The sequence below is a fragment of the Diadema antillarum genome, unplaced genomic scaffold, assembly GCF_040938485.1.
Source record: "Diadema antillarum isolate AM-2024a unplaced genomic scaffold, OU_Dant_1.0 seq00000555_RagTag, whole genome shotgun sequence".
Classification (NCBI taxonomy): domain Eukaryota; kingdom Metazoa; phylum Echinodermata; class Echinoidea; order Diadematoida; family Diadematidae; genus Diadema; species Diadema antillarum.
Window position 1 is genome coordinate 94200 of NW_027271498.1, and position 144179 is coordinate 238378.

Genomic DNA, 144179 nt, shown 5'->3' on the forward strand with positions numbered 1-144179 from the left:
TGAAATTGAGATATCTCGTATACGCATATTTGATGGAATCAACATTTGGGAAATCACCAAAAAAACAAAAAAAAAACAAAAAAACAAAACCTGATTGGGGGGGGGGGGGACTGAGGGAGGAAAGGGTCGATTAAAAGGGGAAACTCCCCTTATACATGAGGGAACCTTGAGTTTTCGGAATATAAGTGATAAGTCTTGTGCACTCAGAATTATTCATAATTTTTTTTTGCAAATCTAAAAAGTGTACTAAGCTAGGGAAAGAGGCACAGAGGGGGAGGGTTTGGGAGGGGGTATCCCCCTCCCAAGCACGAGAGATTTTGCATATTTTGAATTGAAATTCAACGATCTGGTGCACACTTTGAGTGAAATATTCAAAAAAAATATCTTATTTGATGAAAGGTTGCAAAGGAGACCCGCTTCATGTGCATGCATACAGTATACACGCATTTTTTTTTTTCCGCCTCCCAAATCCCCGGTCCAAATCTTAGGGGGGGGGGGGGCGACCGCCCCCATCGCCCCCCCCCCCCCCCCCCCCTGGCTACGCCAGTGTGGACCTCGTCGTCAGTAAAGTGAGGGGGTTGGCGGTTGGTTGTTGGGTTGTTGGCGTGATGTTGTTGTTGGATGACTATGATGTGGTAAGGCACTTAAAGCTCTACAGTCAATTGTAGCCATTATGTTGATTGTGTCCCCATTACAATAAAAAAAAAAACAACGAACAATTTTATGGACGATGGACGTCACATGATAGAGACGCGGGATGGCGAGGGATCGGAATACCTCCATGAGCTATTTGGCTCATAATGAGATGATGTTGAATAGAGAAGGAAAATCGATTGTGTATAGGCCCTTATCATTTCAGACTTTTCGGAGGGGATTGGGGAGGGGCGCCCAAGATCATGCCCAATGGTACGCACAATAGTAAAAATTGACCAGGTATAATTTCAAGAAGATGAAAATGGTGAAATTTAGACCCAATTTCCCCCCCCCCCCCACCATTGGATCTTGGATCTGATGTGAACACATTACTTTAGAAATGTACATTTATCATTACTGACTTATGATAGGCCTACTTGTTGATAACATCAACTCGGCTCTATCGATTTTGTTTTGTTTCGTTTTTTAGATTGCAAATTGGGTTTTTGGGGTGGGATGCAAGGGGTTCCCAAAAGTGTCATCACTTCCATTTCCAGAAATATTTACGTTATTACCCTTGTGATTATCAAGTTTGGCCATGCATTCTCCCTGAAAAGATGAAAATGTGAATATTGGTTCCAAATTTGATCTCCCCATGCACCATCGATCAGGTCCAGAGGAGGGCACCCAGATCTGTCATGGAAGAGCTTGTGAGTTGAAAGTAGCGCACTTGCTCATGTACTTAATTATTATCTTCAATCACTCCTGTTTCGGGAGAAGAAGATTTCTATTAAAAAAAATAAAACAAAACTCTGATTCTGGAAGAATTTAAGAGAATTCCACAAAAAAAAAATCATTTTTCATGTAAATTACACATTCCATCAACTTGATACTGACATATGTCAGGGATATCAAATAGCAATTATTCCCCCTGCTTTCTGAAAGCTGTAAGTGCTCATTCATAATGCTTGAAAAGTTGATTTTTGTGGAGTTTTCTTTATATTTTCTTTACATTGTTCTCCACACGATCACGTAGGCCCTATCACCTCCCTGGTCAGAAACTCCAGTAGTCTCCTCATCCATCCAGCGGTTCCAACACCAAAACTTTAAAAATTCATAACTTTTGAATGAATTGTCCGATTTTCCTCAAACTTTCACTGATATGTTCTATTAATGTTGCTGCTTTCACTCAATCCACATTGATCTTTAAATCGGTTATTGACCCATGTGTGTATACTATACGCATACTTGTATGTCATTACCGGTACTCTCCGTTTTTTATTTCTTTTCTTCTTTTAATTCCCCACCTCCCTCTTGTTTTTGTTTCTCTCCTCAGCCCTTTATTTATCTTAATTGCAGTACATTGTAAAATTATACCATTTCCACTTATCTGCATGTATATCTGGGGGGATCTTGTTTAAAACAAACTGTGCTTTTTTCAAGGTCCCACGTCCACAAAATTCCATGTAAACATCAACCTGGTTCAATTTTTGTAATCCCAAACAATGTACATGTCCCATGCCCATGCATGGGTGTTACGCAATGGAGCGTGCCTAACGATGTCGCTGTATACTAGTACGTATGGGACTGTGGAATTTGGCTGTGCGTTTGCTACCACGTGCTTGTCTACCGGGCAGTTACGACATTGCTTCTGACGAAGAAGTGTGTGTCCAGTGCAGTGTGTGTAGGGTACCCGTCCGCATCACCGTCTGCATGCTTTATTTGTGCACTTCCAACACCCGGCGAATTCCGCGTTCCCGGTTCTCGTAAGCCGTAGCGTACTGGATTTCGGCCTCTGCCAACAACTGGACTGTTACTAGTTTGTGGTTGCAGGCATATGTTTGTTTTTTTTAATTGTGATGTGAATAGCGGAAACATCTAACTTTTCGCAGAGTTGTAACTGTAAGTCTGGACTCTAAAATCGTTGACTGAGCTGAGAACGGGCCTCGACATGGACGCAGCTACATTCGCAACAACAACCGGTGAACCGGCGCCGCCCGGCTACAATGGCCAGCCGAGCGGCCCGGCAACTTTCTCCGCAGTCGACTACGTCGTGTTCGTGTTGGTTTTACTGGTATCAGCTTCCATCGGAATCTACTATGCATGTACTGGTGGGAAGCAGAAAACCACGCAGGAATTCTTTGTCGCTGATCGCAAGATGCCGTCAGTTCCAGTTGGTTTTTCTCTCCTCGCAAGCTGGATGTCGGCTATAGCACTTCTTGGAACTCCATCCGAGGTCTATGTGTACGGCACCATGTTTTGGTACATCGGCGGGAGTTACATCCTTATGTCACTTCTAGTCGCGAATATTTACATTCCTACGTTCTACAAACTTCGCTTGACCAGTGTGTATGAGGTACAGTATGCCCCTAAATCAGTGCGATGATGAGGCTGAAAGTGCAAGAGAAAGTACCAATGAAAAAATAAGGATCCCACCACAATTGGTCAATGACATGTCAAAGTAATATTACTGGTGTGGTGGTGGGCTGCAATTTTGCAATAAGGTCAAAACTAGGAACCAATATAAAAACACCAAAATTCTGATGACAAATTGAAAGTTAGGTCTAGATGTCATAACACTCATATGGAACCCACATAAAATACTTTACTTCCATCTTCCAATCAGTAATTATTTAATAGCCAACTGAAAAATTACTTTTGTCATTTAATAAGCTGGAGGAGTACATGATGTAGTATTTACAAATCTAGACAGAAAGATCCGTCTGTCCGGAGGAGTCTTCTATATTTTTTTTTTTACGTTACGCTCTCCTCCGTAGCAGACAAGGAGGGGATCCATGAAGCCAGACGCAGTCTCCGCAGAACATTTTCCCGATGACCAGATACAGGCCGATCTTTCGGTCAAGTACAAATCATACCAGTACTGGCAGTAGCAGTATGAGAGGTTGTTTTCAAATGGTATAATCTCCTTGTATACTACACTAGTACTGGTGGTACTACAAACATCATGTAAATATACCCCAAACTGTTATAGAATGTCCTAACACATATTCAGGGCTCTTTGTTTTGTTTTGTTTTTGTCTATAATCCATGTCCATACAATCCATGCTCTTTAATTCACTTTGTGGCATTTGTACAATTTTTTCCCCCAAGGTTTTGTATTACTTGTAGTCTCACCTGTTCTCGTCAGACCAGTAAATAGGCCCTACCAAGTTTTTCATCTTTATTACTGGTCTAATCTGAAATTTATGGGTCCTGTTCCTCTTTTCTTTTCATTTTTTTTGACTGACTCCAGGATCCAACTACAATGTAAGTTATTAGGTTTCTGTTATCATTTTTTACTTCAACTGGTCATTGTGGACTGTCATTAAATTTGGCAAAATTCCTGAAAATAGTGACTTTTACCAGTCTGGGACCATCAGAGACCAGCACCAGTGTTAAGCATTGTACTTGAGTTTTGACTTTATGTTTGTGTTTTATGAATACAGGGGTCTCTTTGAATTATAACAGGCCCTTGTGCTCTCAAAAGACTAAGCTGTTTTTAATACGTGTAAAGACTGAAAATAGTAATATATACAAACTTATATTAAAATACAGACTGACCAGCATCTGACCTCTTGGCACTCGCCTTTAATAATGAAAAAGAAAGGGGAAGAATTGTGTCATATAGAGAAGGAAAAATTGTCAAGGATAATAAGGGCTCAATATTTACTGGTGGCCAGGGGCCACTAAAGATTGGTGTTTGGCCACCAAATTTGAATACTGTACGAGCTGAAATTTTCGCGGTGGTTTTATATTCGCGAATTTTGCAAATCGCCTTTGAACCATGAAAATAACAACATGCGAAAATAACAACGCGTGAATAACTACACATACGTTCAGTTAGACCCTCGCAACCGCGAAATTAAAAATGCGAAAATGTCCTCCAAGTAGTAATTCGCGAAAATATCTGTACGCGAAAATTTCAGCTCGTACAGTAAAGGGTCTGTTGGTGGTCCAGTCAGGCAACTAAGATTTAAATGTTGTTGTTTTTTGTTTAGTGGGGTTTCACATTCTCTTTGGAATACTTTGATTTGCCGTAAACATCTAGCTATAAATTTTCTTTTTCCTTCCTTCTCTTTCTTCTTTTTTCACACAAAAAGGTAAATTATTGCCATCGGGGTCCTTGGTCAGCTGTTGGCACATCGATTTGCCTGCTTAAAATGGATGGTCATGTTTACCTTTATTTCAGGCCACTGCATATCTTTTTCAGGTCACCAAAATTTCAGGGTGGTGTTTCATCAACGTTTGTAGTTGTTAGCGCTGACAATTTCAGCAAAATCCTTGGTTTAGATTGGCTGAGATGCTCTGGTCACTGACTGTTACTATGGTGATCCAAGTTGTCAGCGCTGACAAACGTTGATGAAACACCCCCAGGTTTAAAGATTTTAGTGGCCTATATACTGTAAATGAACCATCAGAGAATTACAATTTAGTTTCAAGTTGTGATATAAGTTTGCAAATGAGGATTGTGATGTAAGGAGAGGTTACTGCGAGCTGATAGTGATCTGATTGGCAAGATCAGATATTGTGAGGAACACAAAATGCTGGAGATAGCAGCGTACAGTGCATACTTTATATTTACACTCCCTGTACTCTTTTAAGTACGGGAGTATCTGAGCCTGGTCAATAATTGTTATCAGATACAGTGATCATAAAACTGTTAAAGAGTTTGATGTAATCACAAGGTACAGGCCTTTGAAGTTCCTTAACCTCAAAGTTGTTTCATCACGGAGTGCTGTGCTGTGCATTGTGCACACAATGTTTACGTGATATCATTCTGGATTTTAATATGTCATGTACCGGTACATGTACAGACACTTTGTGATGACAGTAAAGGCTCTAGAATCGAGGGAAACAAAAAGCATTAATTCAAACACCTACAACAACTTTTATTCTTCTGTGTAGCTTCCAATAAATATTTCATTATTTACATACAAAGGATATGCTAGAGCCCTGTTATTATGTTTGAGTGGGACTTTCAGATGACTCCAGACGGATGATTGATTGCAATGCAGAACCGAGGCAAAACGTTACTTCATGACAGGACAGTGGCTCAAAGTGGTACATGTAGACTGAAATTTCTGTCTGTCCGGAGGAGTTTTATATCATTTTTTTCTTTACTTTCACGACTCTCCTCTGTAGACAGGAGATTCCATGAAATCAGACAGGCGTATGTCTGTACACTTGTAAATTGTAGTCTCTTTGGAACATATCCCAGATGACAAGATACATGTACATCGTACAGACCAATCTTCGATCAACTAAAGTGTAGCGTATCTGACCTTGAAATCATGTGCCTGCATCATATGTTTGGCTGTGTAATGTTGTTTTGTGTCATCTTGTCCCCTCAAGAAAGAGGCAGAGATATTCCGTTCATTGGATATGGCATGAAATGGATGCCTTGTATGTGAAAGAGACTGACACAGACAGGCCTCAAATTCCACTTTGATTTGAGTCATGACCATTTTGGCCTTGACTCTCAAATTTTTGGAGGAGTCATCGAGACCAGTTATAGGGGTGTCAGGACCATTTAATTATCGTACCTAAAAGTAATGTTTTAACCCTCACTGACATTGATTTGATGGATTTTTCTTTGCTTGGCAACATTTAAAGTTACCACTGTTGTTTTAGAGTGTGATGCTGCATGTGCTTTATATGCACCTGTAGCTAGATTGTATCTCACACAGCTGAACTTACAATGTCCAGCGTTAGGTTGTGTGTGTGTACACAAGTCTGTGAAAAAAGAATGGGGAAATGATATCTTTGTCTTCAAAACTCGTAAGATTTTCTAGTTACTTTTACAGAAAAAGATCACAGCCAGTGACTGTTCATTGAATTTTGGAGGGGCATCGTATGCAGATGGTGGACATCATGGCCATTGGCCGCATGAATGGCCTCAGTGTAATTTGAGCACTGTAACTTTTCACTTCGAGAGATCGCAGTTCAATACTCCCAAAGAACAGGGTGCAATGGACCAGTGACACCAGCCTTTTATTAATCACTTCAGTTCAGACAGTTCAGACTACCAGTACCAGTTGTCCGCCAGTGGTATCAATAAAGGCACATGATGCCACGTGAATCCAATGAGTGAATGAATCAAGGATTTGACTAATCTGTGGTTAAAAAAGAAAAGAAAAAGAAAATGACTCATGTGTCCAGTGAGGTGAGAGCTCAAGCTTTTTTTTGAACCACGCAAAATGAATACTGCTCAATGTGAAAGCTAGTACTGCAAAACTTGACAAAAATAACAAAAATTGTGACTATTAGTGAATTTCTATGATGATGTGTTTGTTTAGCTTGATTGTACATGTACCACTAACTGCGACCAGCAGCCCCATACGCATAGCGTATGCGTATGGGGCTGGTCGCAGTAAATGTACCACATACCTATTATGTATAGATTTTCTACTAGAAATAGTACATTTCCTTAGGTACACGCGTACATACTACATGTATGTTGATGCGAAAATAGATACTGAGAGTAGTTGTCATGAAGAGAATAAGATTTTCTAGAATTGAGGTTTCATAACCTAAAAAACAATAGAAGTTTCAGTGGTATGTATAAGGGTGTCAACAGATAACTTGTTTTGAGTAAAAGACCTTTTCTATTTCAAAGGAGCATGGCCTTTCAGTTACATACCTTTTTGTTAAAAGACAATGTCTCAAGTATCAGATCTTGAACTGCGTGGTTTCAGGCTGTACAATGTACATGTATGTTCACCACAGCCAATAGCCCTTCGAAAGTAGCTCTTCATAGAAAAACAATACTGTGGGTTAACTCTTTTCAAGGACAAAACACATCCAAGTTTTTATGATTACTTTAGTTAATGGTGTGTCAATAGGTATTACGGACATCTTCTTCTTTTTTTTTCATTTTGATAGTGTTGTATTCTGGTGTAGATGACTCTCAGGATAATTTTCAGTAGTGAGAGTTGTCCGAACAAAAATATAGTGGTAATCAGTGAGTTTATACTGCCCAGGGGTATATTCCTTCATATGAAAATCACAGATGGTTCATTTTACTCAGGCCTAATTGGGAAGAAATATTTGTAATCATGAGAGTGTGCAAGTGCTTGGAAATGTATTATGATAGGTTGTACAACTTGTATGAGATTATTGCATACAATATGCATTTTTCAGTTGTTGCAATGGCACTGTAGGGTATGAAAGAAGTTTAGTTTTGGAATCTGAATGGGATCTAAATTAGGCCTATCAGATTCATGTGTACTAATAAGCAGAGAGAGAGAGGAATGAAAATTTGTTTTCACTCTTTCAGACTGACATACAGTAACACAGCTTGGCATATATACTATACAAGATATAAGTGACTGCTGTGTACGAGAATACCCACGCCCGCCCTAGTTGAACTTTAGAAATGGGAGTAATGACAGTACCCTGGTATTCATCAATTCATGGACCTTCATAGTCACTCATTCAAAACCCAGTACTTTGCACCTGGATGGGGAAAAACAGACCATAATTGAATTGTGACAAAATAAAGCAAGGGTATTCATCTTGAGTAACACATAATCATCGTGAACACTCATGCAAGTGCAATGAGTGGGGGTGTGTGATCCGCATACTTACATCTACTGCACAATGTACGCTTTGTATAGTGGTACACACCATACCTGTTCTGTTCAGTCTTTTAGTTCATCAATGCATCATCTGTTGATGTGCTATTAAGCAAAGCACTGGTTAGTATATGGATGTAACCCTATATGCTTTGCATCATTACAGGAAACAAAATGTCGAAATATTCATCCATGGTCAGCCCTGTAACAGTTGCATACAGCTGTAAGTTACATCCAATATATCCAACAACAGGCCTTGTACTCAGTTAATGTGCATGAATACTTCTACAAACTTTATACTATTGTACACGGTTCATGTAAATGTGTACAGCTGAAAGCGAAAGTAATATTAAGAACAAACATTTTAAAAGTGACTGCTAATTATCTGAATTGATGATGACAGTTTAGCACAAAAGTGTTATTGATGAATCTTCGGTCTTGCAAACAAGCGACTGTTGACTTGGAAGCTTGATCAATTCATCTGGCGTCCGCCTCATGAGTCGTCAGTATAGCGTATGTACAGTAGGCCTTTCAGAGTTTCAATATTCTCAGCCTTATAAATTTCGAAATCTCAGGGAAAAAAGGTCTGTTTTTTACTGGTGGCATTGCAGTAAAATTTCATGGCCTGTCGACGAAACCTTGAATATCACAGGTTTTAACACGAATATGAATCTCTCTTAATTGTGTTTGTGCAGTGCTCGAGTAGTCGTGCAAATGATCGGCAAGATGTAGATTAGTTATGGAATTTCATGGAACCTATGGAATACATGTACACTGCTGATCTACTGATCTAATGTAATGATGGGTTTGCAAAGGTGTTGACAGGTAGGCTGTTTGTCAATACTGAGCAATCTGGAGATCAGACTACAGTACCACATTCAGACCAAAACCCATGGTGTTAAACTCCGGAATGGGAGTGCAACAAATCAAGTACATTGTATAATGGTGACCTGTTATAGAGACCGCTGAATGAGACCCATACAATATCATTGGCAAAAACTCTCAGAAGTCTCCAAGACCAGATACCAATAGTGTCTATGTGGAATGGCTCTTAAACTTCTTAAAAGATCACTGAACGATCAAAAAGAAATTTTCCAGCATACTTCTCAGAGATCTGGGACCTTGAAGATTCCAGAATGTTCACTGAAAGACCAGTGATCGAGAGATCAATGAAAGACCATTTAAAACACTTTCTGAGATCTTTGAGAGATCAGTCAAGATTTCTAAGAGACTCTAGTCTTTCAATAATCCCTCAATGATCTCTCAAAGATCTTTCAGTGATCTTCTCCAAATATGTGTGGCAATTCTTGAGAGACTGTTGAGATGTAAATGAAAGACTACTAGGACCCTTGAGCACTCATTTAGAGATCGCTGAAAGACTGCTGAAATACATCTGGAAGCCATTTTCTTGAAAGACCGCTGAAAGATTGTTTTGATCCGTTTAAAAGAAAGAAAGAATTGGAGATCATGAAGTTCAACGAAATATCACTTCAGGAATCATGAAGGACCTCAGAGATCATAAGACCACGTAGATAAAGATCATGGAGAGATCTGCTAATTTTTACGGTCTTTCAGTGGTCTTTGAGAAGTCTTGCTCTTCATGGAAATGGGGGTATAACTACAGTCAAATCTGGTGAGCTTCTGTATAGCTGGCCAGACTCAGTTATGATGTTGCCAGCTCAAAGTATCCGTATGTTTACTTGTGACAGTCGAAAGAAGCCCACTAAGACCACGCATTCGCCCTCTATGATACCTGTGGTTTCTTTTTCCCACACTACATCGCATGAAAAAGTAGGATGTCATTATGATGTCACCTGAATTTCATGCTAGGCTAAAAACTGTAGGCCTAAAGAGAGCTCTGCACATTTCATGCAAGATCATGAGAATCCAAAGGGAGCTACATGCATGTAAATGGCACAACTGTACAGCGTATTTCTGCTGAAGAATTTCTTAGTGTTTAACAGTGCAGAGAGATGTTGCCATACTTTGCTGAAGACCATCTAAATGCCTTACTGCAAAGAGGCATTTCAACTCAAGATTCACAAAATGTCTCAATGTTACAGAGATTGGCACATTTTTTCTCTGAAGACCCGTGAATGGTTTAAATTTGAATTTGAATTTGAATACAAAGGTAACCACTGATAACCTTCAAACACAAACAGACGGACCAAAAAGGCTTTGAGAGATACATGTACTTCTGCTCATATCTACAGAATATCTTAATGACTGCATAGAGACATTCCACTCAAGATAAAAAAAAAAAGTTTTATGTTTAAGAGGTTGATACGTTTTCCCCCGAGACCTGCAAATGTTTTGCGAGTACAAGTCCATTATGTAAAAGGGCAGCCACTTATCCCTATACAAACTTCAAACACAAAGAGAAACAGACCATTTGAAAAGGCCTTGCTTTTGAACGAAGTGAAATTGCGGAAGTGGATTTTGAATGACACTGGCACTGTTCGACGGTCTTCAATAATGATTCCCTTTTATCGAAAAAAAAAAATCAGTTCAAGTGTGGCCAATTTTGTCTTCTATAATACAAGTCATTATCGACACCTTAAAATTTCTGGATTGTGGGCACGCCTACCGTGTTCCGTCATTGATTTGATTCGTTTGACTTTTTTTTTTAAAAAAAGCGAGGCATTGTGTAATGATGATTGTCGAATGTCCGGACAGACACAAATGATGGTCTTGTTACGGGTACAAAGCACACATAATATACAGATCGTACAGTGCGAGGCAAAATTATTATTTCTTCAGCTCATATGATATGGTTTCCAAGATCGTCTATCAGAACCATTCAATCGCAAGATTTTGCTCAGAATATTGTGTTGTTTTCATAGACTCACTGACAGAGATCAGGGGGGTATTTCATGAAGCGTTTTGGTCGGATATTTTTCTGACAAACTGTTATTATACTGAAATCCTTGCATATCATTGGCTGAGAGCAAATTTGTCCGACAACTTTGTCGGCAAAATGCTTCATGAAATGCCCCACAGGGCTTCGTTAATGAACAGGTATACCTGCTATATCTAAATTCGTCTTCAACAGTCACAACGTTTCATAAGAATGACACAAGTCTCATTTTGGATGACCAAGTAAATATGCGATTTGTGGTCACCCTGCGGAATGGAGGCCGTGTCGTGATGGAGCTGTATCTGTATTCATACGACTACCAGCCTGCTTGCTGTTCCAATCCGAGCTCCATCACGCCCTGGAATTCGGCCGCGCGGATGTTGTTCCACCTGCCAAGACGATCGATCGTACTCCGCTCAGGATAAACATCGTTACACATTATGCTAATTCCGATCCGAAACGTTGTGAACGACTGGTTCCCTTGCATGCATGTATACCATTTCTTTGGCCACTGCAGACTTGAACTAATACAGTCTACTTGTAATGCCATGGTCGCCCCAGCTAACATTTGGACGTTTTCTGAACGTTCTTGAAACGTTTCAAGTTCGTTATTTGGACGTTTTGTCAAAACGTTTCCAGAACGTCTTTTTGTGGAAGGTTTTCAACGTATTTTAAACATTTCAAATGGACGTCATAAAAACGTTTTTTAAACGTTTAAAAACCCAAATACAAACCCTTTCGGAATTTTAAAGGACCTGCAGAAAACCTTTTGGACATTATAGACGTCAGTTAAACCTTCTAAGAATATTCAAAACGTTCTGTGTGCGTTCTGCGGACGTCCAGAAAACCTTTGAAATCCGTCTAGAACGTTCAAAAATGTTTTAAGAACGTCTTAGTCTTATGACCTGTTCCAGAACGTTTAGAGAACATTTCTTATCCGTCTTGAATGTCCAGAAAACCTTATAAGAACATCTAATGTTTATTTTTTATTGGGTATTTCAAAAAAGAATTATAGTTATGACATTATACAGGCACAATCTGGGATTAATATGCCCTAACCCTAATCCTATATAATCCTATCGTATAAGCTGTTCCTAATGTCCTACCACCTATAATACCTATGTTACACCCTGTAATACCCAATTGATGAATCTGCATCACATTCTTTTACATACCAGCAAAATGTTGAGATGCATGAAGACATGGTTACTAAAATTAGATCACACACTCCTTGATTAGGCCTATTAACATAATATGAAAATTCCTTTCATAACACATTTATTCATTTGATTGGCTGTATATAAGCCTTTCACAGAGAGTACCACAAAATTGTTCACCCTCCGACGTTAGAATAGGCCTATACATGACATAGTCTATTTAAGATTTATGACAATTGATCTTAGGCTGTTGTAGAGATGACCCGTAGGCGAATGCGATATCGACGTGCATGAAGGGCGCATTGATACGTCGGAACTCCTTATCATCGCGGGCTTCCCTATAGATTGCTTCGAAATTGTGCGAGTGCTTTTCAATACAACATACATCAACATCAGGCAGCACGAATGTCTCGGGCTTTGTGTATGTACACATCAGTCATTTAGTACAAAACAAATCTAAACCTATGCTTAAGATAAAGGAGAAAGATCAAAGAGAGATACTTGAAATATAGAGAGGGAGAGGAAAGCCGCTACACGTATGTGTGTCCATACGATGTAATCGGGATGTTCAGCGTTGTTTGCGTTTATGAAAATATGTCTTAATTCTTTAGAAAATAAATACACGCAAAGGTATAGTAAAGCTCGCAACCGCATTTTTTAATCTTTATCACAAATGAAATTTTATGAACTACTCTTTTAATTCGTATAGTAAATAAAAAAAGAAAGAGACGTTGAGTAATGACTTGTATTTAATTGCCGACCTCCCTTTATAAAACAATTTTAATTTGCGTAAGTTACAGTAATCACAGCCTGATCAGTATTAGATTCAGAGGCACTATGACCTATCCTATGTAGCCTCTATACAGTTTGTAGTAAAAGAACAATTTCCTGTGGCAGACACGGAAATTGTCGACAAAAAGAGTTCAGCAGAGGTTTGATTTCTTGCCATCGATATGATTTACAGAGGAAAGCTGATATAATTATATCATTCAAAGAGATTTTATATCTTTGATTATCATTATGCAGAAAACGTATCAAAATGCAGAGCGGCGTGATATCCACACGTCTTATGGGTATAGAGACTACAGTGGTATAACATCGGGAAACTCGACGTTTTCTGAAGGACAGTACATGATGTGTCTAGTAACTGAGGAAGCAAACAAAATACATGTAGTATTCGGTTGAGATTGGGCTTCAGATTACCATTTTGTGTGTGTGTGTGTGTGTGTGTGTGTGTGTGTGTGTGAAATAATGAGTAGCCAGTCATGAAATATGAAGGTAGTTGATGAAAATCGGTTTTGAAATCACTGAGATAAAAACAAAGATATCCTGATAAAATTTGGGTTCCCACATTTTATTAGGATCACTTTGTTTTGCTTTGTTTTGGGTTTTCTCGGTCTTGACAAAACGGATTTTCATCACACGTTAATAAACTTTGAATTCCTCTGAGAATTGTATGCTCTCCATGTAACACTTCATACACGTAGAGTGGTTTCGTAGTATCTTGCAAAAAGTTAAAAGCTCCAATCCTGTCCTCATCTAACCGATACTCTACCATCCATTTAACAAGTTGCGGCAAATAAGCACCATAGCCTTGTAGAATTATAATCATGCGAACATGGCGACGAGTGGCTGCATAGAAGAGAATACGGTCGCAAGAAAGTTGATGGTAAGTTAGTGTTTTGATCGCGTTTGAGTGTGGTTTGTCTTTCTGCATTGGCTTGAAAGAAATGGAGATTTCTGCAACGCATAAAAGAAAATTACCATGATTTAATGACGTATATCATCACAATGATGCACTACAAGACTGTATACGAATATTATTTCTTGATCATACTACCAGATTCAAAGGTACACGTACGCCACTTCTTTTTGAAAGGATTAACCACAACTGAAGATTAAACAGTACCAGTATATTTTCTTCATGGCCAGTAAAAGAAACGTTCTGATTTGTTTCGATGTTGCAGTATCTGGAACTTCGTTTTTCTGTCGTCGCTAGACTGATCGGTACAGCTGGCTTCGTCATCTACATGGTAAGACTCAAAGCGGACGTGATGGGTTTCCAAACGAATTGTGATGTGTCTGAAGCGTAAATTCCGTGACATGACATTTCAACAGCAGTATATTTCTTTTGTAGTTATGGATACGATATGTATAGGCATAATATATTGTGAATTTTCTCTATATTATTAGAAGATGCTTAAAAAGCCCAAGATGCATTGTGCTGTGGCTCTGGAGTTTTATGGTGGACTTAGAACAATTCTTATGGATCACTAGTTTCAGTTTCCATGACATCCGTGAAGTGATGAATCGGCTAGTAGCTTTTCAAAAGTTGGTAAAATAACTGTAATTATCGTAACATGCAACTGCAAGCATCTGCGTGATGACATGGCTGTGCTCTCGACAAAATGGACCCTTCCTTCCAGGCTACGTTGATTACGAATTCCAATACAAATGTACTATAATACATGTACATGTACTTCCAATACTAATAATGGAACCATGTTGTCATACATGTACATGTATTTCGATCAAGCCTTTAGAATCAGATAAAGGGACACAAAGTTCCTCGGAATTGTCCGGTTGGTCCCTATGGGGCACCAGGTGCAGAGCTCCTTATAGGATTAAATTGGTAAAATTTCGAACTCGACGATATTCTCGCAAGTAATGTGACATTGTACACGATGTTTGTCCATTTTGACCCTTATAGTTACAAAAGGTCGGATATTGGAAGGAGTCAAATAAGAACAACAGCGAGAAACGTTTTTAAAAAAGTACAATGACAATGAGGTTTCAATTTTATATTCGGCAGGAAAGATCTGAATGGTACGCTATTTAAAGTTTAATACTCGAGTTGAAACTGTGTTACAAAAGCAGGGCCACGTCCAAGGGAAAGATCATGGCGGGACAATAGTCAAGAAACGCGTGTCTCTTTGTTTTCTTTTGTCCTTGCTGCTGTATAGGTGATGTACATGTCCATTGTTCTGTATGCACCAGCCTTGGCAGTCAATGCAGGTGACGTATAGTATCATTTTAACTGTTGATCACCCCTGACTATAGTGATTGTCTCGTTTTTATGATTTTTGTAAAACATATGAATGATGCCAAAGCTAATAAAGTCCTTCAAAGGATACACACATGATTATGCCAATCAACGTTTCTCTTGTTCCATTACGCGGCCATTTTGACTTGGTGTCAGATCCAATCATTCTATAATGTATGAAGCGAGACTTTTGTGAGATGTATAAGTTAGCTTCAGCTTGTATAGTTGGAGGCAAAAAGGCGCAAGGATTGATGAAACGCAGCGGCTCCGTAAAGATGTATGACATTGTTATACTGCCGTTGGTTCTCTGAAAGTCACCGATACTGCTTATTGAAATAAATTGGAACTTACTTTTGATAGGAGCAGTTAATTCACCATGTTTCCTTGACAGTACTTTTGTTGATTCGTGGTTGTTTTTAGTGACTGGTTTCACCTTGTGGGGATCTGTCTTAACGGTTGGTCTCGTCTGCACCTTCTACACCTCACTGGTAAGTATGGGCAGCTAGTGCTTTAGTATAGGACCGAGAGATGAATAATTTTAGCTGCCTCAGCTACGAATAGTACGCTTTGGGGATTTCCTTCAAACGAAACTTGAGTGTTTATTATTTATTTATTTATTTATTTATTTATTTATTTATTCGGCATTTCAGGCATATGTAGGCCTACATGGGTAAACACAAAACACATTTGATTCAGCATAACAAAGATAAGATAATTTATAACACAGAGACAAAACACTTGTGAGAACCCCCCCCCCCCCACACACACACACACAAATTGTGACATATAGAAAACAGGGCTGCCAGGGGCAGAAGAAAAGGTGAACTTAATTACCATGACCCGCAGGTCTTCTACCCCACACCCTATCTGTCAAAATCTGTACATAAACCAGCTCTAACATTGTGTCAGTCACAGTGAATTAAAAATGCAGTCATACAGGAACAAAATGGGGATATGAGGAGGGCAACATCTGCATGTATTTATGGGACGATGTCGTCTGCCTTTTTCTGCCGCACATGAGACACATTGCGTTATCTATTCAAAAGGGAGCTCATGAATTAGATTTTACCCGATTTTCTAAAACTAACATTCAGTTACATTTCTGAGACGAGTGAGTGATAACCTAAGCCGCAAAGCGGATTTCTAGCATAGTTAATATGGGGAAAGCGTTGCTGCAAGCAACCTGAAAGCAACTAATTGACCAATTACCGTTTATCAACGATAAGCACCTATTATTCAATGTTTTTGTAGTAATGATAAAAGAATAAAAGGCATACAAACTCGTATCATGACAACTCTAAGACACTGAATAATCGGTGCTTACGTACGTCGATGAAGGGCAATTCGTCAATTAGTTGCAATAAACACAACCCGACGCAAGAATTCATCAATTTGTATAAAAACCAGGAGCATCGTATATCATTGGTTTTCATCAGTATAAATTGTGTGATGGTAAGTGCTGATGATCAACTCACAAATTTTCCGATCATTTTCCCCCTTGGGTAATTAATGACACATGGCTCTCCACTCTCGGTATAGCCTACCTCTACAGGGCCTTCGCAAATCATGATGGAAGTTGCTAGGCAACTGGATGCCAACGCTGCCAAAACCCTCATGAGAATAACTCAAGCCGGAGTGTTTTGTTGCTTCTTCTTCTTCTTCTTCTTCTTCTTATTATTATTATTGTCATTATTATTATTATTATTATTATTATTATTATTATTATTATTCGTTTTCGTCATCGTCTTCTTCTTCTTCGTCTTCTTCTCCTCCTTCTCCTCCTCCTCCTCTCCTTCTTTTGTCGGTAGCTCCGCTAGAAACTCCGCAGAGTTCAGGCAATTCTTTAGTGTAAAACTAGACCTCAGAATTTCTCGATTTTTTCACGTGACCTGTTTTTCCGGATTACAACTAATTATACCCCCGCCACACAGTGTGTGAAGGGGGTATATAGGAATCACCGTGATGTTGGTCTGGCGGTCGGGCGGTCGGGCGGTCGGTCGGTCTGTTGCAAAATTTTGCGTCGCGAACTCCTACAGTTTTGAAGCAATTTAAATGAAACTTAGGGTAAATGATGATGTTGAGGTATAGATGTGCAAGACATGCTTTTTTGTGTTTGTCGGACAATGCGATGCCATGGTAACCATAATTTTACCAAGACCTTGTGGATTATAACTTCCATAGTATTTAAGCAATCAATTTCAGAATTGGTATCTATATGATGATCTATAGGTGTAGTTATGCAAAACACTCTTTGTGTTTGTACTTGACAAAGCGTTACCATGGTAACCGAATGTTTTCTTCGAAATCTTTTGGAGTGAACAACTTCCAGTTTTGAAGCAATTGAAATCAAATTTGGTAGGCATTATGGCCTTGAGGCATAGATGTGGAACACATAATTTTTGTGTTTGTCGGACAAAGCATTGCCATGGTAACCATAATTTTACCAAAACCTTGTGGATTGAATAACTTCCACATCATCCAAGCAATTAAGGTCAAATTTAGTATGTATATGATGATCGGGAGGTGTAGTTATGCAAGACAGCAATGTGTTAAAATAAGAAAAATATGTTGCCATAGTAACCACTCATTTTTGTATCAAATTGAACCATTTAATCTATGAAGGTGAAATTTGGTGTGTATGATGCTCTTAAGTGTGGTTTTGCAAAATGTCCTTTGTATTTATATTGGACAATGCGTTGCCATGGTAACTGCATGTTTGTTTGTTTTTATGCCTCCGCCACGAAGTGGTGCCGGAGGCATTATGTTTTCGGGTTGTCCGTCCGTCCGTCCGTCCGTCCTTCCGTCCGTCCGTCCGTCCGTCCGTCTGTCCTTCCGTCCGTCCGTAATGAATTTTGTGGACAGGGTAACTACCAAAACCTTTTGAGGTATCCTAATGAAACTTGGCATGTATGTGTATTAGGGGGTGAAGTTGTGCCTATCAACTTTTGGGTGCACATGCTCAAGGTCAAAGGTCAAAAGGTCAAAGTCAAATGCTTAAAATTTTACTATTTCCCCCATATCTATGTAATGCCTGAAGATATTTTCTTGAAACTTAGTGTATACATGTACTACCCAATTAAGATTCTCTGGTGAAAGTTTGGGGTCATGAGGTCAAAAGGTCAAAGGTCAAAAGGTCAAGTAAAATGTAAAAATTTCACTTTTTTCTCTGTATCTTGGAAATTGTTCAAGGTATCTTCATGGAACATAGTGTATATGCATCTACTGACTGGCAGTGGTTATCTAGGGAATTTAGGGTTCATGGGGTCAAAGGTCAGGGGTCAAAGGTCAAGGGCAATACTTCAAAATCTTACTATTTTCCTTATATTTATGCAATGCCAGCAGGATATATATTTTTTTAAACTTGATGTATGCATGTCTAACCCAATAGAGATTCTCTGGGATTTTTTTTTGCCAAGAAGGTCAAAGGTCAAAAGGTCAAAGATCAAGTGAAAGTGCTGAACTTACTTTTTTCTCCATATCTCGGAAGTGGCTCAAGTTATCTTGAAACTTAGTACATGCTGAATTTATGTATGTTCTGCCTGACAGTGCTTCTCTTATAAATCAAAGGCCAGATGAAAATGATAACAATTTACTGTTCAATACAGAAATTGCGCTTTTTCTCCATACCTTGAAAATTACTCAGTGCATAAACTTATGAAATGGTCAAAGTCAAGTTAAAGTTCTTAAATCCCCAAATACATGCTCTCCTATTCATCCAATTAAACATAGGTCAAGGAAGGTAAACATTCAATACATTTGTGACAAACATGTCATTTTAATAATTTGCCAATTTTGTGAAAATGTAATCACACATTGTCCACATGTACTACTGAGTATAGACCTATTAGGAGAATCATGCATTATGGCGGAGGCATACCAGTCGCCATAGCGACATTTCTAGTTTTAATCCTGTGGAGTGAACTTCTTCCACAGTTTTCAAATAATTGAAACCAAATTTGGTAGGCATTATGGCCCTGAGGTATAAATGTGGAACACATAAATTTTGTGTTTGTCACACAAACCATTGCCATGGTAACCACAATTTTACCAAAACCTTGCAGATTGAATAACTTTTCCATCATTCAAGCAATTTAAGTCAAATTTAGTATGTATCATGATCTAGAAGTGTAGTTTTGCAAGACATCAATGTGTTAGTTTAAGGAAAATGTGTTGCCATGGTAACAACTCATTTTTGTATCAAAATAAACCATTCAAGCTATGAAGGTCAAATTTGGTGTGTATGATGGTCTTTAAGTGTAGTAATGCTGGGGGAATGCATGTTTCCATTTGCTGTAAGTTTTATACTCAGTGTCAACTCTGTAATTGTACAGTAAACTAAAATAATTCTGTTTCCAATTCGACAAATGCACAAACTTGGTATTAACGTCATTGCCCTCATGACATCACATACTGTAAAGCAACACTAGGGGCGGGGGTATTAATCACCTTCAGTGATAATTCTAGTTGCTAGTTGGCCCGTATTCGAGATATTCTCATTAACTTTATCTACAACACGACAACATCTCGTTGTCCTTCCCGTTTCAATTGAAGTTGAAGAAGATCGTAGATTCTGGAGAATTCGGTACCGTTGTTCATAACTGAATGCTATACCCATCCATACCCTAGCGCTCACCACACACGTCCTGAGAGACGAGAGAAGAGGTCTCTGTACCTACTTAGAGCGTCTGAAAGTGACGATTGCAACATCGACATCCACTACTGATCGGGTTACTTCTCTGCTGTCCTAATAGCTCTTTCGTCTGTTTTATCAGCTTCCACCTTACTACACCCTTCTGCTCACTGGTTTCTCCCTCTGCTTTCCATTCATCTCCTTCAAATCATTCGTATTGCTCTCTATACGATCACAACGTCATGTTCGGATAATAACATGTTAGCTGACATGCTCTTCCTTTTCTGATTTACCGCGCCCAGCTGTCTCGAGATCTCTAGTCGTTAGGCCTATGTGCCCAGACCGGCCAACACTACTAGAACGTAGTCATCCTCTACCTTTACATCCATACTTGTCAAATCCCAGACGACATACATCAATCATGACAGAGTACATTGTACTCATATTACGAAGAATTTTTAAAATAAGGAAAAAGTAGAAGAAAGAAATTAATTGTCTCCAATTCTTGCATTTATTATCCCAATCCACGATTATGACTATGAACCTTTTTTCTCCTAGCCGTCACTTTCCCAAACTCGCAGGCCACCCCAACCCAGAGCCTCCCTACCTCCCAACTTTTTAGTCTTCACCGCAGTTCCTCTTCCTACCGACACAACAGGTGAAGACTCTCCACCACGTTCGCCGAGATCTCTTCGCCCTCTTTGATTTGTTTGATGACGTGTATTGAATTGTGGCGTTTTGTTGTGAGGCTTCCTGGGTCGTCTCTTCCATACAATTTCCTTCAGTCTCTGCAGTAATGCTCTCTCTATTCTCTAATTGTCCTTTCTTATTCATCGCCACTTGTCTTTCAGTAGCAGTCTTTTCGGTTTCCTCCGTCACCTCCCCCTGCTCAGAGGTTTCACTCACCATTCCCTCTTCCAAGGCAATGTCATCCTCGGATGCTGTCGCGTTCTTGCACATACCCACGATTTTCCCGTCCTCCGTATGAAGAGTCACCATTTCTGCCTCCGTTTTTGACTCCTCCGCATCAACGCTACAGTTCTTCCCGATCTGAGCCTCCTCCAGCTCTTCTGCGTCCTCGTTATGCTTTTCCACTTTCTGATTTATCTCGAACAACACGTGTTGCTCCTCATCTCCTGTATGTGTCTTGTCAAGCTCAACTAATACCATTCCTCCGTCTTCATCTTCAGATGTTGCTTTCTTACTCATATCCACGATTGCATCTTCTGCCGTATGAAGAGTCACCATTTCTGCTTCCGTTTTTGACTCCGCATCAACACTACAGTTCTTCTCGACCTCAGCCTTCTCCAGCTTTGCTGCGTTCTCGTTATCATTTTCCCCTTTCTGATTTCTCGCGAGCAACTCGTCTTGCCCCTTCGCATCTCCTGTATGTGGCCCGTTGATAAGCTCCACTAATACCAGCCATTCCTCTCCATCCTTGTCTACTTCTTCATCGTGCTCCTCCGCACCGTAGGTCTCGTCATTTCCAACTTCTTGTTTGTGCTGCTCCTCACCCATCTGACTCTTTCCGAACTCCTCGCATTCTTCCTGTTTGTCCTTCTGTGACTCCACCTTCTGTGGCAGCTGTTTCCGTCCTTGCACAAGGTCCTCCCTTGTCCCCCCCTCCTCCTCCTCCTCCTCATCCTGTTCAGTTTTCGCACCCAGTTCATGTTGTTGCCTCTCCTCCTCCTTCGCCTCCTCAATCTCGATCTGGTTCGTAATCTCCTCGTGCCTGCTCTCTGATTCCCCCTCAGTCTCCCCATTCTCCATCTGCCTTAACTCCTCATCCTCTTCCGCCTCCTCAATCTCTACTTGGTTCGTGATCTCCTCGTGCCTGCTCTCGGTTTCCCCCTCAGTCTCCCCATGCTCCATCTGCCTTAACTCTTCGTCCTCATCCGCCTCTTCAATCTCGATCTGGTTCGTGATCTCATCGTGCCTGCTCTCATCAGTTTTCCCCTTAGTCTCCCCATACTCCATCTGCCTTAACTCCTCATCCTCCGCCTCCTCATCCTCCTCCGCCTGCTCAATCTCGATCTGCTTCGTGATCTCCTCGTGCCTGCTCTCGGTTTCCCCCTCAGTCTCCCCATTCTCCATCTGCCTAAACTCCTCATCCTCCTCCGCCTCCTCATCCTCCTCCGCCTCCTCAATCTCAATCTGGTTCGTGATCTCCTCGTGCCTGCTCTCGGTTTCCCCCTCAGTCTCCCCATTCTCCATCTGCCTTAACTCCTCATCCTCTTCCGCCTCCTCATCCTCCTCCGCCTCCTCAATCTCGATCTGGTTCGTGATCTCCTCGTGCCTGCTCTCAGTTTTCCCCTCAGTCTCCCCATTCTCCATCTGCCTTAACTTTTCATCCTCCTCCGCCTCCTCAATCTCGATCTGGTTCGTGATCTCCAAGTGCCTGCTCTCGGTTTCCCCCTCAGTCTCCCCATTCTCCATCTGCCTTAAATCCTCCTCTTCCTCCGCCTCCTCAATCTCGACCTGGTTCGTGATCTCCCCGTGCCTGCTCTCTGTTTTCCCCTCAGTCTTCCCATTCTCCATCTGCCTTAACGCCTCATCCTCCCCTTCCAGCCGCTCATTCGTCTCTTGCCGGCACCCCTCTTCCTCACCCGCTGTCTGCTTCGTCTCTTCCTGCTGCCGATACTCTGCTCCCCTCTCCATCTCCCTTTTCTCCTCCACTAGCCTACGGTCCTCATCACTCTTCTCCTCAACTTGTTCATTCTCCTTTTGCCGGCACTCCTCGTCTTCTTCTCCCACCATCCGTGGCGTATCCTCCTGCCGACACTCATTTTCCTCCTCCTCCTCCTCCTCCTCCTCCTCCTTCAGATGAGTGTCCTCATCGTCTTCCTTTCCATTCTCTTCCTCCTCCTCTCCTACAGTATGTGTAGTTTCCTCCCCCTCCGTGAGCTCCTGCCGATTTTTCGCAGGCAGCTCAACGCTGTTTAAAGATGCCTCTTCTCCAACTTTTCCATCTTCCGGGATCTTGACCGCCTTGCCATCTTCATCGGACGTACCTTCTATAAGTTCTTCTCCTTCCGTCTGCTCTTTTATCTCTTCTCCACCCTCATCTTCTCCTGCCATCTCTTCAGCAACTTTCTCTTGACTTTCCTCAACAATTTCCTCCTCTTCAGCGCGGTCTTTCATTTTCTGAGCCGTGCTGTTCTCCGCTGATGCAGTTTTAAGCTTCCCTTCCACGACCACTTTTTCTCCTTCCACGTCATAAATTTTCTCTGAGATTTCAGTCACTTCTCCCTCCCCAACTTTAGTTTCTGCAACCTCGTCCCCAGTTGTCTGCCTCTGCACCTTCCACGATGCCTCGGTCGTCTCGCTGGACCTCACGACTTCGTCTGTGTTGCCGGTGTAATCATCCGGCATGATGATGTCTGGGATATCTCTCAGAAAGACGAATTCGATGAATTCGTTCATCGCCTTCAAATATTCCTTGAAAGTTGGAATGACCCGAGTGGCTGAAGATGGAATGAATAATACGTGTATTTTATATAAGTACATTGCATATGTTATTATGTGTGTGTCAGTGTTGTGTGTTATAAATTTTGTAGATGGCTTTCATAATTGAAAATACCCAGTCACTCACTAGCAACGCAAATTAAAGGTCGGAATGTCGCATCGTAAATTTTTTCGTGAAATCAGGATCTTAAGACGCGTTAGAATGATGGCAAAAAAGAAAATAATTTACAATTGTTATTGCTGCAGCAGAAGTGTTAAAAGCGTGCATTATTGTGTGGTGTATGTATATATATATATATATATATATATATATATACAGTACGAGAGTATTAAGTAGCAGCATAGGAAGTCTCCATGACGGGAACTTTACATACAGCAGAATGACACAATGTACTCGTAGTTGGCAAGGCTGATTTGCAAATACATCTTTAGGATCATAGAGAATGCTCTTAACAAAATAAAGAGAACTTACGTTCGTCGCTCATGGTTGATTGGTGAAATTTCAACCCTTAATCGTAATCGATTAATGAAGAAAAACGCTCAGAATCAACGTATGACAATAGTCAATCGTCAAGAGCTCAAGCCTGTGGCCTAAAAAGGTAACAACTATATTGTGATCATAGTATTTATAGCCAGTTATGTTGCCATAACTATGCATTGTAATTTTGCGCATCCGTGAGAGTGATGTAACAGTGGAGTTGTCGCGCCCATTGATACGCCCTCAATAATGCACCTGCGTAACATCAGTTCAGTGACGCGCATATGTAAATGAGATAACAGAGTATGATGCATTTATAGTTGGGGAGTTCGGTTCGATTTCTGTTTCCGTGATTACGATTTACGATACTTTTAATCCCCTGCTGACGACCCATGTAACAAAAGACTCGAAATTTTCATCAGTCCTTCGGACTCGTCTGCATGTCCTCGGATTGATTTGCGTATCTCACTAAGCGACGATCGCGAGTGTTTGCGAGCGTATCCAATTTTAGGTTTCGTCAGGGTTCGTAAAAATTTGCAATCAAATTCGCAAACAGTTTTTATTGTCGCAGTTTTCATTGTCGCAAACAATGTTTCTCGCCGCAAAGAAATTTTAAACATGTTTAAAATTTCTTTACGACAAATTGCGACATGAAAAACTGCGACAATGAAAACTGCGAATTTGATTGCAACTTTTTACGAACCCCGATGAAACCTAAATCGTTACGTTCGAAAACGTTCGCCGCTCAGTGAGATACCTCCCCCGCTTCCGACCATAGTCAACAAAGTGTCATAATGTCACATGAGTAAAAATGTTCATGCTATTGAATACAGTGGATCACTCACAAAACGCGCATTGTTGAAAAATCGCAAGACGGTTCGCGGGTTATGATACGGAATGGGAGGGGGGAATGGGGTGGTGTGAAGGGGTATTTTTCAAGAGGGTGCATGGCGACAGACGTGCCGCGAAAAATTACCTTTTAGATCTAATTGTTCTCATGTTTTACTTTCCTGTAAAAACAAAGTAAAGAGGAAAAATTGTGAAAAGGCAGAGGTCACTCGCATTCTTGCCTTCATACAGAAATATCTGCGACAAAAGGTCTTAAACTTCACGAGTATTAGAATAACATCAACTTGCTGGTATTTTGTTTGTTTTTGTTTTGTTAAGTTTTGTTATGTTTTGTTTTAAGTGCAGTAACAATGGTTTTGATTTAAACACTTCAGAATAATAAATCCAGTGCAAATTCTCACAAAGCTTCGTCGGATTTTTTTTTATAGAAATAATCTCATCAAACCAGTAGGACTACCCATATAGACTATGTTTGAGCAGGGAGGTGAGACACACTCACCTCCCTGGTTTGAGGCATGTTGTAGAGATTTCAGGTAAACGAATAGATACCTGGTAAAGACCAATTTTTTTTTTTTTTTTTTTAAATACAAAGCCCGGATATCTTGCGTATGTTGCCAACCTGCTGATGACATGTACAACAGCTTCCAGTCAGGTCAAAGGTTACTGAACTGTATTTGAAATTTATTACAGTGTGTTATTTTTATTATTATTATTGTTATTATTATTATTATTATTATTATTATTATTATTATTATTATTATTATTATTATTATTATTATTATTGTTATTATTATTATTATCAGTATTATTGTTATTATTATTATCATTATTATTATTATTATTATTAAGAACCAGTACTTCACCTAATGATATTTAGTGGTAACGTGATTTGGTAGGAAGGATAATGATAGATGGTAAATAATTTACATATCATTTTGGTCAAAGATTTAGGTCAGAGATCATTGTACTTTTCTTACAAAGGTCATAAAAATTGTCAGCTACGAAAAATCCAGTGGGAAGTGAATTGGCTAGGTTGGATAGAAACAACTTCAGGAACGATTTTTGTCTGCAAGGACAAGGATTAGAATTTTTTTTTTTTTTTTGGTCTCATGAGTGAAAGTGGCACTTTTACAAATCATAATTTTTCCTCCCATTATTGTTTCTGCGAATAGGGTGGTATGAAGGCGGTCATCTGGACTGATGTCTTCCAAACAATCATCATGGTGTCCTGTCTCATAGCCGTTATCATCCATGGCTCTATCAAGATGGATGGATTCGCCAATGTCTGGAGCATCAACAAAGAGGGCGGCAGAGTCATCTTTGATGAGTATGTGAAATGATTTTATGATGCTGGCCACAGTGCTTGTGAAATCATTGGATTTTTTTGCAACATATCAAATGGTCTTTGGAGAAATAGAATACTTGCATCTCAAAAGGGATACAGTATAGTTGGACAGCTTACTTGGTTCATTTGCGCCTTGTTGAAGAAAATAAAATGATATATACACGTATATGTTTTTTATGTATATGATGTGAGGACGGGTGAAAAATGAATAAATAAATGAAAAGAAATAAGATAAACACTCTTGAAATAGTTTTTCTCATGACAGCTTGCTGCAATCAAGTCTTTGATTTGGGAGTGGCTGGCTTGTCATTGGATCGCCTACTTCAGTAATTTTTTGATAGGTCCCTAAAACTTGTCCTTCCCTCAGAGGAGATTTTTAAGGTGTGGTTGGTCACATTCTGTGTGCTGATTAATCCTTCCTAACAGAAACATTCATAGTTTTCAGTCTTACATGGAATTTGTTGAGGTTAAAGCAGATGTTCACGAGAATGGAAATGTAAGAGATGCGAAGAAAGTGATTGAGATAAGGTAAATTTCCGTGGGGTCATAAAGCTAGGACAGGATGTGAGGTATTTCAACTTAAAGGGTGTGTACAGTTCTGGTCGAGGTGAGGATTTAGCTTTTAAAATTTTGCGAGATATTGAGAAACCACTCTATGAGATGTCACAGAGCATGCAATTCTAAGGGGTATCAAAAGTTTATTTGATGAAAATCGGTTTTGAAGTGGCCGAGATATCCAAAAACAAGGTGAAACAAAGACATCCTAATAAAGTTGGGGCATGTAGTCTTTTATTATTATCACTTTTTTGGATATCTCAGCCATTTGAAAACCAATTTTCATCAAATAAACATTGAATCCTTCTTAAAATTACATGCTCTTTCATATTTCATAAAAGGTTTCTCATTATCTCACTTAGGAATGTTAAAACCATGAATCACCACCTCAACCAGTACTGTACAGCCCCTTTAATTTAGCTGTACCGAAGTCATCTGTATAACACTGCAGTAAAACTTGGAAGTGCATCACCATGGTTGTTGCACTCATTACACTGAGAAAGTATTCATTTTGAACAGAGCACTGTAAGTTTGATGTCATTTAGTGTGCTACAGAATTTCTCTGCAAATGATTCAAGAAAAGGCATCTACTTTTGACTGATAAGCTTGCTGTAATTCTAACCAATAGAAAATATAACAACATTAATGTTAGAGAACAGTTCATACTTTGCTATGCCTTCTCCAGCTCACTATAAAGTCTACTTCTATTACCGACACGGAATGTTTGCTCACATAGTGCCATGTTGTAGAGAGAAGGCCCTAATGGCTTGGTCACTTTCCATGCCTTCATCTTCTAGCATTAGAGTGAATCCCACGATACGTCACACCGTCTGGTCCTTAATCTTTGGTGCAACCTTCAACTGGCTTGCCACGTTTGGCTGCAATCAAGCGTCCGTCCAGCGCTATCTGAGCTGTCCAACACTCCGCGCTGCTAAATGGTAAGAAAGTAGATGAAGGTCTTGGCTATAGGATAGAAGGCATTTCTCACGTTTTTAAGATGCAGGGGTGGATCCAGGAATTCCATAAAGAGGGGGCGCCTTTACAAAATTAAAGGGGGGATGCATGCACTCTCTTCTCCATTTTTTCTTTTTATTTCTTTTGTTTTTAAACAGGAAATAAAGTGGGGGCGTGCGCCCGGTGTGCCCCCTCCTGGATCCGCCACTGAGATGAGATTTGTAATGTCTTTTATTTTGATCACAGTTTCACTATTGTGCTTTGAGATTTTACTCCTCTGTCTCAAACTAGGTTTTACTGGTCTGTAATTTTCCTTAAGAGGAACTGGGGTTGTAACAAAATTCAGCTTGTCCTTCAAGACTCATCCATAATGTGTGGTAGGAACATCTCACTATCAAATGAACAGCTTGTGTGACAAAATTGCAGATGTTAGAAGTGGTTCAAAATTATGCTCAAGACACATAATTATGTAAACTGCAGAGTTGCCCAGCTAGAGAACAAGATGAGTACATATTAGGTGGCTTTACCTAGGGTAGGCCAGTATTTTGAGGAATAATATCTTTTAATAAATTCATTTACCAAATAATGTAGTGGGGCAGATGTAACAAAAATTGGCGGCCATATTGGAATTCAAAATGGTGGCCGACCCAGTGGTCAGATCACTTGGATCCGGCAATTTTTAAATCAGTGCTCCAAAATACCCCTATATGCAAAATTTCATACTTTCCGCCAGATGTGAGCATCTGTTTCACATAGCTGCCCCACTGATGTGGTAAATTCATACAAATATAGGCCCTACATAGGTAGGTAGAGAGAGAGATGGAAACAAGACAACGGAGAATTAGGAGGATTACAGTTCATAGTGTTATAATACATGTACTCATTAATTTAGTGGATACACAAGTATCATTCAGTCTTGAAGAAAAATTAATATAAAAATGATCTATAAAGATGGCTTTCTGTATTTGAGTCATGGGTCTTGCCGACACATTTTTCTTTCTTATCCACCTATTGAAGAATAAAGAACAAGATAGTGATATGACACATCCAGGTTATCCCACAATCCTTTCATGTACAGGCAACTTTTGGGCAAATCTATCGATAGTATGAGACTCGATACTCTCTAGTGGGATTTTTCCAGTTTAAGATCTGTGCGGAACCACTATCAAGGCCAGAGGATGCAGTATTGGAAGTGGATAATAGCTTGTGGCATCGGTAGTTACGAGCTAATTTCTACCATCCAATGTTTTCACAGGGCAGTAATTTCTCCCTTGCTATTGCCATTTAGGCAAATTGTGTGCCATTCCAGTTTCCTCTCTTCCTGTGTCTGGTATTTACTAAAACTTGTAAGCTTTTAAAATACAATACTCAGATGCAGAGACAGAAAAGACACACAGACAGACATACAGACAAACACACACAAACACACACATACATACACACACATCTGCAAAAGTGAAATTATTTGTGTGTTTTAGGCAGAGTATTTAGAAATGCTATGCATTTGCAATGGTGTCAGATCATACATCCATAATTTTGCCATGAAGGCTGCACATGTCTGATGATTAAGCAATACTTTTAGATGTGCATTTCATTTCTTTTCCTTTATCTCTGACTTTGTAAATTGCCTTTCAGTAACCTTGATTGTCTCTTTGGTGCATGTTTCCTTATTACTATAAAAAAAGACAGTTTTTGGGATGATTGTTCTTGCTCCTCTGAGCTAATGTTTATTGACTTTGTATAAATGCCAACATAAATTACGATCTAAAGTGATCCATTCACTGATAGTTAATTTCTATTGCAAATTTGTAAGTAGTCAGTTCATGTTTCAGGTGAAAAGAATCAGTTGGAGATACTAGTATTAGCTTCAGCTGCTTGTCAGTTTCAATGAGCAGACTGTAAGATGGCATGGCGTAAATCAACTTTGTATTTGTGCCAATCATGTTACTTTAAATATTGCTGCATGGCGTGTCTTTGTGTTGCACATATTGCAGGTCAATCTACCTCAACTGTCCGATGCTGTTCATCTTCGTCTCACTCTGTCTCATGTGTGGTCTCGTCATGTTTGCTGTCTTCGCTGACTGTGACCCAATCAAGGCAGGCTTTGTTGCCAATGGAGATCAGGTAAATGAACTTTCAAGAAAGACAGGCATGAGTTGATGACACTCAAATGTAGAATATGCAGAAATTTCACAAATTTACTTGCTGAAAAGAGACCTACTGCTTTGAATTCTTATCTGAATCACAAGTAAGTACCAGTACATTGTATGTACCAAGTTTTCTTTGTGAGAGCAAATTACGGTGAACTATGGGTAATGGTGTATTTCTTGTTAGCACTATTAAGTGAACTGAAACATCTTGTAACTGGTTTCCCTTCAAGTGGTCATGAATGCACATTTCATAGACCACTTCCCCATAAAGGAGTCTAACTCTTCAGTACTATTGGTTGCTGGACCTCCTCTTGCAAATAGTGTTGGGCATGCCCTACATCTAGTCATGTTCCCAATATCTTGTGGTTGTGTTGATATTTCCCCAAACCACCAAGATAAATCTTGATTTGTATACAATGCAGTTACATGTATGTGCCATGCAAGAGGCATATCTGATCACCGCAAGATTGCAATACAAATACCGATACACACATTTACTGTTGAGAGCAAGTCTGCGTTCAATTCCACAACTCTCATATCGCAGCCCTCATGTACATTCTGACACAAGCTGATGATTTCTCTTACCTCCGCTATGTGCGCAGCTTCTTCCATTCTATGTGGTGACTGAGCTAGGCTTCATACATGGACTTCCCGGGCTCTTCATCGCCGCTATCTTCAGTGGGACCTTGAGGTATGCACAGAGTAATCAATTATCGCCCTTTAATTAGCCAGTACTCAGCTGCCAAGCCAAGGCTGCCTGGTTCTGCAGGAGACTCCCTGACAACTGTAATGATTTCTTCATCCCCTGACCATAGATGTGAATGCTTTCACAACTTTTTTAATTACTTTTGCCACTCAAGATGCACATATTACTCATTCAGTATCTTCTTGATTACTCCTCAGTGATTTTTGTGATTTTGGTGTGTAGTTGTTTGTAGCCCTGATCAAGGCATTGATGAATCCAGTGAAAATCTCTGTACAAACATTAATGCCTGTACTTCAAAGAGGTATTTTACTAGCTTTTCTTGTGTTTCATATACATATCAAAATAGAATAATGATAGAAAAACTATTAAAACAAATGCTTATTTGTTTTTTATACGATGGTGATATTGTGTGAGATGTGAGTTCAGCAGAGCAGTCATACACAACAGTTGGAAGTGCCATTTTGGAATGATATCATATTAGAGCAGAACAAATAATGTGAATCAACGAATTTGCAAGTCACTATCTTCTTTGCAAAACCATCAGAGCCAATGTTAAACTGTCTTTCCTCTTTGTTGACATTTTTCTCTGTCCCTGTGGTGCTATCATCTCTTGCAGCACCGTGTCGTCGGGACTAAATTCGCTGGCCGCTGTGACAGTGGAGGACATCATTAAACCGCTGAAGAGGGATATCTCTGAGAGGAGTAAAACCATCACTTCCAAGATCCTTGGTGAGTCAGCCATATTGTTCACTAATACACTCTTCCTGAAGATGATAGACAGTGTGATGCTGAGAATAAGTCATGAATGGGATTCTTTGTATATTTTTTTTCCCCTTGTTTTACCACTTGGAAACTCTTTTCATGCATGTAGTGAAAAGAATGTGAATCCATCATGCTATCTGAAAACCTGAACACTAAGAGTCAGAGATGAGCTGCTTCCAAAGTGTTAAAGGGACCCCGAAGTTTTGGTTGAGACCTAACTTCAGGTTTCTATCATTTTTTGATTAGATAATGAGAAACCTGCTTATGAAAGATGAAAGAGTATGTAATTCCAAGATGGATTCAATGTTTATTTGATGATAACTGGTTTTGGAATAGCTGAGATATCCAAAACAGAACAATCCTCGTAAAGTGGGATGCACCTTTTATTAGGATTGCTTTGTTTTACTTTGTTTTTGGATGTCCCAGCCATTCCAAAACTGATTTTCATCTAATAAACTTTGAATTCCTGTTGGAATGGTATGCTCTGTATTACTTCATAAGTGGTTTCTTGATGGCTCTTCTTCTTCTTCTTCTTCTTCTTCTTCCAGTAAAGTACAGACCGCCGTTGGCGTATTATCGTACTTGTGCTTGTCAAGTGCCCAGATGAAAAGTGCGAGTAAAAGGATCACTACAGATTCTATATATGTGCAGTTAAAAAAAACAGAAGAGGCTTAACGAAGCCTAATCCCCCCTTAACGAAGTTCCATAGTTTAATTGCGTCAGGAAAGAATGTCTTCTGATATGTTTGGGTTCTGGCATACGGGATTTGAAATTTGTTTGGATTCCCTCGTGTAGATGGTCCAGTGGCTGGTATGAAGTGTTCATGCGGGATGTCGATCAGCCTGTGGATTATGGAGTATACCATGCACACTCTCTGCTGAGCCCTCGGCTCGCACAAAGTTAAAAGCCCAATCCTCATCTCCACCAATACTATACTATCCCTTTAACCAAGTCATACGGGCAAGGGAAAGGGGGGCTATATGCAACACCTAGATGTGTATCTCAACAAATGCCTCGGATTGAAGAACTTACGACGGCAGGGTACTAGATTGTAGTTTTGAATGATATCTTTTTCCATGTCAACCGACTTTAGCCGATCTACCCCTGGCACATGAGAAACGCACATGGTAATGTACGTCATTGCCACTCGCTTCCCTGGGGCAGGATTTCTTGCCTGCTCTTGTCAGTCATGTTCAAATGGTTCTACTCTGTTTAAATCTGGCACTGTGTTATACTCATGAATGGGGAGGAACACCAGGAAAATGATACCGTGTTCTGAGACACAAGTGTTATCATCTAGGTGACTAGGCGTGTTCCTGCTAAGCATGCGTACCCTTATACTCTGACACATTATTTTACAACATGTTTAGAAAGGCAAATAATATTCTTCATGTTGTTGTTTTTATCCCAAGCAGTGCACATACGAGTCATTTCGACTTGATGTATTTGATCTACCGTAAATACATTCTGCATATTAGAAAGTGCACTCAAGTTCCTCTGTTCTCTGCTTTGTCCCATGCATCTACCAATGTTGTAGCTAAAACATTCAAACATAACACAAGTTTCTCTGTATCATTTGTTGCCAAACAGCAGCCATCATTCTAGAGAAGCACAAACAAACACACATACTCACACACAGAAGTTTCTTTTCAACATTTGTCCCCAAGCTTCCAATATGTTACATGTAGCTAACACACAAAAGTTGTTTCTTATCTGTTCATCTCCCACAGCTGCTGTGTATGGCCTGGTGGCCATCGGGATGGCCTTTGTGGCCTCCAGACTGGGCCCACTCCTCACTGTGGCCATTGGGTTGATGGGAATGATTGGTGGACCTCTACTGGGCATGTTCACACTGGGCATCCTCTTTCCATGGGCAAATAACATTGTGAGTGCATTGGTAACAGACCCCTTCAGTTTGTCGAGCAATATATTGACAAAAGTCAAAATAAATTGTGTAATTCTCATGGGCCAAAACTTGTAGCTGGGCAGAAGTGCAAATGTTTTTCCTTTGTATGTCTCGGTACACGTATACATCGTACATCATAACGTGGTATTTCACTTCTTTGGCTGTATGCTGTTAAAATGCAGACAAAGTATCATGTTCAGCAATTACAAGTAAATCACCTTCCTGTAGATATGATATGTGTATATCAAAAGTGGCATATTCCAGATATCCTGTCCTAGATCTCAAGATTGAGCCAGATCGATTCCTCTCATAATGACCACTGTAAATTTCTTCCTTCAGTGTGGTGGTGCAGAATTTGTGCATGCATGCCAATTAATTATGACATGGTGTCATTTTTCCCAGTCTTGTCACATGCTACTCCAAACATTTTTCATTGAGGTTTTATTGGAGTTCTGCTTTTCCGTATTACAATCTGTTTTCCTAGACATATGGTGGCTTTATAAAAAAAAGTTGAATTCTGCAATGTTTATGACATCAAGTTTGAAGAATAATTGTCTTCAAAATTTCGTATCCATTTCAAACTCATGGGTAGTCTTTCAAGATTTGCCATAATAAAGCCCTATACCGGGTGTCCCAAAAAAAGCGGAACGGTGGATTTTCAGTACCTTGCGGTCTAAAAGTTATATATCTTTTGACATCATTAGAAAGAGCATCTTCCGCAGAAGACTATGATACCAAAATCATTTAATTTGGTTCAGTACATTTTATTCTATGCCAATTTCTGAAAATGCAATCATTGTCAAATTTCGCAGGATTTTTGCGACTTATGAGATAATAATTTGAGTGCGACACGCGATCCATATGGTGAATATTGTGTAAGCTCGGTGATCCATGTCAACAAAGATACAGCTTTCACATTGGGCACGGGCCAGGAAAGAAAAAGTGTGTGTGTGTGTGTGTGCGCTCCCAATATGAAAGCGTTATCTTTTGTTGACATGGATCAACGAGCTTACACAATTCACCGTATGGAACGCGTGTCGCACCCAAATTATTATCTCATAAGTCGCAAAAAAGTGAAAATGACTGTATTTACAGAAATTGGCGTAGAATAAAAAGTGCTCAACCAAATTTAATGAGTTTTGGTGTCATGGTCTTCTGCAGAAGATGCTCTTTCTAATGATGTCAAAAAATATATCACTTTTAGAACGCAAGGTACTGAAAATCCACCGTTCCGCTTTTTTTGGGACACCCAGTATAATGTAGTACTCTGAGTTTATGAAACGAAAAGTGCTACTTATTTTTATTTTCCTATGTTTTGTGAAAATAAATGGATAAATGAAACTAAGTGAAATGAAATATTCAAAGGTCTGTACTTCATGATATGATATTCACCATCTTAAGATCAGCCTCCCTGGTCAGATAATGGAAACACCAGTCTCGCGCATGTGCAGAGCAATATTTTTGGCCTAATTAGCATCGTCTAAGCGTACACGTTGCATATCTAAAGCTTGCTATTATCAGTGCTTGGATAGGACATTAATTATTTTGATATGAGTATAGTACTTGTTGAGTTTCTTACCCTTAACTATCCTTATACATGTATTACTTAATGAGAAAATGATATATTCCAGGTGGCCATTATCAAGTTATTCTATTTCTCGGAAGGGAAAGAGATCTCCAAATAGGAATTGGTGTTCAAAAGACTACGTTAACCCGTTGAGGACGGACTGATTTTGCTACAACATGCATTTCCCTAAGACACCTGCCCGAGTATACTAGGGACTCGTCCTCAACGGGGGTAATATGAGACTATTAAAGGGGATGGCTAGTAACTGATCAGTGGGAATCAGTGGGAATTCTGGAGGATGATTGTTCCAATCCTTGTGGAATTCATTTAAGAGTACGTTATATATCTATTGTTGTGTGAAAATTATTTGCTTCAGAATGGTCTCATATTCAAATAATGTGCAGTTTAATGTTTCCAGGTTAGCATGCTTGTACAGTGACGGGGCATTAATCTGCACATTTCTTGAATATGAGACCGTTCTGAAGCAAATAATTTTCACACAAAAATAGATATATAATGTACTCTTAAATGAATCCCACAAGAATTGGAACAATCATCCCCCAGCATTCCCACTGATTCCCACTGATAGGTTACTAGCCTTCCCCTTTAAGTGCATGTAATTTGCTTTCTCTCTGCATGCAGGGAGTCATAGTGGGCTCCTTGTTTGGATTTGGCGTGTCCTTCTGGATCGGCGTTGGCGCCTATGTGTATCCCCCAGTAGCGGAAAAGTTGCCAACATCGATTGACGGCTGCCTGCTCCCAAACGTGACGACAGTGGCTGCATACCTCGCCGAGAATGTCACGTCCGTATCGGAGATTCTGCCCGATTCATCAGACCCATAGTATGAATCTTCTGTATTTCTATTGTACAAGCACTGTGAATGCAATGAGTGATACCAGGTCCTGCAGACATTTTCAATTACTCCTGACTGGCCAAACACAGGGCTAGACCAAAACCAGATTTCCAAAGGCAATGGGTTAGAGTGCTGTCTGTGCGTGTATGCTTCCATTATTTGGTTTGGCTGTCCGTTAATAGAACTATTGTCGTACATGTGCTTTTGACGCTCCATAAGTTTGCATGGAGATGACTTATTATGCATCATTGAAGCATCTTTTTTAGTTCTTGGTCAATGACTAAAGTTGGTGACATCTGTTGAATAATAAAGATCAATAAAGCTTTTAAAAAAATGTTGTTGTTGCAATCATTTCTGGCAGATGTTAAGAAAGGCTTGATATGTTCTACACATATATACCATGTATGCATTTGAAGGCTCACATAGTATTAGATTACTATGTAAGTTTTGTAAATGACTATTAAATGTTGTGTATGTACAAATACAGTTTATAACGATGCTGAACCACACATTTCACCAATGCTTTTAATGAAGTAGCATTAGGTGGAGATGCTCTAAAGACTCTAGTGTTATAATACAGTACAATTCAAATGCCCATTCAGTATTCAAAGGCTTGTACAGTAGGAGTACATTTAGCAATGCAATGACCAATCTCCAATTTTTGCATGCTTTAGACTCTTCTTGTCTTTGCCATTAACATATTTTTGATGCTAATCATTTCTTCCTTTATTTCTCTCAACAATACTCCTGGCTGGCTCCAGTCCGCGCATTGCCAAGTTTTACAGCATATCCTACCTGTGGTACAGCTTCACGGCCTTGATGGTGGTTCTCTTTGTGGGACTTTTGACAAGCTTTCTCACAGGTACATTTCATCTTTCCTTTCAAGAATGCCACCTCTGGGCATTCATTCCCATGAGTGCGAAGTATTAAAAGGGTCCCTGCTCTGCAGCAGCAGCAGTAACTAGAAAAGCACTCGGAGAGCGCAGACCCCAGCCTAGCAGCTCTTTTCGACCCATACTCACATGCTAAAAATTGCCAACTTTCCCAATGATAGCTTAGAAGTTAAGAAGAAAGCTAAGAATTGTTTACCTCATCAGCTTCCTGCTGCGCGGGGTGGCTCTTCAGTGCTGCTCCTCAAGCAGAGCACTCACTTTAGTACACGAATGTAAGACTCATTTACACACAGCTAAAACTACGAAGTTCATTCACCTTATTTGCAAAAATATCAAAAATCCTTCAAAAATTTGTATATATGCCAGGATCACTACCATAATAAAATCATCTATTATGTCATTATCAACTTTTCCTGTAAGTTTTATCAAAATCCATTCACAACTTCATGAGTTATTTTGCAATCAGACAAACCAGCGCTGACGGAAACATAACCTCCTTCCTTGGCAGAGGCAGTAAGTCATTAAAAATTTTGCTCATCAGCTGAAGCAACTGACTACACAGACTGTGCATACTGAGTGTTTTATCTTTGGAAGTGTAGAGGCTTTTTGGATTGTTTTACCTTTGTATAATTGGTGGTCTTGCAATTGATGATCCCTCTTTCAGTCAACTCATGCAAATGCTAGACACTTCAATTTGCTGATAACATTGAAAGACAGTCATGTCAGGAAATGTTGAAATAGTGGAGACTTATTCAAGGGATGATGTATCTAAAGATATCCAGTGATAAAGATTAAGCATGATCCCACTCTGTTTCTTATCACAACTTGACTTTAGAATTTGCATAATTCCATTGAATTGATTTTTGTCTAGCCATGTATGTATTGTTTTTGTTGTTGATAATGAAGAGCAAATAATAGGAGACTTCAATACATGAAGTTGATTGAGGTGTCATACTACAAAAAAGTAATGAGAGCTGATCACTTCATCTGCCTGACAGGTGCCACTCGACCGAGGGACTTGAACCCTGACCTCCTGTGTCCGTTGGCGAGGAAGCTGTTCTGCTGCTGTCCAGTAGGATGTCGGAGGGTCATGGAGTGCGGTGTGGAATATGACCAGGTGAGAAAATGGGTTCATTTGCTACATTTGATGGATGTCTGTATTTCAATGATTATGGTGATAACAAATTGTTTGTCTCTTGTACATGTAACTCTTGAGCCTGGTTCATTACCATTTTTTCGCATCATTCATCACCTCAGAGGCTATGCTCATGCTTCCACTTTAGTGCCAGTTGTGCTTGTAACATTAAATTGGCATCGGTTTTCAGGTCATAACATAATGTCTGAATGAAAAGTTAGGCATGCCAATCATGCAATTTCTAGTGGCTGCCATGTGTACTCCAGTGATGAATATAATATGGAATGGAATGTCAGGCTTTGCATCTCTCCATCAGGGGGGCATTTCATGAAGGAACTTGTCGGATAAAATGTCCGACAAGTCAATTATATCTGACAATTCCAGAGAAATCAGCCTATCAGACTAAAGAATTTCTCAAAACTTGTCGGATATAATTGACTTGTCAGATATTTTATCCGACAAGTTCGTTCATGAAATGCCCCCCAGGACACCTAACAGATAGAGCTACATTATGACTCTTGCTATTCCACTGTCGCTGCTCATCTAGGCCCTATGAATGAAAATTTGTATATGGGCATCTTTTTTTTCCTTCTTCTTCTTCTCCTTCTAATTCTTCTTCTTCTTCTTCTCTTCTTTTTTTTTTTTGGGGGGGGGGGGATGGGTGGGATGGGGATGAGGTTTGGGTGAGGGAGAAAAGTTCAGGCAGTGCTAATAACCTTTCTCAAGGTACATCTAGTTTTGGATATTTATCCAAAACGCAAGATGCCTCCATGACATCCTAAGCCAGAAACATCCAAATGTCAAATATGATATTGTCACTGCTCTATAATATCTTACATTGTTTAGTCACTTTATTGTTACTAAAGTCACTCTTTATGGTTTGTGTACATGTTTGCCCAACCGGTTGATGTTGTGTATTTTGTGAAACATGACAGAGCTGTAGACAACCCGGCAGAGGTGTAGTTTTGAGCTGTCATTTGCCACTGGCTTGACCTTTGACCTGACCTGTGACCTTTTGAGTGTCTTAATTCATCTGAAGGGAAGTAGAATTAAAGGACTGCTATCATTCTTGCTTTTTTTCTTGCAGGAGGTCAAAGAGAAGAGAGATGCGAATGACTGGAACAATCATGACATTGAGGGACGTGATTACACATCCCTAGCTGAGAATGGTACAGGCAAAAAAGGACCGTCGTCAAATAGTGAAATCACCGCCTTTTAGCACAGGCTGTACCAGCTGTAGGAGCAGAATGATATCTTTCATGGAGTGAATGACACTGAGGTTCTTATGATTAGATTTCTTAAATTTGATCTTCAAATTGATCAAAGCGTGAATATTGGGAATGTAATATGTTGAGAGGGTGTTTTTTTGTGTGTTATTTACCATTGTGTGCATTTTCAAAATTCTTTCTCTTTTTTTTTTTCAATTTCAGTCAGATTTTTTAACATTACTACCAAAATGTGTAAAATCACAGAAAACAATATTGCTTGATGCTAGTAAAGAGGAAACATCATTTCTATAAAAAAAACAACAACCTAAATTTCATGTATTGTCATGATATGTTAAATTAGTGGTGGTGTGATGTCAATTGAGGTTTATAAGGAGCCCTATAAAGGCCTTATACAGAATTGTGTTGATGATTGTGTACTGTTATGATTTCTAATCAACAAAGAGTATTTGATGATATTGAAAATGCCGTCCTTTGTTGTAGAAAGCACAAAAAAAAAAATCTCTCTCTCTCCTTGTATAAACTTGTGTGTTTCAAGACTTGCCATCACTCCAATGATGTATGTGGCAATAAAGTGAAATTCTGTGAATCACGTTGTATGGAGTGACAGGATAATGAAATCAGTCTGATTTGTGACATTATCTGTACAGTTTGATTACTTTCAGTTTGACTGGGAGTCCTACATATGATGTGGCCGTGTTTTGGTATTTGTGAATTATACACAAAGAGTGATATATTTCTACAGGGCATGTCAAAAAAAGTTACACTTTTGAAAAAATTGTCTAAATTACATTTCAAAATATATGGAAGATTTTTTCATATTTATGGATGCCCGATAGTCTCATCTATCACGTGCAATCAACAAAACAAATTTTTGTTCACGCTTGGCTGAACACTGTCGCTCTTTGTCCAAAGTGTGAAAAATGACTTGCACCAAATTGAAAGAAGATGGAAAATTCAGCCAGCAGTCCAAATAAGTGTTCTCATTCAAACAAATTGGTCTTTTGCTCACAGTTTTGCAGTTATCACAAATCATGCACAGACATATCGAACCCACATGCCAGTCACTCAGTCAAGAAGAAAAGTACAAAATTAATGCATCCTCAGATCATTCAATCAATCAATCCAATCAATCAATCAATCAATCAATCAATCAATCAATCAATCAATCAATCAATCAATCAATCAATCAATCCAATCAATCAATCCAATCAATCAATCCAATCAATAATCAAGCAAGCAAGCAAGCAAGCAATCATTCATTCAATCAATCAATTAATCAAGCAGTCAATTAATCATTCATTTAATCAATCAATCAATCAATTAATCAAGCAGTCAATTAATCATTCATTTAATCAATCAATCAATCAGTCACAATTGTATGCATGTTTAAAGTGGCAGATCGACATAGGGAATATCACCCCCCCCCCCCCCATGGCTTAAAAATGGCAAAAAAAAGACCACTGCTCTCTTCCCTTGTTTCCACCACCAGCCTCTTTACTCATGTATCGATGAGTAGATTGATTGATTGATTGATCGATTGATTGATTGACTTCTCAATCAATTGATTGATTAATGGGATGAATGATTTGAATGTTGATTAATTTGGTACCACTACCACATTGATGAATAACTGGCATATGGTATTGATGAGTCAGTGCATTGTGAAAACTGTGCGTTAAAGATCTTGAAGTACTTACGAACTCTAATTCTCACCAATTAATTTAGAAATGGATATCATTGAAATTATGACAAAGCTGACAAAAAATCTCAGACTATCATAACATAATCAAAGCTTTAAGCAAAAGAGCAATTTGTTTGAACGGGAGCACTTAGTTGGACTGCTAGCTGAATTTTCCATCTTTCAATTTGGCGCAAGTCATTTTCCACACTCTGGACAAAGAGTGTCAGTGTTCAGCCAAATATGAACAAAAATTTGTTTTGTTGATTGCACTTGATAGATGAGACTATTGGGCTTCCATAAATATGAATAAATCTTCCATATATTTTGAAATGTAATTTAGACAATTTTTTTCAAAAGTGTAACTTTTTTTTTTTTATACGCCCTGTATAGTGGGTATGTTTTCACATGGTGCTTGGTAGGGAGAGAATTGTTCATGTCAAACATGACTCAACACTCCTTCCATGAGACTTCCAAGAGATAAAAATTGTGGTGTGCTGCAGAGGTGATGGGTAGGTGGATTATAAGTATTCATTGCGTTTGTATGAGATGTAGAGTCACAGATGCGTTCATTATGAGAGCTGTAAACCATTTAAATCTTGGTGATCTTGCAATGGCCGTGATGTTCCGAGATCGATAACTGTCTTTGACCACAAGATGTCATGAAAGTCGGTATTTATATCAAATGTTACTTGAATTTAGGTGGGTTTTTTTTTTTTTTTCTTTGATTGCACTGTGTTCACCAATGACTCACAACATTTTAGTGTGACATCAGTATGTCATGTCCATTTTGGCACTTCTTGGCTTTTTACTGGTCAATGAACATGTTGTATTAGTTTGATAGTTATGTTTATGTGTTCTTCCTTAGCTGTATGTTAATTCAGGAAATCTGTGTTATTTCCATGGGCACGATATCATTGAAAGTATTATCGCTGTGTTGAATAAAGTACTAACAAAGACCCAAAGAAAAAAGAATTTAGCAGTTTCCGTTTGCAATGCCATAAAGTGTGCATTACAAGTGAATATGAAACTGTAAGCATAATTTTATGAAACAGATACTTCATGATAGCAACAGTCTGTGTGAGTTTTTTCTGAATGCTGGAAAAGTTTGTTACAAATTTATTATTATTTAATCTCTTCCTTTCAGATACATGATACTTCAAAGTATGCATGTACTTTTTTTTTTGCGGGTATACAAAGTAAAAGTATGTACAGTGTAATACATTTGTGTCAATTTTGTGAATGTCTGACACATCTGTGATTCAAAGTATTGTAAGTAATTGATTTGTCAGCTGATTGTCATGTATAGCACTTGCAGAATTTTTGTCAAAATTGCCATCGTTATCATTGAAAAGGAGTGTGAGCGAAGTAGGTCCTATTTGTTTGGAGTTTGGTCCCCATTAAATGCAGGGACATGCAATATATGGCACATTGTCACAGAACTGAATTTTGATATTGCCCAAGTTAGGTCTTATTTTTAGTTATAAATATTCCTATAAAATTTCCTCTTCATAATTATGGTCTGAATCGGGTACTTTTTTTTTTTCATGGAAGCAAGGTGATTTAGAGTTGAAGAGGTGTTGGAGTTCACACCAGCATGCTGTAGTCAGCGTGTCAGTCTGGCAAAGAATAATAAGATGAATGCAGAATGAGTAAGAGTGAAGGACCTTTACTAGCAACTCACCACAGAGTAATGAGTATGAAACAAGACTTTTTAGGTCTTTGTGATTGATTTCATAAGTTGCAGTTTGACTGGTGTATTGTGCTCTCAGCCCACAAGAACGAATCCTTTTGATTTCCGCTTCACCTTGACTCAAATTAAAGTGACTGGATAGGTGCCGAGAGCATCCTCCAACAGCAAAGCTTGTCAGGGGAGCTGTAAGCTAGTTTTTGACATGCAGTAGTGCATCAAGCATACATAGGAAGATCAGGAGGAATGATATCCAAATACAATGTACATCGTATATGATATGTGGATTATTGAATTGTAGTCTTAACCAGCGATGGCTGCACCAAAACTTTAAAACTTTATCACTTTTGAATGGATTGTCCAATTTTCCTCAAACTTCACTGATGTGTTCTACTAATATTGCTCCATTCATTCAGTACACAATACATATATTTGGGTTTCATTTGACTTTAAGGAAGCATCTTTTTTTTCTCATCTTCTGGCATGAACTGACTGAGCTGTCCTGTCAGGTGCTCATTGTATACCATGCCAATTCCAGCTTAGTATGAGAGATGATCAAATTATGAATCTATTCCCTTCTGTCAAGAGAAAGTGTAATTGTGTCTGACCTTAGATAGTGCTCAGTATGATTGTAGCTGATGATACATTGTGATTTCATGCCATGATATGTGATTAGTGCTGTTTGTATTAATAACTGTCAAATCAACACAGTATATTCATATTTTTATGAATCCTTTGTGTTGTCCTCTGGAAAGAGAATAATTATGTTTTATTCTAAGAGGTTCATTGCGGTAACCTTGCCCCAGTGATAATTGGTGCCAATATTAAGGTTGCATGTTTTATACTTTTGTATGGTAGGTCCTCAGAAGTTCTGCTCAACTTTTTCATATGTAAGGGTTGTATGCACTCACTCATACACACATCAGATGGATTTCAGGGCTCACAGATTATTCATTGTTTTACGATCTTCACAAGAAATGCTGTTACAATTGTTGAAGACTTGCTCACATTTCCACAAGTAGGCCAATGAACTCTGTACATGTGTATGGCCATAGAATGGGATTTGTACATTTTGTTAAAAATGTGATTTTTGCACCATGCATTATTTGAAATCAAGCATGTTTCACAACATATACATCATAATTCATGACATGAAACATGTACAAAACTATATGTTGGTTGCACAACATATATAGTTCACGACATGAATTATGTATAAAATACATTTGTTCTTTCATGACCATTTTTAAGAGAGAATGTGAAGTCATTAACACAAACATATGTCTGTCAAGAGAATGTATCACTCCATAGCTTTCAATCGTTTGTGTCAAGTTTTTGAGACTGATTTGTCTTTTTGATCCCTTGTCATTTGTGGGTCAACTTGAGTTCATGGAAATATGGGGTAAGATATGATCGTGCATGGGATCGGCGTATTAAAACATGATCATGTGATACACATTTACTGTACTTTATTGGTGATTTATTCGTTGTCATGTCATCAGCGATGAGAGTATACTGAGAGGTCGGATGGAGGTTCCGGTAAGCGTGTGATGCTAAACAAACAAACAAACAGACACAAACAATTATCTTGGAAAATGACAATTAGCTACGGTGTAAGCCTGTCGAGTCCAGATATTTCAAGATGGAGAATTTATAATCTTGTCAGTGCGTGCTATAGGCCGTACAAAGACATGTTGCTCTTGCTGCATTGACAAATGGCGTGTCATCGATCAAATTTAAAGAAGCATCCCTCTATGACAGTATGCTTTACCCGGACGAATGGTGTACTTATAATATTCACGTCAAAGATGCTGTATTTACTGATTGCAATGTAGATTAATCTGCATTTTGTTGTTAGCAGCTCTGTTGTTATGATCATTATGGTTATGTGGCAAAAGATCGGCAACTCGGCCTGTGGAATGCACGGTCCTTGACCAATAAGATTCATGCAGTTACTGATTTAGTTGTAGACAATAAGCTTGATGTCGTAGTCATAACTTAATCATGGCTCTCTCTGGGGATAGGAGTAGAGATGCTTACGCTTTGGCAAATCTTAGATCATCTTTGCCTAATTATGATTTTACTCGTCAACCCCGTGTATCTTCTAGAGGTGGTGGCATTTTTGTACTTTATAGATCGACAGTACGGTGCACTGTTAATACAAACCACACTTTTTCTTCATTTGAGCTGCTTGATCTAACACTTAACCTTACTTCATCCTCTGCAGTTAGGTTATATTGTATCTATCGTCCTCCTCCTTCTACAAGTGACAGTTTCTCAAGTCGGACCTTCTTGGAAGAGTTCCTCACTCTTCTTGAAGGCGCAAGTGTTAGTGATTACTTACCTGTACTCTTAGGTGATTTTAATGTGCATGTAGATGATCCCAATGATAATTTTGCAAAGTCTTTCATGGATGGAGTTGATTCTCTGGGGTTCAAGCAGCATGTCCAAGGTGCCACTCATCGCGCCGGTCATACTCTGGACCTATAATCCATACTCTGCACTAGAGACTCAGACTCTGATATCATCCACCGTGTCAGCATAGTTATCTTCGCTACCTTCAGATCATTCTGCAATTGTTGCCTCAGCAAACCTCACAAGGCCGCAGAATCCCAAGAAACACGTGAGCTACAGAAAATTTCGCAACATCGACATGGACTCTCTACGTAGTGACATTGACTTGTTTGTCAGTTCTTCTCTTGATCTGACTTGTCCTTCTGAAGTTGCTGATCATTACAACACCTGTCTCCGTTCTCTGTTAGATAGGTACGCTCCTCTCCAGGTGAGAACTGTAACGATCAGACCTCAAGCACCATGGTTCAATGACGAGATTCGAGAGGCAAAGAGGAGACGACGCCGGGCAGAACGTCGAATGATCAAGTCAGGACTTTGTTTTGATCGGGAACAGTATCGTTACGAGTGTGAATCTACGAATGCATCTTCAAGGCTAAGTCAACTTACCTTAAGAATCTCATCGCTGATGCTGACACCAAGAGACTATTCAGTCTTGTGAAATCACTCTCCTCATCAAATCACTCACTGATTCTTCCTGAACACTCGTTGGACTCTGAACTTGCAAACAAATTTGCAAAGTTTTTTGCTGAGAAGGTATCCAACGTTATATCTGCCTTCCCCGACTCTGTTCCAGTGTCATCAACCGCAGCCTTGGTTGGTCCATCTCGGTTTCAACTGTCAGAATTCTGTCCTGTATCTGATCTGGAAGTTAAGGAACTTATCGCATCACTACCACCGAAGTACTGTAAATTGGACCCAATACCTACCTGGTTGTTGAAGGACACGCTGGATGATATTCTTCCTGTCATTACCAAGTTGTTCAACCTCTCTCTGTCCACTGGTCTCGTCCCAGAACCATTTAAGTCATCTCTACTCCTCCCTCTCCTGAAGAAGTCTTCACTTGACCCAAATGAACTCAACAATTATAGACCCATCGCTAATCTTCCATTTTTGGGTAAGGTCTTGGAGAGGATTGTGTCATCACAACTCAAAGATTACCTTGAAAGATCCGGCATGTTTCCTATTTTTCAATCCGCATATCGAAATCATCATTCCACAGAAACTGCCTTGGTTAAACTTCTCAATGATCTTCTACTGGCCGTAGACAAGGGAAATGAAGCAGCGTTAATACTTCTGGACTACACAGCTGCTTTTGACACTATTGACCACAGTGTGTTACTTCGCCGCCTTGAAAAAGACTTCTTGATATCCGGAATTGTTCTTGACTGGATCCGTTTATATCTTCACAGCCGTACTCAACGAGTCATCATCAATGACACGCTGTCTTCACCATTCCCCCTGACCTGCGGGGTTCCGCAATGTTCTGCGGTTGGGCCACTCCTTTTTCTTCTATATACCAGTCCATTGTCCAAAGTCATTGAATCCCACCAAGGCGTTCAGCATTTGGTGTATGCTGACGACACACAGATTTATGTTACACTCAAACCAAATGAGAAGGCTGAAGCAGCTCAAAAACTTCAGAACTGTCTTGAGGACATCAAAATCTGGTCCTCAAACAATAAGCTTTGCCTCAATGAACAAAAATCAGAGATGATCCATATATATTCCAAACATAGAAACACCAATTCATTTCCAGATTTAGTTTCTGATAATGTTTCTACCAAGTGTAGTGAATGGGTACGCGATCTTGGTTTGATCATTGACAAAAACCTTACCCTTCAACACCACATTAAGCACATTTGTAAGGCAGCATCTTTTGGATTGTTCAAAATTGGGAAGATGAGGAAACTACTTGACCGACCTACAACTGCCAAATTAACTCATGCATTTGTTTCTTGTCATCTAGATTATTGCAATTCCATATTTTCTAACCTCCCTCAGACACATATATTCCCACATCAACGGGTACAAAATTCTACCGCAAGACTTGTCTCCCTCTCCAGGAAATCCGAGCCCATAACTCCAATCCTCCGTTCTCTCCACTGGCCTCCCATACGTCACCGCATATCTTTTAAAGTTCTTAAAGTGCAAGCCCCCAGGTATCTCACAGATCTTGTTTCTTTACGTTCCATTACTTCCTCAAGATCCCTGCGTTCATCATCTACAATGCAATTGACTCCTGGACCACGTACTTCCACAAAATACGGTGATCGTGCTTTTTCTACAATTGCCCCTTCTCTCGGGAATTTTCTACCCGCCTATATGCATCAAGCCACTTCCGTTAATCAGTTTAAGATTTTGCTGAAGACTTATCTTTTTAGTAGATAGTCCTTTGGAATAGTCCAGTTGTGGGTCGGTTGATGGAGGTGCACACTGATTTCGACTTTTATTATTTATCGTAATTATACACTGTATCTATTTTTTTTTTTGTATTTTTGTACTTGTATTTTGGTATTTTTGTATTATTCTGGTATAAATATTAATTTTTCCGGAAAACTATGCGCATAGAAACATCTGTATTAAGCGCCTTATAAATGATTATTATTTATTTATTTAATTTTTGCGTGTTTCTTTTTCTTTCAAAACGTTTGGGCCAAGTGCGTGAACACATGTAAAATTATGAACACCTCTAACAGATTGGTTTAATTTATTGCACACACTGAAATTGTTCGTTGTACCAATAGGTTTTGTTATACAACTTGACTTGCAGAAGACCTGATAAAAATCATGGTCACTTCAAAGTTATGAGCTTATTGCCATTGATTTTGGAACTCATACATGTAGTTAATGAAGTTCATTCTAAGCTTTTACAACATTGTAAGTTTTATCAGGGAGGTGAGTTTCCTCTCACCTCCCTGGTTTTGTAAAGGAAGGTGTCTCAGTGTAGCCAGCGAGCAGAGAATTCTTGGAATAGCCTTTGTACTGATGCTGTCGAGGCAACATCAGTTAACGCCTTCAAGTCTAAGTTCAATGATCACTGGAAACAGAAGAATAATAAATTTAATTCAGATCGCGTAAATTGACCACCCCGTGGGTACATCACATTGAACTCTTCAGGCTCGGGATTGGATCTGTTGAATAGCCTTCTACAAGTCTGACATACTTGGCATCATCATATTATAGGTAATTCAGGTTTGAAATTCAGTTTTACTGAAATGAAGATCAAACAATAATGACACCAGTCTAAGTTTACAAGACATTAGTGGGTAATAAATGCAAATAGCCCGCTGCATTACGAACAGAACAACACGGAGCAGGAACCTGCTTAGTACGACGTTCTTGAGAATCAGGTTGAATAATTCTTTGTCGTATTTAGACTTCTTGGAGGTCTCATGAAGTCTTTTGTCTCAAATTTCATGGACAGGAAAGATACCAAAGCAATTCATACAGTGTTGCCGTGGTTGGTTGGGAAACAATACATTGTATTTACACATAATGTCATCACTCGTTATTTGTTACTGGATGAAAGGGAAATTAAGAATAAATGTTTTCGAATGCAAATCATGAATGGGTCTAAGCAACAGCTGTGTAGTTCAATTAATTTTGATTCACTAGATGAACAGCTATACGGGAAAAAAAAAGTTCCAATTGGTGTGATATAGCTTTGAATTAAATACATTGCATTATACCTGTGTGTGTTATGTATGAATGTGTGGGTGTATGAATGTTGTGTATTTAACCTGGGTATGGTCTAGGGGTGAGTGTGGAATAACATTGTATGAGCCCCTACTGGGGGGACGGGGGGGGGGGGGGGGGGAATCATGAGCCCCCCCCCCCCCCCCCCCCCAGCCCCCACCCCACCCCATTCCAAAAGGGTGATGTTCGTTATTCCGAAACGCTTTAATTTCCTTGTACCTATGGGTGTTCGTTTTTCCGAAATGAAAATAGGGTTTGCCAATCCAAACGTTTATGGGGTTATTCCGAAGGATTCTTAGTCAGAAAATGAAATGAGGTTCGTTATTCCGAAGGTTCAACAGTCCGAAATAAACCTGATTATACATGTAATAATGTTCGTTAGTCCGGATGTGGAAAGGGATTCGCACTAACAAACCTTCGGAATGACGAACCTTATTGCGTTTTCGGATAAACGAACTTTGGGAAAAGCGATTGTCTTTTTACTTCTTTTTCGGATGAACGAACCTTCAGAGTAACGAACCTCGGCTCACATTCGGATTAGCGAACCTTCGGAATAACGAATCTTCGGAATAACGGAACGTAACCCCCCAAACTGCTTCGGGCGTGCCTGAAGTCTGTCCACGTGACGTTGGCCTCCAGACGCCAGCTTACAGCAACACGTACCGTCCTGAATCAAAACGTCACACGCCCCCTTAATGCAGAGTGACATAGTTACTATGACCTGCCAGGGGCGGATCCAGGAATTCCATAAAGGGGAGGGGGCGGAAAAATATTTCTTGTGCCCCACTTCCGGGTTTAATCAGCTGACAAGCAATATTATTTTCTGGTGGACAAAATCAAAGGGGGTGCGCACACGCCCATTTCAATTTTTATTTTTACTTCTTATACTTTAAAGGAGGGCGCGCCCCCGGTGACCCCCCCCCCCCCCCGTATCCGCCACTGTAGGCTATGGTATTGGTCCTATCTCGTTGACAATGCAGTGTTTGTACAGGTGGTACTCGGAGCAAACTAGAGGCCAGCATTGAATATCTCCCGAAATCAGATTTTCTTCCGTTCACGATGGCCACGCTATCAGTTTTCGATTATGTTGTTTTCGCGCTCGTTCTCGTTCTATCCGCCGTCATCGGCCTTTACCACGCGCTCACGGGAGGCAAGCAGTCGACGACGGAGGAATTCTTCGTAGCCGATCGTAAGATGAACCCGGTGCCCGTCGGTTTCTCGCTGCTTGCCAGCTGGATTTCGGCGATCGCCATCCTGGGAAATCCAGCCGAGACATACTCCTTTGGGACCATGTACTGCTACTCCGTGCTCATCTTTCCAATAACCATGCTCATTACCGCACACATTTATGTCCCACTCTTCTACAACTTAAAGCTCAGCTCTATTTATGCAGTGAGTGTCTGTTTTTTGTCCGTTTTGTTTTGTTCATGTTTTCTTGTTTGTTTGTTTGTTTTTGTCATGCTATTAACTTGCAATTTCTGTACGTGTTTCACAGTATTTTCTTCGAGCTACGCATTGCAGAAGAAAAGAAGAATGTCATAATTATGTCATAAACAACACAGACAACTTCTACATGAATCGACAAGTATATCGCAAGCATCTCATTAAAAATGATATACGTTTAAATGCTAGTATTTCTTTTACGTATAGAATTAATAAGAACAATTGTATAATATAAAGGTAAAATAAAATACAGTATAACTTGTCAAGTGAAAATGTATCTGCTTTGACTACTACATCGTATAATTTCTAATAAAGGGCGCCTTTGAATTTGTAGTCAGATTATTCTACAAAAGATATAACACTCGAAATGGTGAGATGTGTAGAAACAAGAAAAGGAAAAAGACACAGTCTCAGATTTATCTACTTAATTTTTCATCAGTATCTGGAGATGAGATTCAATTGGACTGTACGAGTCATTGGGTTAACCCTTTTCCTAGTCTACATGGTAAGCTATCTTTTTTTTTCTCTCCCTAATCTCTTTCTCTCTTTGATACTTATTATGATATATGTAAGTATGATAATAATAATAATATATATATACACATATATATACATATATATTATATATATAGATGTATATATGATTTCTTTTTAGACTTAAAACAACATATCTGCTCGTGTTGGAAGCATTATTCCCGTCACTTATAGATTGTGCGTGAAAAAGGAAAGAGATATTACATGCTTATTTACTAGTAATCTCCTGATTCCTCGGACAAGGCTAGCAAAATTATGATAAGTAAAAACAACACGAAATCAGCAATGATTACATGTTATTAGTACCTATGGAGGTATACTCTAAAAGCACCATCTTTACCCCCTGTAAACAGGATTAATTATCTAAGTGAGATAAAGAAGAAAAGAAATAAAAAACCATGCAACAACTCTATATATCAGGTAATCGAAGGATTTTGAAACAAAGTAATCTGTCAATTTATGGCCTTTCATTTTCATTTTCGGCATGCTGCAAATTGTATAGAACTAACAACGCAATGGATCGCTTTATGTAAGAAGTGTTGGGTTTGAAAGTTCGAAATCGTTATCACACTTTGACAGTTTGAGCTAGCCTTTGTCCGATGTAGGCTTATACTTGTAGCCCAAAGATCACAGATTATTCTTCACTCAATCATAAAACATACTAAGTACTAAGTCTGCCAAGTTCGGATGCAAACATTTCCGAGGCTTTTATAGAACGTTGAAGTGTTTTTACAGCTTCGAGTAAATAATGATGATGTTAGATAAATACCACATCATTTTGAAGTTCTTCTTTCATATATGATCATGATATAAAAATCGAATATAGGCTTTGCAGGCCCTACATAACTGAAGGTTCATTTTTGAAAAGTTTTTTTTTTCCTTTCAAAACCAATTAACATCGATTCGATATCTTTGATTTGTCGCAACTATCGGCAGTAGTATGTCGAAATTTCTTCATTTGTATGCGTGTTGTATGTGTGATAATGTATGCCCGTAGAATACCTAAACATTCTTTTCACTTTTTTATTGGAATCCTATAACAGAACCCCAGCTTTGTTGCTCATGGGGTAGAACACACTCATGTAGATCAAGAACTAACGTAATGCCGTAGTGAAATACGCAATCAAAATTAATGGCTCAGTGTAGTGTAGAAGGAGATGAAAATAAAACTCATGGCATCTCTTGTTATTATTATAATAATGTACACTATATTTCTGGCACCCATACAAGCAAATTATCGAGCAGACTATTCTAAATGTCGCAACTCTACCGTAGCTTGGTGTCACCGATCATACTGTCGATGTATAGAAAAACTGAAGTATTCATCCAAAAAAAAAGTTCACAATTCACGCACACATATTTCATGGCGCATTCATTCTATTCTCCCATTCTATGATACAACGAAAGCCCCATAGCTTTTAAGAATAAACAAAATTGGCATAAAATGAAAGAAAAAAGAAGAAATCGATGACTTCGCGGAGGTAACTGTGAGTTTACTTCGTTTATCTTGTGAAGGTGATGTACATGTCAGTTGTGCTCTACACACCATCATTAGCAACAAGTGCAGGTAAGAAGGATCACTTGAGAATACAAAGACTACATTATTGATGAATCATAAAGTATGCTGGATTTACAGTGCGTGCTAAGGAAGTCTGGATAAATTAACAATACTGGAGGTCAAGTTTAAATCAAGTGCGTGGAAAAGAAAAGTGGAAAAAATGGTGAAGCTCAAGGGGAATATCTTTGGTTGGTTTGGCAAAACTGTTTTCTTTGTTGTTAGTTGGTCGAAACTGAAATACTATGAATATGATATTTCTCGAAAAAAAAACGGCGTCAAACTTCAGAATCCACGCAGCAAATCTCTCTTAAAACACTCTCTATGAAGTTGTGCAATTGAACTATGTCTTCTACTAAGAAAACCACAATCAATATCATAAGTAGGTTTCAGCTGTGAAATCTAGTGTACCATTCAATGTCTACAGAATTAACAAGTCGTGTTGTTAGGCCTACTTATGTAACGCCATAAATCTTACGAGTTCGAAGTTGCACTGTTGTTCTTGTGAGGTCATCCCACTACACCGACACCCTCGAGTCATACAGCCCACGAGTTCGACGTGAAAACAGGTCCATGAGTCATACGGCTCACGATTCATACAGCCCATGAGTTCGACACTAGGTAAAAACAGTCCACGAGTTCGACAGATATAACACGGGTCTCGTTGGCCTTGTTAGCTTAATGTCGAACTAATGGACTGTAAGACTCGTGGGCTGTATAACACATTGGCTGTATGACTTGTGAGCTGTATGACTCGTGGGTGTCGGTGCACCCGTTCTAATTGGCCTATCATCTATAGACTGCATTATCAGTTTAAAAGAAATATCGTAGTAAAACAAACGAATAAAGGATATCACGATCAACGATCATAGCTTTCATTCTGTTCCTTAATGTTTAGCTGTCATCCCTATCCAATTGTTTAGATGTCTTTCTGAACACGTCTTGACAAGCAACTGCTCTGTTTTGTGATATGATATTCTCACGACCGATCCCTTTAATATCTGCAGTGACTGGTATGGACTGGTGGCTAATAGTTCTCCTCATCGGTGCTTTATGTACCTTCTACACAGCCTTAGTGAGTGTGACTATAGTTGGTTTTTTTATTGCAATCATTCGATCTGATCACACGAAACTATGAGCAATGACCTGTGGAAAGTCCACTGTACTGATACTTGTATGCACATGTGCCATGTTCTGGAACTATTTGCTTGCCATATCACATAGAAATGCTATTCCCTGCTGTAGGTCATTATTGAAACAATCGACATAATATTTCATGGGGTGTATCAGGAAAACAAATACAGTCATAAACAGCTCAAATAAACTGCCGTATAAACTGCCATATTTTGTTTGAATGTCACGCTCCACTATCATTGTTTTGTGATAAGCAAAAACGAAAAGCCCATATACATTTATCTTGCATAAGGTCAGGCATTTAGAAAAGAAATGAACATTGTTCCCCTTCTGAACTGATTTTGTTTCCGCAAAAGCCTTAAATTGAGAACTTGGATGGTGCTAACGTTCGAATTTCGGCAAGTCATAATACAGTGTATGTAAAATTACATGTTTTTCTCTTCATGTATAGTGTATATGGATCTTCATACGAACACTCATCGCTAATTAGAGTGATAAGAAAATTGCGGTGATGTTATGTTACCACCATTCACAATCACTATGGCACAGTCTAAAATGAATAACCACGTAGTACACAACAAGTCTTTTTAGTGAAATCCACGTCCTATTATGAAATTGTAAATTATACTTCTTTGAATTCTGTATACCACCCATTTCCAACTTCGGTTCAAGCTAGTTCTTTTCTGTTTATCTTTATCAAATTATAACGTTACAGAATTCTATCAAGTGCAGATAATGATTAGGGTCTCTATCTAAATTGATGTAGGGGCTACATTAAGTGATACATTGATACATACGTTCGAACATATACAATGTAGGAAAATGTAAAGAAAAATGCAAGATCATATTAAATGTACACAAAGAGTAGATATTACACTTAACGTAAAGTTTAAGAGAGATATTTATAACGCATGGTGCAAGGGAACATCTTTGTATACGCAAAGCTTTACTAGGGAGATGGCCTCAGGTGTATAATGTGAGTGGGTTTTTAATTCTGAAGGGGTTGTAAATCGTACCTGACAACCATCATAAAAACATGTTATCCAAATAATCAAACGACACAACAAACAATAAATAAATGATGTGTATGAAAACAAACTTTATTCGACAGCCCCTCAAAAAAAAAAAAAAATGAAGAGGACAGAATTGAACATTTTCATTTATCCAGTCGCTATTATGTTAATTCACATAATATACCAAAATTTCCCAAACTAATTGACTGTGTGTAAATAATACATTCAATCTCTGCTCATTTTTATGTAATTCCACCCCCCTCCCCCCAAAAAAGATGAAATAGATTTGATTCTTATAAATCAGCATCTATACATGTAGAACTAAAACTCAAAGGACTCAAACTTCTTTTTTTGTGTGTTCAGAACTAAAATTCAATGTTCTAATTCATTCCAATACAACATAGCAAAAAAAAAAAAGTGATTGTCTTTTTAGTCTTCTTACCTTCAAGTTCAAACAATTTTAGGGTTTTTTTCCGTCATAAAGCGAATGTTCTGTATAGGGCGTTGACAATGGTAATGAAATAGATGGGTTTACTGTCAGATGATCCCCGTTTAATGTTTCAGCGCTACAATGTAACAGTCTTTAAAGTAGAAGGAAGGGGGGGGGGGTCGATTACTGTCACCAGGTATCATGCCGCTGATCAATATCCAACACTTGATTCTCCCCAAGGGTGGCATCAAGGCAGTCATCTGGACCGACGTCTTCCAGGCTGTGGTCATGATCGGCTGTCTCCTAGTCGTAGCCATCTACGGCGTCGTGAAGAAAGCAGGGTTCTCGACGATCTGGGCGATCAACGAGAAGGGAGGACGAATCGTCTTCGATGAGTAAGAAAAGACTTTCAAGTACATGCAGTCGATCTGTCAATAGCGGCCACCCAGTTGAGCCGAAAAAAGTTGCCGTTATAAGCAGGTGGCCACTATAGACAGAGTCTTTGAAATGGCTTTCATTGGGGGGGGGGGGGGTGTGAGGGTTGTGTGTTTTTTTTTTTCGGCAGGTTTGACCGTATTAATTAGATATCTACAGACTACAGCTATATTACCGTTGTCTTGCAGGCAAGATATACACACCTACGGAGAAACACGTGATTAAGAGAGAATGGAGTCACATTTTACCTATTCTCCAGGTATAGAGAACGCTACACTTGACACTAAATTTGCAATGATATTTTGCAATTGTTTGTGTCTAATGAAAGCTAAAGGGAAAACACAGTTCATGTGCGCCTGTCAAAATGTCGAATTTTACACTTTAATGTACAATTATGCAGACGATGTGTCAAAGAACGTTAAAGTAATACATTTTCAGTTTGGTAGTGACGAAAATTGCGAAATATCATCCAAAACGTTCGCAGGAAGAACTACAGTCTTAAAAGAGCCCGATCGTGGTTGTATACTTATTTCTTTATAATAGATTATCAATAATCGTCAAATCGGGACACAACAGTATCCACCGATCTTCCTTGCTATAAAAATCGAATCACATGCAGCTTGTTGGAAAATTCGATTACAATGGCATCACGATTGATCATCACCAACGTTTTACCTATTCATGGGGAGGGCACTTCAGGAATAAAAAGTCTTATGCTTACGATCGAAATTATGCAACCTACTCTTTTGATTTTTAAAAAAAGGTCTACTTCAAAACAACTCATTACCCTTGCAAATCGCGTCAGCCAGACAAGTTTCTTGGTAGACCCATTCGATGTAATGTATTGTAGGCGACTTCCAAATGGCGGAAGATATTATTTTGAGACCCTTATGAGAACTATGTTTTGGTTTTATTTGCAAACCATGAGTCCTTGTAGACTTTTGCCACGCATCACTTCTACATCCTATATACACTTTCTCTTGCGTCAGCATCCGCGTCGACCCGACCGTCAGGCACACAGTGTGGTCACTGCTGATTGGTGGAAATTTCACCTGGCTTTCAGTCTTTGCGGTCAACCAAGTGTCCATACAGCGTTACCTCAGCTGTTCATCTCTGAAGACAGCTAAATCGTGAGGTTTTATTCTTCCTTTCTTCCTCTCTCTTGAAAGTGGGGATCCTTCATTTCTCCCCATTACATGCTCTTCTTTTTATACTGATATCAAAGAAGTGCTAGTGAATCATTCGATATAACCATGGTACGAAATACAATCCAGTTATAAGTTCAAGAAAATGTCATGCTTTCATCACTCTTTCCATTACTGGGCTTTTTCTACGCGTGTATATACGTGCGTGCGCTTTCTATTCTGACACATTTTACGTTCTGTTTTAAACCACAAAATGAGCCTCCAAGAAAATTAAAAGGTAGAAAATATAAATACAATCTGTCACTCAATATTGAGCAACAATGATATATTTTCATCTTTATACATTTCATATATATTTTATGTATATTTCATTATTGGGAGATTGAGATAGTTTTATTTTGTTCTATACAATTTTATTTTTCACTCCTGAGTGTAAGGAACATTTTTTTTAAGTGATGTGAACATGGTACGTTATACTTTCACCTTTCTTTCCTTTTCCGTCTTTAATTTTTGTTGTTCATTATTGATATAAGCAGATATATAGTATCTTTTGTCTCATGTAATTTTGCAATCTATATTGTGCTCTATGAAACGCATTCAACTTTAAGAACCGAGTAGTCAAAGCAAGCATTGCTTTTTTTCTGTTGTTGTTGTTGTTGTTGTTTACGGGTTCCATTATATTTCACATTCTTATTCGTAATGGATTCAAGCCTAATCGTTCCTACATTTACTTAAAGATATAAACTAAACTTGTATTGTCTATTTGCTCTTTCATCGCATTTATATTTTGTAGCTGTACGTTTCTATCTTTTTTTTAATGTAATCTGATGACTTTGATATTGTTTCTGTCCTGTGATATGCATCGCTTTTGGTTTTTGTCATGAAATATGAGAAATGACTTCACTTCAAGTCAGTTCAATGAGATTACATTCAATATAAATCTACAGCAACTAGTGCACTATTCCATTATTTTACTGCCTATTTGCTCAAGTTTTCCTTAATTACGAACAAGTTTGTTTTTGCTAGACATCTTCTATCTTCTAAATATTTTCTAGAACTTCGCTGGTAGGAATCCCCCTCTACATGTTGTTTTCGTCACTCTCCTTATTTTGTGGCCTCGTGATTTACGCCTTCTATGCCGACTGCGACCCTCTAGAAGCCGGGTATGTCACATCCTCTGACCAGGTAATATTCAGTAAAAAAATACGAAATTAAGATATTCTTATGTCTTGCTGCTTTTTTGTAGGTCTTTGAAGAGATAGGTACTGGCTTCATAGATCATTGTTTACAGTCTGAGACGTCACCTTGACTTGTTATTGCGTACATTCTCTTCCGTACAGAATGATGGAGTGTTTATGTTTTATATTTTCTACATGAATCATCATACTTGATATTTCAAGGGATATACATTCTAACTCTCTTGACATTTTCGAATCCCGATAGACTATAATAAAAACAGAAGGTACTTAAACTTTCTTTTGAAGTTTTCATAAGCGGATCCAGAGGGGGGCACCCCGGGGGCGGCCCCTCCCTATTTATCTTCTTTTTTTTTTTTTTTTTTTTGGGGGGGGGGGGGGTAAAACAAAAAGAAAAAGAAAAAGAAAAAATGAAAGGGGCGCGGGCGCCCCCATTAGCATTTGATTGAGCGCGGAAGCGGTTTTTTGTTTTGTTTTGTTTTGTTTTGTGTATTTTTTACTCGTCAGTCGATGAAACCAGGAAGTGGCAGCAGAAATATTTCGCCCCCCCCCCCCCTCTTTCGGAATTCGTGGATCCGCCCCTGATTTCTAAAGAATCATGTGTACAGTCTGAGACGTCTCCTTGACTTGTAATTGCCTAAATCCTCTGAAGTACGAAACGACGGAGTATTTCTCCGATATGCGGCTTACGTCATCGGGTTTCTTTCATTTTCTGCATAAGTTATCATACTTGATATATCAGGAGCTACATTCTAACCTTGTTGACATTTTCGAATCTCGATAGACAAGGAGGTACTTGACTTTTCTTTAGATTCGCATAGAAAAGCCTTAACAAAGCGTATTTAACTATTGGTTTTTGTTGTTGTCGTTGTTGTTCCTCTGCTGTTGTCATGTGCCACTTGAATCATCGAATGTCCAATAAGGGGTAACCAAGTCCGTCTGAGAGGAAGTATGGGAACATTCAGCTTTCGAAGGGTCTTCTCATTCCTTATTTCTGTTTGTTTTTGTTTTTTTAGTTTGAAATCTCCCCCTGTTGAAACACGAACGAAAATTTGAAAGAAAGTGACTCCAACTAGAGATTCCGATAGGTCAGCTGACGAGGCACTGTACCCTTGCTGGTTTTCAGTTCAATTCGGTTTAACTCAAACGTTATTTCCAATATCACATTTTTCGATATAGTCCCCAAAAGAAATTTAATACAAAGATATAATAACCTACGTATGTGAAACTGTGTATTCAAAATCGTTTTATTAGAGGAAGAGGGAAGCCCACGTTAAGGAGATGTGGGCCACTCAATTGATTGAACGCTCAGACGAAAGTTTAGAAAGCACACAGGAGCACATGCGCACACTGCACACAGGTATACAGACACTCGTTGAAATAAGGACAATACACACAAGAGGCTTGGACCAGTCCCACAACGTGGCTGAGGTGGTCACGATAGTGACAATAATTCATATCAACACTAACCTTTACTCAAGAAGTGGTCTCTCCAAATCTACATGTCTTTCTGTCCATATGAACAAATAGGTAGGTGTAAAGTTGAATAAATAATACATAGGCACATACTTATATGAACATATATCTATCTATATAATATATATATATATATATATATATATATATATATATACATATATATATATGTGTGTGTGTGTGTGTGTGTGTATGTGTGTGTGTTGTTTGTTTGTTTTTATGTTACAGTTCATTCCAATCTGAAAGGCAGGTGGGGCAGTCCGATGTCAACGAAATATAAAGCACAATAATAGTCTCCTTTCATGTATGGCTGAGGAATCCAAAGGTTAAAGAAGTCAGTCTAAAAGAGTATAAGTCCTGCAGGGGGTTCAAAGTTAAAGTGAAAACTCAGCAAACAGTGATGAAAAAAGGTTGAAACGAGAAAAATGAGTGGATATTCTGATGACGACGTAGCTCTGCTTTCTTCTTGCATTCCAGTCGATCTTCCATGCCATTTCCCCCAATATCTGGCAGGAATTCCAGGAATTCTAATCTGACAGGATTATTTCGTTATACTTTCTCCCACTTCTTTCCCATTGCAGCTTCTCTCGTACTATGTACTGAATGAACTTGGCTTCATACCGGGTCTGTCTGGACTTTTCGGGGGCGCCATTCTAAGTGGAACACTGAGGTATAAAAAAAAACAATCACTCCCTAAGAATTTTCCTTATAATTATACGCTTGTCAAACTGCATTTCAAATGATGACACATTTGCTCCTGCGACAATTGCTTCAGTCTTGTTTTCTCTAAGGATTTATAGCGTTATAGGGTTAAGATTATGATAGGGTTTTAAGTTTATTTTTATGTGAGGATTAGGATTAGGTAATGATGAGGTCATGTTTGTAGGTAGGTTTTATGTTTGGCTTAGCGTGCAGATAATTGATGGGAGCGACTGTCGCAGGAGCAAATGTAATGGAACCATTTCAAACATTCCTATATCACTTTAATTACTTACTTACTTTATCATCACACATCTAGATCATGCCCATGCATACCACTGTGCTCCAGCATTATTTACATGTATTGATATCAAAGCTGCTGGAGTAAGCGTTTCATTTTAAGTGTCATCGATTCTGTATGTAGCTGGCTTTTATGTTTTTCTTTGTTTAATATGTTTATTACTCACACCCTGCATCATTATGATTATCACATTTCTTTTTTTAGTGTGTGTGTGCGTGCTTGTGTGTGGATGTGTATGTATTACGTTGATTTAGTTGACTGTTTGAATGAGTCGAATGTATTCGTTTCATTGTGAAAACGATGGTGACATCAATTAGAATTCCAATAAAAGTATCATTCAAAAAGTATGTGTGTAATTGACTACCGATATCGCAAATTTCAACATCGTTGTCAAATACCCTTTCCTTCATTCTCCTTGTTATCATGTGTGTGTTTGCAGTTCGGTCTCGTCGGGCCTCAATTCTGTGGCTGCTGTCACTGTCAAAGACATCGTGAAGGTCATCGTGAAGGACATGACGGACAAACGTGAAACGGTGATATCAAAGATCATTGGTAAAGTGATCGTATGTCATGTAAAATGAATAGGCCTTCCTTTGCCATAAAGTTTTTTTCCTTAGAGTAAGAAAGATAAGTTTGATGAACCGAAGTAAAGGGACGAATGATAACTACGCTATGGCCTCTTAGCCGGAGAAGAGAGTGAGCTTGAACAATATTATGTCAATAGAGAAACACAGACTAACTTGACTGTTGTAGACATTACGTGTTACGATGCTATTGTTATTTTTGATTTTACTAAAAGATCGTTTATATAGCAGTCGACCAACTCTTACAAAAAAAATAACCAAACAAAAACAAATGCCACCAGTTTATTTAGTGATTGCAAAAAGTATGTTGCTCCCAGACTCTCATGAATAACATGGTTACAAAACATTATTCCGAAGGTTCGTTATTCAAAGGTTCCATAATCCGAAAAAGAAATGCTAGTAAGCCATCTCGAATGTACGTTGATCCGAAAATGAAAATAGGCCCGTTAACCCGTTAATCCGAAAACGAAATATCTTTCACAACTCCGACGGATTGTTTTGAAAGCACTCTTCTTTTTTTTTTCGTTTTAGGATTGACGAACCTTCGGAATAACAAACCTCATTTCACTTTCGGATTAACGAACATGTAGATGCTGGGAATTTGTGCTTTTCGGAATTAAGAACGTCACCCGAAAACTGAAGAAAGCACGTGACGCTCCAAACTTTTTTAGTACAGAATGATAAACATTTATAACGTTGTCTCAGTTTATAATCTTAAAACGACTCTCAGTTTTGTGTTGTTGTTTTTTTTCTGGTGATTGGTAAAGTTTTCACTTTAAAGCTTCAAACTGATCTCGATGAACTTCATCTATATGTGCATCTAAGTGTATGTTTTTGTTTAATATCTAAACTATAGTGCACATTAATTTAGTTACTATCTAGTTGTCAGAATGTCGCTTTCTATGTGCAGTTACAGAAAGGCTCTCTACAACCCACACAATTATTTTCTCCTGCAATTTTTTTTTGTTTTTTAGATACGAGCAAACTAAATTTACTTCGGCGTAAGACAAAGACGTATGATTTAGCCAACAGTAAACATATACTTCTTCATACTAAGTCACAAAAGCCTGTATGCAGGAAGAAGAGAATAAGAGAGAAACAAGAAAAAAAAAAGAAGAGAAAAGAAAAACAGAGAAGGCCGTTACAGGAAATGAAAAGCAGGCTAATTAACTGTAAACACTTCACAAGGTACCTTTATTTTGTGGTTTCTGATTACTTTATTTCGTGCCAAATAAGAAAAATAATATGTTATTCAGCAGTATTGAAGAAAATACATTCGCACTATTCTTCTGAAGCCGTCTTCTAAATTACAATGAGTTAAATCTAGTAAAAACAGCACCTCTAAAGTTTCAACAGTGAGGGCGTCTGCGTGCAGTCTACTCAAGAGTCCATTAAAGATACTCTCGTCTGCTCCAGAGCTCCTATTTTATACTAACATGCACTCATTGCCGTCAGTTTCCATATGGGGGCAAAATTAAAGACGGAATTATTGATCCACACCCACACTTTCACAAGAGAGAGGAAAACCACACCATTATACTTCTGTTCTTTTTGGTGTTGAATATCATGTATGTACGTTGCAAATCGATTTTCTTGTGACACCTTGTACGTATCCACCTGCTTTCACGTTGCAGCCACCTCATACGGAGTACTTTGTGTTGCCCTGGCGCTCGCCGCCTCACAGATGGGGCCCGTCCTCCAGCTTGCGATCACGCTCATGGGCCTCATCGGGGGTCCTCTGCTGGGCGTATTCACTCTCGGTATCTTTTTCCCATGGGCCAACTCAAAGGTATATAATAGATATAGCGGGCGCCTTCCACGTGTTTAAAAAAAATGGGTGTTTGAATGAAATGCAATCAGTGTACGAGTTCATTGCCAGCTATCAATCAAATTGCTTTCTTAGTGTCCTCCAAAATGGTGCTGTGTGCGGCGGCAATATTAGTATCACATCCATATCATGACAATATCCGGACAAAAAAAAAAAACATATATATGTATATACATATATATATATATATATATATATATATATATATATATATATACATATATATATATGTATATACAAATATATATATATATATATATATATATATATATATATATAAAGCCCTTGAATAGTGCACATAATGACACTCTCTTGTTATTCATTTGTTTTTGTTCGATTAATGTTTTCAAGTATATCATATCACATTAAATTGCATGCTTTACTGCTGACATTGCTTATCTCTAATGCCATTGTCTACACAACGTCTCCCTAGAGCTGGATTAAGAGTTTGTTCGCATCGTTTGCAGAGAATATATTAAAATACACACACACACACACACACACACACACACGCACAAACGATGCGAACAACAGTATACATGTATTACATGAATATATATGTTGTTGTTTTTTTTCTTTTTGGTTTCCAATTAGGGTGCCATCGTTGGATCACTCTGTGGAATAGGGATGGCTCTTTGGATAGGAGTTGGCTCGTTCTTGGACCCACCGGACAAACCGAAACTTCCAGTGTCCACTGACGGCTGCCTGGCAGCGGAAAATGTGACCACGACTAGTGCCCTCCCCACAACTACTGATCCATATGAGTTAATGACAACATCTCATGGCAGTAGTTCGTCATAGTACGTCTTTGAGAGATTGAGCATTTATAGAGTCGCTTGATAATGTGTAGGCAGGAATAAAAAATGTCGATAAGGATGTATATAGTCCTACTTCATTCATCATTCGACCTATTTGAGAATAGAATAAGAGTAAGCATTATATAGGATAACAAAAATAACTGATAACTTCATGCCTGTTCAGTTGCTTTGTACATTTCATGCCGGCATTGTATTTAGTTGAACAAGGCATAAACTTTTGCAGTTTTAATCTATGTGATGGTAGAGGACAACGTTTTTATGTTAACGACCGCCAAGAAAGTGATGGTATAACGAATAAAATCGTTGCCTCATTCATCGCTATGAACAGTCATACAGTATTTCCAACAAAAAAAAATACAATCGGATTGTCGCATTGAAAACTCCCAATATGATTAAACTATCTAAATACTACTTTAGGGTCTTGAAATATAACATCTTAGCTCTATTTTGCAGAAAACCCCGTTCAATTTGGTTATGCGGTCACAGAGAAATGTGGCTTGTTGTAAAGCATGTCATGAGTCTGATTCTTCCAAGTTTAGCACGTGAATGCTCTTGGACTGTGAACACAATGGACAGAACTTGGAGGGAAGAGATTCCTGACGTGCTCTACAAAATTCCTCATGCACTGAATCAAATCGAATGGGGTTTTCTGTACTATTTTCAAAGTTATCATTGTGGAAGGTCCCGTTGTAGTTTTTTTTTTCGGGGGGGGGGTCATACGGTAGTTTGGTTCTGATCTGATCTAGTGCTACTTACAGCGATGTAGTTATTGTTGGTGCACTGGTTCAATTTACAGTCCAAATGTGTATTAACGTAATGATTCTACGCCCAAAATGGGTGGACATTTCGGGAGGTCTTGTTTCCACGACAAAAAGAGCTCGGTGACGCTCCATAAACAACGTCTATCTCTTGTCTGTTCGAAAAAAAGAAATAGAGATGAATTGACAGAAGACGAATAAGACGATTTAGTATACGCCTGTATACATGGAACAGTACTCACCAACAAGTTTTATTTGAAAAAATGAAGCAAATTTTCTTGAAACCGTGCAAAAGAGAATACCGTTATGTTTCTTATGAGTCAGTGTTTGTGTCATCATAACAAACGAAGTACATGTACTGGTAGTCAGGGATCTTAACTGTTGCTCCCAACTCCTTCCGATCCTTGTAGCTCAGGTCACAGCATCACAGACCTGTACCACGTGTCTTACTTGTACTACGGTCTTATCAGCGCCGTCATCGTCGTCTTCGTTGGCCTGCTCTTCAGTTTCCTCACTGGTGGGTATATTATGCGATTACAGCTCAGAAAATGGCGGTAAGCATTACACACGGAGAGATGAATTCCTGGTTGGCGGATCATTGAGAATGATTATAAACACTTATAGGCCTATAGCCCTTTATACTGGCTTTTCAAAACGCATTGATACGAGACAAAGAAATTAAATCGAAATACAAGTAGGAAAAAGAGAAAGAAGGAAGGACTGAGATGCGAGGGAGGTAATAAAACATTTTAGAGTGATGAGGAAAGACAGCTGATAGAAATATCCAGAGTAATACACAAAAGAGCTGAAGGTAAATCACAAAAAAAAACAACTATTCACTCGAATTGCCGACCAGCACGGAAATTCACCTCCATCCAGTTTCAGTGATTTTATTTCCACATAAAGTGATACAAATCAATATACATAACGCATACATTAGTACATTATATTTTAAGGAACTTTGAATCACATAAGTTTCAACAAAACATGGATACAATTATTATGATGATATCAATTTTGTTTGTATATGAATAGACAAGTATGCAATACAATTTTATTTTGTAACTCTGATGTGGAAAAGAGGAATTCACAAGAGAAGCATAGCTTGTAAATTTTGTGAATTACTCACAAAATAAGAAAAAAGTAAAAATTACGGGAAGACACGGGAGATATTATAGTAATTCGCTCATCTGTAAGTCGAAGCCGAAGAATGAAATGTGGTAGTCTATGGTTTCTTTCTCCGCTCAGGCGCCACGGACCCAAAGGATGTTGATCCGCGCCTGCTGTCCCGAGTCTCCCGTACCCTCTGCTGTTGTGCACCCAGTGGCTGCCGCCGGAAGTTGGACTGCAATGTGCTCTACGAAGAAAAGGTGTGTTTAATCACAAGATCAATCATGTAAGACAAGTCCTGTATGCCACACCAGATACCACATTTAATAGTGTAGTGCTGCATATTTTTGTTATCTTTGTTTATTAACATTTGTAGTTTTTCTTTGAAGTTGCTCTTCATTTGAGTTCTTTGTTCTTAATCCATCGATTTTTGTAAATAACTGGTTTCCTTGGCAACTTTTCTGAGGCATTTTAATTTCTAGAATGATGCGTATGACTCTGAAAGTGGTTACAGATCTGTTAAGACCAAATTGCCTGATTCTGTCACCAATTGATAAGTTTTAGTATATTTTCGTGTGTGTGACTGTTTGCAAATTTAAGGAATAAAACAGCTTTACCATACTCTTCCCTAAAATAGAAATATGCATTAAAATTCACATTTTCCAATTTACTTGGGACAAAACTTTTTTTTTTGCAGCCAGTCAACCCAAGGAATCGATACATTAAAGAATCATAACATGTCTTTTTCTCCAAAAACATAATGATTAAACCATACAACTGTACTATCCAAAGCCAAGAGTTTGTCAGATTGTTGTTTCAAGAAAAATAACGCAATCGTATAAGCATGCATGAAATCAGCTTTGCAGAGTGCGAATCAAAATTACCCTAAACATGGATTCGGTTAACGCAGAAAAATTGGTGTAAGACACTCAAAGAAAGCTTGAGGTAATCGGACAATCTTTTAATTGCTAGGTCATTTTATTGTTGTCGCTTTTTCATTTTAATTCAACATTTTTAATGATTCACTTTTCGCTTCAATTTACAATGTTGCACTTTTAAATTTTGATAAATAGTGTGCCGTCCTTTCTGTTCTCGATGAATTCATTCTACAACATTGTGTTGTCACAATTACTACAGTGATAAGAGGCAAAGAAGAACAAGAATTTCTCGAAATTTTATTTTTGTGACCTTTGCACTTTCCTTGACTTGTTAATGAAATAATGTGAAGGCAAATAGTATTCATCATTTCTGAAGAGCTAAAAAGAGCGAGATCAAATCATTTGTTAAAAGTTTTTTTTTAATATCAATTTGTTTTTCATGTCCTTGTGCTATTCCGCGCCTTGCGCACGTTCTGCGTTCTGCACTATACTGTATTCTGCGCCTTGAGCACGTTAGTTATGTGGAATTGGCGCATTATAAGTACCCTGTATTATTATTATTATTATTATTGTTATTATTATTATCATTATTCCATTTACACATTTTTCTAACATGAGATAATGAAATTCCAATAATGATTTTCACGACCTTATTGCATCAACAATACTCTTAAAACATCCGAGTCAGAAATGACCCGGAACTGGGTCCGTTGGGGTCATACACCGTTCCGGGTAAAAAATAACTTGGAATTTGGTCATGAAGACCCCAAATGGGGTCACCCTTACCCAATTTATGACTCTGAATGGAACATATCTGACCCCATTTCTTGTCATTTCTGACCCGGAACGGTGTGTGACCCCAACGGACCCAGTTCCGGGTCAGTTCTGACTCGGATGTTATAAGAGTGAAGCTTGAGCTAACGTATGGTTGATCTGTTACGTCTGCAATACCCTGGTAAATGAGTGCCAGTCTTCCTTTTAGGGTGTAAAATACACTAAAAAAGGTATGATTATATTCATTAATGACAGAGAGCACTGCCGAAGGAAAAGCTTCAGTAATGACACCGATAAAGGGACAAAATACAGATAACATAGATTGTGAAATATTTTGGTCCTCCTTGTCATTTGAACGACATCAACTGTGTCACTGAAATGAATACCAATTTGGAACGGATTCGACGATATCATAAATTATAAAGAAAAAATACATGAAATAACATCTGCTTGAAGTTACATAGCATTGTCATTCAGGGAAACAAATAAATTATCAGATGAGGCTTTCCATTGCATCAGCATGTGCATCCCCCGGAATTCTAAATCCGTGGCGGAGCGTCGAAGGGGACATCCGGGCATTTACCGAAAATGGTATTGGTGCACGAGTTGCTCCAGTCGTTTTATTGCATAATCATCTCTTTGATCTGTGTTTGCATTGTTAACGTCATTTTCAGGCCAAGAGCGATGCCCGGACAGAAACGCCGGACGTGACAAAGAGCTCGAACTTAAACGGAGATGGTCAGACTCGGGACATATTTGTGATCACATCCTCAATATGATATCCTGTTATGACAGGAAGTTGTGAAAAGACGCTGTGTTTATAAGTCCGTTTAGATACACGAATAGGCACAATTATTACAAAATACTCATGTCAGTAAAATTGGATGAATTACGAGACAGTTTTTAAGTCGGTAAAATCATGTAATGTGCATGCCTTCGGAAACCTCAGATTGCCTGGAATGACATTTTCCTCTCTCTGCTTTAACACGATGACCCTGAATGAAAATCAAACTTCTTTGAAAGTCTCTTTCGCATGCGATTAATGTGCTAAAATGATTTTGTATAACGATTATCGTACATCTCTAACTTCCTTGTTAATAACGCTGAAATGGCAATCAGTTCTGTAACTTAAAAATACATAAATTTTGTGTTCTTGTTCTTTAAAATACAAAATAATCTTATACCGACTTATTCAGAATTATTGATATGTAAACGAACTGTAAATTATAGGACACGTTTTTCTTTGAAATGCCCCCTTCAACTTCCCCGCCCAAGGACAGAATATAAAAGAAATTCTTTTGCATATATCGGAGCCAGTTTGTTTAATGCACTCCCTGTAAATGTTCAAACATGTAACACATCCCTTTGTGGATTAAAAAAAGACGATGCAAAGCCCTTTTATAGTGGGTCAATTTATTTGTAACAGTGCTATATACATGCAACTACGTACACTCATTTATCATTAACCCACTCTCGATGTTTGTTGTGTACATTGTTACCTAAAACTGTTTTATATTTTGTATTTTCATGTAAAATGATGTGTGTTATTACTGCTGGGCGCCTTTGGAAAGCATTTTTTTTTTACAAAACTGAAGAGGCCAACCCTTCAGTATGAAATAGATAAAACAAAATAATGATAAATACTTATCTCACGACAGGAATTCTGTAATGTAAATCTTTGAGAAGAAATTCCGAGCATTGATTTGCGATTGTGACACTATGTACAGACCTATTATGTCTCCACAATAATCTTCTGAAGAGGAAACCCAATAATGAACAAAGTCAGTGATGAAAACAAACTCAGGGCAAAGTTTTGAAAGAATCAATTCGTCATGTCTGCAGAGCAAAGTAACAATATTATGATCATCTGAAGAGAAACCCATTAATGAACAAGGTCGGTGAAAAAATGCAGGGCAAACTAATGAAAGAAAATACCCCCCACGTCTCCAGAGCTAAGTAATAAACAGTGCGTGCGTATTCTGTGGTCGTCTAAATTATGCTTCTCTGAAAAAGTAATATGTTGTTGTTAGGTTGTACTGTGAACTTCTTTGAAAATTAATGTTACACAGCGGAGGCACATTAATCATAGGAACATTTTTAGTTGATTAATCTATTAAAAAAAAGGTTCAAGACGTTCATTATAACTGTCATTGATATAGATAACTTTGATGTGAGATGTGTTTGTATCGTCATGATTGCTGTACAAAATGTCAATGGAAACAAAATTTCTATGTTCCCATAGATCAATAAATGATTGAATCTGAATCTGAATAAAGTAGTACGATTGTGCAGTGATTCTTCGATACTGAATAATGCTGCGATAAAGATCACCTTATTTCATACAATAAAGGAATATGACTATATTTTGATATTGGTTTGGTAATTTTTAGCACAAAGCAAAGCAAGATTCAAGAAGTAATGCCATCTTCGTCTCATCTATGGTTACATTATCCTTATTATGTAGTTGCTAACGATTTATATGTTGTATTCCCAGAATTCCCATAATCTCTTCATTGCACTTCCAATGTCGAAGATACTTCATCAATCTGTTCCTTTAAAAAAAAAAGACTTGGTTACAGTATGCATTAAAGTCAGCTTAAACATATTATGGAGTGGTATGACGCGAGAAAGAAACAACATGCATAGCTAGCCCGACCAGACGCCGTGCGTCAGCAAGGCGTCCCCGTACGTTAGCACGGCCTGTCGCGACATTGTACGGGCAACAGGGCTGTGTATAGTTAATGCATTGCAGACTCCTAACGGACAACGCACAAGTAATTAGTACACATAATCTGGGTAAAATAAAGCTACAGACGAGTTCATTGATATTATACATCAGCTTGATAAAGAAGTATAATAAGGGGGGTGGTAACAAGAAGAAGCTGCCTTGTTAGTCAATAAGTCCTCCAAATGGAGGAGATTTGATCTGCACACTCATGATGTCCTTGCCTAGAAATTCTCACTCGGTTTATCCCAAATGGCCACATCTGTTTCTTGACAATCATCATGCCAAGAAAGACTTGAAAATAATGTTGCCTGCAATGCGTGTTCATTTTGTTTTCAAATAAATTCACCGATATCACAGTGTGGTAAACAGCCCTGGATTTATCATCGATGATCACATCCACATGATGGAGCAATGAATTCCTCTTTCATTTCTTTGCTTTCAGTTCCTGAAATGATTAACGGAACATTGCTGAATCTTCAAACATTTTGCGCAGACCAGATGATAAATATTTTTTGAAAAACTCTCTATAACGTGGGACTTTCACATCCATGGCAAGATTTCATTTTGATACCATATAAAATCTTCGCATTATACAAACTCGGAGCAGTTTCAGTATAAAAAAACCCCGAAAACACATGATCAATATGTGAGTGTGAGTATGTGTGTGTGTGTGTGTGTGTAGGTGTGCGTCTGTGTGTGCGTGCGTGTGTGTGTGTGTGTGTGTGTGTGTGTGTGTGTGTGTGTGTGTGTGTGTTTTAAAGACACAATTACGATTACATTTTGTCGATCATACTGGAGGTAAGACCCTTCTCGAACAATAACCATGATGGCCGTTAGCAATAGTGCTCTTCCGCCTCGGGTTGAGTGAAAAAGCCCCAGATCGCCCTTACATTTTACTTTATAGGCCCCTCCCAAGAGGAGACATTGTTAAATGGTATACCTTCAGGTTTACTTTTCTTTGAGTGCATAGATGTTGTTTCTCAAGAATGAAGCAATTGACGCAGGTAAAAGCCACCCATCGTGAAGATTTGGTGAGCTACCTTTTCAATAAGATGCAGAAAGTATCTACCTGTGGAACACCACGAATTAATCACGTGTTGGCAGTGTCGTTTAATGGATATGAGAGCATGTTTTCTCGTTATGGCGTGCTCGCACCAATTTTAGCCGAGAGTGGAAAATAGTTCGGTTGCTATTTGAGCAGCCTGAATCTAAACAAACATGGTGGCTTTAGCTGCGATGCAAACGCAAACGGCTACCAGAATGGCCATCCGGAATTGCATTTCACATCCCAAGGGTTTAAATTTGTTCTTGCAAAGGAATAGAGGTGAGCTCAGATTGTTTTTTTTTTCCAAAAGAGATTGACATGGCGAGGGAAAAGCTGTGGGAACTGATCAAGAACCTGATCTTAAAATTTGAAAGCGGTTGATTTGATACGTTATTGTGTATATTTTACAAGGTATCCTACTAGTGTCAATGATAATAATGACAGGGTACTGTGTCGAAATCTACAATCCATTCGTATCAATTTTCTTCCTGAAACAATTGTACTTTGTTTACTTCTGTTAAGTATTTTGGCATTTCCCTTTGAAACATTTTATTCATGAAACTGTGAAATGCTAAACTGGTCAACGGTCATTACGGCAAAGGTAAGAAAGACAAAGAGAGAGAGAGAGAGAGAGAGAGAGAGAGAGAGAGAGAGGAGGGGGGGAGAGTAGATAATGTTATGGTCGAAAATGTCTGTGGTGTCGATGATAAAATCAAGCGCAACGCAAATGACAATCTATAGAAATTTGTATTGACATTGAAATAAAACATTTTGTCTGAAATTTGTGTTCAGTTACTTCTGAAGTTTTTTAACCTCACTTATTTTCACCTTGGACAATTCTATCTATTGCAATTTTGCTCTATCTTACATTTTTTATATCTTAAACCGCTTGAGCGAAAGTCCCCAATGCCGGATTGACAGTTTCATGGAAGGGATCTCATCTTGCTATCTATCAAGTACAAAATCTTTGTGCGTGTAGTATACATAAACTGTGTCATCTTGTATAACTGACCCTGATGGTGAGTTAGCAAAGAGCTGTCTATCAGTCATCTTGATCAATACTATGGAGGTGGAGTGCTTTCTTTGTAAAATATACCTGCAAAGGAAGAAAATTATAACCATATTTACACCTGCTGTTACACAATTTGGTACAAGTTACCGTTTTTATATAGCCAGGGAGTCGAAGAGATTATGATATTATGGCCCCAACACAAACATTTCACCCACCTACTGTATATGCATAGCACTTACTCACATCTTCGTTTTCCCTCTAAAGCATACATATTACATTATTGCAATACGGAAATAAAAAATAAAACTACTTTTCGTGAAAGGCAAACCTGCACTACACATGTATATTCCCAATGAGGTCATCAGCCCAGTCAAGCCATGCTAATGCTGTCTCCTGTTTCCTTATTAAATCAAATGTACTGCCTTTTCTGTATTATGTGCAACTATAAATGTTTTACAAAGATTTGCGTTATGCATATAGTATAAACTGCCCTTTTGTATTGCTCCTTTGTAATTTGGTTATTTTTGTTTAAATTTGTCATACCCATGTAATTCATTTTGATTTGATTTGAGAAGCAAAATAAGAACGAAAGAACGAACGAACAAACGAACGAACGAACGAACGAAAGCGATGTGTAATTAATTGTATCTATTTTGTATCTACTGTTTTTCCTTTCTTCACTACATCATTAAACTGGTTTGATTCCCCCTGTTACGAAATATTTTGGTAAATTGCACATTTTGGTAATTTAACAAAATGTGCAATTTACCAAAATGTGCCGTAACACCCCACCTTAGAAGACATCGTTTTCTACGAAATCCTGTAAAGTTACTAAATATCCCATCAGTTTTTATAGACGTGAACTTACAATACTGCATACGCCCTGTTTATATAAACTTTTGAATACTGTTGTACCAGGAATAAATATTTACACCCAGACTAAATGTGAAGCCCAGTGTTTAATGCTTATTCCCGCATGCACCATGAACGAAACTGTGATTGAACATTATGTACATTCGCGGACTAGTGGTATATCGTTTGTTTCTATATAATGTTTAAAAATCCATCATGCATATTATATCTGTATATGTATATATATATATATATATATATATATATATATATATATATATATATATATATGTATATGCATGTTGGGCTTTTGAAGTGTTTTGGGGGAGATGAAACGTTAGTTGAATAATGTATTTCATTATGCCTGTAAGGCCTACGTTTATGGCATTCATATTAGTGTGTGTATGTTCATATTTATTCTTACTTATCCAAGTTTTTTGTCTATTTATCTCCCATGTTCCTAGACTGTCTGAATTTTCCTCTCTCTGGCTCTTGTTATTTTAATGTAACGTTATCTTTCAAACGGTATTTATGTACGTTTTGAATTATATGGCTCACTTTGCAAAATATGCCCACTACTTATAAATCATATCTCTTTGTATCAAACTTAATGTCTTGTTCGCTTTTTGAGTTTTAATCCAGCTTTGCCACCAGATAATCATACTCACTGACATTTTCTCATAATTTCATTTTAAGTCTTGTGGACATTTTAAAGTCGAAATGCAGATGGCTACAGGTTTATTGACCGGGTATGCAAGCGTGAGTTTATGTGTGAACATTGTAAATCATAAGATTGTGTGTGCGCGTGTGTGCATTGCACTCTGACTGTGCATGTGTGCATATGACGAACTTGTGTTTTTATGTTTGTGCTTCTTATCACTGTCACATCTGCTGCTGTAAATCATAAAATCCACACTACTGCTGTTTTATCTCCGACTCCCAGTTTTCTTCCTGTTCCCCACACTCTTTTTTTTTTAACGGCTATAGCTCTCAAGCATGCGCCCACAGACGTACAAACACTAACACAGACGCCACATTCGCACATACACACATACACCTAACACACCCACATTTAAAATGTGTTCACCCAATCACACTGACCAGCAAAGTGCGTTGGTTCTCTTCAAGGCCCGATGTCACGGAGCGGTCAGGACAAGCAGACAACAGGATGGAGACCTTGGCAACGCGGGAACGAACTTCGTAAAAAGGGATCTGTATAACTCCCGATGCAACACCTGGTAAGATGAATCTACAAAACATCGCAGCGAAGAGCCGCTATTAATCACCTTGTAAATGATTAAGACATCTTGATATGCAAACATGTTTTTGAATAGGCGAAAGAGAGGGTTGTGGGTTTTTATGCTACGGATTCTTGGTACATACTTAGATAGAGGGACGTCAAACTTTCATTATTATGTTAAAAACGACCGTTACCTAAGTATATAAGAGACTGGCGCAATAAATCAAGAGTCAGTCACAGTCAAGCATCGGGCCTGGCAATAAACCTGCAACCAGAGGTGATAGTGTTGATTTGGCCTCTTGATTTTTTTGTTTTATTACCCCGTGCTGTACCACTGAGATTTATACAGAGTGACGAGTCATTTTCTCAACACGCTCTCATTTCCACCATGCACGGCTTAGGTAAGTGCACACCAACTCACTTTCATGGTTGCTGTAGATACGTGCCTCTCTCCGTAAAATGTGTTGGGAGCTGACTAGGGACCTCATCATTCGGGGTCATCCCACAAGACCGGCACCCACGAGTCATACAGCCCATGAGTTCGACACTATATAGGCAAATAAAGTCCATGAGTTCGACACTAGGCAAAAACAGCCCACGAGTTCGACAGATACAACACGGGGCTTAATGTGTCGGTCTCGTGGGCCTTGTTAGCTTAGTGTCAAACTTATGGGCTGTATGACTCGTGAGCTGTATGATTCGTGGGTGTTGGTCTCATGACGAGCACCCCATCCTCTGATAATGGCGGAACAGATTAAAAAAACAAATTTAATACTGCGTTCACATTACTGTATTGGGATCAGTGATGGATATCATGTCATAACAATTGTGTTGATTAAGTTTGATTGCAAATTAACAATTTATCTGTTGCATTAAGCGGTAGAGTTTAAACCTATGAGACCTCTTATGCATTGATCATAACTCCGTACCACAAAATTGATAAACCATTTAAAAATCGAAATTACTGGAAATTTTATTCTAAAGATAAACCGCTTTGGATAACCTCTTTCACGAACTTCCATAAGTACATACAATCACAGATAAGGTCGTACAAAAAGACTTGAAGCCTAACGGTCGGTGCTACATAATATCTCCTACCTGCAGAGTATGTATTAAGAGGTTAATGGCGAAGACTAGCACTGGCTATTATGTCGCTATTCCATATTTTTTCTATAACAAAATTGCGGACATTAACCTTGAACTGCAAAATGGAAAGTGGTATTCGTAATTTACAGTACAATAATGGAATAAAACAAAATTCATCCAATATCAACTTTTGAGTGAAATATATTCAACCCTTTCTCTCAATACAGCTATGGTTGTTTTTTATTGTATTTTTTCAATCAATTACTTAATTGGCCTGACATGATTGGGCTGAATTTCTGAGAACTTACGTACTTTATGATAGTTTATCCTGATTATGCACTCAATGTACTCAATCTCCGCCAAAAAAGATGGTTCCCTGCAGGCGCGGATCCAGGAATTCCGTGAGGGGGAGGCGCCTTTACAAAATCCCCATTTTCTCTTGTTATTTATTTTTTTTAGAGGAGGCGCAAGCACGGTACACCCCCTCTGGATCCGACACTGCCCTGTATCTCCAATCTTTTCTTTTTCAAGAACTTTATTCGAAGTGTTTCCTCCGCTAGTGTACTTTCAGTCTGACACGTACTGTATTTTGTCTTCACTTTATACGTTTAACTAATATTTATATACTATTGGATGGCCTTGAGGTTAATACAAGGAAATATTGGACGAGCTATGCACAAATATTGGACGAGTCGAAGACGAGTTCAATATTTTGCTTAGCGAGTCTAATATTTCCTTGTTTTGACCGAAATAGGACATCCAAGATTATCATTATTATCCTACAGAGGATTTTAGCAAAGAATATTTTCACTTACCCTTTCTGTCTCTGAGTGCTGTATGGTCTCCTACTGTACTTGATCCTGACATGGGGTATGGTACACTCTTCAGTGCAAGTTAATCCACTTCATTCCCAGATAAAACAGTGATCTATGTATTTTGATTTACATTCCAAAGGAAACTTAGATCAACGTTGAACCCGGCCAAACCAACCATGTTCTTGTATCCGAGATCTGAGACACAATTCACGTCACATCTACCGTAGATCGTGAAAGATCGAATTAACACATAACGTAACATGCATGCAAATGCAAGCGGCGGCCGGCTATATGTATTTGTATATCGCGGGCCGGCTATCTAGCAGTAGCGCTGAGCTAATCGATCGTCGCCTGCACAAAAAATGCAACTTGTTTTCAACAAACCTAAATCTAATTTCCTGTTACGAAAGTGATATTTTGAAAAATTGTATGAAAAACAATTTTAACTAATTAATATATGATTTTTTTGTGTGTGTACAAACACAGAAAAAACGATATCTTAGTTAATTCGTGATTGACCAATCACAGATGTTTTTACTTCATATTTCGGGTCATCTCGTATATTTCAACCAATCACGGTGCAGTTTATAAAAACTTTGGGGAATCCCCCTCTTGCCGTCCAATATTTTAGATATTGGTCGCCTCGGCAAAAAATATTGGTCGAGTTCAACAAACTTTCTAAGTGGGTCGGAGGTTATGAGGTGCGTCGACAAAATAACACGTGTATTTGGGCTCTAAAAATCCTCTGTATGGATAATAATACATGATAATGTGTAATGATATAATTCATAGAATTATCCTTATCACCTACACTTTATTCAATTTTGTTAAATGTATTGAAGATAGGATGCAGAAATAAAACTGAACCGGAACCGATCTGGTCATCTGAGAGTTGATGTGATAAATAAAATGCTTTTCACAACTACTGTCGATCTTTTTTTTTTTTAGTTCAGAGATAGTTCTGAACGATTCTTATTTAGTAAGTGTATCATATTTCAAATTTATTGGTATCATTGAAGATAATAAACTCTCTTAGAAAATACATATTGATCACTTTTGTAAAATCATGGACGTCATGAACAGACTGAAATTTCATATCCTTCAAAAGCCATTATTTATGCTATTCTCCTCTTTGATATTGCCTAACCTTAATCATAACCTTAGCTTTGGCAATACTCATCAGACGCCCCTGAACACAGTGCTGTTTGCAGCAAAAGAAAGCTCTCCGTGTTATTTGTTACTCTCCCATACGTTGACATACAAATTTATTGTTTGCTTCTAATAAGTTATTAAAAATGAAAGAGTTTTTTTTTAATTTAAGTCAGGATAATTCATGTACATGTATAATAATAATTTACTCCCGTCTATTTTTGATTCCATGCTTCTAAAAAGTCAATCATTCCAGAATTATCCCACTCATTGCTCCAAAGAGTTTCACTTACCACTTATTCGAACGATTTTAGCTAAGAATAAACTATTCACACTGAACAAATGACTGGAATTCCCTGAATCATAACATGAAACTGCTCCTAACTTACTCATTAGTGGGGGCGCTGTGGCATAATGGATAAGACTCCGACTCCCAATTTAAGGACCCGAGTTAGATTCAAAGTTTTCCGTTTATCGTGTTCCAAAGTAACGAAAATAATTTCTTTTTTTTTCTCCCATAAAAGTGTAAAAACAACTTTTACCTGATAAGATTACAAACAACAGTGTACCACAGTTCTCCCTCAATAAATAATGAAGTAAACTATAAAATGTAAATCGTCTTTGGGTGACGGAAGAAGTACATATGTATTATTATATGCAACATGCACAATTGAAAAGAACAGTCTCACTTAGAGTCGAAAGATTTGTGAAATAATTACAGTATATAGGGGATTTCATATCCTTTTCATCTGCAGTGGTTTTACTGGCGATAAGCTACATGGCAGCATTTTCGACAGACGCAACAGAAGCGCAGATGCATCGCAAGAAAATCATTATTGGCAGGAGAAACGGACCGGAACAGCTCCCCCTATGGTCAGAAAACAGCAACACCAGGTCGTTCTCCATGTATGACCTGGACGGCGATGGGTTCCTCTCACAGCGTGAGTTCTACAGCCTGCCGCTTTGCCGAGATCCCCCGCCATGTGGTAAGGGAGCTGTTGGGAATGAGTGAGTGTGTCCGAAAAAATACCCCCATTCCACGGAGATTTTCTCTCATCGGTCACTCATCGGGAGCAAAGTTTACCGCTTCCAGCCACCCACCGAACTGCATCCCGTGTCCGATAAATCCGACTTGTGTTGGTCGACTCTCAGGCCAGTGTCATACATTCATGTCGGGCTGTGATGAGAAGAAATCTCTGTGGAATGGAGGTATTAGAGACAATGGAAGTACCTCAATTAATTAACTGGACACCTTTTAATTCTTGTCATGTTTTGTCACGATCACAAAATTAAAAATGGCTTTCGACGTCACGTTGTCCATATCAAGAATATTTATGAATCAAATGAAAATCTTACCATTGGGACATCTTATTTCTCAAAAACACTGAACAAACATTGACAAAAAATACAGATAATAAATAGACAAGCGAAACAGAAAATTAGGACAGTTTGAAAGACGCATGTTCATGTAGTATGGCTTGATTGGTACGTGGACATATTCATTTTGGTCACATATAACACGGAGACGTGTCTTTTCTTTGCACAAGATAAATCAAACAAATTACTCCTTGATGCAGGGGCGGATCCAAGAATTCCATAAAGATGGTGCGCCTTTACAAAATTGAAGGGGGGCGCACGCGCCTCCTTTGTCCTTTTTATTTCTTTTGCTTTGCCAAAAAAAAAAATGATAAAAATAAAGGGGGGGGGGGGGCCGGTGCTCCTCCCTGGACCCGCCATCGTTTATGTGATACCGGACAGAGAAAATAATTCTTGCTTTTGATAATTATTTCTGTGGAAAAACATCGTAGTTTGATACACTACGTAGAAAACACAGGATGAAAGCTTTCATTCTACTCATCAGATTTTGCCAAAGCTTCAACTTTATACCGTCGCTTTGGATTCCATCAAGTTACGGTTATACAGGATTCGAGTCACATTTTCGCGTTCAATCTTTTTTTTTCTCTCTCGGTTAAAAGCACATATAAACTTTTTTTTCTTACTCTTTTTCATGTAAAAGGTCGCCGTCAGAGGTACATTGTATAAAGATACGCTAATATTACCATTAAGAAATTCAACATTGTGAAAATTGCCATCACTGTTTTGTTATTCTTGTGTAGGTCCCATAGCACAATGGAAAGGAAAACAACCATTGAAACAGGGATAGAAAACACAAAGGCCTCCAAGAAGAACTAATCATCCAGTAAGGAAAAAAATAATGACGTGTGTTTGAAAGAGACCGAGAGAAAACGAGAGACCGATGGCGCGAAAGAACAGGCGGGAACATAATAACAAAATCAGGCTGAAAATGTCATATGATGAGTGACATGATTCCAGTGCATGTGTTCCGTGGAAATCTCAACATTGCCTTCACCCCATAACCGCATTAAACTCCCACATATACTTACTTCTCATCTAAGTACCAAGGATGTTCTCTCATTGTCATTGCAAGGAAAATCTCGATAGTATCAATGACCGCTTCTTGGAAAGCCCATCATTTGAAAATTGCGTGAGCGGTTGCAATATGTTCAACACAGTTTCAACAGTACGGGCTCGGAATGCGCGAGTGCCACAGATTCTACTACGCATGTATGTTGTTTTTCTAACACGATATACGAAAATTTCATTACGTATTGCCAGCTGCACTTCCGTATGCTAGTAGGATGAAAAAAAATGTAGATAATGTGCCGGGCTAATTTTGAGCTAGCTTATTGTTCTTAAATACAAATGCTACAGTGTTATACAACGGCTGTTTATGTACGTTGTCTTTCTATTACGTTGAATTTCAAATATATCATCTTACCAGCTTGTCTATTCCAGATATTCGCTTTCCTGAATAAAACTGCACAACTGTTAGATGACTGTTAGACTTGAAATCAGCCTGCCGAGTAGTGAGTGGCACACGCTGTCTCATTGACATGAAAACAAACTTACAGCTTTCACCATGATTGTCAGTAACTTTTCTCTGATGCTCATCTCTGTTTCAAGTAAACTAAAGTCCTGTATGTGTTTATGCGTTGACGTCAACGTTTCTTTGAAACTAGCTATGATAATAGAAGAGTTTTCTCCTCAATCTTTAACGTACAGATCTGACGATGTTGGCCGAGGAACTTAAAGACGAACTGAAGACAGAGCAAAGTGACTGGAGACGATAGAGAGAGGGCGCCCTCACAGTATTCATTGCCACCTGATACAATCCTTCTCGCATCGCGTCATTTCCAAAGAAAAGACACTTGAAATGAAATACGCATTTCAATAGCTGTCACCGTAAATATAAAAGGAGCGCATTTCATCAAGTGTTTTGTCGATGATTTTTACTGACAAATTTCCTCTCAGCCGATCAGATGCGAGGATTTTCAGAAGCTTAAAAAGCAGGTGTCAGTGATTGACAAGTTTCGTAAACGCTGCCAAGGTCTTAACTTCTCCAGAAATGCTGAACGTTAGTTCTTTTTTTTTAATGGCTAATTAAAGCATGTACAAGATTTCACCAAGCAAAGATGGAAACTGGTACACCACCACATTAATAATTACAAGGCAGGAGTTAATTTGGGAGTATTGTAAACAAAACAAATACAGTGTACTGATTTCTATGTTGTTGTTGTTGTTGTTGTTGGTTTTTTCTTTTCTTTTCTTTTTTTTTTTTGCTTTTTTTGGCGGGCAATAAAACTTGACATATCTTCAGATTGATCATAGAGCGGAAAAGAAAATCAAAATCTATTTCAAATGTTTTTCGAACTTTTTTTTTTAAACCAATTCCTGCCTGTAGTCACTGATGAAAAGAAATATGCGGTTTATCACTTCTGTTGGCTTAAATGGTCCTGTTTGTATTCAAACCATAATTATGTTTGTTACACGTTTTGAGTTATTTTGTCAATGTACAGCTGTGTGCATTGGCTCGTTTTCAATGCTATAGAACTGAAGAAAAACAATCCTTGATTGCAATATGTTATAAGTTCTTAAATTGTTCTGTCATAGTTTCGATTTGTTTTGATCGACTGTAACTTGTGAGTAACAAACTTGGTCTGTAAAAATGTATTCTTACCAGCAAGATGAAGTCATGCAAATCAGCCACTCTGCAATGTACACTTTTGGCTCTTTAAATGATTGTACTTGATGCGTAAGCAAATTCCTTTAATGCTATGACTAACAAAAAATGATGAGTGCTATTGCCTTTAGAATGCATAGCACTTTAATAGAATTTCTTTCATGACATATTACATAGAACGCTATATAAACAATATAAAGTCATAATGTGAAGAGTTGTTCGCAAAACGAGCTAAGCGCCTTTTTTTTTCAAACATTTTGAAAGGTGGAACAAAATAAGACCTCTCCAGTGATACCTCACTTGTTGCATAACAAGGGAAGTTCTTTAAGTTATGATTAAAACTGTCCAATGTTATTTTTTTGTTTGTTTTAGCAGGTTTGATAGCGAATGTTTTAACCTGACAAGAATGGACTTAATTCGTTTTGCAATTAACTCTTCATTATATACATATATATATATGTATATATATATATATATATATATATATATATATATATATATATGAAGAGTTTGTTCGCTAAAACCGGTAAGTCCATTTTTGAAGATTTCGAAGTACGGTCTCGGTCATAAAGTACAAAATAATACCTTTTGAATGACATATTGGTCCCTACATGTAAAGGTACATTTTTGAAGTTGTGGTAAAAAAAAAAACAAATATTTTCTCATTATTCTCTTTATTTTTCCTGACCTTTAATCGCAAATATCTTCATTTGGCAAATATGGACTTATCGGTTTTTGCGAACAAACTCTTCATACATATATATATATACACACATATCTGATATGCCTTTTTGCTGCCCTGAATTATGTCTTTTTCTCCATTCAAATATCTTGTTATTGTAGGTTATACAGTGTACAAGGATAGGAAACTGTTTCCTTTCTTTTGTGGAAATAAAGTTTTTCAGAAATGATTGATCTCATGAATAAATATTGTTGACAAGAATGACAGCTGATATTTATATATTACTGTTGATGATTTTCCACTTTTTTTGAGCTCTGTTTGTGCTTTAAATGATGAATTGGATACGTTTGTCGATGATTAGTGATACTGACTATTCAGACTTACAAAACCAACATGCAAACACACTAACAAAGACAGTCTGTTCCTGTAAACAAAGTGTTTAACATATTAATGTTTACAACAAAATAATGTATCTCCCTTGTCATCAATATTGTCGTGTTTTATCGCCCACTTACCCGAAGAGGATGTGGAAGACTTGCTTGTGCATGAGTTTCTTTGAGCGTGCGCATGCGTGGGTGTGTTTACAAGATGATTTTCCCAGGATGTAGAACCAAGACTCTCTTCCAGCAAAGGGCTCCTCACTTTGTTTTTAAAGTCAATCGAATCCAACTCCGTACCTTTCTCTCTTCTGACCTTCATCAGGATTGGTTGATGGTGGATTGGGGTTGGCGATTGTGTCTGTTTGGTGATGCTCGCCCCGCACCGTACACGTTTCCTGTTGATGAAGGTGTAAATGAATTTTAAAAAAAGAAGGACCGGATGGGCTTGGTGAATAAACAACGTCTAACCCATGATGTGTATGTATGATTATATGTCGAGTACACTCCTCTACCAGTAATCAGTCTTCTTCTGCAACCACATCGGCAGACATTTTTGGATTTTGTTGGAATATCTCACAAGAGATGAGAGGAGATAATACATGTATTGCACTTAAGCGACTTGTTGACCTAGACCGTCCCTGATGACCGCGAAATCTTTATAAATAGCTAATATAATGTCCACTCATGATGTCTCACGTAGATAGGAATAGAAGAAGGCAGTGGCACGTACTATGACCCCTTTCTGCGGCAAAGTAGACTGTACCCAATATTGATCACAGTCTTGGATATCCCCCCTGCTCTATAATATAAATTTGTATCAAATCAAATAAACATACCATACCATCCTTATTACGAAGAAAATTTCTATTATTCCACTGCGAGCAACAAAAAGTGATCATTATCTTACAGGGTTCATCTTTATCAACATATTTACCATGAGTTCCAAGGGGGAAAAGTGATGGATTGTGGCCAGGGGTTCCCTGCATACAGCATACTAGGGGCTTTTGGCAAATTTGATGACGCTACGCACATATCAGTCCTTAACTCTTAGGGTATTTTGCACTTTAAACGTATTTAATTCTTTCTCAATGGTCATACACAATGTAGTATTCACATTAATGCAGAATCAGATAAAAATATTACATTCTAATCACATCAAATCAAGTTTGATCACTAGAGTCAGAAATACCTGAACTGAAACTCGTCGGTCAAAAAACAAAACAAAAACAAAAACAAACTTACCCAGTAAAAGAGATGAAGACTGTGTCGTACATGTGGAGGTCGCCAAAGTAATCAATACATGTAGAACTACCTATGGATTTACCTATTTTACTGCTCCTGTAAACAGAATTCAGAGTAAACAGAGATTGGATAACATGTCAGGCGCACAGTTCAGATTTATTTCATTTTTCCCTTTTTATCACCTTATTTCTAAATAGGACCAATATAGAAAAGGCCAAGATAAATGAAGGGGAACCAAAGCAATTACTGGATGAAGCCTTATTCATCTAATGTGGTTAATCTTCTTCAACATCCTTCTAAGCTGTGGGCGTACAACTTGTCGGAAATGGCTTCTCGTCCTTACAAAATGGCCGTCATCCGGTCAAAGTGTATCAAATGTATTTTTCAGAGAAACCAGTTTGAGGGAAGTAAGCAATAATCCAGGATTTCCACCCATGCACAGATCTTGGTGTGATATTGATTAACATTTTTCCTTGATATCCACATCATTACCACCGGAGGGAAGAAAAATCGAAGAACCTAAAATCTGAAAGATCCCTTCTTTGTTTGTGTACCGTGTTTCACGAAATATAAATTGAATGACTGTAGTACATGGATTCCTACCATTCTCATGGTCTGGTCAGTAGTATATGTTGTACAGTGTTTTGATTTTCCTTTCAAAAACTAAAAACAAACACAGTATACAGCATTTAAGAAAGGGGAAAACAGAGCTGGATATACCCTTTAATGTGAAGAACCAAAAAGCTATATTTTCTCTCTGTCATAGGCAAATTGTCAGTTAGATCGCATTGTGCTGTGGCTTAGACATGAGGGGAATGATATCACTTTCCACTTACCCTTCATGAAACCGTGTATGATACATTGTAGTGTATTTTCTCCTGAATCCTTTTTTAAAATCCTGAATGTAACTAACATTTTTCTATATCATGGCGGAAACTTGAGATCAGAAGATATTCTAGACAAGATAACACTGATCGACATTTATCCACTGCTCTTCGGGGAGGGGAGGGGGGATAACCTTCCGTTGAGTTCAACAATCGGAAAAGTGAAGTTCATCTGCCTTGGATACCAACATTATAGAGGACGCCCTCTGTGGCACTGATATTTGTATTGCGGGTGTGAAAGTGAGAGTATTCTAGCTTGTCATTTCTGCAAAATATCATATCGATCGCTAATTATTCATTGTCGAAACAGGAAGAGTAGGTGGTTATTTATCACAGGGTCATCTAAGCTCACGTTTTCGACCACGTTCTGGCTACTGTTCATTGAAGCTTATATGATTTATTTCTTTTGTTACCAAAGACTTAGCATACAATCTCGTTTGTTACTATCAACTATTGCAAGTTGTGCTTGTTCAAATTGCAGTATCATTTACACATGTTTGACACCCTTTTAAATGAAGCTACAATTTTACACGAGATGTCACGCGACATGTAATACTTCCCCCCCCCCCCCCCCCCCCCCCCCCCCCCTTTGTCAGCAGGGAGGATATAACTCGAGCAAAGCACTCACATGCCTGCACAGAACGACCAGATAGCATGGTCCTGGGCTTAAATTTTGAGTAGACTGCAAAAACTCCCTCTACGGTAGAGTTGCATCATGCAATTCTACTTGTCTCGATTCACCTTTCTGTTTTACCTATGCGCCGATGGCATGCGACAATTTCAAAGTTTGCACGTGTTTTGCTTGATACTTGCTTGACCTTTTATTAAAAGGTCAAGCAAGTATCAAGCAAAACACGTGCAAACTTAAACAGAGAAGACATATAATGAGCAGCAAGATCACAGTAACCGGATTTGCTTTTATTCATTATGTGTTTGTGTTCATCAAATCACCTTTTGGTATCAATATATGTTTGTTAGCATCTGTCTTTTTTTTTCCGTTTTATGCATTCATATACTCTCTATGTTACAATGTAATCGTATGTGTAATTCAGCCTTTTGACACTGAGATATGAATACCTTGACAAAACACTATAATGTACGGAGATGGTTTGAAAATAACAAGAAATTGCTTACTCATGCAAAGTCTTTTACTTTAGCCAGAGATATACAAAATAATATAAACCCTCAAAGCATTCTGCAAACCCTCATCCGATTAATCCTAGCTACATAATGTATCCTTCTGACATGGTCCACTGTCATGTTTACTGTCTGCCCCTTTTTTCTCCAGTCTTCAAGCTAGTCTCATCTCTAGACTGTATTCTTTCTCAGCCTGAGTATATCTCTTAGCGGAGGCCCCATATATTAATATCTCTAACTCCTTTACTTATTTTCTCTAAAATACATCAAACCTTTCCTCCGATGTTGTGATGTCATCACTGACGTGACGAATACTGGCAGAAGATTTTGCTTGCCATAAGTCACTAACAATAATTCTGCATCTGCATTTAGTTTGTGACATTTTATATCTTAAAACAATCAAAGCGAATGGATAGAACAATCCCAAAGAGCAACATTTTCACCGATTTGTAGATGACGCGCACATGTCAACATCACCTCATGTACTTGGAAAAAAAAAGTTTCCATCCGCGCTATACTCTTGATGGCGGGGGTGTGTAGCAACGTGATTTCATATTCAATGGAATTACATTATCATCCTGGGTGGAACGCCGGGGGTCATAAAAACCTCATTGCACGACCTACATTATGGTATTATGATAAGCGAAAAAGCATGTAATCAAAGGTTTTTCGATGAATACATTACTACTCGTGATTTCACAGGCATTCTCAAAACGTGCTTCTGCTACAGACATGAACCAAAAAGTACACTCATTGCAGCACCTACCTTCTTGCTCTCAAAGTCTAGCAGACGACATTCAAAGAAACTTATATGGTACGCATGATGTCAAGTCACTCCTGATACCGTTCACCCAACAACGTACTGTTAAGATGTAAACAGGTGTAGTGTGGTAAAGACCAACAGGTTACAGACTTTGGTAATTCTTCCAGAGTCTTCTTAGATTTGACATTTTGAAGTCTTACATTTCTGCTGCCTTTTCGTAGGTCATCACACTCATTGATTTTAATTTGTCATTTGAATTGACATTCATATACCTTTTCAGATCTCTGCGCCTGTGTCAGGATCTTTTTTTTTTTTCTTTCATGTATACCTAATCGAGTAAGACACACACATACGCAGACACAAACATTTATATATATATATATATTATATATATATATATATAATCATATAACATGCTATTGTGAACTATAGTCCACAATAGTCAATGTAAGTATCAAGATATACCATTAAATAGCAACAATTTCATGTGGCAATTGCGACCACTATTCAATATCAGCGTTTCATTTCCAATGTTTATAGTAAATTATTATTCACGTGTTGCACGTCTTACACACAAAAATATATAAAAACGACATAAAGAATATTCTTAAAATTCATGAAATTCTTCCGTCGAGATGTTTTCATTGCAAATGATTGACAAATTGCCCTACATCGACGTAAATAAGCAGTGAATTGATCACTGTTTTAATAGTATTCATGATAAAAAGTATGTAAGCCTTTGATTTTTTTAAAATCATGGCTACTACTGAAACACTGATCAATTCAATGCTTATTTACGTCGATATATAAGGACAATTTGTCGATCAGTTGCGAAGGACATTCTCGTTACAATGAAGAGGGGAAAACCCCTAACAAACATCCAAAACACAACGGCAATGAAGTAAAGAAACCTTAGATTGTTACTTGCAAAATTGTTACCTCGACATTTGCATCGTAAAAAACGTAAGATGGTTAAAAAAAACCAACAACACCAAACACAAAGACACACACAAACCAAAAACACATGCGGTATATTATAGTCATTTTTCAACTTGGTGGCTTGTTGCTTTACATCTACAGCTTTGTGTAAGGATTGGTTTGTTGATGATACATTGAAATGGGAAGTCATGTGTAAATCCCTACTAGATAACGCTCTTTGCCAGGTCGCAAAAAAACCCAAACAAACAAACAAACAAACAAACAAACAAACAAACAAACAGCTCATATCATGCGTCTAAGCCTCAAGCAACCATAAATTTGACCTCATCAGTAAACCCGTCAATGGGCTGTCGTAGTTTTAACTATGAGGGCGGCTGCTAATATCTTTCAAAATAATGCTGAAAATATTATGTAATCCATGCTGACAATGACTGAGTCAGAGCCACCCCCGAGCTTGCCTTGACGTGGCCGTGCTTTCGCCTGCAATCGGCTGGCAGGAAATGGGGATTGGAACCAGGGAAATGACAATGATGAAATTGGAGAGCTCATAACGTTCGTTTAATCTCCAGCGTTTTTATTGCAGATCTCTTTGAGCAGAAAAATGCAATAATCCTCCCATGGCGCCATCTCCTGTAGTATTGACCTTTCGCGTTTTATTTTTCTGAGTTGATTGAAAATAAATAAGTTTTTTTCTAGATTGATCATGTCTCACCCAGCGCACGTTTTCCAATTTGCCGAGGAGAACTTTTAAGATCATAGGTAGGTTTGTGAGCACGATATTGGGATTTATGATTAACCGCCAAGGTATAGCAGACATTGAACCGTATGGTATATATGGAATTCGTGCGATTGACGTGATCGTTTCGAGGCAAGGTGTAATTGGCGGTCTCCGTAACCTTTGACCTCTGAATGCAGGTGGCCAAGAAATCAAACCTAACCCAGTTTGACTTCACGTAGGGAGTTTACATTTGATTTACGCAAAATTTGAACTGTCTTAAATCATTGTTGGAACTTCAAGTTTATCTTGGCATGGGGAAAACATTTTAGTCAGAAGGTATGCGAATATCACTGTTGTCGAGGCATATGTTACAGGATCGAAAATTCTAATCTTACATTATGCATATGTATTTTGGTAATTAGTCTAGAATAGTGTCCCTGAGTTACGACGCATTGCTCATTGTATTCATAATTACGTCCAAATTTAAGTTTCCGCAGGAAAAGGGAGTAGCTCCCGGTGATTACAATTCAGGTTTATTACACCGAAGGCTTGTGTTTGGGAAATGAAATTGACTTTTCTGTTGTGATGATGAACACTAGAATCACGTTGAAAATTCTTGGAAATCTAAATTGCTTGAGTTGTTGGAAAAAATAACTGAATTACATAACTCACGCATATCTCATCATCAGTGACGAAAATATTAAGAACTGCGCTTACATTCTGCATGTCAATAGATAAAGAATGATTTAACATCTTTAGTAGATTTCAAACACTTCCGTAGATTTCAAGATACAGCAAGTACTGTCTTCCATCTGGGTGTTACCGGGTTACACCAGTCTTAACATTAGGGCTGTTGGAAATCATAGTCATCAATATAAGTCCTCTTGTTAATTCCGAATCCTTAATGGAGCTAAAATCTATTTGCCCACTAGTTTGTGTATACCAGGGGAGGCGGAACTTTTGAACACACACACACACACACACACACACACACACACACACACACACACACCCTTTGTGTGTGTGTGTGGGGGGGGGGCTGTGGGACGGGGATGTCAAGGTCAAGATCCCCCCCCCCCCCCATCGTTTATAGACGGGGAAGAATCTAAGGGCGGAATCTTTGAAAATTTAAAATTATGGGTGTTGTAATTTCTTTTCCGACTTTTTTCCCGATTTTGCCTTTTTTTTACAGTAGCCAAAAGTGTATGTGTGTGTGTGTGGGGGGGGGGGGGGCTTGCGTAATCAGAAGAAGTTACAGTTTGGACATAATGACAGAACAGAAACACCAACACACTACTAATGCACCCACAAACATGAACATAGAGAGGCGCTATAAAGATACGTAATAAAGCATTGAATAAAAATAGATTGAAGAAAAATAGATAACCACAAACAAACAACCAAAGAAACCGAAAGCATGGGACTATAATTGAAGTTGCCATTGCTTCAGAGGAGTGTGAAAGTTCAATGGGAGTAGGAAAGATAAGCAATTGGCGGGTATCCTCAAACACGTGACTGAGACGGTCCAAGGACGTGGAGTGAGGGGCGGAAACGGGAGAAATGGATCGCCTGAGTCAGTCGTTCACACTCACACTGGCTATATAGACGCAGGAGGAGAGAGGCGAGAAGAAAGAAACTAGTCTTGAATGGCAAACGTATACATCCCCACTGCTCTGTATGTCAATGGCGGGAAGGTGTACCTGCCTGCCAAAATGAAAGATATAGGTTTAGCACACACGCAATTTGAATGGGAGGGGGGGGGGGGGGGTGGGCACCACTTTTTTTGCACACACGCAATTCAATTATAGCGATGACGTTATTCTTCTTACTTTCTTTTTTCTTTTTCTCTCGCTAACTCTCGCTAACTCTCGCTAGTTTCCAACACTTCAGAGAAATAACTATCTTACATTTTTTCTTTTCAGCATATATTGATAGTAACTGAAAGAACGTGCTAATTGTCACGATTGGTTCATAGTCTAAAAGGTGCATAGAGGGTATTTGATTGGAAATTGTGTAGGCTTTCAGCATATCTGATATTTTCCTAATGTAATTCTTGGGCGCACTTCGTTGCAAAGTCTGAAGCCTACGTATAATTTTGGGAAGGATAGAAAGAAAAAAAAACCATAATGCAATATTCTGGTTTATGTTCCAGGTAAAAATTTCCATGAGACATGCGAACAACTTATTTAAATACCTAAGATATTTTGCAACTGCTATAAACACTTTTCACATAATATACATTTTCTTTCATGTCAATCCGACAGTCTGCAGCACCGCTGGCAAGGTTATAACTTTGATTGGTTCTAGCTTTGGGAAAAAAAACTGATTGATGATTTAGTCAGTTGTCTTGAATAGTTTTTTTTTTTCCGAGAAAGGCTGTACAGTAAACCTACAAAGTCGAAAAGTATGCTCGAGGCGTATATGATGATGATAATAATTATGTTCCACATCATTTGTATAGTGCTATATATATATATATATGTTTTAGAAACATTCAAAGGCGCAGACTCCGCCAAGAGAGTTAGCAAATGAATTTCTGGTGAAAAATAAACGAAGATGTATGCCTACTTACAAGCCAAAAGACAGATTGAACTCGAAAAATTACTTTTCTTTTTGGTTTTTGGTTTTTTCCGCAAGTGTCCTTTCTCGTTTTGCATGTAAAATCGGGCACAAAAAGTGTATCTATGTTATAGAAAATTGAATTTGCTCATTATTTGCCAAGTATATTGTATATTCTCTCATCTTTGATGGTAACTATTGTTCACTCTCAGGAGTGGTTGTTATACTTGTCTTTACTGTGGGAAATTTGCATCTCTTCGAATCCACTTGCAGAATTGGAAAATAAAGAACGGGGGATGGGGGGGGGGGGGAGGGGGATGGAATAAATCCTGTATACCTAATACTTAAGAGTGAACACTCCAAGAATAGGTTTACCCTAGGGGACCTTTGTACGAAGTAGTCGATAATTTCTCCCCGGTCCTGCTGACGTTTTTTTCTTCTTGGCGGTAACAAAGGCTGTAGAATTTCTCGTAGTAATCATTTCATTATTTGCCCATTGCTTTCCTTGAGTTTCTGCCACTGACTCTCAATGTGACACTATGTGCAACAAAGAAGCGCCTTTTCATTATCTAAGTTGTTTTTGGAATTAGTGGATGAATGAAATATGCATATCTTACAGCTACGTTAAGTTTTGTGTGGTTATGTATGCTTGTGTATGTCGTTGCTTGTCTCCACAGTTGCCCATATAGGCCTTTGTGTACACCTTGTGGGGTTAGCTCGGGTAAAGTACTGTAGTCCCGTAGACCAGAGAATGAAAAAAAAATATAACAAGATCAGTCAACGATTACCAGGTGTTGATCCCGAATGAAGCCAAATTATGGATTTCTCTCTTGGCTCTTACCTTCATCTTACCCGGGACATTGCACAAACTACGGAACCATTAAGGTTCAATCCAGTAGAATCGTTCTGAACGAGAAGAGAGCACGTAGGCCTACTGCGATCAAATGAAGAAAGAGATGAAACAAACTAGACGCAAAGAGTGAGATGGGGGTGGGGTGAGAGAGAAGGGGGAGGGAGAGGGAGATGGGCGAATCTGTTGCAAAAAAGGTGCGATTTTTATTTTCGATAAAGCTTTTAGGAAGATAAAGATTATTAAGGGTGCGTTTACAAAGGTTACGGAGCGGTTGAATAAAAAAGAAGGAAAATGTGGACCCTAGTAATAAAAGATAAAAAGGCAGAGATAGGCAGAGAAGAAAGAAAGAGAGAGGAGGAGATAGAAGAGACAGTAGAGGGAGAGGGAGGGAGGACTGGAGAAGGGGAGAGAGAAGGTAAGGGGGGTGGGGGGCACTGGGTGGGGGAAAGGGGGGGGGAGGCACAATCCACTCTCTAGCGGTAAAGGTTAATGCGTACCAGTCCGGAGGTTAATATCAATCTATATTCTCTAACCCTATCCAATACACGTACTGCCTTTTCTGATCATCCGTTTCCATAACAGGTGCACTTTGATTGTGACTGGTCTCTTTCGATGAGTAACAAACCCTTCTCCTTTCATAAAAGCCCCATACTTCACTTTCCTTGGAATGACATTATTGTGAAACTCCTATCTATATCGATGTTTTGTCGACCAACGCAAGAGGGGAGTTATCTCATGAGCCCACTCCCAAACCATTTTGAGCAAAATGCTTAAATGAGAACAGCCAGTTGGTAAAAATGTGGTCTGAAAAAGTGAACAGATAACAATAGCATTTATATCTGCTGGCAAATCATGACATTTCGAAGAAGATGTACGTCATGTCGTCATAAAATGTATGTTTTGAGCATTACATTCCCTACATCAACTACCAACCTACACATACGAACACACACACACACACACACACACACACAGACACACACACATCATCATCATCATCATTATCATCATCATCATACACACGCCCACACTCTCGTACATAATACCCATTTCCTAACTTGATTTTACTCTCAACTATACACTTCCAACACACTTTCTGAAATGCAAAAGAGAAAAGGTTCAAACACTTTTATATTATGTATTCGGAATATACCCTTTAAAAGAAAAAAAAATCTTTAAAGAAAAATACCCCGAAAAATTAAAATATCTTATTTCCATTAGAATTATGATCATACGACGGAGACCGCGGCGCCCCAGAATATACCCAGAGGCTTCGGTGTATTAGAAGATTTGATAATATCGAAACAGTCATTGATTACCGAAGTCTGATTAACGTACACATTCACTAATGCGTTGCTGTGTGTCTGTTCTTGTATCAAATGGAATTAAGATAATGTTATCAGCAAATTTTGTCCCAGAGGAGGAGATATGGAGTAACTGAGTTTAATCACAATTCCTCCTTTATAAAAAGAGGAGGAAAAACACTGCGTTGTTTAAAGTAAAGAAAAGATTTTTATGTACATCATGAGGCAAGCATTTTCACCATCAATTTAATAAGTATTATTAGTATTTCATCTACAATGTGTTGACTATGTGTCTCGTTTCAATTTATACTGAACATGAAAAAAAAATCACTTATTTTTCGGTAGCATTCTATATTGTATAGCACAAAGTGATTCGTCATAAGACTGTGATTAATCATTGTAGATGCTTAATTTTTGTCTCTCTTTACACATCCGAAGATTAAGTATATTACTCTGATGCCTCATGAATTTTGACGATAATTAGAGTCATCCTGACTCTAAAACCAAGGAAAACAAAACAGGACAAGGATTTGTACCTTTAATCCATTGCTTCAAAATGTTAATTATATAATATTTCTTTTTTTTTTCGTCTGAAGCGCTGTATGGATCTCTGAAGACTGGTAGAATATATGTCTCATTCAGTGCAAATACATAAAAAGTCTTAACTCCTTATGTACATTTGTAAAGAACGCTTTTCTTTTTTAAAGTTTTGTTTTTTGATAAAGAGGTATCAATATGTTCAATTATGGTAGTTAATATACATGTGTAGAAACAAAGCAAATACCGTAATTACAATGATAGCGTGATAGCATCGTTATTAACTTTGATTTCACAATTCACAAAATTTGTAGTTTGTTATAATGTTTTTAGTTATCTTTATGTTGTTATTATTCTTTCAATAAATATCAAATTAATGATCATTTCTCTTTTGAAATTTGATAATAGGCAAAAAAAAAAAGATTGTTTTGGAGTAACTTGGCATAACATAAACACTGTATATAGTGTAAATTGTAAAAAAAAAAATAGAATTACATTTAGAAGAATCATATCTTAATTTTATGTATCATAACCAATTAGTAATATTTTCCTTATCAACTTAAATGTTTACATTTAATTGATTATTAATGAAATATCTTAATTTTCGCCAAAATGAGTTCACATGTGGGCAATGCACAAGATATGAGCAGTTGTTTAACATCTTTACAATGATTACCAATTATACCTGGTGCGATCTTTCATCGAACTAAGTTTTCTTTGAAAGTTAAAATCTGATGTAAAAATGTGAAATCATCTTACTTTACTCTATTGATAAATAATTGTCCAAATTTTAAATCTAAACGTCAGTGGCGGATTATACTCTCTTAACTGTTTCTCTTTTTTGAATTCCACATAAATTACTAAGTTATCTAATCCAATTTTCACTTCTTTTCGGGGAAGTTAAATGCCTTTACATGCTCTAATTAGCTTTGATAGGCAGAGTGAAATAAACAGAACAACAAAGTAATTTATGAAATGAATTTGATGGAAAATTGACATTGGTTTCATGTACTTCTGAAACTGCATTATCAGATTATGCAGTGAGGTGATGATGTCACATTACAATTCTTCATTAATCTGCCCCCTAAAAAAGAAAAGAAAAAAACCTTCAGTGAAAGTTAATATTTTTCGATATTAGATATTGAAAAGCATGAATTTTACCTTTTATCATAGAATTGTAAAAAAAAAACTTATAGTAGTTTCATAATTTCTAGACCACAACCATGTTTGTTTAATATTTTCGGGCACTGATAGGCTAAGTCGGTTGCGGGTCTGCTTACAATCCCCCTTGCAACCAAGTGACTTTGGTTTGATGCCCAGTGCGTCTAGCTGAACAGTGTTGTGTGTAATCTTACCGTCCCCTCTAGTTAGAGGCAAAAACACTCTGTCCATCAGATAGGACATTAATGGAGGTGTGAGGGAGTCACGACTCACGCACATGAAAGATCCCATTTCATTCATTCATCGCAAAGAGCAGAGAACGTGGCCGGTGATTTCAGAGGCCCACCCACATGACCACATCACAAATCGGGCGAATGAGATTCCGACCCCCTCGTGGTTCGACCTAGATGACTTTATATAAAGCAATAGTCAGCACACGCTATGAATCGGGCGGACTGTGCATAAATTGGAGTATTGAGTATAATGTTCTAGACATGAGCTGTATGATATATATATAATATGTATATATATATATATATATGTATATATATATATATATACATATATATATGTATGTATGTATAATATGTATATATATATGTTTGTGTGTATATATATATATATATATATATATTTTGTGCGCACGTAGGAGAGAGTTGTGAATAATCATGACATTATTGCCTCATCTCATTGCATGTCGGTTGCGACTTCATATCACAGTTTCGTTGATGACGTTATCTTATATAGGCGGTTTCAAATTTTCACTACTTTCATAACATCACATTTAATTAAACACTAGCGTTGGGTTTGTCAATATTCTAGTATTATCGTAAATTTGCTGAAAAAATACTACTCCACCCAAAGAATTCAACAACCAATTTTTCATAATATTCGTCTGGGTCGTTTCCATGAAATTCCCAGTACTTGATCTGTGCATGTGAAATTACAAAAGAAAAAGTGTTGTTTTCCTGTTTATTGACAATCATTTTATGAACAAGGGAAATATATAAGGGAACGAACGGTTACAACAACGACAAAAAAATCATCTTCACTCTCATGATGTCTCTTATTATGTATTGTCGTTATTGATCAAATACACGATTCATGTCTTTTATGGCTAGAAAAGTTTTAAGATGGTATGTGAGGAGCTTTGGTGTTAAGACTTTGGTATAAAGTGACGGAGATTTGATTGCGAGTAATGACGGTAAGCCGTGAAATTCTAGCTCCATCCGTCAGACTGAAGTGACAGGTTCACCACTATTTGCAATCTGGCAGATTAGGGGAAACATAACCACAGTGTATCCGATCGGGGAGAGAATGATGCAGCTTGAAGGTACATGGCTATCGAATGTAATGGCAACGTCCGAATCAGCAGAGGTAGTTTCGGGTCCTGCGCCATCAAATGTCTATTCGTATGTAACACGCTACTCTCCCATCTTCGCACCCGTCTCGGTTTCTCTCATAACGCGCCGGGGCTTCCGTTTTCTCGGAAATCGCCATCGTTTTGATGCCACCTGTATTCATCAATATGTCAGTGATTCATCCCAAACCATCCACACCCCCCGTTCTTCCGCCTTTTTTGCTGTATACACATTCCTGGCTCAAAATCCGTCAAACGGGGGTGATGCAGCGGCGCCTGATCTGTCTATAGCTCCTTCTTATATAGTCGGGTCGCCGCGAGTCTTCAAAACTTGTGAACGAAGCCGGTATCGGATTCCAGGGCTCAGCGGAGAGCTCATCCGCTTTTGATGATCATTTATTCCGACAGATCTCAAAAAGACATATGGGTGTTTACACACTGCATATCGGATGAAGGACGCCTGCACTTTCATAAAACTGCGCACAACATCTCATGACACGAAAAAGAAATGGTCTATTTCTAGCTATACCTACTGAATATTCAGTATAACTCTTGTACGTATTGAAGCATCAAATACACTGTATCTGAATACATTAAATAACATGACAAACATAATATAAACATTTTTTTTTTAATCCGAACAAAGAAGAAGAAGAAGAACTCACATGCAAATGCAATATCCATTCAATGTTTCCTACGCAGGGTTATTCCACAAGTAGGGGGATGTTTCTGCAGGACAGTTCTTCCAAGACTCAATTAGTTAAACCGGCTATGACAGAATATGGTGATACTGGTCATTACTTGATGTGTGAACCCAAACAGTCCTCAACACAAAAAGACTTTCAATCCCTCTCAGAGACTTAGTACTAGTAATAGGTTTTCTTATAGCTCTAAAAATGTACATACTGTGTTCATGCACTGTATAATCAGACAAAGGAATGAAGAAATGACGCATTGCTCTAGATGTATTTTCTTTAAAGTGCGTTTATGTGAAAGCTATACAATCCTCTGCTCACATTGTATGATTACGTGATAATTTGAGTCTGGAACAAACTGTGTACATAATGACTCATTGTCAGCAACGTGTACGTGCCTTTCCCCCCAAACGTATATCGAAGTTCTTGCAATTCATTATTTCATATACTTTAACGCTAAATTTCCCCTGTAAGGCAATTCATACAATACAGAGGCAACTTAACCCCTTTCTATTGATTCAGCAATGCTCGTTGACCCATTTTATAAGATGAGTCCATCATCGCCTTTGTGAAATGGATTTCTTAGCTACTAAAAAAAAACCCAGTCAATTTAGTAGCTCTTTTGCCTACATACGGCTCAACTTGGCTTCTTAAAGGGCAATATCAGATCAGTGAAATGTTAGTCTGAAAAGGAAAAGTACAATCTTATAAGTGTTTTCACAAAGGAAATTGGATAAAAATGTCTCAAACTTCTACTGAAAGAGGTTCTGTATACACAGTATATTTGAAATTGTGAGGGAAATCATCAGCTCACTACCTCATTTACACGTTGATATTGACTGTCCATAGACTGTTGGGTGAAAATTAACGAATCTTCACATTATTGTTTTTAACATCCATCATTTTCATCAAATTTTTATTTTCCCTGACTCTAGTGGATATTATACAAGCTATTCTTTCTGTCCTGACAACTATTAATTGGCAAACTTTGTCTTATCATACTAATGTACACTAATAGAAGACAACCAGTATATACCGGAATAATAATTCATTTACTCTTTATGTGACACACATACACACATGCACATACTATATGTAAATATAATCATTGTTGATAGGCCCTACTCAGGCAAACCTAACATTGAATTTTACTCAACCCTGCTGGTCCTTTCAGGAATGCAATTGTTAAAGGGATGGTACAGTATTGGCGGAGATGAGAATTGGGCTTTTAACTTTTTGCGAGATACCAAGAAAACACTTATGATACAGTGCAGAGCATATCCTTTTAAGAGGAATTCAAAGTCTATTTGATGAAAATCGGGTTTGGAATGACTGAAACATCCAAAAACAAAGTAAAACAAAGCGTTCGTAATAAAGTGTGGGTCCCACACTTTATTAGAATCGCTCTTTTTGGATATCTCAGCCATTTCAAAACCAATTTTCATGAAATTAACGTTGAATTCCTCATATAATTACATGCTCTTTCATATTTAATCAGAGGTTTCTCATCATCTCACCAAAAAAAAATGTTAGAAACTTCAAATTAGGTCTCAACCAAAACTATACGATCCCTTTAAAAGCGGCTTATCTCTGTTCTTTGCTGCTACCTGTCACTAAGAGCACAGGGTATATTCCTCCCCAATGATGTTCGTTATTCCGAAGACTTATTAATCCGAAGATGAAACAAGGCTCGTTATTCCGAAAACACCGATTCCATGTATACCTATCCATGTTCATTAATACGAAAATGAAATAGGGTTCATTGATTCGGATAATTGTGGCGTTATTCCGAAGGTTCGCGATTTCAAAAATGAAATATGGTTCCTTATTCCGGAGGTTCGTTAATCCAAAAATGAATAAGGTTCGTCAATCCCAAAAAGAAAAAGTGTATTCGGAGTTACGAAAATTATTTCATTTTCGGATTAACAAACCTTAGGAATAACGACACCCCTCCCTTAAAAAAAAATAATTGTCGGGTTAACGAACCTTGGAATAACGAACCTTCGGACTAATGGACCTCAAAAATAACAAACCTCATTACATTTTCAGATTAGTGAATCTTCGGAATAAGTAACTGTAAGTCTCTCAGTTAGGGCCTTATTCGTTTTTCTTTGAGTCAACAAGCAAAGAATACGTCAGCTCAAGTTCAAAGAACGCTTTTTTTGTGCACCGTGCATACTAACAACAACATAAACCCCACCACTCAGCCAATTCCACGTTGATTACGACGTGCTACGTATGAACGACTGCAAATTGGATTCATTTACTGTATATTGACTGTGATTTAATTTTGCTCATGAGATTAGAAGGGCACTAAAACAAATGACGTACATTTCTCAAATAGAAGGGACGTTAATATCTTTATTCAGAGACAACTAAGTCCATTTTTAGCCCTAAGAGAAAAAAAAACATGTAAAGCTCTGCCAGGCAGATGAAACTGTATTCACGTATCGAGCACGCCATGGAAGATAATCTACACACATCAAACGTAAATAATACTCTATCATTAGGTTTGTCCGACTACGCTCAAACTGATGTATCGATTTTGTATAGTCGCCTTCACTAAGAAAACACAAACTATCACGCTATGTGTGTTTTCCTGTAAGAAAAAGAAAAAGAAAGAAAAGACTATGTTGGGATGTGAAGAGAGAATGTACAAAATCACAAGCCGCTGTTTGTCAGATGAAGAAGCTCCTTACATGAGGGATAGTGTACAAGGCTTAATGCAGTCCCTACATTCATAGACATGAATGTCCTGAGGTAAGGGTTATGATTTTCCCGCAGTGCAATGTGGAATCTGATCGGAGCATTGGGCCTGGTCGCGAATTTCCACAATCTCAGGAGATTCGGCAACCCGTGGTGGTGGGGACGGACGAGGGAAGAGGAGACGTAGAGAATTCAATGCAATGGGCCAGATTCGGGGTGGAAGTTTGCTGGTATACTGACTGACAGGTTCTTTCCGACCTGGAATGACTCTCTCTTAGCATTCTTAGGTCAAATCTGTGGCGCAATCGCTGGGTGAAAATGGCAGACTACTTGCCGGCCTTCAATACCTTTCTTCTCCAATTAACAATTTACCTGTTTTCAAACTGGGGGTAATCATCTCTTATTCTATGAGACGCTTTGGAAAAATGAAAATAATGAAAACTTTCCGTTTCTTTCCGATAGCTGATAAATACACTAATCGACATTGAACTGGGGCAGAATTCTCTGAGCAATTCAAAGTGAACCACGCCAATCAACAGCATCGAGAGACGACATAACACAGGCTACCCCAACCCCCACATACTAGTCAAAGATTGCACCATTCAAAACCGGGTAGTTTTGAGTCGAAAATTGCATTTGGTTTTACTCTCTTCAATGATTCTTATTGGTATATTGGTCTTATCGATGAAACTTACTGATGATCGTATCGATTGGCCTAATTAGTGCTCTTCAACCATTAATTGATGCCTGTGCGTATTTATATGCAATACAAATTTGTATTCCGAAAGTGGTTGAGCTTATCCCTTGTTCTATAACGTGTTGTTTTGTTTTTGTTAGTTTGTTGTCACAGGTTGTTTTTGTGGGGTTGTGGGAGAAGGGATTCAGATAATTTTTCATGTAATAAGACAGGATGGTTTTTATTACATTGTTTTATCCTTTTCTCCACTGAAATGTCATGAAATAATGTGTAGGCCTATAGCATTTTTTTGGTAACCTGAATCAAAAGCAACCCCCCAAACCGTGCTAAGTGTAGTTTATAACATTCGAGTCACACAGGTAATGAAACATTTGAGATCCACAAATGCCGATAAATTGAAAAAACAACAACAAACAAACAGGCCATTCATGGATTGAAAACAATTGTGCCTGATAATGTTTAGCTTTAAATAAAAGTGGGCTCTTATCGTAATACTTCTGCGACATTGCATCAGTAATTGTCACGTCTTTGGATGTTGACAATTACAAAATAATTCCAAAACCCATGACGTAGATAGAAACTTGAACAAGCAACAAATTAAAAAAAACGTGAGTAAAGGGTGCAAAAGGTCTGTCTTAATGCGTGTGCAACATCGTATACCACAACTATAATGGTCCAAAGTTTTTCAAGGAAAAGAAAAAGAAATATAAAGAGAAGGAGATAGAGAAAGAAATAGAAAGAGATGTATAGATAAAAAGATAGACAGAGAGAGAGAGAGAGAGAGAGAGAGAGAAGGAGATGATCATTCGGAGAAGAAAAGAAGAGACCAAGAGGGTGGGGTGAGGAGGAGTCAGGAGATAGATTGCGATATCAATAAAAATGACTGGCGGCACTTTGAGATCACCGGCTAAGACGCGGATTTGCATACATGTATTGCTGGGCGGAATACGAGCTCTGGATCGGAGTCAATCTTGATAGTCGCTCTAGATGCTGGCCGTCCTCAAGGGTCCCAGCTTATTTTGGGTGAGCAGAAGCTGACATGTATATTCTGCATTTATATTGCAGAGTTTAAGTCCCAGAGAGAATTAGCGATAGGCCGGTCTGATATCTTCCTTTTTTTCTGATCTGATTTTGTTGTTTTTGTTTTTGTTGTTGTTGTTGTTGTTGTCAGATATTTCCCTGACTGATTGTCGGATAACAAGTGTCACGTTCACATTGTGAAACTTTCCATCATATTCACGGCTGGTGCGTCTCTCTCTGTTTGCAGACAGCAAACATGGAATCATTCAACATATCAGCTCCCCGACATCGACATGATAGAATGACACGACACGCAGAGAAGAGCCGAGGTATACAACACTTGATGGAAGTCAGCGTAATTACCGTTCATGGGATTATTATGATATAAATCAATCTTACGTTTGCGTGTTCAAAGCGGGAGAAAAATATATTTCAGTTCTTAATATTCCCCTTTTTAAAGGACTACATACACCAATAAAACCCCCTTTATCTGGTAATTAACTCTACATCCCATGACATAACGATTTTCAAAGCAAAAAAAAAATGATATTGAATGTAGTTGGAACAAAATTACATATCCTGGTGATTTAGATAATGGCTCTATATAGAGTTGAATACTATCTTGAAAATGTCAATATGTCGAAAATGTCAAAATTTTGTAATAGTATTGTAATCAATGTCATTTTTTTTTTTTGGGGGGGGGAGGATCTTTATAAACGCTTTCGGTGTGTTGATAAATGCCAACACGGAGAACGGAAAAACAACAGCTAAGCATTTTGATGTCTTAAAATTATGTACAATGCTGCACTAGCATTCCACGATTCTGCTAGGTTCGATTAGAAATGTTCTTCCATGAATTCATTGATCTATTCTGTAACAATTAAGTAGGGCTAGGAAATCCCATATTCATTATGTGTCCAACACTGAAGTTCTCATACTCGCTTGCTTATTTGGAGAAGTGAAGAACTCCATAAAAAATAAATTCTTTTCAAAATTAGTTCGTAAAAGAACTCCATAAAACAGATTCTTTTCAAAACGAGTGCATAGTTATGTCAGGTGACTTAGATGTTTATGGCTGAAACTGGACTAACTTAATGGTTGATGTTTTTTCACATTAGGACCAAAGAGAGGGAAACTCTTGAACTGTAGAATTTTCACATAAGAATGGTATTGTTCATAATACATTGTATAGATTAGATGACAGAGCTTCAAAACTTTACTTATTTTCTCTTTTAAAAAAAGTTGTGATATAAGTAAAATGTAAAAGGTAATTTTGTAATAACAAAACAAATTTTCAATGATTTTTTTTTCAATTCTATCAACAAGAACAATAATTTATAATCTATGTTCGAAACTACAAACTACAAACTTCCATCTATCTCTGAACTCGCGTGAGTTTAAGGAACCTTTCACTGGTCTGTCTGATTGACAAACTTTAAGATGAGGTTGATCTCATCAAGCGTTTGTCAAGTAGAGAGAAAATTTAATAGAAAGCATGAGTGAATGTCCTTGTTATCAATTGTGTGTGCAGAGAAGCCACTGTAATTACATAAAGGTTGTAAAGAGGACAGACAATAAACAACTCACCTGGAGAGATAGCCGTTATGCACTTAAATCCTCCCCGTGAAGCTTTTTCTATTTATTTCTGATGAGATTACTCCGTGCGAAAAACCCCACGCCTTTTCTGAAGTGTTTGTACGCAATCTAAAAAATGTGCAATATCAGTGCGAGCACTCTTTGCCTACGTTGGCTCAGAGGCATAATTATCATTCTGGTACGTAATGAAACAAATTGGTTACTGTTTTATTGAACATTGTTGGCCTTCACTCGCTTCACGATATACCATAAAATTAATGATGATCGCGCGGCCCGTGTTCAGATAAGTGCACAATGATTTGATCTTTTGAATGTCCGTAAGAAATTAAAACATGTCTGTTTTCCACAGAATTAATTGATTTTCAATTAATTGATGATAGAAAATATTACATAGCAACAATAACAATAACGAAGTGCAGTCCGTGCTCTGGTAACTATGGCAACCACTTGACTGAAGATGGCATTGATGTCCTCTCTACTGTACGGGCAATCGAATAAAAGATAAGTGGCTCTAATTTTCAATTTAAAACGCGGTAAGCATAGCAGATAATTCAGTGTTAGAGATGATATTTCATCATTATCATACACTTTGTCTCTTGTCATACAGTTTAATCGAGGTTTAATCGGTCTTGAATGAAGACGCAACCTTAAAAGTATGTGGCAGTTTTTCAGTTAGCTCTGTTCCAACAAAACAAAGCTCTTGTGTAGGTGAAGCTATATTGTGGATCTTTACGTGATATTGTTTCCAAAATATTGCATCATTGCAGCGGTTTGCGGAGCACACTGTATTATAGATAATTTTGTTATCTTTTCGGTTATGACACGCTATGTCAAATATGACACGTTGTGAAGATAAAGATATCTGAAGCGACACTGTATGAAGATGAAGGTATCTGAAGAAGTATTTCAATACTCATTATTATGTTATCTAAAGACATATGCTATGATGATACATAATGTTTCCATTATTTTACGCTATTAGTGTTTGTGTGGGAGGGGGGGGGGGGTGAGCGGTAGGGAGATGAGGCAGTTAGACTGAAGAAAGTGCAGTTTTTTTATTTTGGTTTTGTTTTTCAGCTGAAATGAGTAAGCAACCCTTCTCAAAATGTAAGACTATAAATAGATTTCACCAAGTATCATAAACGAGATCCCAGCTTGCAGAAATTTCAATTTCTTGCTCTTTTCCAGCCAAGGTGCAGGCATCAGGCTGATATTAACAAATTAATGCCAATTTCATTAGAAAGCTGATATCAAAGGCTACAAAGCAGAATGCCGAGAAATATCGGCCTTCTCATTCTATCACAGGCCATTTCGGATTGGATAATGCGGCTACACAAGCACTTAGACTGGACATTAAAGATTAAAAGTACAAAGCCTTAGGGGAAATCACGAGCTAACATCATGACTCAATGTTAACAACAACTTGCGTCATGGACATTTAAGAAAATAGAGACAAAAAGATAGGCTAGCAAGGATCTGATGTTTGATGGACTTATATCTTGTCTCGTCTCGACCATAAACCAGGTCATTTCATAGACATTTTCAAGGAGCAGTCTCCAACTCATTCCCTTCGTTGTTGTTATTGCTTTAAGAGACAGGCCGCCGCGCTGTCGCGTGCTTTGACCGTCCAAATGGGATCGAATGCTCTGTCACCTTAAGCTCCGAGTCTTTCTGATTGAAAATACCATCCTCCTTTCTGAAATCCTGCCGGAACCCGGAGAGTGCGCATCGGTTGGCCCCCGCAACGACAGCATCAGGAAAAATGGATATGAATAGATCTTGGGAAGTCACCTGATACTTGGCGAGGGCACGTGAATACCCCCAAGGCTTCTCAGTGGAACCAAAGAACCGAAAGAACAGGAAGGATTTCGGTGAGGACGTTCAACAAAGAGTAGAGTCGGGCGAACCGACTGTGTGGGGTCACCTTACAGTAGCAGGACATCCTTTCCTGAAAAAAAAGCGATGTGAAACAGCTAAGAAAAGACGTTGGAAAGAAAAATCGAGTGTCAAATGTCAAAATCCGCATGGTAAGTAACGCGACGTGGAGACAAAGTATGCGAGGAAGAAGGGCAACTTGCATCATTCGAGAATGTGGAGGGCGCAAGATGAGTTCTGAAAGAGAGGACGAAGAAACAAAACAAAGCAAATACAACTTACAGGGGAAAAAAGCTTAACAAAGCGAAACAAAAAACAAAGATACTCACGGAGAAAGTGTGCCTGTGGCGGCCATCAGCAAACGGGCCTGAGTGAGGGAAGGAATGGAGCGGAGTAAGGAGGATTTATGAGCAGGAGCGGTATTTAGACGTTCAGCCATGAGTGGCTCGCTGTCTGTCAAGCCTCAATATCTCTCTAGATTGTTTAAGAACACTAGGAATTGAGCCATTAAGTATCCTATTCCAGATGTGTTTAGGCATGACTTCAGGACTTTACGCCCGTCCTTATTTACAAACGTGGCTATGAAAGATTCCCTGAAATACAAATGCATGTTGATTTGTGTTGATTTATAATACCCTCGACATCACTTTTGCGGTGAAACGGATATCTAGAAACATTCCATATATTTCTAACTAATTTTGCTTCTATTTTTCTTCAGATTACTTGGATACGCCCACAAAAAAAAAAAATCCTTCCAAACTAATATTCCAGTTGTGACCTCATCTGTCAATCATGGCGAAAATACTGATATGTTTAACAAAAGACATTGGAATGCACCTTCCCCTCGACTCAGCTTAACTTGCATGTTCCCTCGCCATGTCTTTTGTTAGTCACATTAATATCACAGAAACATCGTCGCATATGTATGACTTTATAGCCCCCGTTCCACTATCACGATCTGGACCCCGATATGTCCCGATCTAGCAGATCGGGAGAGAGCGACAAAAGCGTACGGGGATCGGAAGCATCGTAGCAGCAGCGTGTGGAGGTCGGGAATGGAGCGGGCATTTTTTCAGATCGGGAAGAAATTTTGAACCTGTTCAAAATTTCTTCCCCATCTCCCCAATCAAAATTGACCTATTTTTAATCGTACGGCAAGCGTGGAAAGCATAGTGACAGCTTAAACGCAGCGGGGATAGCGTAATGACGGCGTAAATGCAGCGGGATGAGCGTAACAAGGTCTTTCTGAGCGTAGTAACATCGGCACAAGAACGGGAAGAAAACTTACACAAAAATGTCTGCCAGAAGATCGAGAGGCAGAAGTGTTGCGGAGGAGGAGGACATTGTCGCTGCACCTGTCAGGGCAGAACATGAAGAACAAGGAGCTCAAATTTTCGAAGAAGGAGAAGAGATGAATAAAAAAGAAGAGAAGAAAGCAGCAAAGCAGCTACCCAATAGGCGAAGAAAGAGAGACTGCACGTGATGTTTAAAGAGGAGGAAGAGGATATAGCAGAATTTTGAAGAATATGAAATCGTCTACAACTGGAGGAAGACGGACTATTAAAGCAAGGACATCAAGAAAAAGCCTTGAAAAATCAGCACGTCTTCGTTTATAACAATGCATTGCTGCAAAAGAACCGTGAGTTAAGGAGCCTCTTCGAGGTCCACAGTATAATTCTTCGGTTCTGCGTGCTAATAAGTTGACTGACTGCAGATCTTCCGTCATCTACAGTCGAATCAGGGTACATCGAGGCACAGCGGGCACTTTTCAGCTCTCTGAACGGGGTGACAGCGTGATAAGACCGTTTAGATCGTTCAGAGCGTAGATACAGCGTGCATAGATCGGATAACATCGGCAACATCGCACTGACAGCGTAGCTACATCGTTCTAAAGCGTAGCTGCAGCGGCAGAGATCGTAATGCCTCATTCCCGATCATCGGAGTAAGAGTGTAGAAAGCACGTGGTAGTCGTAACTGCAGCGTACTTAGAGCGTTCTAACATCGTACTGTGTCCAGATCGGCTCAGGTTTTACCCGATCCTTCCCGATCTGAAAAAATTGTCAAATCGTAGCGAGAACGGCACAGTGGAACAGGGGCTTATAACTTACAAGACATGTGGCTAAGGTTTCAAAAGTGCTGTTTGTTTAGCTTCACAACAATTCTATCTTCTCTTCATTAAGTGACAATACTGTCGTGAACAGCTTTCCTACATTTAATTTATGTTGTAATAAAAGTCTGGTGGTGATAGATAGACTTACCAATCGTTGTCAAATATTGTCAACTACCTCCGCACCTGTTTTTGAACAAGTATGTGCGAACTGCGAAGAGACTTCAGCTAAATTCAGGGACCAATATCTATGGGCCTCAGAAGACAGCGCTAGGGGTTGCAGCGCAATGAATAGCATTTTACCCCCTTTAAAGAGTTATGGACACAAGTTTAAACTTCTTAAACTTACAGTAATATCGAAAGAAGGCGAGGAGGATGTGGCAGTAGATGGTAGAAGAAGCATTTTTAAATGGAGGGGCGGGGCGGTTGTTTCTCCCACCTGATGCACTTGTTGATACTTCATGATAATGCGAGACATCAAAAGTAATATAGATTTTTAGAATTTCATTTAGGCTTTTTCTTATCTCTCAAAGTCAATACACTTTATGTAAAAAAAAACCACTTCAAACTCATATACGATATACATACTCATACAGTGTGTGTGCGTGTGTGTGTGTGTGTGTGTGTGTGTGTGTGTGTGTGTGTGTGTTTGTGTGTGTGTGTGTGTGTTTATGTATATGTATGTGTGTAGGCCTACTTGTGCGCTTATTATTGCTTTATCTCACTTTTTCATTTGGGAATAGTGAATTAGACATTGTGAGCTGTAGTGGACACAGAAGTGAGTTTTTTGCGGGAAGGAAATTTAGTAATCAACTGATTATTGTGACGTGTTATCTACACAATTCAAAAATTAATATAATTTTTGATGGTAAGGCTAGAATCATGCTTCGAAGAATGTGTTTCATGACTCTCATTCTTTTGGATCACAACAGTCAATTTCTATAAGAAGGGATATAACTGGCACTTTTTTCTGCATTGGACGTCAAAGAACCCCTGGAGAGAGACAGAATGGACTGAGTTTTGAAATAATGGGACCTCTCCCCTCCCCTCCCTCCCCTCCCATTTGGGTCTTTTTTTCCCCAAAACTTTTCTATCAGATTTGCAGTTGGTACTTCGACGTTATGGTCTTGAGAGTGATGAAATGTTTCACCCCACTCTCTACATGCGTTATGAAACATGATACTCAAATGAATGGAATTGACACTAGAATCACGTACCTCATTTCGACTGCCCAATTTGAAAAGCACAGAGTTGCACGTAGTTGAACGTAATGAACTTAACGTAGAGACAGCTATTCCGAATGGAAGATAATTTATTCAGATTTGAACAATGAGCCTCCTTTGTTGTGCGTTTTCTGTTTATGCTTGCCACATCTGTAATCATGTCTACATTTTCGGTTTAGTTTGGTTTGTTGTTTTATTTCTACATTATTCAGACACAAATGAAATTATTGACATAACATGATACCTAGAAAACATGACAAAGATTTGATACAGAACTGAACCCAAGGCACAATACACAATATCATATAATTTGAATAAAAACAAACCGTTTTCATGTATTTTTTTTCAGGTAATCCTGACATCATTTTCTTGGGAATAATTGAAAAATAGAGGGGACAGCTATCATAAGCACTTGCTTGACTGGCGGCCTCGGAAAAAAAAAATGTGTTCTTTGACTCGAGTGAAAATACGAGGAAGATTTACAAGTAAAGAAAAAATTGTCAAAAATGACGGGGAAAGCAAGCAAAAAGAGAAGAGAGAAAGAATACCGAAAGTGCGAGCGGGGATGGTAACACTATGTGTCATAATCTATGAATTTTGATTGAAAATCTTAGAATAACTTTGTTAAGGATGCGAATGAAGGAATATCGAGTGAGAAACGGAGTCAAGATCTTGAAAGCGTATAGTGTATGCCGGAGTTTGTTTGTACATCTGATGGGAAGGTGTTGCCTGGAATCAATGAACGGTAGTTGGATTCATAACTGGAGGCATCCACAGAGAGAAAAAAAAAATGAAATGAAAACAATCTCCCTAAAAATTTGTGTTTTTCTCGGTCACAAAGACAAATCAGATTCAGAGTACCTGTTTGGTGTTAATACACGGATATATAAGGAGATAGATAAGCATATGTATAACATTATGAAATATATAGCCACATAACGAAACATATTTTTGTTTTGTTCTGATTTTTGTTTCATGTGTCGTATCTCACCAACGATCCACTCCTGATGGACAAAGCCAGACACTGGATAATCACGCAATGGAATGATCATTCTAAAACGATGCCCTCTGGACGATATGTCTTGGCAATCACTTACTACCAATTGACCCGGTCATTATAATAATGCGTCTTGGTTTATAATATGCCCTTCGACACAGTTGTTGTCCCGTGAGTAGTGGTCATAAAGGAGTACCATCTCTTAGATGACAGGGACTGCATCAACAGTGTATATCTTGGTCCCAGAAGTAGGTTGGACTCTACGAAGAACCATTAGAAATTAGGCAATTCCTTGCAGTGTATTACGTGCAATTACAAATTGAGTAGGGCGGGGCTAAATATAACTGTTCCAGATCAATTTCAAAGCATATTACGCTCGAGACAAATTGAGTCATTTGTTTCATTTGAACGATGAAGGGAAATGGAGGGGATGAGAGGGAGGGGGGGGGGGTGAGGAGTGGGGGAAGAGACACTTCTCGGGTAATAGCACAAACCAGTTGAGATGACAATAATTGCACTGATCTGCATGCTAGCCTGCTCGAAGCTTTATTACTACGCCATGAGGGTGATGTATCTTACTCTCATTACTCGTGGTCTGCGGTCAGGCACTAATAAATCCGAATGTGCTATGAACCACTCAATCAAGCATTGTCACTGCAACATTTATATATTTGAATATACGTATACATATGCATATACGTTACCGAACATAATATACATCTCTCTCTCTCTCTCTCTCTCTCTCTCTCTCTCTCTATATATATATATATATATATATATATATATATATGTATATATATACATATATGTGAGTGTGTTTGTGTGTGTGCATTCATATATCAATTTTGTATGTGATTGTGTTATAGTGTGTTGGTGTGTATTGGTATAGGAGACCAATAAGACGTAAGCTCGGTGAATTCGCCTAGCATCGATTTTCTGACTGCGGTATATCACAGGCAGTCAGACTCTTGATGGACTTTGTAATGACACTTGGTCTTCCCTCGTTATATATATAAAACAACAACAACAACAACAACAACAACAACAACAACAACAACAACAACAACCAATAACATAATAACCAAGCAAACTAGCAAACAAGCAAACGCGATTTTAGAATAAGACATAGACTTCGAAATTCAGATGGGAGGTGCATTGTGTTTTCAAAACACAAAATCAACTCGAACTATTATACAAGAAAGGCTTGAACCAAAGATGAAACTTAAATGTCGAGCGTATCAATCATTCTATTTTCTATAATAGTGTAATTTTATCAGGGCAATATGATGAAGGATAATCATGTTTGTATACCTACATAATATACACCTGTATGCCTTTTGGTAATCATTATATTACATCGATTAGAGTCTTCATGTTTTCAGTCTTGTTCTTATGTACAATTTCACAGCAGTTGTTTCAGGTTATATCTGAATGTTGGTATTTCAGAGATAGTTGATATATCATAAATCACGTGGTGCAATAATCACACTGATGTATTGAAATAGACAGGTTCAAGATATGAAAATAATGTGGTGACCCAATCACGCACGCAAGACTCATTCCACAATGTGAGGCAATGGCATGACTGTTCCTCATAAACTTTGAAACAACGATAACGACAACCATATCCAATAAAGGCCACTTTCATTTTGGTCGACGCAATATCCCGTAGAAAGCACTAAATCATTCTTTCTTCTGCTTTGTAATGATTATTGCTCGGGTTTGTACGATGATATACAACAGCGGCGGAAGAGAAAGAAAAGAGCGATGGCTAAATCACACGTTGTAAAATTACACAGCACGGGTGTTTGTTTTACACATCAGAGGAAGATAGTAATGTCTCAAACTCTTCATCGCCCTGACGCTAATGTATTTACATATTAGTAAACGTTTATGGTTGCGAGTACAGGATCGGAAATGACTGCCCTTGCACGCTCCCCTCCCCCCCCCCCCACCATCCTATCTATGTAATTGCTATGCTCGTGCGTGTCACTGTCCTGATATTTGACTCCGACTTCGATCGACTAACTCACGGGGATGTCCGCTCGGACCTGCGAGACCAGCCCAGAATTAATCGAAGCTCGCGAGCCATCACAGCTATTTAAGAGCTCTGACTTGCGGTGGTTTCCTAAACGATTGATTGCCTTTAGGACAAGATGTATCCCGTTGATATGCATACAGTTAAAGTTAACTCTATACTTGAAGACAACCGACAACACATCAGTCTGTCATTAAGCAGAAGGAAGCTCAAATTATGAGGTCGTAGTTGCCGTTTTTTATTTGTTTGTTTGTTTGTAATTCTATAATATATGTATACATTTTTATTGGTAATGTTTTCTTCTCTTCCTTTTCACTTACCCCGGCAGCCACAATTTTCTTTTTGCTAAGTAATATCCTACGAATATTACTTACTTGGAAAACATACAACCTTTCAACAGGTTTGCGCACCCATTTTTTTTTCATTGATAACTGTTGATAATTTGAATTTGTTCATTTGACGCTGTTTTTAATTCCTGGATATAAATTATCATGAGAGTACATGAGAGTATATTAGGCATATTTTATGATATCACACCACATCAGATTATGATACAGAATCTATAATTTTGTTGTACTCTCATCAATATTTGTAAACATTCACTACATTGTACATTTGACTGTTTGTAAACATTATGTGATCAAAATGCAGTGTAAGTGTGACGAATGTACATTTATAATTAGTAATGCCGTGTGGTGGGAGAATGAGAATTTGTAATGTCTGTATGTGTTTATGTGTGTGAGAGTCACTTATTGGATGCAATGAAGAGATGATTGTGTGTATGTGTATGTGAGCGTACCTGTGTTTGCGCGTGCGTGTGTGTTTGTGAGAGAGAGGGAGGGGAAAGATGTGAATACAATGTAAGAAAAGGAAGTAACCGCATGGGTCCCTTTTATTCAGTTTATGTTTATTCGTCACGTACAGTGTGTTGAATGTAGTGAATGTAAAAAAATTTATAATGAATAATGTTGTTAATGATGTCAATTGTTATTTTTTAAATAGTGATGAATGATTTGAAAATTGTAAATACTTTCTTTTTTAATCAACTATGTATTGTGTGAACAAATGTTGCAATTCAGCCTTTTGGCTGCGAGAACATTTCATCTAATAAACCATACCAAACCATACCACATTGTATGGGATTTTATCACCTTTTTTTTTAATCAATCATCTGCACGCGATCTCCAGTCGCCGAGACAGCCTCCCCACGCCCTCTTTCACTTTACCATCCTTTCAAACCTTTCTCTTTTGCTGTTTCTGTAAAAAGTTGTTCCTACGTTTTGCTACATTCCCATGGCGACAGACGTACAGTCACTCATACAGATGCACTAGATTTGTTCAATTGACCTTCCGCGTTACAGACAAGTCTACTTGATTTTTTTTTTTTGGATTTTGCGTTAATGAATTGAAAGAAAAGAAAGGTCAGTTCCACCTCTTCCAGAGTTGTCACCAGATTCGAAACATGAATAAAAGATCGTAGGAACAGACCATATTTGTTTGCTTTTTAATTTGATTTTGCTCTTGATTTTCTTTGGAAAAAAAAAAGACATGAGTCATGTCCGTTAAAAACCCGAGGCACGATTAACAAGAAAAAATAGAATACAGGGGATATGCTCTTTATCTAGTTTGTGTTGTAACTTTTCGCATTTTTCCAGTTGTTGGTCGGTTTAACCCCATCCCCCCCCCCCCCCCACACACACACAGAAGTTAAACCTTGCTCTTCCTGACATAGTGGGTTTTGTAAGAAGAATCAATTGGCCATTTATACATTATAATCTTATACAGGCAAACTACGGGATGACATTCTTCAAACAGGCCCGACAACTATGCTTTTGCTTTGCGCAAAATTTTGTGTATAAGGAGGACGGTGACGTGTAAAATGTCATGTTTCAACGTGTACGTATTTGTAAGAAGTCTTCCGCGTACGTCACTGACTGACTACTGAATTCGCGGATTTTTTTTTTACAGTACAATAAAAGTGTAACAACTATTTAAAGCGTTTGAATCAAATTATATAAATATATATATATATATATATATATATATATATTTGCGTTTCATGTTTCCAACTTATTGTTCAAAAGAACGTCTGATGAAGTTTTTTATCGTATTTCATATTCTCTTTTAAAAAAAATCAAAAAGAACAAGAATATCCTCGTCAAGTGCTTTCTCTCGCAGCAAAAGAAAAACTCTCAAAAGCAAGCAGAAAAATAAACAAACAGAAAAACTCACGAAAGTTAATCCCCTGAAAGGAATTACGAATTCTCTTGCACGGGGTTGCCCTATGGAAACTGGGGAAAATATAAATCAAGATCGCCCCATTGCTTGATGCTTGCAATGCAACATTTTTTTTTTCAAACAAGGATTTTTCTGTATTATTACTCAGCTTTCATATGTTTTCATTTCTATCTATCTTGAGGCATAATATGAATACAACAATTTTCAGCATTTCATAAAATGTAAAGCATTTGTGCAGCTGGCAAAGTAAAAATTACAATTATTCTTTGACTTGCATTAAAAATGAGAGAAAACAAACGACTTCTGCGGAGCTATTCCAAATGTTTGCTCTGTCTGATAGGTATAGTATTCGAAATATAGAATTAGATAAGCTTATGGATAAAAAGTAGAAAGAGCGCTGAAAAAAGGTTATTCGTTTACCGTCCTTATACCGCATCTATACGTAAGTAACATTCATTTCTAAGTAGCTACAATTTTCTAAAACAGTTCAACGACCACGTTTGATACCAGTTTGTAAAACATACATCCCAATATACAATATAACTGAAAGCTACACATCACACACCTATAAATGTGATGATATATTATCTTGCTTTGCTGAATTCGATGCGTCCACATGATATATAGATGACATATAACTAAGTATATAATACACACACGCATATATATATATATATATATATATATATATGCGTGTGTGTGCGTGTGTGTGTGCGTGTGCGTGTGCGTTTGTGTGTGTACAGCATTAGGTGTATAGATATGGAATGCGTTTGCATGTGAGTTATCATTAAACGAATTCATAATGAATTAATAGTCATGATAGTTGCTTGATAATGGCAATTTGTAACTCATTCCCGTGTTGTGTGACCTATGGGCTCCATGACAGTTCTGTTCCTCCGACAATTGCTCCCATGAAATATCTGCACCCTAAGCCAGACATGATTCTCCCCAAAAACATGACCTTAATCCTACTCCTCATCCTCGCATCAAACTAAACCTAAAATCCTATCACAACCCTAACACTAACCCTATAGTTCTCGGAGAAAATAAGACCGGGGCAAATGTCGCCGGAGCAAATGTTGTTTCACCTACCTACATGGCACCACTAGCCTGGTAGAGATTGTTTCGCCCATTCCATTACCAACCAGCACGTTCATCTATCATTTCAGTAATACGTCATCAATCAGAATGTAGATCTGCAATCTTTTAAAATTCATCTTTAATAACTGCTAAAAATTGTCTCTTCCATAAGTACATTGACACAACTGAATAATAATCCCAAAGACAACTCATAGGAGCTATTAAGGAAAACAAAACAACTCTACACATGCGAACCCAACCCAGAATCATGTACGAGCTTACTCGCTCGGTAAAGATCAGCTTCAGTTCAGATTAATTTTATTAAGTGTTTCGTCCCCATTCGTAATTTCTTTTCAGTTGAGAAAAATGGCAGACGATTTTCACCGACTTGTATTCACATTCTCATCACGCATTGTTTAATTTCTGTGTCGATTTCTCTTCGTCGCTCCAACCCTGTCACATAGCTACACTCTCAATCCACATCAGTCTGTTCCCCAGGCCGCTGAGCGTCACCGTTTTAGGAAGATATGGATTATAACAAACACACACACACACACACACACACATACACACACACACACACACACACACACACTTCCTCTTCCCTCTTTCTTTCAATACAGTCAGAAATTGCGGCTTGCGATTGGTCGCCGGGCTCTGGCGCGGGGAGCAGTGATATGGGAAGGGGACCAACGGTCGGTGGCGTGCTAATCGAGCAGCTTTTCCATACTGCCTTGGCTCCGTGGCAACGTCACGCGCTGTATGCTTTGCGCAGTTACTGTCGTGCACGAAAGGACCTCGACTGTGGAACCGGAAGAGAAATAAAGAGCAGAAAAAGAAATAACAAACAAGCTTGGAGGCTAGTAAGCAAGCACCATGTCCAAGACTGCCTGAAAATTTACAAAACTTGACCACCTGATGGGAATTCGAAGGTCAGGGAAAATTAGGTGCGTCATTAGACAGTTTTTGTTTCCTAACATTCCGCGATCGAATTGCCAAATCGACTGACGTTTGTCGTCTAGAGCTACCGACGGGACGCAAGGGCATTGTTGAGAGTGAACGAGTTAAAGACGAGTCCCGCATCATATAGGCTACCACGCCACCCTCTTTCCTTCGTTTTCTATCTCCGTCGTCCGTGAGTTAGCTGAAAATGCCTTTCCTCAGACCGAATCCAGGTAAGCAGAACAAAGTTAAGTCATCACCTGATAACTTTGTGCAACACCACATTACTCTGTCCTCTCCTCTTTTGTTTTGAACAGGAAAGTTTAACTCTCTGAGGGCATTACGTAATCATTATAAACCAATGTCTTACGTCTGCCTTCACCTGTCTTTTATTTTGTATTTCTTTTTTAAACAAGATAAGCAATAATGAGCATACAGATAAAAAAGAAAATAAGTGTATGTTTGACAACAGATGAAACAAAGTTTTTAAGTGGGAATTGTTGATTTTTTTAAAAGTCTCTGTTCGTGTGATTCTTTGAATTGATATGTGCAAAGAGATCAACAAAGGGAATCTTATCCAAACATCACAAATAAAAAAAAAAGAATACACCAACCACTTAAAGAAACCCAAACTGATGTCATGGTAAGGCCAAAATCAACCTTGTGCCACCATCGCAGTCACGTTGTCCACTTTGCTTCTACCACTTAAAGGCCGAGTGCGTCACCATATTTTTTTTTCTTACGCAATGATCACTAACCGACACATGCGTCACATCTTGCCCTCGGTCTGACCGATCGAGACAAGATAAAAATAAGATAATTACTAGATAACAATCCATTAATCGTGATCATCTGCAGAGCAGCTAGGGGGTTAAGAAAAGAAATACGTTCGTTTCAGTTTAATGATTGATTGATTGCTGAAGCGTTGTAAACGCACTGTCTCAACATTCGGGGTTATTTGTCCTTACCCCTCGTCACCCCCCCCCCTTTAAAAAAAAAAATACTATACACGCTTTACTGCTGGGGGTGGGCATTTCATGTAGGATTTTGTCAGATTTTTTTTTCTGACAACCTGTTATAACCTACTGAAATCCTTGCATCTGATTGGCTGAGAGCAAGTTTATCGGACAAATTTGTCGGACAAAACGCTGTATGAAATGTCCCCTGATGTACTTTGTCGTCTTGAGATTAATGTAAATAGGAATACCGAAACAAAGGGAATATCTGGATAAATGGATAATTGTGGTGCATGGTGGGTATTTATGGAATTCATCACTGTGAAACTTTCGAAAATTCGTCAACAGTATATGTGAATGATTTTTAACTATTTCCTCTCTACAGGGAACAATTTTCTAATGTTACCATAAATCTAGTAATATTGTAAGTAGAGTCCATACGTCACGGTGCAGTTGTAACCGTGTACAGACTTCTTGTGAAACAATGGTGAAAAAGTACAAGAGATGAGAAAACCAGATGCAATATTTGCCGCCATGCATGAATGGCAAAATTAACTACAAACATTACGCATGGTCATCATTAAATGCCTGACCAAATAATCTATATGGCATTGCTTTGCACGCTCGCTGCAAGCGTGGAGTTTTCCCCATGAGTCGACATGAACAGTTATTTGTGCTGTGTTCTACCACGTGTCATACAAGATCTAATGCTATTTTCAAACAGCATTGTTAGTTTTGCTGTCTCTTATCATCCAAACTCCTCTAGTTTTTCCCACTCTCTTATATCTAATTTTATTTCCTTTTTGATGACCACGCAAATTGATATCATAGCGTTGAATTTTCCTTCAAAGTGTACCGAACTTTTGAAAACACCCGTGGTAGAATTTTATTTCCCATATTTTAGCATAATCTCTATAGAGTATTATCTCACTTAATACTTACTTACAACAATCACGCATGCTGTTTATTAGATAACGGGATACTGTTACACTGTTATAAAAATGAAATGGTAAATTAACATCTAAATGTATGTCACTCCTCCGACTTTTTTGTGAAAATGTTAGATTTAACACTAAAAATGTTGAATTTACCATTTCTAAATTGGTAGTTTAACATTTTGAGTGTAAATGTCATTTTTTTTTTTTTTTAGTGTTAAAAGGTGTGTACAGTTCTGGTCGAGGTGAGGATTTAGCTTTTAACGTTTTGTGAGATATTCAGAAACCACTCTATGAGATGTCAAAGGGCATGCAATTATAAGGGGTATCAAAAGTTTATTTGATGAAAATCGGTTTTGAAATGGCTGAGATATCCAAAAACAAGGTGAAACAAAGAGATCCTAATAAAAGGTGTGGCCTGTAGTCTTTTATTATTATCACTTTTTTGGATATCTCAGCCATTTGAAAACCAATTCTCATCAAATAAACATTGAATCCTTCTTGAAATTACATGCTCTTTCATATTTCATAAGAGGTTTCTCATTATCTCACTTACGAATGTTCAAAACATTAATCCCCACCTCAACCAGTACTGTACAGTCCCTTTAAATCTAACATTCAATCAAAGGACGGAGGAGTGACAATATTCAAAATGTTGATTTACCATTCTACTTTTTAGAGTATTGATTTTGGATTTCCATGTCTTCTCCTCCATTTTAAAAGCTTTTGTTATTTTCACCACTACCTGAGCCTTGTACCTGGTTGTAATAAATAAGATTTTCAAACGGAGGAGCTACCTTGATAATTATCATTATTATTATTTATAAGTGAAGAGCTGAGCTTGTGATGCCTAAAAGCTTTCTATAAAGCTTGAGTACCGAAAAGCTATTTTCCTCTTGTTGGGTGGAGCATCCCTCTCCGGGGGAAAAACGAGTAAAAAGTTTTTTTTTTTGTTTTTTTTTTTTTTTGCTAACCTCACATGGAATGCGTTCATGGGGGCGGATAATCTCTCATAATTTGTCCATCTGCAGAAACCTACAATGAGTGAACGATTAACGGCAAAAAGTGTCTTTGCCATATACCTGGTCCCTGCGTGGCACGGTGGCAGCGATGTAGCCCCTGTGACGTTAAATGATAACCCCACATAATTTGATCAAACTGAGGTATATCGGTTCAAAAGCACGCTAGTTACTTATGGATATTACTCGATAATTGTACACCAATGAATCGTCAAGGATGCCTACATTAGAACCATGGCTGACGCAGTGGGTGTCATTGGAACGTAATGATACACCCAGTGTTGAAGGCTGAAGGTTTAATTCGCGAAGGGAAAATTGATAAAAATCCAGGAGATGATCGATGTAAATGGCTGCATCAATATTAAGTATCAAAAGCAAACAACAAATTAAAAAGGTTTATACGCACGCATGCACACACACACACACACACACACACACACACACACACACACACACATTCATTATCTAACACGCATAATTTCGCGGACAACAGTTATTCTAATAGATTGCAACACTAGAATGCTCTAGCAGACAAATGCAAGGAGAATCACGTTATACTTGTATTTGAAAACAAGGCACACATTTTTAATAGTGTCAAACATGACTGTTTGTTTGTTTATACTGTATACACGCAAATAGAGAAGGGGATGAAGATTTGATAATTTTTGGTACCTATTTTTGGAACTCTGTTATTGTACAATGTAACCCAATGTTTTTGTTGATAGATATGTCATCTCGTCACTCTTGTACCATCTTTCACTGGGTATTTTGCAGAGCTTGCATGAGGTACTATTATTCTGAGCTACAGATGTTGGGATAGAGCCAGGCTGATGTCGTTTGAAGAGAAAGTTTATCCGAGATACGGTGCAGGTGTGAAAATATGTGATCAGCCAGATTCCCGCTCTTTTCCAAATACAAAGGCTACATTCGATCATACTCACACACCGAACACTGCACCTGTGCCCCTACGTTATATGCGTCCACATCTTAACCGTTATCATGGGCGAGGTGAAACTCTTGTAACCAATCACACCATGGAAATATCAAATTACCATGCATCTATATAAGGGCCTAACAACTAGAAAAATAAAGACAAAAAGAGAGAAAAAACCCAGAAATCATATTGAAGAAAAAATGTCAGGAAAAACATCATTGTTCTTACTATAAGTAGGCAAATGCATAAAACAAGGCTACATCGTCATTATCATCATGTACATGCAGATCTTCTCTATTATCCAAAATTGTCTTTTTTCCCCTCCGATTTCACCTCCTTGTACACCAGCTCGAAGCGAAGGGCTAACAAGGTTGTGTCCGCTCTAATTCTCCTCAAATCTCCACCTGATAAATCCAGGCATCATTAAAGTGTGCTGAAGTGAGGAAGGTCGCCGGGAAATGGATTGGAGAGAAACTCGCAGGTTAAAAGATGTTGTGTTTTCGTATCACGCCTACCTTGAAATCCTCTGCCGCGCATTGTACCAGATTGTGAGAGTCTTATTTTTTCATTACTGGCTATTCTCCAAGAGCTACACACACACACGCACACACACACACATACACACTAACACACATACACAACCCTACACAAACAAACAAAAAGGTCCCATCGATCAGAAAAGAGGTGGGATTTGCATTTTATACTGGTAACAATACACGATGAAAATGTCATTTTACTTAAGACGTAATTGTCAATCTTTAGTTGGTAAAGGAAGCTAAAAAATGATATCATACCATCATATTCAACTCAACTTTGTCTATTTCGTAAGATTTGTTAAAATATTGTCCTTTTGTAAATTCTTCATATTTACCGGGAGAAAAATATGAAAGTGGTGTGTAGGTGTGAAAATCGGAAAGTGTCAAATATCTGAACTACAGAGAAGTCGATATTCGCTTTATTGTTTATTTGTTAGAAAAGCTATTGGGACTTTCATGCGTCTTTCAAGTATTGTGCAAAGTTGGCTAAACTTTTTCTGCAGTATGACATCACATGAGCATAACTTTAAAGTGCATCTTTGGTCAAAAAAAAAATTTTTTTTTGGATATGTGAAAGAGATGTATTTTAGTAATCTGTTGCACCAACAATCAGAAAAAAAAAATGTTCATATAAATGAAGAAAAAGTATATTTTGATATAGAAAACAAGAACTAAATCAGTGAGTCTGACAGGAAAGACTATCAACTTTCTTTTGTTCTCAGGAACCAGCAAGGGATTAAGGAACCAGCAAGGGATTAAGGAACCAGCAAGAGATTAGGCAGCCTGGGAACAATAGCAAAGTTATAGTCTTCTTTTCAGAGCCATTGGCTTTAGTGGTATGTTTATAACTTTAAATATATTTTTCTTTGCTAATATTGACATTTTTTGTTCTGATTCTTGGTGTAATAGGTTACTGAAATGTAGCTCTTACACAATAAATATCAAAGAATATTTCTTTGGCCAAAGATACACTTTAAAAGGGAGCATTGCAAAGAGACTTGCGACTGTCTTTTTTTGGACGCTCCTGTCGTTCCCAAACTTTGAATTTGACAAACCTGCTATCCAAACTTCACGTGGTCTGTACACAAATCCATCTTGGAAGTGTAAATTTGTATGGAATTTGAAAAAAAAAATGGCATGTCAAGGCGTCTCACGCGTTTTATCCATTGATTTACTTGCGAATCAGTCGCATTTCGTTCCATGTGCTCATAGCACAAAATGCACAAATTTGTCATATGATAAATGCATGGATAGCAAACTTATGGCTAACTATAGGCCTACTTATGGTAACATTATAGACATATTTAAATGAAAACAACACGAAATCACTAAAGTTTTCCTCAAAAAAACACAGCCATAATAAGAGTTTCCAATTTCATTAAACCACAACACACACACACACACACACACACACAAACACACACACACACACACACACACACACACACACACACACACACACACACACACACACACAAGTGATTGGTGTAGGGGATGAAGGGTGTGCCGATCATCCCCCGACCAAACACGGAGGAAGTATCTTCCAGCGTTTGAGAACTGACACGTTAAAGGATCAGCGAAATATGGCCTGGGCTGCCACAAGCGAAATAAATGCAGAATATTACACAGGTCATTGTGATGATAGTATGCGGTCTCTCTCCTTCGGGTATTTTGATCAGGATAAAATTAACCTTGTTTATCAAGAAAATGACCGTGAGGATCATCGCTTTGACGTTGTTTTTATTTTCATTGATTATCTTTTTTTTTTGACATTGACCTGAATTGCGCATTCCAAAGAGTAACAATGGTAGTATGCGGTGCTGATGAAGGTTCTAAGTAACTTACATACACTTTGTATGAATGTCTTTTTCGAATACCAGTTTACCGAAATGTACATGAGCTTGGCGTCATTTCTTTATGTGCTCCTTTTCTTGCATGCATACAAAACATAAAGAACGGAGATCCTATTAAAGTGCACGTGTATCAATTCAAAAAAAAAAAGAAAAAGAAAAAGCGAGGAACCGGTGAGAGTAAAGAATCTTGGTTGTTTCTTTGTATTCCAGAGCAATAACTTGGTGCATGTCTTTTACCCTTTGCAGTATAGGAGGAAAAGTTATATTGACAATGAGCAAACGTGATGCGACGATTTACACAGCTGAACCAAGTTTTCATGTATTGAAACTTCTTTGCTGTAGGCTTAAAGGAGCCGATCGGTGTGGCCTCGTTGTCTGAATCAATTCACTAAGATTCCTCCTGCAGTGAAAATCACTGCACAATTCTACGTTGGCAACAGACTTCAATATGGGTTAAAAACTGAGATGTCATATGGGTCTATATGATAGACAATCCTTCGCGGTTTTCAGCCACAATAATTATGTATATAGGACTCTGTCATACACGACAATTAGGACTTCTCCTGGGTTATTGCTCAAGGGTTTGGTCGCTATCGTATCTTATCAGCACATCGTTACATGTATGGTTACACTGTTGCAGAGATAACCTTGTTGTCGAAACGTTTCACATACAAAAATTCTATCAAGAGAGATGGTGAGCTCTAGATGTATGGCATACACTATTACAGTGTGTACTTTGCCGCCAGACTGTCGTATACATTTGCTTTAGATGTTTTGACCATGACAATGAGACGATCTGTGTTATAGATATATGAGTCTCACATTAGAATAGAAATCTTGCTTCACAACTACCTTTATACACTGGTTTAAGACAAATTTATAGGTTATGCAATCACGGTAAACGTTGTGCTTTATGATTTGTTTCTACGCTCTGGTATATGACACTTCGGTCACAGAGTCGATCAGTGTTAGATGTATATGAGCTACTCTTGCACGGTAAATACTTCGTTTTCCTACAGAGTTTGACCATCTCGCTTATCATATGAACTTTGGAAAATTAGCTGACGATATAGTGAAGATAATATAAACACATTTTCAACAGTCATCACACAGAAAGAAGAGGAAACAGTGATAGTTGTGTGATCCACTGGTTTCATCCAGGAGAACTCCACTAGTGACACAATTAAGTGCTCTTGGTCTGCGAGGATAAACGGTGTCATCCGTAATCAGGCATTTTACGGGTAATCCAAAAATAACTAATGCTCCTCCCTCTGTCCCATGTTAACAGCGATTCATTAATAATACGTTGAAATGTCATCGTGTAAAACGCGACGAAATAAAAGCCGTGCAGCTAAGCGGAAGGATATGACTATTTAAAGGAAAACCTAAATAGATTTCGGGAAATAAACCGAAAATACTCCCCCCCCCCCCGAAAAAAAAAAACACCCAAAACTTATCTACCAAAAGTGTAAATAGCGCCTACAATTTGCCAACAACGAGAAACCGAGGCGGTCGTTCTCTATTTTATGCATAAGGCCTCAGCACAGAATCAATTATATCTTGATCGTTGGAGAAGATCAAAATGATACAGAGAGGGGGGGGGGGGGGGGGAGGAGGGGGAACCGGTCCTGATCTTTTCTGCTCACTGCCCTTGCTGGCCGTCAAGGCATATTGCGGTTGACTCACGCACTTTTGGAGCGATTACGCCTTTTGCCGTGCCTGATGAATGGATCAACCTGCTCCGTGGCGTGCGAGTGAAAGAAACGTAATGAAGACGACTTCAGGCTGAAAAAGAACGTTATTGACTTCACAGCCCCACCACAGAGCGCTCTGTTTTATGGATTCATCAAGTTCGCATCAACAGCACCAATCGTCTCTCAAAGGGGGTGTGAGGGTTGGCTCGAAATTGTTTGTTTTCAGTCTCCTCATCTGAATGGTGGCACGAAGTATACGGCAGAGTCATCATCATCTTTCATACACCCACCACATACTGATGGTCAAAATTGGCATGATGAAATGTGATCGTAAAGACACGTAATTGTTGTGCCACTCTGCTGACTCTACTTAACGAACATTTCTTTTCAAGCTTGTGAACATTACCATCCGTCTTATCATAAAATGTTGCATAGCAGGTGCTGCCTGCGGAAGTACTTTGCAATTCGCTGACAATGAATGAGTCTGTTGGTGTAAATACCACCATGAATGGAAGCAAAAGAAGAAAAAAAAAGAGAGCTAGGGAGAACGAATATCGCCTATGAAGAAAGAGTATGTTAATGTAAATACCACAAGGAATGAAAAAAAATGCATCAACAAATGAAGGTGCTTATTTGTACATTTTACACATTAATGATCTTCAAATTTCATCCGATAGATTGTCTTTTATAATCATTATCTTTTGCTAAAATCATGACTAAAAAATAACGTCGTGAAATTATAAGCAGGGTCGTGTTCTTCATTTCACGATTCCAAAAGTTCAGCGTTTCGATAACTTTACAAATAAACAAACAAATGAATACTGACAGCTGTTATCGTCCATTCTGTTATTTCTAGAACCATCGTTGAAGGTTATGCGTTGTCGCGGAAACCATCCCGAAACATCGTGGAACTGTTGTTGTGTATTATCATATCAATATAAGCAAAAATTGAATATCTTTATGGATAATACAATACAAATATTTCATTTTCTGTTATAATTGTAATCTAACTATGTATCCTCAGAGAAGGAGCTGACAAGCTCTTGCAAGCATTGCTTTTAATTGGGTCCGACAGACTTCTCATACTTATTCACTTTGGACCTTATAACCTTTTGTCATGTTTGTTATTTAATTGCTCGTGCCACATCGCATCTACTTCGGTAATTAGTTTTTGTGTTTCGAATTGCATTTTTATGATTTTAATGTTGTTTTGTCCAGTGATATGCGTTGTGTTTTATTGTTTTTTGTGTGTGAAATATTAGAAATGATTTTATTCAAATTCATTTCAACTGAAGCCAAATTTTTGACAGGTGTCTCTCAGGAAATACTATAATATGAAGCTATTACAAAGGTTTCGACACACTACTGCCGCGTTTAGTTATATGTCGAAATGCACGGCTGTGGTAATGTGTTGGCACGTACTTGTTCATGAACAACGGAATTCCTTATGTACAACAGTTTGCGTAGTCAGTCATTCACAGCATTGTTTGGACGGTTCCTATGGAAATTATTTGTCGTCACAAACTGCGTAGGATCGTCACTATAAGGAGGTTTCTATGATGAAATCACAAGGCGTCAAAAATTCGTCAGAAAACATCACCAGAACATTCATTGATGAACGGTGCCTGAAAAAAAAAAAATCCGTTTCAAAAGGTTTCATCTACGACGCTGTCGTAGGGACGCGAAGGGATGACCACTTAGCAGTTGTGCCTTATAGCAGAGCCCCCTGGCAGGCGCTGTTCACGCCTTGTGACATGTCAGTTTGAATTCATTAAAATGAGTCGGTAATTTTCCGCCTCGTAAAGCTTCAAGAATAACGGCCAGGTGGGAATGATGCGGTTGCTGACTCGTGTTTCGTGTTCAGTCTCCCAGTTACGAATGAACGTTCAGCAGCTCTTTAGAACGCCACTTATACCTTTAATGGCATTGGACACCTTGATACATAATAAATGTAAAAAACAGAGCAGGCTTACGATGCCTGTGATGGAGTGATAGCTCTTGTTAAAAGATTCGAGGAGAAATTTTCTGTGATCAAAGAAAATAACGTAGTTATCATGATCCATGTTAGCCTATAAGCGTTTACCACCTCCCCTCCCGTTAGGGGAATTTGAAATGTAGTGTGCAGAAGGATTCAGCTGTCCTTTGACGGAGAATATCATTAGATACATCTGTGACCCCAAACGTGCCTTATTCAATGATGTTGTCCGTCCCACGTGATTTGACGGTTTCCCGCCCCACGAATCCGCCGCATTATCCCAGTCATGATTGGTTCTGCCGAGACAGGAAGGGTGTATTATCCCGCTCGACCTGGCGTCTTTGGAGAGATGAGAATAGCACACTTGGCACGTCAAAAATTGCAGCCTTTCCACCTGGTCTCACTCGGTGGACTCACGCTTTCTCGTTTGCCTTCGACACCAGCCACACAAAACTTCCCATACAGAACGACACTTGGCGCAGACCAAAGAAAAAACAACCCATCACGTTATGAAAAAAAAACGTTGATAAGTATTTGGTGCCGTCACAGCGCCCGTGGAAAACTGTGACCTTGAAAGACAAGAAAGTGTCGAATGATTATCATTCATAAGACAACAGTGAAGCTCTCCACAAATGTCATTGAAATTTCTCTGAAGTAGTTTACTGTGTTGAAGAGTTCTTGTGGGCGATTCTCAGTCACAGGATGATATGACTTAAAAAACAAACAAACTGCAGAGTAGCTTCAGCCATGTGTCACGTGATATACCTTTTGTCTTGCTATACATTCATCCAAACGGAAAGAGACACAAGAAGGTCGCTCAGCTTTCATTAAAATTACAATCTTAGTCAGTCCAGTTATAGTTTTGACGAAAGAATATTGTCAAATTATAGATTCATCCTTCTCTATCCACAAGTAATCATCAGTAAATGATATAGGCGGTGATGTGGCTCAGTCGGTAACTCGTCTGCACGCAACCTAATGGCTCGAGTTCGATTCCAATTGCGTCTATACATTATAGCTGAACAATGTTGTGTGTAATTTTGCCGACCCGCTCTAGAAATAGGCAAAAACACTCTGTCCCCGGGGCGGAACATTACATGGAGATCCTGCCTTTGAGGGAGTCAAGACCTTTGTCTTTTTGTAAAGTTTTAACAAGGAAAAATATTCCAACATTGTAATTTGAATGCATCAATTCTATATACAGGCAATTACAAATTTTCAAGAGACATGTACTTATTCTTCCGTCAAATTTACACCACCACCCACCCCCCCCCCCAAAAAAAAAAAACCGGGTTAGAGCCTCAGTTGTTGTGAGGCCCTCAATAAGAACAAGAAACCTACAGTATAAACGCGCCGGTAATATTATCATTCACTCCCCCTCTTTTTTGGCCATCACTGGCACAATATTCAAGTGGAACATAAAAAAGTTACGAACCGAGCATGAAATAATGTACTAGTGTCCTCTTTTCCTTAATCCTGTTGTTGAAATAAATGGGGCAATATCGAAAGCAATCTGTCCCAGTCCATACTGAGATTTAACTCAATTGATAGTAAAAGCTGATTAAACGTTTTTTTTTTTATCATTTATGCTAATAAACCCCTTACACGTTCCATTGCAATGCACAACTTAGTACCGATTTTTTTTTTTCCGAATGAGTGCACTTTCTTTTCAGACAGTAGTACACATTAAATAGGATTAAAAAAAAAATAGTGGAAGGCCTAATTTGTTTCACTCAAGGTGGTTTAATCTGCAATATAACAAACATTCATGCTATAAGAACATTACAGGTTATGCGTCTCACATCTTATATACGTATGGGCACGGATATTGTGTGTACAGTATACTATACTATCTCTTCTGAATGCTGATAGATAATTTAATTCACTTGAAACTTGGATTGTTCCTTTTTTTTTTCTCCTTCCTATATCAAAACACAGCAGATGGTCTGCATGTGGTTTCGCGGTGAGAGACAGAGAAACAAAAGTTATGTTTTCGCAAACACAAACTTTTGTCAGAGTAAACTACCTCTTCTCGACATCGACAAGGGGGTATATATATCCCTGAAGATGTTTCACGGAAGCTGTGGTTACTGCGCCATAGGAAACATAACACAACGAGGGCGAAATGGTGGTCGCCGCAGCGCAATCCGGGGGAACAGTTTAATATCTAGTGGAGTTTATCTTGTAATGTTAGATGTGTGAGCTCTCGCTTGCGTGCAGTCGTATGAGCGCGCACGTATTTGTGTGTGTGTGTGTGTGTGTGTGTGTGTGTTTATGTGTTTTGTGTGTGTGCGAGAGGCATCGTTCGTGTCTGTATCATACACAATACAAGTGTAATTTAGTTCATAGAATTCTGAATATTCAGTGTCAATCATACCCGTGAATGGGCTATATAGAAACACATATGTATAATAAACTACGCAGATTTGTCACCATAAAATAAACGTTTCAATCCTTCTGTCATCATCATCTTTACGTATGAGAGAAAGAGGGAGAGAGAAACAGAGAGTGAATTACGTGAACGTGCATATCTGTATAGGCCTGTATGACAATGTGAATGCACTTGTACATATGTGACCGTGCACCTCAAAACGAACATAAAGTCGCATACACTGATTTTGAGTGACAACTGAAAATAAGTGAAATGGGTCAACCTAGCCGAACTTGACTTTTTCATATTTTCTGAAAGAACTGGTCTTCTTTTACATTATGCTAAAATTGGGTATCATAAAATGGGCAGGAAAGTGTGTTTTTTAGCAGTTTATCTCGAACATTTTTGGTAGAATAGTGTGATTAGGTGTGTCTTTTGAATCCCTTTTTCATTTCTGAAAAACCTTGTCCACATTCTTCACTTTCAACTCTAATAACTTTTGAAAGGATAGTGCTACTGCTTTGAAAGTTGGCATGGCTAATTTCAGTTTAATCTGATAATCTCTTCATTGTTGTTACTCTGGTGGTTTACTTCCTGTTTTTTGTCCCATTCATCGCACAGCCAGCACGGTTTGGTAAAGATTTAGCGCTTGAATAGACACTGTACTTCAGAGGTTCTTTTTCAGTTCACACTTTTTCTGACTTTGTGCTTTCTTTCCAACATTTTAGAATAGATAGGTTAGGAGAGTCCATTTGATTTGAGTTATACATCATTTTAAAGCTTAAAGTCTGCTCTTTCAGAATACGGTCTTAACTAAAAATTCATGTCTGGCGACTTTTTGTTTGTTTTGAGGTGCAGGGTCACACACACACTCACACACACACACACACACACACACACACACACACACACACACACACACACACACACACATATATATATATATATGTATATACATTGTATGATTAGGAAAGTAGTATTACATATATTTCGTGTGTGCGTGTTTGTTTGTTTGTGAGTGTGTGTATGTGTGCATGGGTGCGTGTTTGCATCTTCGTTAAGAGTGCTCTAAAGCACCAAAAAAAAAAAAAAGAAAGATGTGAATTGGGCCAAACCCGTTTCTCTCTCTCTCTGTTTTAGACCACTTGCCATATAGTTTGCAGTTAGTTCGGGATCTGGAATTTTTGCCTCCTCTTTTTGTGACTCTCGCGGGCAGCACTTCTCCAGTTCACTTGTGCATCTCATGTATTACGAGGGATTTATCACTGGACCTTCTTCATCAGCCCAGATGGAGGCACGGTTAGCGATGATTCACATGAAGGAATCACAGTACTTGCCATGACGTAGATTTGTCTTGCTAGACTTTACCCTATCAATGTGCAGAAAGAACCAACCATCCATCTCTCCGCAAAGCAATTTTGTCGAAACCGCGTTTTCTTTTTCTTTTCATGTTTATTAGAGTTCTCGCCTGGACATGAGTAGTAGCTTACAAACTACCGATTAATCAAGGTGCAGTTTTCACTCGCGCAACGTATCACATCGCAACCCCGTATTCCCCTATAAATGGTTATACGTGCGAATCGCAATGCTTAAACTTGGTGCATTAGGTCTCCATAACATGGTAGACAAGAATTCATTGAAATGCAGTACTCTGATTGATTTGAATTGGACCCAGGCGCGTTCTGTGATCAACGGGTACTTTTTGATGTATCGCTACCCAACATGGAGTACAAGCATTCATTCATTATTTTCTAGTTATTGCAGACATTCACGTAGAACTTTCCGAAACTTTTTTTCTTTAATATGGGGATGAGGGGGGGGGGTGGCTTCTTACAGCTTGTAAAGATGATATGAAGAACAAACGGTGCTCTCAAGCTCAGCTATGGGTGTTTCCGAGCATTTTTTTTTTCTACTTAAGCACTCTGTATAGATCAATCAAATAGTACACATGTTACTGACATGATATTTTTTGGATTTTTCTTTAATAGGTTACAATTCTTTCTCTCCAAGGTCTATTATCCCGTGATGACCTTTGGATTATACGATCTGCCCCAAGCAAATGCACATAGCGTAAAAAGAAACGAAACAAGACATTATAAGTATTTAGATAATTGATCATTTAATTTCCCTCTAAGTTGATTGAGCCATACAATGACAACAATACAATATATCGTTCATCGAGGTATTCCCTTGTACGTATGTGTACTTCACAACGGCTATAAATGAATGTAATTGGAACAATCGTATGAACCCAACCGTATGGGTGGTTTCCCTTGCACTTTTCAAGGATCATTTGAACACTGATCTCAAAGCACAGAGCATTGTATATTCGACATTAGTAATGTGTTTCAGCAGTTTTGTCGTTGTTGCCTTAATGTATCAATGATGATTAAAGTGAGACGCAGGAAAGACGTGACGTCATGAACTGGGACCCCCAAAAAAAGAAAAAAAGAATGCTCATGTTGTTGTTGGGCATTTTTTTTTTTTTTTTTTTGCATATGAGACCAGATATTGTCATATTTCTCAACAAATGAGACATGAAGATAGCAAAGCAATACAACTGATTAAATATCAAGAAAAAAAAAAGATAAAAAGGAAAGGGGAAGAGTTTTGCATGAAAAGTACAATAACCATGCGCACATAATGGCATAATACCATAATCATATTTCCAGAACGTAAGTATTTAAGCACATTTATCAACGCTCTCATATTCCGTGCTTTGTCATTGTTGATACTGTTGAAAACAAGTTGCCGTAAGCTAGGTTAAGCTAAGCGGATAAGTAAAGCACGTGTGAGCTGAAGAAAAAAAAGAGCTATATTTGGGCCAAGGCGCAAGAGGCACATCAAACGCATATAGGTGAACAAAGTGCATTTCACCCTAACCTGTGTTTGTGCGACATCGCTACATGATGATTTCTAGTAAATGTGAGGGTTAAAAAAAAGGAAAACCTTTGAAGTCTTACCCGTGTCCTCCTTTCCTGCCAATGACCATGCAACCATGAAGACATTACAAGTTTTAAATTACTATTAGTGCACCGCTCTCCGCTGCGTATCCCCGCCTTTCTAGATGGGGGAGTATATTAAAAGGGCATGACATAGTGATCTGCTCTAGAAAGAGATCGTGACTAAAATCCCCCAATCGATGCCTTCACTGACTCATTTCAATCGATGTCATTTCAGCAAGAGAGATATACCCGTATTTTTGCACAATGCCCTCTCCAAAATAACACTGGATGGCGCTCTTGCCCTCTTCTCAATGCCCCACTCCCTCTTCCCCCTCTCACTCTTTCCACTTTCTCTCTATCTGTCTTTCTCTTTCCCCTCCACTGCTCTCTCCCTCTCTCTCTCTCTTCCCCCCTCTCTCCCTATCTCTCTCTTCCTCTATTCCTCTCGCTACCCAAATGAGTTTTCTCTCACCATCCTTTTTTTCCCGCCATAAGTACATACTTCAAATTAACGATAATAATATAGTTGTACGCGACTCTTAATGATATATCATCCGTAACCAATGGTCTGAAGCATCTCGCTCACATCAGAAAGCGTAATTGCAAATTACCGCGTAAACCATTAGTACACCAACAACCATCGATATGCGTATTTGACACCTTACTGTTTTATTTCACTTCTTTGAGGTAACGAGAAATTATATAAACTCTTTAAAAGAGAAATGCCCACACCACTTACAGAATCATTCTCCTGATAATCATGTTTTATAACTACAAAACAAAAACTAAAACGGCCTAAGTAATAAGTAATTTGCAAAACTAGAGTACCTATACGTATATCATAATGTGTCGTACATGTGCAATACAGAGTCATGTATGATGTGGATATAAGCATATTCTATCAATACGCCTGTAATGGTTTCACTCCTTCATTTCTTGATATTTTTATCCTCAGTGCCGTTCTCATCGGCTATTGTTATTGTTGGCGCGCCAAAATGCAATTCGCATCTAGCACATCTACCTTCCTGAGGCCACCAGGTTACCATGGTAACAATCGTCCTAATCGCTTTGATTCAAACATACACACCTGTGAAAACGAAAGATAGATTGATTGTTTCCCGTCAAGTCTTGTGAATATTGTACATTATAAAACATAATCTATATAGTTACAGAAATTCTTTGCCTTGCCTTAGCTTTAAAAGAGATTAATAAATAAGATAAATCTTGACCAGTCACAACGAACAGCTCATACGACAATTTCATAATTTCAGTACCATTAATTTTTTTTTTTCAGGTCCTGAACGTTTGTATCACAATTTCATATTTTGTCCTATTGAATAACAACAACAACAACAACAACAACAACAACAACAACAAAACTACTTACGAACGATAAAGAAGCCAACCACAAGATGATATATAGCTGCGATAAAATCTGCTTTAGAGGTTATATACGCACTTAACCGTTCAAGGAATTTCACACTTAAGGGCTTTTTACACTTGTAAATTTTTGCTTAGTCCCGTACCAACGGTGGGGCTAAGGGGGGCCTTAGCCCCACCGTTGGTACGGGACTATCCTTAGCCCACTTTCTGTTTACACTCGTTTTTGCCAAAGTGGGCTAGCCCCACCGATAGTCCGGTACTATCTGGCCCTGGCAGGGTTAGCACCGCAATTGCGGTGCCAAGCAAGTGAGTGTAAAAAAGCAGAACGAAAAAAATAATCCTGGGCTAAGCGACGGAGACGAAGTCCGACCCTCACTGACCAATCAGAAACGAGGTAATCAAGTGCTGCCGGTGCGTGCGTGTACGTGTACAGTACACAGCGTAGTCATGAATATTCATGTGGTTTGGAAAGTCCGGGGCTAAGAAATACGAGTGTAAAAAGGTCAGTTTTCTCCTTAGCCCCGGACAAGAGATAGTACGGGACTAATTGGCCAGTGTAAAAAGCTGAAAAAATTGGTAAGGGACTAACGATAGTCCTGGGTCAGAGAAAGTCCGGGGTTAAGAAACACAAGTTTAAAAAGGGCTTAAGACGCAATAAGGAAACACAATGGTAATATGCTTCACGGAAAAAAAACAAACAAACAGACACGATGTCAAATTATCTTAAGATAGTGAAAAACAATGACGTAGATTTCAGTTCTGCCTGCCTTGATATCAAAGACCTCATCGGAACAAAGAGTCACAAATTTCCTGCAGATCTTCTTACGAGATTATGTTAGCATTTATTTTCATTATTTTATTTGGTTTGTAATTTTTAATGTCAATTCCACTAAGTGATTTCTCACAAGCCCTCAGGACCTTATACAAGCATCAAACTTAACCGCGAAGATCCTCCTCATAATGATACGTCAACGGTTTCTTTTTCAGCGTGTGTTTGAAGTAGAATTGCATACGTCGTATACGTTAGCTTTTCATTTTCCATGATTCTCTTTATTTCGAAATACACATGCCCAACTATCTTTGGTGACATGTAATTAGATTCAATTCATCAGGTGATGCTTCGTAGAACTTGTAAATTTAATGCCAGACGAATGCTTATACGTTGTGCAAAATAATATCAATGCAAGGATAGACATTGATTCAAAATTTATAAGGGGTGCGGATAATAGGATTTTAAAAATACTTTTTCGAGGAGTCTGTTAGCCGGATGCAAGTAGGGAATAAGCATCAACCATGTCATCTTTGAGAGGCCCTCAGAGAGAAAATCCCATCTTCTAGTTGACTTAGATATAAAGTTATATATAGAGTTGAATATAAAGCAAAGGTGGAAATCTCGATCAGGTCGGAACAAAAGTGATGAACTTATGAATCCATCGACTATAAAATCTCAAATCTCTGATAAATTGGGGTTGTTGTTTTTTTAGCATTCAGTGGCTTTTTGAAACGTATATGTGTATAACATTTATACAACTGTAATGATTTGAAAGTGGTAGCTTCTTAAAAAGTAGCAAATCGTGACAAAAAAAAAATTGCTTGAGAATGGTTTCATAGTATATATTGGCTTGTTTAAACCAATGGGGTGAGGTCTCTTTATAGCCTATGATATGACATTGTCATTTTAGTTTTTAGAAAACGTGAAACCTGAGATAATCATCCTGCCTTCTTTATTTTGTGTATGATTTTGATAACACTTTGCTATGTGATTCATTTACTATACTCCTACTTACTCATCATTTCATGCAAGTATACCAATGTGGGTTATTTTCAAGAAGTTTTAAGGGAAGTATATATATTTTTCATATCTTTCATGAAAATCTACTAGTATTTTAAAGCCTAAAATAAAATCAATTCTTTTCTTTTGACTCAGAGGAAATCCATCGATATGATACCGATATGTAATCAATATATCAAATGAATCAAATTCTTTTAGTTGTTTATTGCAAATGTACAAAATTCCTCCATATAAATATAATGATAATTCATTAGATCTTAACACTTGCTTTTGCAATAAAACACAATTGAAATTACTATTACGAATTTCTTAATCACGATGTGAAAACAATATATAATTGTATCGTCAGCAAAAGTCTAACATTGAAAAGCAGGAAAGACAGCGATTATGATATTATTATGTAGATAATTGAATAATGACTCTGAAAAATGACCCTTTAGGTACACCAGATTTAATATCTAGTCTTAATCAAGACTCATGGGATTAAAGTGCCACGTGGAGTTTACGATCCAGTTAAAAAAAAAAGAAGATCTTTCGAACATCATATACGATCGTGAAAATATTACGGTGATCTCATAGACCTTAACTATACAATGCGTTGGTACATATTATAAGAATGTAAATTTATTCCATGTAAAATCTAAAAGGCAGTGAGACACGGGAATGATGTAGAATATGCCAGAGACGCCGAGAGAGAGAGAGAGAGGGAGAGAGAGAGAGAGAGAGAGAGAGAGAATGGATATGGTCGATGGTTAGGTTCATAGAGCCTGAAAATAACAAAAGGCAGTTGGCGGAGAAAGGGCAGATCTACTTAAATAGAACATGTAATGACAAATATAGAAACAGCCATTTGCCTCAAACAAATAATGAATTGACGAGGTCACCTTAACTGCCAATGTGCAAAGCCATTAGAATGACAAAACAGGGATACAATCGATAAAGTGTCATTGATTTTTGTATAGTGTCACGTCCTGACTAATTTCGTTTGATAACAATCCACTCTTTTTTACTGCTTTAAATGTTAATCTTCGACGCGACATTTCTAACGTTCCCTTATGCCTTTCTGATTTTCCTGATAATATTTTTTTTCTGTCAACATCCCTGGAGTCAAATATCGTTTTTAAATAAGTGTATCCACCCTGGGAAAAATGTTCTCATCGGCTTCTTGCATCTATTCTTATTCTGTTGTGTATGTAGCCCCCCCCCCCCCCCTCGTTGGTTGAAATAGCTTAAGAATATTTAATTTACAACAAATCAAGATCATGGTGGGTATAAGAAGCCACTTTTATTATAATATCATCAGCTCAGGTAAAAGTTCATGTTACCAAATAGTAGACTAGCTAGATTTTTCATGAATTAACAATCCTGCCTTAAAATGTATTGGTGGTTAGTTTTACTTTGCAGAGCATAAAGAAATACTGAGTCTCGCCTATTAATAACAAAAACCTTACTGTGTTCTTGATATCATTATGAGGACAAAGATGTAATTTGTATTGGTAGCGAAGTTCATCTCAGGAAAAAAAAAATCATCCTTTAAAGCAACATGCGTAAACGTAATTGAAAATCCAAATTGATAAAAATCATTCCAATATTAAAGATGAAAATCATTCGAAGTAGTGAAATCTTATGTGGTGACTGAGACAATTTCATGACGGATGAGTAGAAAAGCAACAATAGAAACAACTGAACAAGGGAAGGCACAGACTAAGAGATTAAGACCAAGAGTTCACTAAGAAAGAATAAAGTTACTGTAAACACTGGAATTGCAACGAAATCTGGAATAATGTGGATGGTGTTGTAGCAGAGGTTTGTTCACATCATCAGAAGAACAACGTCTCTTGGTTCTTGCTCAATTACTTCTCTCGCTGATGACTTTTCCCCGATGTCTTATTCTGACATGTGCTTTGCTACCAGTATCAATTACAGCTTAGTCCATGCGCTTAAAATATCGGGAATACGGTGAGGCGTTTCTAATTAACTGGCGGAACGTAGTTGACCTTTTTTTTTAAAAGTTGTGAAAAATAACACTCACCATCAACGTTATTCAAGACATGATTGTTAATTCATGAAGAGTTTAGTGAGACTCATATTTGGGATCATGAGCTTTCACCTTAGCTGACGATATAAAAGCGGCCATTTATCATCATGATTTCCCAAGTGACCAGAACCTAGCAAGGCATGAAAGTGATTACTTTAAAGTAAACGAAATTGCAAAAATATGTAACACTGACACGGTTTCCAGATGGGGATCCCGTTTTAGTTTGATGGATATCAATTCCAGGAGTTTAGATAGAAATTAAGATGAAATTAGAAGCCCCCTTTTGCACATACCAAATCTTAAGTTTTCCGCGATGAGCACCGGGAATGAGCATTCTTGAAACTTGGCTGCACTCCGACTCACCCCCAATGTTCAGTATTGATGACTATCAAAGATATTAAGTTTTAAATATAGAAAGGTAGTCATCCATATTGATGAAGCGGAAGATCTTTTTATAGAAAAGAAAAAAAAATCAGAAAAATATGTTAGTCGGAATAATGCATATACCACCAAACGAGCAAATTCACTGTTTTTAGACAAGCTTGATGGTTTGGAAGTTCTATATATCATCAATTTTTAGTGCATCTAGGCCCTACCTGATTTACTAGCGGGGCAGTATGCGCAGAGTGAGAACATAATCATTCTCATTGTCTTTGTGTGTGTGTGTGTGTGTGTGTGTGTGTGTGTGTGTGTGTGTGGGTGTGTGTGTGTGATAGAAACAACGAATTTACTTGCGTCTTATTACAATAGGCCCTGTCAATATGGGTGCACGTCACGAGTCCGACACCCACGAGTCATACAGCCCACGAGTCATACATCCCATGAGCTCGACACTAGCCAATTTAAATGCCTAACATTTTACTGCTTAAGATGTTACCGGAAGACTGAGAAAAAAAAAACACACAATATTGACATCACCATTCAAATACATGAATTCTCACTCGAGATTAAAGGGATGGTACAGTATTGGTGGAGATGAGAATTGGTTTTTAACTTTTTGCGAGATACCAAGAAAAAACTTATGATATAGTACAGAGCATACCATTTTAAGAGGAATTCAAAGTTTATTTGATGAAAATTGGGTTTGGAATGACTGAAACATCCAAAAACAAAGTAAAACAAAGCGATCGCAATAAATTGTGGGACCCACACTTCATTAGAATCACTCTTTTTTGGATATCTCAGCTATTTCAAACCAATTTTCATCAAATAAAAGTTGAATTCCTCATAGAATTACATGCTCTTTCATATTTCATAAGAGGTTTCTCATTATTTCACCAAAATTTCACCAAACCTGAAAATAGGTCTCAACCAAAACTGTACGATCCCTCTAAGAATCACCGTCTGAACGTAACAGAGTTACGCTCAGACAGTGATCCTTATCTTAGGATTTTAGCTTAGGATAAGCTACCTTCGAGGATGAGCTCCGAGTTAAGCGTGGGGCGCAAAGTGTCGCATGGTCTTTTACGTCATGAAATTACAATTTCGTGACAAAACTGTTTTTTCGTTGACAAGTGACAATGTAAATTTCGTCAACGAACTGACAAGATCGTGGAGAAAATGGTAATTTCGTGGAGAAAAGTTGTTATTTCGTTTACAAAGTTCTCATTTAGTGACAACATTGTAATTTCGCCGTCGATATTGACATTTTCAATATAGTAAAAATAAAAAATAAAAAAAAAGCCCGACCAATTTCATGATGAAAGAGACCATGCAACACTTGGCTATCTATACTTTATAACTACGAGCTTATCCTCCAGGTTTAGGATCACCGTCTGAACGTAACTTCTAAGTTAGTCTTGTACATCTGCACAATACATCTGCATAATTTACACAAGCCTGTCTAGATTTTGGTCTCATCTTTAGCGTTTTTATATTGATGTTGATGAAGAGTGATACATAACTTGGCACCTAATGATCTTGCTGCACGCGCACAGCAGTACCTTACATCTTTTTCTCACTTCATAATATCACAAAAATGTACGTTTTTATAGAGAGTCAAACCCGACTTACATTCCCCACGAGGCCGTCAGCCCAGTCAAATCATGCTTATGCTGAGGGTGTCCTCATTGGTGAATCAAATGTATTTCCTTTTATGATTGGTGCAACGATAAATACTTTGTAATAATAAAGCTGTATGGAATGAGATTGTACTTTTGCTTTGTTCTTTTGCAATGTAGTTAAATTTTAACACCTTTACTTTATTTACTCCCTTAATTATGTTTTTACTCGAGAACCAGAATAAATGCAAACAAACAAACAAAGATGCCAATGACAAGGACACCACTATTCTTTTTTTATTGGTCAAATCTCTTGTGTATAAAGGGTTCATCTGACCAAAAAAAAAGGATGATTTTCCTTCCATGTATGAAAAATGAAATAAATTACATTAAATATGATTAGTCATATTTTCTGACGGCAATCGTATCAGCGGTATCAGAAGCATGACTTGGAATGGAGTTATAACATATTGTATCTCATTGGCCTGGATCGCATCACAATAGGGTCATATTATATGGTTTCGATGGGAATTCCTTATTGAAAATCTGCTTTGAATACTACAGCCATATTGCCTGTCGTTACATCGATCTGTAAAAACGTCAACATGATATAACAAGTCCGAACATACACCACAGCAAACACATGTCAAGACTTCGACGAGATATCAAGAATATAGGACGTGCTCCTTTCCCACCCCCCTTTTTTTAATGTAATCGATAACTTCTAGCGTTGTTTTCTCAGAGGAACTAACATCAATTACGAGCTAGGATTTTCCGCCTTCTGATTCGACATCAAACAACGTAAATGACAAGAAAGGATGCAGAGAAACAATCTTCAGTCGTCCACATTTTGGCTTTTCATCTTTACCTTTTGTGTCGTGATTAAAGGGCTCAATGAAGATTGATGGGCGAAGAATACGAAGAAAAGTCACATGCTCTGACGTTTATTAGACTCCAAAATGCTGACTTTGATACCAGCGATGCTGAAAGCAGATTTGATTTACACTGAATATCTGATTTGAGACGTTCACTCCAATACTCGGTCGTGTCAAAAGCGGTGCCTTGGCCAATATGTCTGTCAGATCAATTACCGGCTCCGTGTCAAAATGACGTCACACCCACTCTCCTGTCCGATGCTGAATAGAAGAATGAACGACACTGCTTTCAAAAAAAAAACAACCCTAAGTCACAAATTCAATCATCAAATTTTTGTCATCCTCTACCCTATATCGATGCGTTCAGTTGTTACAAAATATATTGAATTTGTGATGAAGAAATCGCACTTGTTACCTGGTTAAGTGATCTTAAAAGACACTTAACGACGCTATTCGATTAGACTTCTACTTTCAACAAATCATGAAATTGTGCTAGCCTTATTTGAGGTCAGCATAATATTATGTTATTTTATGTGTGTTTCAGTTTGTAATAAAATGCAAAACTACGAATCTTAAACATCGAGTGAAAACGGAGAAGACTGGCTCTTATGATTGGGAGAGAGAATTGACATAAGTTTAATCACGAAGCTGAGTTGTGTTTATTTAGGATCAGAAACCCGATGTCATTAGACAAACTTGCTGGGCTGCATTCAAGCCTATAGTAGCTTGTCTATCAATCAAAAGCAATGAAAGACATCTTCAAAAAAACTCAATATGTTTTCAATATGGCCATGTTTGTTGCAACACATTTATACAGGCTTTTTCCATATACCCTGTATTAGTTATGATTTGATTTGTTATCATCAATTTCTTTTAATTCTGTATCCCCATTTTACTGTAAGATTACCAGTCTAGATTGAATTTATATTGTTATTTATCTGACAGTCAGATTGTCTCCCCCTTATTTTGATTATATTGTCATGAGCAGTTGAGCATATTTCTCTAGAAACTGTGCAATATGAATATACAATTATGATTATTAATCAACAATTATGATTGCTGCTGTGATATTTTCCCTATTTCTTAAGGCAAAACACTTTATCCTACGTACATGAAACGAAGCTATTGGTCGAGTCCTGAGAACCAAGTTCACACAGCTGTACACCATTTCGCTTGTCGCAAAGAATCACGAATAAGCAACATGACCAAGGAAACAACGAAAACAAGGGCTAGAAAGAGGTGGTAGACGCAAATCACCTTCTCCCTGTTTAACGGATGGGAGCAATTGACATCGAAAGAGAATATTAACTGGGATCAGCAAAGTCTCATGAGAGAGGAGCAATAGAAATCCTTTATTGACTGATTGATAGATTTGAGTTATTTTCGAGAGCCCTTCTTGCCGACATTACTCAAGCTCTCCCTTAAAGTTTACTTTTGGAAGACATAAACCCATAACCATCCTCATACTCATGCGAACCTGCAGGTGAATGTAAATGGAACTGTACAAATGCACAAAACGTATGATTAAAGTTCGCTGGGTTGATGGTCATTGGCTTATATGCTAAAATAAGAATGGGGGGCACTCGATAAAGAGAATAAAAAAAAACTGTTTGAAAACTGTTTTGATTTGTCCCTGCTTCCGCGGCTGTTTAATAAGTTGTAATCAAATCTTGTGCAAATTCAGTTTTTTTCCGTCACCTGCTGCAGATGGGAAGGAAGGTGACGACATAGAAGAGGACCCGGTGATTCGATTTGCATGTCCACCCGTGCAGTGGCTGTCATTGCTGTAGGGAGACAGCTAGACTGCCCGCGTGCTTTTGGCGCCGAGCTCCGTACAGCTGTGGCTGACAAGTTTTCTGTGATGAATTGATAATTCGTCGGTGACTAACTGTAACAAGTGGACAAAGGAAGTCAGTAAACATGGAAATAGGTCAGAGAGCGTCTGGACTAAAAGTATCAATGCATGTTGATTGATGCAAATGAAAGCGTTTCAAAGATAAAACAATAGGAGAGATGCGACTTCCTTGCAGCCCTTTCTGTGTACGCTTTCAAACTTTTGCAGCCTTTTCTGTGTATCTTTTCAAACTTTTTAACATTGTGTTTGTTTCTTTCAACTTCTTAAAACAATACATGCGTGTTGGTTTATCTTATGTGCCGTATAAAATCCTGACTAGCAGTACCGTTGAATGCAGCTGCTTGCATCCACTTAATGTTTCAGTGAGATGAATGTGGCAGTCGGGAAGATGAATTTGTTCGGCTTTGAGGAATGGCGTGGGTGGGGAAATAAGAACATGCACTGGCATTTTCATCCGCTTGAAACATCTATTCTTGTCTTTATTCCATGTAAATAGATGTAGATGGAAAAACAACAACAATGAATTGAATGGCTTTCCTAAACTTTGACTTGAAGAGTTTATCATGATGCAACAGAGTTCATTATCCTGTAAGTATTGTTGCACTCTTTGACGATCGCTCGATAGTGCAAAAAGTGCGGATCTATCGATATAGGCCTAAATTTTTTTTTTAAAGTGTGAGTTATCCGTAGTATCACGCATGGAAAACTATAAGGTCATTGAATTGAATGTGTATATCGTAAACTGCAAAAGAATGTGAACAATTTTATGTTATTTTTGAACACAGAAATTTGTTTCGCTCAAGCACTGCGCAACGCACGATGTCTTTGTGAATTGCCTTCAGATAGCAACAAGTGAATTTTTTTACTTTATTGATTTCTCAAAACTACATTTTCAGGGCGATATGTATGAAGAAAGATAGGTGAGAGCACGAACACACACACACACACACACACACACACACACACACACGATTATATATATATATACATATATATATACATATATGTCTACATATATATATATATACATATACATATACATTATATACATATATACATATATTCTCTTCACACTGTGAAATTCTAGCGTTTTAACAGTGTGAACACAACGTGAGTCATCAATTCACAGTGTGAAACAAAGCATTACTATGTGAACACTATGTGAAAACCACACCACAGTGTGAAATTATCTTCACACTGTTAGATTTCAGCGTTTTCACATAGTTGACTATGTGAACACACTGCGAACACACTGTGGGACACTGTGTTCTTTCCAGTGGGGGAATATGTTGTTGCTGAAGAATATTTATTATTGACCAAAAGATGATGTGAATATATTTAATGCAGACACCGTCGGAAAGGTAAGGTATCCACATCATCAACTCAGCTACCTTTAATTTGTGGTCGCAACACTAATACATACATTCGGTAAAACCTTTGAAGTCTAAACCTTCCATAACATTCCTATTATGATTTGAAATCCGAGTCTTATGTAAATATCATCTGTATTCTTCTACCCAAGGCAGTTGAACGTGATGCGGATTTTCGCTTTAATCATACATCTAATCAAACAATATATTTATGAAATTATTTTTCTATCAATCAATACTTCAAAAAGACACATACATGTACAGTGTATATAAAATACCGATATACGTGAGTTTGTTTGTTTTTGTTTTTTATTGTTCCATATTTCACATTTGAACAAATGAATAAATCATAAACATAACAATACAAAAGCATAGATGAATTGTCAAGTACAGCATTTAAGACTATTTAACATGTGAAATATGAGGAATCTACATAGAAGCATTGCTTGTAGGGTGTAGATTCCCAGTATGTGTCCAGTCTATATTATTCTACAGAAAAAGAAAAAAACCAAGAACACAGGAAAACATAAATGTAAAAAGGCAGTATGAGTACATGAAAAGAAATGGAAGTTTAATGGCAAAAAGCAAAACCAAACAAAAACAAAAAAAAACACCAAGAAACAAACAAAAGAGACAAAAACAGGCTAAGAAATATTTTGCATGATATCCATGGGAATGGATGAAAATGTAAAACACTGAAATCTCTTCTTTCTTGCGGAGTCAAGTGAATCCATGTGAATAATAATTTGTGACCGATGGCCATGAAATAAAAACTGGTATAAGCACGAGAACTTTCTATCCGTTGCAAAGCATTCTAAAGGCTTCATTTGTTCTACTCGACTTAAAATTGGGTTGGGCAGAGATGCATATCTTTTAATCCCCACAGATCGCTAGAAGAAGCGAAGCGCTCCTTTTCCCCCATGGCCGCATTGCCTCAGGAATTTATTTCGCAACACGACAGGAAAAGACAAGAAATAGGAAATAAGACTGAAAAGACGCTTTGGTCTTCATTTGCCGATAAATCAGACATCACAAGAGTTTTTAACAGTATTCCAGTCAACGGACGTGCTCTTTCAAAGCTCAGACGAAACGAAAAGGGAAAGAAAAATGAGAATGAGGAAAGAGCATGAACAGTGCTTCAGAGGTTCATGTATCAACCGAAAAACGAGGCAAATCTGACTTCAAGTACATGCTTTTTTTTGCCAAGAATCCCAAATGAAAGGTATAACAAGAGCTAACCTGTTATGACTAAAGGGCTTAAGGTCATATTATTGTGGTTTTCTACCAGTTTCATGGCCGGAAATTAAAGTGGCCAGCCTTTTTTTTTCGTACCCAGTAACTGAAAGCACTATCAATATAAAAAATACAGGAGAAAATTAATGGATGATGACCTGCTGTAAGCACTTGGAACGACATCGTTGATATTTTACCTCAAACCACCAAAAATTTGATAAGAAAGGACAGAAAAAAGAATAGTGATGAGAATAAACCTATAGCGAAAAAAGTATTCTCGCGCTATCTTGTAGACGACCATAGCATATTTCATTTCACGTCATCTTATTTCATATATATATATATATATATATATATATATATCATATATATATATATTATGTATATATCATATTTTGTATGTGTGTATATATATATATATATATATATATATATATATATATATATAGGCTCAAAGGCAGTAGTATAGTCCACTTTTCCAGACGTAGACCTATCAGGAGTAGACGTAAACGTAGACCACGTAGACCTAGGAGTTTAAAAGTTGGCACAGCATTTCTTGCATATATCTATCTATCTATCTATCTATATATATATATATATATATATATATATATATACATATATAATCGTCCATCCGAGGTGGCTGACAAGGCGGAAAACAAAACAAAACAAACACAGACCAGGGGCGGATCCAGGAATTCCGTAAAGAGGGGGCGCGTTTACAAAATTAAAGGGGGGGGGGCGCACGCACCCCTCCCCATTTTTTTCTTTTTATTTCTTTTGTTTCAAAAAAAAAAGGGGGGGCGCCGGTTGCGGTCCTCCCTGGATCCGCCCCTGAAGACAAAATACGTCAGAAAACGTCACGATCAGCTTCACATCTTCTTGTCAGCCGTTCAATGACGTCATATACATACATGTAGGAAACAAGTTTAGTGTACCATCCTTGATATGACTGTTTTAAACCTCTCTCAAGTAGTTTGTGGAAAACTTATGATCATTACGAGGTGCAACCAACTATCAACTACTCGTGACTTCAGAATATGGCACTAAAATCACATAATTAGAGTTGTTAAATGGTTTTATAGAGGCCACAAAACATTTTGAAGTGCTACCAGTTCAAATTATAACAACGTTTGAGCTGCTTAAAATATTGCTTGATTTGATCTAAGTATTTTAGTGGGGCATATTATTTTTCAATAGGGCCCTATATACATTTTCCACAAAAACAACAACAATAGTAATAACAACACCAAACATTAAGTGTTATAAGTTGATTTTCGATTTTCGGTTTGCTCTTATTTCAATGATTAACTGGATAAATAAGTATCCCCATTCATGCGGTATTGGTTTTTTTTTTCAGACTTCTAGGATATTCAAACTAAATTGAAGCAACTCATGGGCATTTCTATTGCAAAACACTGCAAGATGTTAATGAAAGATAGATACATTTTTTGTCTATTTCATACTCACAACTAAACCATACAGCTGCAATAATGTATTGTCAAATGTCTGCAATAAGTCTCTGGACTGGTTTGAAATACGTTCGGAGCATTTATTTCTCCTACAAAATGATTGATTTCATGATGTTTTATGGAATGACTATCACAGTTTTCCTCCGAATACGCTGGAGAATAATTGCGGTTATGTGTGACATTATAACAAAGTTCAAGTTTGCTTCATTTTACTACTGTTTTATAGATTTTCTAAAGCACTTTAGGCTATCGGGTATTGGCTATAAGGCTATTAGGCTATTGTCAGAATAAAAGCTTGATATAAAGAAGAGTTAGATAATTGTCACCTTAGTATGATATGATAATGTGTCAAAGTCCTGTTATCAAAATTCAGAGTTCAATTCAATGTCACATCGATTCATTTCATACTTCTCATATAAGGTTTAATTAAAAATGATATGAGCATCAATTATTGTATTTTGTCCTAGCTAACAAATACAAATATGTAATAAACGCAAACAAGGGGAAACTGACCAGAAATGAATATAGTTTATTACTGAAAAATTGAGCAAAGAAAATAGGATTCCATCGGAATAAGTAGAAATAAAAATATCTAAATGAAAAATGCATACATATGAAATCTGTATGTGCAATGATTTTGATGATAATTGGTCGATATCGAAATTGTGGTTAAGTTTGTACAAAGTAATACGAGAGAATTAGTATGACGAGATTTACATAAAAGAAAGTTTGTATGGTTATGACATCCGAATAATCTGTGATTGTGAAAAAAAGGAAAGTCGAATGATATGAAATGAATGAAAAAAATAATGAATTCAAATAAAGAAAATGAGATGATAGGTTTTATTCTAGAAACTAAAAGTGAACCACGCTGTGACCTAGTTTTCATATGCTTTCAGAATAGGACATGATTATTGTATATTCGTAAAAGATAAAGAGATAATCACTAGGCCCTCCTGAAAAACAACA

The 144179-nt window shown here is 38.1% G+C and overlaps 2 protein-coding genes across 2 annotated transcripts; both read left to right on the forward strand.

The window, feature by feature from the left end:
* The first annotated feature begins 2527 nt into the window (after positions 1-2527).
* On the forward strand, positions 2528-39493 carry LOC139734953 (sodium-coupled monocarboxylate transporter 1-like). Its single transcript, XM_071645731.1, has 14 exons — positions 2528-2989; positions 14189-14254; positions 15185-15236; positions 15685-15752; positions 25859-26013; positions 27384-27524; positions 29535-29664; positions 30293-30381; positions 31013-31125; positions 32889-33043; positions 35274-35473; positions 36247-36347; positions 37377-37495; positions 38601-39493. Exons 1-14 carry the CDS (start codon positions 2585-2587, stop codon positions 38730-38732), a joined length of 1926 nt encoding a protein of 641 aa, XP_071501832.1. The 5' UTR covers positions 2528-2584; the 3' UTR covers positions 38733-39493.
* Positions 39494-49220: 9727 nt separating this feature from the next.
* Positions 49221-67051, forward strand: LOC139734957 (sodium-dependent multivitamin transporter-like). The gene is made up of 14 exons (XM_071645734.1): positions 49221-49553; positions 50044-50109; positions 51654-51705; positions 52701-52768; positions 54511-54665; positions 55695-55835; positions 56906-57035; positions 59104-59192; positions 59962-60074; positions 61741-61895; positions 62529-62734; positions 63921-64027; positions 64759-64880; positions 66947-67051. Exons 1-14 carry the CDS (start codon positions 49221-49223, stop codon positions 67049-67051), a joined length of 1842 nt encoding a protein of 613 aa, XP_071501835.1.
* Positions 67052-144179: the final 77128 nt, after the last annotated feature.

What these genes read in the sequence shown, in the direction of transcription:
- LOC139734957 (XM_071645734.1), top strand. Translation starts at nt 49,221, where the DNA reads ATGGCCACGCTATCAGTTTTCGATTATGTTGTTTTCGCGCTCGTTCTC. An exon ending in GGTGATATCAAAGATCATTG is followed by an intron (nt 60,075 to 61,740) that starts GTAAAGTGATCG and finishes TTCACGTTGCAG; the next exon opens with CCACCTCATACGGAGTACTT. An exon ending in CATGGCAGTAGTTCGTCATA is followed by an intron (nt 62,735 to 63,920) that starts GTACGTCTTTGA and finishes CGATCCTTGTAG; the next exon opens with CTCAGGTCACAGCATCACAG.
- LOC139734953 (XM_071645731.1), top strand. Translation starts at nt 2,585, where the DNA reads ATGGACGCAGCTACATTCGCAACAACAACCGGTGAACCGGCGCCGCCC. An exon ending in GCACCTTCTACACCTCACTG is followed by an intron (nt 15,753 to 25,858) that starts GTAAGTATGGGC and finishes TTCTGCGAATAG; the next exon opens with GGTGGTATGAAGGCGGTCAT. An exon ending in GGCAGAGTCATCTTTGATGA is followed by an intron (nt 26,014 to 27,383) that starts GTATGTGAAATG and finishes TTCATCTTCTAG; the next exon opens with CATTAGAGTGAATCCCACGA.